The following is a 101507-nucleotide window of genomic DNA, read 5'->3' as shown; positions in this document are numbered from 1 at the left end:
AAACCCCTGTTACGAAAATTTAGTATGATAACAATAAAAAAAATAACGTGTAAGATAGCTAGATAACGTCAGATTAAGTAAATCAATGTGATTTATGATAATTTAAATTTAAATAGTATGTAGAATGGTGATTCAAACGTAAAATGGAAGGTAGTATGACTTTACGGAAGAAGAAAAGTAGGGAGATAGTTTGAACCGTAGATTAATCATCTAAAGGCTAAAAACAATTGATGTGATATGACTTAATTAGAGGAAAAAATGAGAAATATAATTTGGACCATAGATTAATCATTTAAGCACTAACTAAGTGAGGATAAGCTATATAAGTATATAGGATATCATAAAACATAATAAAGATATACATTAAAACATTATGTGAATTATGTTGGATAATAATTTAACATGTTTGTATTTGAAAAGCTCTTAAATTATAAAAACTATAAAGATATAGCATGTTTGCATGATGTTTAAATGTGATTATTGTTAGTGGATGATGATGTGGCATTTTGTTAGTGGATGATGATGTGGCATCTTTGCATGTTAAGCTTAAGGAGTTAGTGGGGGATAAATTTATAGTAAGATAGGATTTACAAAAACCTCCCGTCCTAAGATGACTACAATATCGGACTATAAACCAGCAAGAAGATAAAAGAGGAGACAGAAGAGTAGTTGGCTACAGATTTGCTGTAGCTGGAGCACAGACTCCAAGATACATATGTGTATGAATTGGCTACTAAATTGACTATGGATGATTTAGAAACAATAGTTGGCTATATTATTAAACTTGCTCTAACTAGGGCTGTCAATGAGCGAGCTCGAAACTCGAGCCCATAAAATGTTCAAGCTTTCAGATAGATTTGGTTTGAGCTAGATGAAGCTCAAGCTTGACTACCGAGATTGTTCCTAGTTCATCATATTAATAGAAGAGGAAAAAAAGAATAAAATAAATATATGATGTTAATACAATGCATGTAAATAATATATTTGATATCCTAAATTATTGAATAACAATAAAAATAATATATTACTAGGCTCGTTGGAAGCTCGAGCTAGGCTCGGGCTCGGCTCGTCTGGAGCTCGAGCCGAGTTTGAATCGAGCCTAGGATGAGTCGAGCCTCAAGCTTTTTTGACAGCTCTAGTCCCAACCACTCCCTCAATAAAAAAGATCCAACCTAAATGTCATGGGACCATCCAGATTGGTTGTTTTAGGGTGCGTTAGGTTCACAGTCAAAGTTGGATGGGATACGGCGGTCCATATTTTACTGAATATGGCGATCCAGTTTTTTGTTTGGTGGAGTGAATATGGCGATCCAATTTTTTTTGTTTGGTTGTAGGGATGAAGGTGGATTTAGTGAACTTTTTTTTTGGTTAGGAAGAGTAGGATAAATGAGTGGATACAATCACCCCTACATTAAAGGCGACGAGTATATCCCCTTCAAATTCATCAAAACCACCAAAATATCAATTACTACAAACAAAAGAATCTTAAAGGAAATATAAGAAATCACAAAGAAATAGAAGGGGGAAAGGAGAAAAATGAAAAAAAGAAAAAAAAAGGTCATTCGCGCTCTTCTCGCTGGCCGCCGCCTCTGGATTCTCCTCTTCGCACGCCGGCCGCCGCCTCCGGGCTAGCCTCCTCGCTCGCCGACCGTTGCCTCGTCTTCGAGCCACTGCCTCGCCTCCTCGTTCGCCGGCCATCGCCAAGTCTCCGGGCTGCCGCCTCACCTCCTCATTCGCCGGCCACCACCCTATCTCCTATTTCACTCGCCGGTCGACGACGATGACGACGGAACCCCCTACCGCCTCACCGGATCCGTCCCATCCAGATCCGGCGCCCTCTCCTGCTGCCGCCTCCTCGCCTCTGGCCTGCGGGCTCGCCGCTGTCGCCTCTTCCCGCTATCGTCACCGCCTCCGGCCTTTGGACTTGCTGCCATCGCCTCTTCCCGCCGCCGCTGTGCCCCCTTCTCACACTGGCCGCCACGCTCGTCGCTCGTCGCTCATCACCGCACCCGGTGTTTATATGAACTGAATTACTCCTGCTTTAGAAAAGTCCAATCCAAAAAATAAATATAGACTGGCACCTAGATTCATATTTAGGAATGGATTCTTTTTTAAGATAGATGGAGAGTTTCTTACTGATAAAATCAATTCAGGTCGAACATTAGGTTGAAACCACAAAAAATGATAATTTTATAGTCATATTGAATCTCTATTGTTCAAATATTGATAGGTTGAAAAATAATAAAAGAACATGAATATGTACCAGTAACCAAGAATCAATGTTTTGTACCATATCAAATTGGGTTAATTAGATACGTGCCATTAAAAATTTGCCGGTTTTGAAATGTACCAGTACTATTTACGTATTTATAACGATGATACTGCTACTTGTAAGTAATCTCAGTGGTGCCACTAAGATACGTATTTTGCATGTATTAGACGAAAATACCCTCATCTTCTACCTCTCTCTTCCCTACAGCAGTGCCACCGACGTGTGTTGGCCAAGGTCCGCTGCATGGGCAAGTGACGCGGCGAGGCGCGGTGCGGTGGTGTGCGAGGTCGGGCGCCTCGCGCGGGAGTCCAACCAGGATCGGCGGTGCCTCGCGTCGGCCGGCGTGGCGCGCGCACTCGCCACGGCGATCGTGTAGTTCGCTGTGGCAGGCTGATTCGTCAGCGTCGTCGGTCTTGCTCGACGACGTCCTGGCGGCACGGGTGCTTGTCATGCCGCTCGACGAGGAGGCCATCGGCTCCTCGACCGCGTCGGTGGCGCTGCTCGCCAACGTTGCCAAGCACGGCGACCTACAGAGTAGGCTTCGGGCAGCGGTCAACGTTAGGGAGATCGTTGTGTTGTCGTCGTGCTGCTCACGCAACGGCGGCGCCACCACTGCCATTGATCTCAGCGACCACCACCGCCATTGATTCCTAAATCCTGTCGCCGGCGATGTCCACCGCGGGAGCTCGGAGCGAGGAAAGGCAGCTGGATCTGGGACACGCTGGCATGCAAGAGGAGGCCAGCGGCGGGCCGAGGTGGAGGGAGATGACGTGCAGGAGGAGGCCGGTGGTCAGGTCACGCCATGGAAGAAGGGAGAAGGACTAAGGGGAAAAAGGGATAGTTTGGTCCTTATTTTTTTAAAAAAATGCACCCAATGGGTACGTAGTGGTATATCTCAAATATGTGGAAAATTATAATGGCATGATTTCAGATATGCGAATACTAATATCATATTTCAAAACCAGTATATTTTAATGGCATGATCCAATTAACCTGATCAAATTTATTCATAGTATAGATGGTTACATAAAACGTCTAATGATTTTTTTGGGCTTGCCAGAAATCATCGGACCACAAGTTTGTGTTCTACAGCAGTGGATTCGGAGAAAAACTCCCCCGTCCTAAACGGTGTGTTTTTATTAAAAAAATATATATACAAAAGCTACTTTAAAAATCATATTAATCTATTTTTCAAATTTAAAATAATTAATACTCAATTAATCATGCGCCAATAGCTCAATTTGTTTTACATTTTTTTTTCTATCAATCTTCGCTTTTCCCTTCTTTCAAGCAAATCATAAATGTAAGAAGAGAAAATAATATTAGCATATTTGTAATCATATTATTATATATCTTCAGAAATCATGGTAATAAAATCAGTCGCTGACCACCTGGTGGATTGCAGCATTACACTGCAGAGTGCAGACAGTTAATTCATTCTGCGTGCTGACGTGTACGTTTGCTGGGGGTGACGCGTGGCACATTTCATCAGCAAGCTCCGGGGGAGAAGCCGACCACCTTTTTCCCGATGTCGTAGGCGACGCCGAACGTCTTGAGCTGCGTGTTCCCGACGATGCCGACGTCGCCGCCGTCCTCGTTGCCGGCGAACGCGAGGCACACCTGCGACGCGCTCACCGTGTACATGATCCCCGACGCGTCGACGTCCAGCGCCGCGCCGCCCTGGAACAGCAGCGACACCGTCGGGATCGCCACCTGGCTCATCCCAGTGAAGTCGTAGCACGTGTCCAGCAGCGACACCGCCGCCGCCTTCCTGTACCCGCGCGCCGCCATGGCGGCGGCGAACGCGGAGCGGAGCGACGAGTACGCCGCCGGCGGGAGGCGCGTGATCACCGTGCCGGAGTCGACGATCGTGCCGGCGGCGGCGAACACCGACGGCGCGATGGGCAGCAGCCGCCCGCCGACGCGGATGCCCGTCATGCCGACGTAGTAGAACGTCGGCCCGTTGCCCGTCAGCATCGGCGTCGTCGTCGTCGCCGGCGGCGAGCCCGCGCCGAAGTCGAGGTACCCCGTGCCGGTCGACCTCGGCGGGAGGCAGTGCGCGAACACGCCGCCGTACTTGCCGTACGTCTGCACCGGCAGCGACGTCTTGCCGCGGCCGAGGCCGAGGAGCCCCGCCGCCTCGCCGAACAAGCCGTCGTTCCTCTCGCCGCAGCCGAACCGGAACCCCTTGACGGCGTCGTAGGAGGAGAGGGTGAGGGTGTCCATGGCGAAGAAGCCGATGGAGTACGAGCCATCGCCGTACTGGACGCCGTAGAGGCAGTGGCCGCCGGAGCAGCCGCTGACGTCGAGGTCGGAGCAGGCCGGCGCGGCGCAGGAGACGTTGGCGTAGGTGGACGAGCTCGCCGGGTCGAACAGCTTCTCCCGCTGCTCGTAGCACGCCACCACGCACGGCTGGCACTGCACCCACGTCGTGTCGCTGCCGGTGTCGAACACCACCGTGTACCGCGACGCCGGCGTGCCGAGGCCCACGGTCACCACGTAGTTGCCCGTGCCCAGCGCGCGCCCCGGCGACGCCGGGAGCGACGCGGTGGACGACGACAGCGACGCCGCCGGCGCCGGCGCTGACGGCGGCTGCTGCTGCCGGTGGCGGCTGCGCTTTGGATTCACCCGGCCAGTGGTGGTGGTGGACACCCGGTGTTGGATCGACTCGGCGCGGCTCTGGTCGGCGGCGAGGATCTCGCCGTGGGACGGCGGCTCGCCGTGCGCGGCGGCGAGCGGCGAGCACGGGCCGTGCCGGTGGACGATCGTCATCCTAGTGGTTGATGACGTGGCGTCATGTCTGTGATCTGAATTTCCAGGGAGATGTTCAGCTTGGATCAATCGGAATTATTTCAGAAAATGAAATTCAGAATTTTTTCTATCACTTTATGTCTATATTTTACTTTAGAGTAAAGTTCATCACCGGTCTCTAAACTTGTACCGCTGTGTCATCCCAGTCCCTAAACTCGCAAATCGACCATTCAGGTTCTCAAACTTGTTCGACTGTGTCATCCCGGTCCCTAAACTTACAGATCACTCGTTTAGGTCCTCTAACTTATTCAGTTGTGTCACTCCGGTCCCTAAATAGGACGGTCTAAAAACTTTATATCAAAAAATAATTCATAACTTTTTCATGTGAACTCTAATGAAAGACAAATTTTATATCAAAATTGTAGCCTTCGACGCGACCTAGAACTTTGTAGTTGAAAAGTTTTTGAATTAAAACTTTTTAGGGTCCCAAAATATTGTTGCATGTTTATAGATTTTGAAATTTTAATTTTAAAATTACATTTTGGGACAAAAAAATGACTTAAAATAAAAAAAAATTCAACTACAAAGTTGTAGATCGCGTCGAGGGCTACAAGTTTGATATAAAGTTTGTCTTCATTATAGTTCACATGAAAAAGTTATGAATTATTTTTAAATATAAAGTCTTTAAACCGTCCTATTTAACCCAAATGATATTCAAATCCAAGTTTAGGGACCGGAGTGACACAACTGAACAAGTTGGAGGATCTAAATGAGTGATATGCAAGTTTAGGGACCGGGATAACACAGTCGAATAAGTTTAAGGACCTGAACGGTTGATTTGCGAGTTTAGAGACCGGATGACACAACGGTACAAGTTTAGGGACCGGTGATGGACTTTACTTTTATATTTTTCTAGTACATTCAGTTGTGTCTGAACAATAATGCAGCATAAATGAAAAAAAATAGTACACTTGGCCCAACCAAAGCACGAGAGGGTTTTTTTTAGGGAGGTTATAATTGTTTATTTGTGCAGTAGTGAACTACTCCCTCCTTCTCAAAATATAAGAGATTTTAGGCAGATAAGACATTTCTTAGTAATACGAATTTGAATATATTCCTTGTCTAAATTCATATAACTAAGAAATATCGCATCCGTTCAAAATCCCTTATATTTGGGGACGGACAGAGTATTACATATTTTTCATCAGGAATATGATAGACCTGGATTTCTTCGATGAAAATACGTTCCTCTCATATAAACTAGACATTTGTTGGACCATGCATCTATTCACTGAGTGGGTAACTTATTTGTCAATCACCTTTCTTTTTGGTTGAAATATTGTATCAAGTGTCAACACAAAACAACTCACATATTTACTACGTACCTCTTTTTATTAGGGTGAAATATATAATGCTTGAAATTAACTAACAAAAAAAAATGGTCAACTTCTTTACCACTTACCAGTATCTATATTCTTATAAAAGGGAGCGGTGGTGCATCTTTCACCACCCACCATTAACCTCCAAAACATATGTGAAATCAGTGCCCCTCCTCAAACAAAACACATATATGGTAGAATTCATCGATTATCTATGATGCAACGTTTTGAAGGGAGGAGCATTTATTTAGTGACAAGAAGTCAACTTAGTCCGCTAGAAATATTTTTATGGCTAAAACACAAAAAGATAAATAAAACTCAAATTTAATTCTAAAATTAAAAAGTAGATTTCTTCCTTGTAATATGCCAATGCGATTTTTCTAATTCCTGTAACAACGGACGGTTGGTTCGCTAGTAAAACAAAGAGACTATAGGGAAAATTACAAAAACCACCCCATAAGTCACTTGAATTTTAACATTTCATCCCATAAGTTATTTTATTGCTAATACCCATCACCTACTCAGTTTTAATGCCAAAACCACCCAGTGCGCACGTGCTTAACCAAATTGGCCCATTATCGCTGATGTAGAGTCACCACATGCTAAGTTAGCGAAATCAATCTTCTCCAAGTGCTTGCATTACACTTATTTTTCATGTTTGATTGAACTTTTTTTTGTTCATATAGAGAAACTCAATGCATCAACATTTAAGTTCTCATCAGCAATTCTATTTGTGGAATCTCAAAAAAAAAAGTGTCAAGACTATACTATGAAAATATTTAATTTTGGTAAAGAATACATTGACGGCTCACACTTTATGAAAACATGTGGTTTTGCAACAAATAGATGAGTAAGTATTTGCAACAAAGTGATTTATTGGGTAAAATGTCAAACTTCAATTGACTTATGAGATGGTTTTTGCAATTTTCCCTATAATCAATAGCAACATAAAAACACATGCATATAGCTAGCTAAACCCAAGAGAGCAAGCTAAAAGTTAATAAAGTTATTTGAAAGCTACAATTTTGTATTTTGACCACGTTTAGATAATCCACAAATAGCTAGCAAAACCGTTACTCATTTATTCACTAACGTGCCATCGTTGTTAATTGATTTATGCTCTAGAAACATCATTGCCTTCATCTTATTCCTCACGCACATATCCGATCCTTAGATTTATGTAAATCTGCCTATCTACCAAAATTTATATACAAGTGTGCTTGTTTGGTGGAAAAAATCAGACGTGTGTGCCATGTTTTGCAAGGTCTTATGTTTTGGAGCGTTTTTAGGACACACAAGCTTTGAGTGTGTGTCCTTCTCGCACTTAAAAAAAAGGGTTATTGTTTTAGCACCTAACATATTTTAAAATGCAAATTTAACCCTTTTTTTTACGAGTATCAAATGTTTGGGGTTCCTGTGAGAGCCAAAGCTCCATTTTTGTCATACTTTCGGTCTTCCAAAAAAAATTCCGACTCAAAATCTTTAAATGTGATTTGTTTTTTTTTTGTAATAAAATCACTGTCAAGTATATGGCCCTGTGTACTGTGGCCATCAATTTAAATTCATGGCAGTTTCCTTACGCTTGTTGTGTACTGTACCATACAAAACAGGGAAGATACAGTATTCTGATAACGGACAAACAAGACAAAAACTTGAGCAGATAACGACACAAAGTCTTACATACATCTATTTAGTTTTTATTTTATTTTAGAAACATTTACTACAGTTATTTAGTTTTGTTTAGAGAGAGTCTTACTTGGAAGCATTTGCAATATCAAAGCTGTAAGTGAATCCACTGGAATCAGCAAAATTATTTCCAGTCTCGTATGTAAGTATATATAAATTCAAAGCACAACAACACAGCCACAAAAGCAGCTCTGAAACCAGAGAAACCTGAAGTCCAGAAACAAACGGGTGATAGATCAATTGAATAAGCAAACAAATTAACCAAACCAAACCAAACCAAACCAAGAAAAGAAAAAGAAAAAGAAGCACTGATGCAGAGAGCAATCTGAAGCATCTATCCATGCATGAATGAATGCATGATATATGCAAATGCAACAGCAGCAGACACACCTCACACTCACACTGAGATTCTGACATGACAGACAGAGACTTGGAAAGAGCTCGATCAAGAAGTGGCCATGCCATGCCATGGCGAGCAAAACGAATCAAACCTCGCGGCGGCGCGTCGCACGACGGCGACGACGACGACGAGTCAGGGAACATGTCCTCCACGCTCAGCATCACATGATCATGCCCTTGTCCTCTCCCCGTGGCAGCGTCATCAGCAGCAGCAGCGCAGAGCCCAAACGCCGCCAGGAACGCCGCGGCGGCGAGCAGCCGTCGCCGGAGTAAGAAACCGCCGCCGCCGCCATGGCCGGCGCATCGAGCAGCAGCAGCAGCCATTGCAATTGCAGCAAGTGGCGAGTGAGTGGGGAGCTAAGCTAAGCTCAGCCCGCGCGAGTGGAGGGAACGCACGCGTATCTCCTATCCTGTTAATGTTATATAGATATATCCACAGCTATTGCTCTAGTGTGGTTAGCCACGATCGAATTTATCGAATGCCAATGGCTGTCGCCGTTTGCGCTTGAAAATGCTGGTCCATCCCGCATCGGCGTACGTCCTCCACTCCACCACCGTATCGTTCGCTCGGGTGCAACACAACACACGGTAAGTGCATGGCCGGCTGCTCTAACACTGACGGTTGATCATTGCTACTCCCTCCGTTTCATAATGTAAGTCATTCTAGCATTTCCTACATTTATATTTATGTTAATGAATCTAGATAGATATATATGTCTAGATTCATTAACATCAATATGAATGTGGAAAATGCTAGAATGACTTACATTGTGAAACGGAGGGAGTACATAAAAGGAAGGCGAATATTAGGGAATAGTCTAATATCAAATAAATTTAATGAGTGAGACTTCACCTATACCAGATAAGCCATCACCTTGTGAAGCTATCCGGAAGATTTCTGGGCGTTTCTCTGTCTTTGCTACATACTACTCCCTTGTAAAATACAAAGTGTTTAGGATTAAAATTTTGTACACGATATAAAGTATTTCTATGGGACAACGTTATTTTCACTGCATGGGAATCAAAAATATTTTTGACTAATCAGGTGTTTAGAGGAGGAATCTAAGTAATTCGAAATTTAAGATTTTGACTATTTGATGACTCTGAAAGGAAATCTTTTTCTTTTATATTAAACTTTACTACTAAATAAGCTGAAAATAATTACATTTAGGGGCGAAGAGAGTAGCTAGCCTGTGGCTTTCTTGGCACAGAGCAGGCAGGGGCAGGCTATCCGCTGCTATCTGCTGGGAGCCCTGCATTTTCTGTCTGAATCTTCCTTCCGATGACTGAATGAATATTCAGAGATGCACACAAGACGCAACTGCGGCACTGCACAAGGTCCCCCGGTGACAGAGAACGACGAGCCGTTTGTGTGTCACCTAACTGACATGATTCTGCAGGAAACCCTGAATCATTTCTGCAATTATCCAAACGTGTTTGTGTTTGTGCTGTACTGCTGCCTGCCCGGAACACTGGAACAGAGGCTGCAAAAGAAGAGCACCAAACTACCGGATTGTGCGTCAGTTCCTGAACAAGCAGAATCTACCTTTTGTCACCTTCTCAGGTTAGATTCTACAGTGATTTTCACATGTACCTTTCTCTCCCTCTTTTGGCGAGAAACTCTATATGAAAACTACGGCCAGTTCCTTAGATGGGCGACAACGACATCGTTAACGTTGTAACTTTTACAGAGACAACGTATTTAGAGACTTTGATCTATGGTATTGTTATAGACCCAACGGTGATCGACCACACATAGCGGCGGTCGATTCGGTGCTAGATTTCCCTTTTAGGGGTTTGTGCTTGTGTGGTTGACTCGGTTCGTGGATGTACACTGTATTGCACAACCAACCTCAACAACCTTCCATTGTGTTTATTGTATCTTTTTTTCTCTTAATAATCTTATAACATTCGGATGGCTTCCTTTTACCATTCCATTGGAAATTATTTACTACATCCCTTTCAGGCTATAAGACTTTTTAGCATTGTCCACATTCATATAGATATTAATGAATCTAGGTATATAGTATGTCTAGATTCATTAACATTTTTTTAGATAATAGATTTTTATTAATCCGGCCCTCTATATCCATGAAGGATATACACAGCCAAAAGGATATGAGTACTTAGACTCACACCTCAACAAAGAGGAGAACAGAACCAAAAAGGAAAAGAAAACCAAACGACCTCGACACATCCTGCTTCTCTGCCTAGATTTGATGAGTGGAAGTCTACCGGTCGCCGCCGCCCCTAGTGCGCCGTCGATGCAAACCTCCATTTGTGCCATCTTCATCAGTTTCAGGAGAGCTGACGTCACGCGCCGCTTGTTGGCCCACTCTCAACCGTCGTCATTCGCCGTATAGTCGGAACTAGCCAACCAAACACGATCGAACCTACGGGATTGACTTCCACTTCACCCGAATCCTAGGCATCCACCGTCAAAGTGCACAGACTGCCACCGTCTCGAGCTGCCGCAGCCCCTAGGGCCGCCGGCACCGTCGGAAGCTACCTTTGTCCTCCATCGCAGCCCCTAGGGCTGCCAGCGCCGCCGAGAGCCGCCGCCGCAACCGCTAGGCCGCCGACGGGAGCTGCCGTCGCAGCCCCTAGGGCCGCCGACGGGAGCCACCGCCGCATCCCCTAGGGCCACCGTCATCCTCCGCCGCAGCCTCTAGGGCTGCCGGCACCGACGGGAACCACCGCCGCCGTAGCCTCTAGGGCTGCCGGTGCCGACCCGCCTTCCTGCTGTCGGACCGCCGCCATCCTCCACCATCCTCTGCCCCCCCTCCCGCCGTCGCCGCCGTCCTAGCCGCCGGTCAGCTCTGGCGGCGGCAGGTGCAGATCTGGGAGCTGAAGAGACGAGCTGGGGAGACGAGCTTAAGTGATTTCCTTCACAGTTCAGCAAATCATAAGGCTAGATTCATTAACATATATATAAATATGAACAATGCTAGAAAGTCTTATAATATAAAACGGAGGAAGTAACAGATAGTCAGGTACAGAATCTACAGAGATGAACCTTTACCGCTGTCTAACGCATGAGGAAAGAAAAGCCAAAAAGAAAGGGAAGGCTCTGATTGATTGATCAATCCTCACTGATGAGTGCCAGAGGCCACAAGCTAGCTGTAAAGACAGGGGCTGTAGTGTGATTGACCAAGGTCTCTGTCTGCTGCTACTGTGCAGCAATCTTCAACGCCATAACGAAGCTCAGCGTGCACGCTTGACGCTTGAGAATTAATAAGTTAAGCAATGCGTGATTAGTTTACAATTCAGCATCTCAGGGACAAGGACAACATCACCCAGTGCTTGCAAGAAGCCAACGAACGTGCATGGCTAGGCCCCATTTTGAGAACTGAAATCTCACGAAATTTCAGTGGAGACAGACAGGAAATAGTATATGCTACTCCCTCCATCTTTTAATATAAGAGATTTTGACATTTTACTTCCACTGTTTGATCATTCATCTTATTTAAAATATTTTGAAATTGTTATTTATTTTATTTGTGACTTACTTTATTACCCAAAATACTTTAAGCACGACTTTTTGTTTTTATATTTACACAAACTTTTTAAATAAGATGAGTGGTCAAATGATATACACAAAAAAATGTCAAAATCCCTCGTATTAGGAGACGGATTTATGTGAGTACAAGCAAAAGTCCAGCTCTAGCTTACATAACTAGATAGACAGGGCAACGGGAGGCTGAAACGGAGCCAGACGTGGTGGATTACAACTGAAGGGCACACAAGGGCAGAGGCGTCCACGTCTCTAGCACGAGATGGCCGGCCTTCTAGCTTAAGATAGTAATACTACCAGCGTGGAATGAACGATGCTACAAGCAAAGACCGATGTTGACCTGACGTAGAGCATCTCATCTTCAGTTAATCCACCACTAATCCTCGAGAAGTATTCCCTCGTAAACCTTTAGGTGAATAGTCAGTTCAGTCCTTCAACTTTTGCTCAGAGGTTAAATTAGTCCTTTATATTTTATAATGTGTAAACATGACCCTAAAGATTATCATGCGGCTTAATATAATCCTTAAACCACTTAAAACACCACATGGACATGCCACGTCATTCGTATATGTAAGATAACATTTAAATGTCCATTTTAACCTTCAATTTTCTATCAAATAAAGAAAAAGAAAAACAAGAAAAAGCAATCATAAAACAAAAAATGTTAATTTTTTTTATCTATCAATGCTACATATTTTTGCCAATGGTCAAAAACTTTTTTTTTGTGTTTTCTCAATAGTTTTTCTTTATTTCATATGAAAACATAAGGGTGTAAAGGACATTTAAATATTGAATTTGCATGCATAGATGATGTGGCATGTACACATGGCATGTTTAGAGGGTCTAAGGACCATATTGAATCACACAATGAACTTAAGGTATTTATTTGGACAACACGAAATGTCAGGGACTAAATTGATCCTTAAGCGAAAGTTCAAGGATCATGTTAGGTATTCACCCTAAACCTTTCGGCATGTTCAGATTAGTTCCGAAAATAACCTTACCAAAATTTGACAATACCAAATTTTTGACAAATTGATAGAATTGCCAAATTTTGATATGTTGGAATAAATATGTTGTGCCAAAATTTTCTATGCATTACCAATATTTGGTAACAAACTAAATGCAACCATATATTTGTTAATTTTACCAAACAACGGTATAGTTTAAAATGGCACCAATCTAAACAGATCCTTTATCACTTAAATCCAATGTTGATTAGAGAAAAATGATTATTAAAAAAATTTAAATTATTTTAATAATGTTATAAGTATAGTGACATCTATTACTTAAAAAAATTAATCGCCTAGACATTGAGAAAAATAAAGAGATAAATTTGAGTGCAAAATACAGTTCATAGATTTGTTCTTTATATCTCGATACGTGAGTTGATTTTAGAGTTAAGATTTTGTGATGTGGCATAAATATGTTGTTTGAATATTGTTATTTTTTTAAAGAACTTTCTATGACCATTTGGATAGTTTTTAATATACGAGGGGATGTCTCCTTAGGTATATAATACTTTCTCTATAGTACAACTCATTTTCATAAAAAGTTGATTGGAGCTTATACTGCAGCTAGTTGTAAATCTGTTGTAGCTACTTTTTTCTTTTTAACTTGACATAAATTTGATATAAAAACTCTTACAATATGTTTATATCACTTTGTTGTACTTACACTAAAACTACGTGGTCACTTAAGGCTTGGTCAGATTGTAGTCAAAATAAACCTTACCAAATTTTGGTAAATTTATCAAATATGTGCACCCATTTAGTTTTTTTTTGAAACTCTGGTAAATATATAAGAAATCCTAACAAAACTTGGCCATATTGCCAAATTGCCAAAATTTTGGTATTGCCAAAATTTGGTAAAGTTTATTTTGGCTACAATATAAACATGCCCTTAACATGCACTACCTAACATAGGCTCCATTTGGATCATGTAGTGGTCAATACGTCAATGGCGGTTTTACCCTTCATCATCCAGGTCTTTTGGATTCATTTTTTTCTCTTCTGAAGATTTATTGGAGTGTTTATTTGCTTGTGATGATTAAGTTTTTTTTCTTTAGGGTCTTGTGATGTTTAAGTTTAGGTGTTGAAGTGGTACGTGTTATGTCTCACTGACGTGTGGGTCTTAATGACTGAAGTATCCACATTTCATCTCTGCAGTTCATGGGAGCAGCAAGATCCGTTTTCTACCAATCGATTTAGAAAGCGTGGGTGCCGCCGAAATGCAAATTCTTCTCTTGTCTTGCTACCCAGAATAGGCTATGGACGGCTGACAGATTGGGGAATTGAGGCTAGCGAAATCAAAAGGTTTGCCCCCTCTGCCGCACAATCGACGAATCAGCGGTTCACCTTCTGGCCAAATGTAGAGTCACTAAGAGGATTTGGGCAGAAATCCAGGGATGGACGCATACTGACCACCAAATGGACAAATGGAATGACTGCCCCTCGATCGAACATTGGTGGAACCTCGTCGTCGAATCCCCCAGCACCCCAAGAGCCCCTCTACGAACACTACTGATGCTAATCACCTGGGAGATCTGGGTGGGAGCGTAATGCAAGGATCTTTCGAAGCACAGCCTCAACACCGGCCTCAATTCTTGCAAAGGTCAAAAAGGAAGGCAGAGCTTGAGTCAAAGCCGGAACGGCTAGGCTGCAGAAGTTCGGAATTTTGGAAGATATCACCTAACGAACTTCTCTCTTGCGGGCCGGTCTTCTCCGACTAGCCATGTACATACTTTGTATAATTTTTTCCCTCTCTATTAATATATGTGGCAAAGCTTTTGTCCTCCTTTAAAAGAAATAATAGGCAAATTTCTAAGTGAAGAAAAAGGGCACCATTGGCTTTATGGATGGTGACGAATCTAGGGCGCATCTAACGTAGGCAAAAGCGATCAATATATACATTGATATATCGTACACTTGATTTGGATAAAAAAAAGTACATGCACGACACTCCATCAATCATGGCAAATGCATATGTTAGGTTTTTCGTTCACCGGGGTGCTTGTACCATATTGCCGCTCACTTACAACAGGTACAATAGCAGATTATTAGCTACCTGCAAACATATTTTAGTGAGATAAAAGATGAGAAAGAAGAGCAGCGGGCTACAGATCTGTAGCCAGCTGTAGCACGGACTCCAAGATGCAATGTGTGTATGACAGGTGTGATCATATATTAATTGTATAGTAAGCAACTATTGTATGAATTGACTATAAATGAATTGGAGTTAGCAGTGGACTATACTATTAAACTTGCTCTTAGGGCTCTGTTTTGCAGCTTGGTAGCAGCTGCAACTTTTAAAAAGAATTTTCAGCTCCCCATATATGAGATAATTGCTACATAATTTTTTTAAAAAAATTCGATTTGAAATTTTCAAAAATTTAGACCATCAGCACGAAACTATTAATTCAACCGAACAGACCATCGTTACGAAACCGTTTCGCTGAAAATTCAAATTTTTGTCAAAAATTGTTCAAATGTCATTTCTTTTCTCCGATAGATTTGTGTGTAACGAAATTATAAAACCTTATCATTTGCTTATCAGAATATTCAAATTAATAAGTGGGCATTACCTGCGTGCAGTCGTGCACAAGCTGCATTCGTGCTTAGAACAAGTTTAATAGTATAGCCAGCTATTAGCTCTAAATTATATTTAGTCAATTTAATAGCCAATTCATATATAATAGTTACGTATAAACATATATATTGTAGTATTAATATCTGGATCCACCTATCATACACATATGTATTTTGGAGTCCGTGTTGCAGCTGACTATAAATCTGTAGCCCGCTGCTCTTATCTCTCCTCTCTTATCTCCTCGAAATATGTTTATAGTTGGCTTATAGTGTGCTATTCAATCTGCTCTTAGCTTCTGTTCCACTCGTCGCTGGGTTGGTCTCGTGTAAAGTTTTGCAATTTGGCAGGTGTTTTGGCACCAATATGTAGCCAAGACGCAGCGAGTATAGTAAACTAGTACGGAGTAGTTAATTAATGCATATATATTGGATTGATGTATTGCGATTTGGTCAATGTTAATTAGGTCCTCAATTGCATGCCTATGTATTCCATTTGTGTGATGATGCCGGCAAGGCATGCATTACAACATTAGTCAGCCCCACCACTTAGGATCGATGGGGAATTAGTGGCGGACGAGATTAACTTCAAATTAAGCACCCAAGCTAGCTAGCTTTCTTCTAGATCGGTCCTAGCCACCACACAAGTCCACAACACCATTGCCGCCCTAGTGCAAATGTGTGTGCAAATGCACGGCGACTCCGCGAGTTGGCCAATAAATTAATTAGTGGTGGGAACTGCAAAACTTTTGGGTCTATATACTCCGTATTTAACACCGTTAACTTTTTAGCACAGGTTTAACCATTCGTCTTATTTAAAAACTTTTTGTGAAATATGTAAAACTATATATACACATATAAGTATATTTAACAATGAATCAAATGATAGGAAAAGAATTAATAATTACTTAAATTTTTTGAATAAAACAAATGGTCAAACATATTTTAAAAGGTCAACGGCGTCAAATATTTAAAAACGGAGGGAGTATATACTATACATAAATTCATTTCTCACTCATCCTACGTCTATGTATACCAATACAAAACCAAAAAAATTAAAATACCTCCACTTTATCAAATCCTAAATTAATTATTTTTTCTTATATATTCTCAATATATTTATTATCTACTTTCACAAACTATGATATAATAATTACTTTAAAAGATAAAATTATTCTATAAAAGATGGAAGGGGCTTAAAATTAACTATTCTTAGACAGAGGAAGTAATAAATATCACCAAAAGTTTTGAATTTTTTATATGTACTTATAAAAATTGTACATGTGCATAGATTACTGGGAAAGTATTGTAGTGAAAACCTGGATATCGTATAGTGAAAAACTATTTTCACACGGTCAGGAGAACGCTCTCGCTTGACCAGATCACCAGATAGCGAGGAGGCCATCTTCAAAATTTCGAACCCGTGATACGGTATCATTCGGCCGAAATTTTTAATTTTCCATGAATTTTGGCAATATATATTCAAATTTGATAAAATTTTGTTTAAAATTCGGACCGGTAACAAATACCGGCACCCTCCTATACAAATACCGAAAACAAAATTTTAAACCCTGAGTTGGGAGCGACATGTGTGGCTGTCAAGTCAGTGAAGGGGAAGGACGACACGAGTTAATTATAGCTCCACCAAAATAAGCATTCATTGGGAGTTAAAAAAAAAGGATTAACAGACTAATGCTTTAATTTTTAACCCGATTTAATTGCACTGGATTTAATACTTAGGGGTCAAATATCGGCCTTGTGATTCACATATATGAATCAGATACAGCCACTAATTAAGGGAGACAAAGTGGACTTATTTCCAATAGTTTTATAGCTTCTGAGCCTCTTGATGGGCCTAGCCTACCCCCGTCCCACGCAAACTGCAGAGGCTGGGTGGTAGCCGTTGGCCGCCGCGCCGCCGCCGCGTGGAGGGGACGAGACCGGCGGTGGAAGCAAAGCTTTGCCTCCCTCTTCCGCTAGCTTTCCTTCCACCGCCACCGTACTCGCCGCATCGCGCTAGGCTGGAGCCATGGAATCCAGCCGCCGCCGCCGGCAAGCAACCCGGGGCAGTCACGCTCACGCCGCGGGGATGGCCGCGCCGCGCCACCACGATTCCTTCCGTGTCGCCGCCTCCGCCTCCGCCCCCCTTTAACCCGCGGAGCTGCACGCTGCGTGCGGATGGTCCGGAGGAGGGGCGACGACGACGCCGCGGCGCGCGAGCTGAGGGGAGGAGGAGGAGGAGAATGGAGGAGTCGTCGATCACGCACACGCCCACCTGGGTGGTGGCCGTCGTCTGCTTCGCCATCGTCTCCGTCTCCCTCGCCGCCGAGCGCCTCCTCCACCACCTCGGCAAGGCACGCGCACCTCCCTTCCTCCCTCCTTTATCCCACCCCTATATGCTCTCGCCTCTCCAAATGCACCCGCCGATTCGTGTTGGATTCGTACGCGGTGGTGGATTTGCTACGCGCTGTGGGTTATGCTCGCGTTTGGGGGATCGGGAAATTCGGGTTTGCAGGCATCCGATCCGAGCGCTCGCCGTGATTTCTCTTCTCTTCCCCTGCAGGAATCGAGGTCTCGTAACTAAGTCATAATAATGGCTGATGAACTGGTGACGCCATCGCAATATAGTTCATCTTGTTTCCAGCAACATAAGGGCGGGCTGGTTTTGGATGGATATTTAACTTGTTTGCAACTACATATGGCCTTGTTTTACTGGATTGAGGAGCTAGAATTTGAGTGCTCAGTTGGAATAGCTAGCCGTGTAGATGATCGCTTCTCTGTGGATGGATTTTTCTCGCTGTGCTACGAATGCACAGTAATTTAGTACTACATGGTTATGGCCAAATGTTTTGTATGATTAATCTCATCACATCCTAAGCTGACAAACTAGTTGACAGACACAACATTTTTCCTGCCCAGCATCATCACACAAGCACACTCGTCCGTTTTTCTAGGACCAGACAGTTTGCCAATACAAATAATTTCATTGTTAGGTAAGGTGATAGCTCACATGCTATGCATAATCTCATTTTTTCTTTCTGGCAAGGCACTTCCATTGTTGGCTCAATATAGTTATCCTCCTTTGACCCAGTTAACTTCGCTCCTTTGTTTCCTTGCTGTGTGTCAGTTAGCTCTTCTGGTTAGCCGTCAAATGATGGTGTTCGTGTCTTCTATTAATTGATTTAATTACTGGGTATTTTATGTTAGTGGACTTCTAAGAAAGCAAAGTTTTTATGTTCTGTTGAAACAATAACAGTCAGAGCTTAACTTTCATTTTTTCCCATTAAAAAAAATACAGTGCATTGTTCAATATTCAATATGAGTTTTAATACTCAACACATTTGTTGAATTGACTTAGTAATAATGGTCGACAATGCTATTAAGAAACTGCTAAGTTCTTCTTTTCTTCTTGCTCATACAGTTCTTGAAACATAAAGATCAGAAGGCATTGTATTCAGCTCTCGAGAGACTAAAAGAAGGTATCATTCAGGAATATCTTCAGTTGCTTATTTTCGATATTGTTAACCGGACTTCAATATATAAACATGGTACATCTGTTGTAGAATTTCACTTATTTTGGTTAAACAAAAATATTCAAAATAGCTGCTTACGGTATACTTGTATTTCACAAAATTTATGCTATTTCATTTAAAATTTTATTTCTTTAACGTCTTATCTAATTGAGTGTCTACATATGCAGAGTTAATGCTTCTGGGATTCATTTCCTTTGTCCTGAGCCTCTCTGAAGGTTTCATTGTTGGTATTTGTGTTTCGGAAAATGCTATGCATTTGATGCTTCCATGCAAGAAAGAGAGTTACCAGCTTTCAGAAGGTGTTAAGCTTTGCAAGAAAAAGGTTAGGGATATACACCATTATCGAATATTAAGGATTCCTTTTCTTGGAAATGAAAATAGTATCTGATTGTTTTTCTTGCAACTTTTTTGTGGGAAATTGTTTCTTGAAAGTGGATGCCTGGTTCTATGATGTTTGAAATTCCATTCTGGCATACAAATTACACATTGTTGTTTAGCAAAACCTTGTGCCAATTTTGTTTTGCAGAACTGTTTCAATAAACATTGTAACAAAACAGGTTTGCTCTGTTTTAGGGTGAAGTTCCCCTGTTATCAGTGGAGGCATTGCATCAGCTGCACATCTTCATATTTATACTTGGTTTGGTCCATGTTGTGTTCTGTGCTACAACAATATTACTTGGTGGAGCGAAGGTATATCTGCATAGATAAGTCTCTGTGATATGTGACCATGCTTCCATTGATTAATCTTTGCCTGGTTAAACTTTGTAGATAAGAAAATGGAAGCTTTGGGAGACAGAAATCCAACAGGAAATGCAACAGAAATGTGTGTGTTATTTCCCTATTCTTTGCTTCTGTTTTTAAATAACTTATGTTCCAAAATAAAATATAATTATAAAAGATAAAGATACACAATTTTCTTGAATGCATATTGAAGCGTAGAAAGGGTCAGCTTTCACAAGATAGTATTACCTTCACTGATTTAAGTTAGAACATACTCTGTAACCTTGCACATCCCCTCAGCTTATGTTTTCCCATGTTTTTTGTATTTTGTCCTAGTTATTCACACTGGCTTGTTCCTGCCATCCTTTGGTTTCAAGGTGTTTTAAGGCATAAGCATATATTGATAAGCCATTTGCATGCGACTGAACACCTTTCAGTTTCTTTTTAACCATTGTCATTGTCACTGAAATTCAGTTACCATAGGAGGAAGAATTCAGTTCTCATAAATTTCTTAATTGTGACTGCATGATTGCATCATTGTCTGTCCATAACCTATAGGTGGGTTAAGTTATGACTTATGCGTATTGGTCACATAACCTCTTTTTTCTACCGAGCTGGCTTCAGAGCACTTTAGCATAATAGCTCAATATGCTTGGATGTTCATGCTTCTCATCTGACACTGAAAAATGGATTTGTGCTTATTCCAATGCCTGTACCTATAACCTATGTTTGCTAATTGAGTTTTCCATTGCATAAACCACATAAGCACTTTGCATTATGCCAAACAAGTGAAATGGCTTCAAATTCCAGTAGTGTGTTGCTTGTACAAGTTTGTTCACTGTTATGCCACTTTCTCCTGATGACCCTTTTTGTCTTTAGATATACTTACTGATGAGCAATTCCTTTGGTCAAATATTAGTTTCTTTTTGGTTGATACCCAGGATTAATCATTCATGAAGAAGGCAGTCACCACGACATGCATAAACAACATATTGGAATGTCCAATTTTTGCAGTGTTTCTTAATGATGTTAATGCACCACGCTCTGATTATTCCCTTTCCAGACTTACTAGTTACTACCATTAGGAAGTTCTGTATAAAAGATCATGTCTCCATTTTCCTGTTAGAAGCACTAGGCTGCTAACACTTTAACATTTTCATTCGTTGTGTAATGATCTCATTTTTATTGGAGAAATTGGTTGTAGTACAACAAAGAGATGCTACACCTGGGCGTATTGCACATAATCAACAGGGTGAATTTGTCAGTGAGCGAACAAAGGGGTTATGGATGAAGCTGGCTGTTGTAAGCTGGATAGTAAGTCATCTGCCAAATCTTTTGTGCTTTCTCATTTCATATATTTTGGAATGTGGATATCTGCATGCTGCCATGGCCGTAAGTTGATCCAAATCATGATTGATGTAAATAAGCAATGATTATATCATTGCACGAATTGCATGCCACAGTGCCATTAAAGTATGGAAAGTATGCAAAAAAATGCTATCTTTCAAAGTGGTCACATGTCTGATGTTCATATTGGATCAATACATTCAGTAAACATTCTTTATTATATAGTTAAATGCTTTCCGCAAGACATTGTTTCCTACCATTCTCCTACTATGTTCTATGTATGTGTTTATTGCAATGCTCATGATGTTTGCTTACTGTCTTCAGTAGTGCCTCATGTATCTATAACTTTACGAAGGTGTTTTTTTCTAAAAGCTTTTATCTACATATATTGCAGATTGCTTTCTTTAAGCAGTTTCATGATTCTGTGAGTAAATCAGATTATAAAGCACTTAGATCAGCATTCGGCTTGGTAAGACACATCATTTATTTCAAGCCTTGCTCATTGATTTACATCGCTATTGAAGCGAACAGGGTGCTTTTGTTTTCACAGAAACATTTCCCAAGTCATCCATCCTTCAATTTCTACAAGTACTTGATTCGTGCTCTTGAACATGACTTTAAGAGAGTAGTTGGTATCAGGTTGGTGTTTTCATAGAACAGTTCTAACCTTTGACTTAAATTTGTACATGACGTTAATATTAGCTAGTTGTGTGCAGCTGGTACATGTGGCTTTTTGTCATCCTTTTCCTATTGCTGAATATAAACGGTTAGTCTACATGTCCCCTTGATTCATTGGATCCAGTATAGTGGTATACAGTAAATGATTAAAATGGCATGGTATCTTCTTATTATTACCAGTACATGCTTTATTTGAACACTACCATTGGTGGCTTGTGAATAACATGGTGTTTCTGCATTGTATGCTACTATCCTTGTATGAATTAGCATGCCATTTGCATATCAACTTTAGGATTCAGAAAGTGGTATCAGTTCTCTTATGGAGCAAGGTTTGTAATAGTTTTCTGTGGGGTGTAATGCTCTTCATCCTTTGATTATTGTCCAATGCAGGATGGCATACATACTTCTGGTTAGCTTTCTTGCCTCTGTTTGTAAGTCAAACTTTCTCCTTTTGACATGGGTTCCGTTGAATTCATATACTCTACTTCCTGCTATCTACTTTAGAATTCTTCCTTTTTTGGTGAGACATCTACTTTTAAATTCTGACTCAAATCTACATTAGCTGTTATTTTTGAAAAGTAAACATAGAATGAATTTATATCTGAATGAGGCACTTCTTGATAATGGAGTAAAATTGCAGCTCCTGCTTGTTGTTGGTGCAAAGCTAGAGCATATTATTACCCGATTAGCTCAAGAGGCAGCAGCAGTGGCATCATTATCACACGGAACAGAGAGAACTCCTTATGTAAAGCCATCGAAGGAACATTTCTGGTTTGGCAGACCTGAAATTGTCCTCAACCTGATCCATTTCATCCTGTTCCAGAACTCTTTCGAGATTGGTTTTTTCATCTGGGTCTTGGTATTGTCCATTGCGCTCTCCCACTTCAACTGCAAGCATTTAATGATTATGACTTCGCAGAATCGCAGCTAATAAAGGAATCACTCGACAGGTAACATTCGGGTTCGACTCGTGCATTATGGAGAAGAAGGTGTACGCCATTTCTAGGCTTGTTATTGGGTCAGTAAAAATTCTGAATTACCTGCAAGATTCGTTCTTTCTCACATGCATAGTCCTGCTAGCACAATAAGAGTTGGAACATTACTTATCCGTTGACCTTTTATGCCCTTAGTTCTACTAAATTACTTAGAGTCGTCTTGATAATGACTAATTATTTGCTGTTTAATGCAGTGTGCTCATCCAAGTGATCTGCAGCTACGTCACTCTACCACTATACGCCATCGTTACACATGTAGGCTCCAGAAATAATTCTCTCTTCTGACGGTCCGTTTGGTTGGAGGGAGTTTTTAGGAGGGATCGGGAGTTTAGAGGGATGAGGTTATTAAGTGTTTTGTTTGGTTAGGAGACATGAGAATTTTGGTGGGATGGGGATAAGGAATTGAGGAAGGAACTCCCTCCTTTTCAATACCTGGTAGGGGTAGGTAATTGGGAGGGAATTCCTCTTTTATTTTATCTAAGCAAATCTCAGCCATCCGTTTTTATTAATGATTTAATTTTCAACTAAACTCCCTATCAATATCCATCACCTCTACCAAACAAGATATTGGGATTAAAAATCAAATTCTCATCTTAATCTCATCATCAATTCGCTCGTGTAAACTCCCAATCTCCTTCTGAAGGTTTTTTACTACTTCATGAAATGTTTCACTTTTACTGCTCTCTGACGATGGCGTTCCCAGATGGACGGAGGCATCAAGCTGCAAGGGATTGGGTCGGGCCTGCACGAGTCCGTCGCGGGGTGGGCCCTGGACGCCCGGAGGAAGAAGGAGGAGCAGCAGTCGTCCCACGGCGGCGCCACCACCGGCGCGACGGAGGGGAGCAATTACAGGAGCGACCACTTCGGGGCCTCGCCGCGCAGCGCCCTGGCGCCGCCGCCACCACCTTCCCCCGACCTGGTCGAGATCGTCTCCGTCGCCGCCGCCGACGACGACGGCGACGACAGCCGCCACCGTAGGTGATGATTGACGAAATTATATTCATTGTGTCGGGGGCGGCGATGATCGATCTCTGCTGCATATGCGTCCGTCGCATCATGGATTCGTACGTCAGGGCTGTCTGTAACGTCAGCGTCGGCGCTAGCTGCCGACGGGACGCGTCGTCCGCCGCCGGCCGAGCCGGCAGGAAGGCAGGCGCGTTATGACATGTCGTGTGAGACGCCACAACGCTTGTTGGCTGGCCGGCGCTGGCCTGGCCTGGCTTGGCTTGGCTCGTGTTTTCTTTCTGTGTCGTCCCCGGAGCCCACATAGACACACTCGCGCGGCAGGTGTTCCTGATGGAAACGCCTCCGTAACTCCGTTTTGTAATAAGAAAATAATCCTGTAAAGACTAAAGACAAGGTAGAAGCAGAATGAGCCTGTGTGGTTGTATATATGCATGTAATTATTATTTCCTCCTTCTCAAAATGTTATTATCTAGGATAGCATTTGAATGATCTATCTTAATATAATGAATCTTTGTATATGATATATATCAATTCTCATACTAGATAGTGCTCCGTCTTTTTGAGACGGAGGTAGTATTTCACCTGGACTCTCTCTAACCTGTGCAGGCATGTACATTGTAGGTAACGGTTTCTTGTTTGATCGATGGTGCATTGCTAGCTGCTGCACGTGGTGATCGATCTGATAAAAAAAGCTACGGATGGCTTCAAGCTTTGTCATGGCGAAAGCTAGCTGCTCGTCATCACAATTCACAGGTGCATAGCGCGTAACCCCTCCTTTCGCTTTATTATTTCCTAGTACAAATCCTCCATCCGTCTCATTTTAAGTGTAGCCATGATTTTTCATGTCCAACTTTAAACATTTATCTTATTTATTTTAAAAAAAAAATGAAAAACATAAGTCACGCACAAAGTTATATTTATGTTTTATCATCTCATAATAATAAAAATACTAACTATAAAAAGATTTTAAATAATACGAATGTTCAAAGTTGATACAGAAACTCATAGTTGCACTATTATGAAGGTAGTATATGCCGCCGTTGTCGCCGCCTGCCCTGCCATCGCCGGCGGCCGGCCGGACGGACGCTTCCGTGCGTGCTTCCCAATTATTGCCGACTCGACGTCGGCCGGATTATTGGGCCGGGGACGACGGCGAGGCGCCGTCTCGTCGTCGTCCCTGATCGATGCCCAGATCGAAACATCTCGGCGGCACGTACGGCCGGCCGGCCGGCCAGCCGCCGTGCGCGCCTGCGGCTGGGGCAGGCATGCATCGATCATGTCAGGGACGACGACGACACGGCATGGTGGCAGAGGCGAGCGAGACGGGTCTATAGCTCTACTAGGCCTGGCTCTATATATAGCTAGGCGTCGTCGTCGTCTAGCTAGCTTAGCTGAAGCCTATCAAGTACTGGACGATCGACAGACTTGAGGCTTCATTGCGTGCTAGCTGCCGGCCGGCCGGTATGTACGTTTCGATCGATCGATCGATCGATTGGTTCGTCGTCGTGGCTACTACTCCAGCTATGTAGCGTTAGCTGCAACACCTTTCTGCATCCATCCATGCTTTGCATGTGGTCGGTGGCCGATGCCGTAGCGTGCAGTGGTAGACATATGCATGCACGCATGCATACTATGCTACAAGAATATGCTATACGAACGGAACATGCATGCGTGGTACAAGCGTAGACGCTCACATCTTCAAAGCGTGATTAACGGTTTCTCAAAATTCCAATCACAAATGTTAAAATAACTCTCCAACAGATAGCCTGAAATCAGCTTGACTCTAAGATAAAAATATGAGCTACCCCCAAACTACCAATAAACTGTTCTTCCCCTCATCCTGCATTCGCGCGATTGATTTGGTAGAGAGTTGATTGGGAACGAGCACGGCGCTTTGACTTGTGGAGAGTGAGACTTTCATGGGGAAATGAGCTTAGTAACGGAGGTAGCTCTTGAGCAGGTTGGCCGACTATCTGGGCTCTGTCACTGTGCCTCCATTACCGACTACCATCAATATGTACAAAAATTGAGCGATTGCCATGAAATGCTATTAGCCATGCATCCAGGTTGGAGGACAACTACGTTAGCTCCATCACAGAAGGAACTCCAATTCTTAAATAGATTATTACGAGATCGTTGGAGAGCGACTTTTTCAACCAAAACCCCCTCATTTTAATATTGGGAGAGAGATGTTTAGGGAAAACGGCTGACCATGCTCTTATAAACCTGCACACGCACATATTCGAAAGACTATATGGGTATATTTTGAAATTGGCAAAGCGCTACAAGAATATTCTAGTAGCAAACACACTTGCAAACATACCTGCTATACCTACGCTCGATCGGGGTTCAAGCTTCTCCTCCGTCCTAAAATGTAGCTATTTCTAGCACAGTACTTTGTCCTAAAATGAAGCTATTTTTCTACCTACCTTCTCTTCTCAACCAATCACAACCATTCTTTTTCACCTACTTTCTCTTTTCAACCAATCACACATATTTTTCAATCATTCTCACCTACTTTCTTAATACCCGTGCCAACCTAAAAAATGCTTACATTTTGGGACGGAGGAAGTAAATGATTTGGGCATAGTGTGCAGCTAGGCAGGGTACTCTACAACGTAGCTATAGAGGTTGATTGAACGGAGTGGGGGGAAGGGAGGGAGGGACAGCGTACGTACGTTACATGCCATCGTCCACATGGATGGGCCATATTTGTGCGAGATGCACAAGCAACCTAGAGAGAGAGCCAGCCAGCCAGCGTGCGTGCATATGCACGTAGTACTAGTACACTAACGCATATTCTTTCCTTCCCTAGCTAAGATAGATAGCGTGGCATCTCGATCTGCGTCTAGAGAGCTACTCCAGCTAGCTTAGCCTGATCTCTCTCACTCTCTCTGCGTTGATCTTTTCGATCCATCCATCCATCGATCATTAGCTACCTACCTCCCTCTCTCTCCCCCTCCATGCTTGGAGGAATCCATCCATGCATGCTCAAAGTGATTCGGAGTAGCTTCATGCATGGGCTACATATACCTTGGCCCAATTTGTACCTTTTTTTTAAAAAAAAAGAGTACTCGATTGAGTAGTTTACTCTCTCTGCCCCCATAAAAAACTAACATAGTACCGAATGTGTATTAAGATGTGTCACATCCGGTACTAGATTTGATTTTTTAGGAGATGGGGGAGTATATTAATTACAAGATGTTTTAATTTTTTAAATTGAAACTTCCTTCTTTTCAATATATTTTATAAAAAAGTAATATAGTACTAAAATATATTTAATATTAGATGTAAAATATGGGCTTGTTCACTTTGCTACCATTTTTAACCTTACCAAATTTTAGTAAACTTGCTAAAAAAGTGGCTACATTTAGTTTGCAGCCAAATTTTGGTAACTATATAAAAAATCCTGCTAAAATTTTGGTAAGGTGTCAAAGTGGTATCAAAGTGAAAATGATATCAAAGTGAACAGGCCCTATATCATATTATGTATGTGGGTGCTTGATTTCTGGTTGCCGGCGCCTCCACCGCTGCCGATGCTTCCGTAGCCATGCAGCAGCAGCTGCACCGCCGCCACTGCCGATGTGGCTACCATCGGCGCCACCTACAAAAAGGCCGGCAAGTTCGGGAGATGAGAGAAATTAGAGATTTGATTTTCAATAGAACATGTACGTACGCCACCTGCTGCTTGATTCTTTCTTTCTCGTTCCAGATCTGGGGCTTCCCAGTTCAATTGCTTGATAGAGATGAAGATTTGGGATACATAAGAAGATGAGATAAGAGAAAAGCCTCGTCAGGGATTTTTGTTTTTTTTTTTTTTTGCAAAATTCCTTAACCATGATGCTAGCCATTGGATTGAGATCGGAAGGATGCCGTTGCATGAGTGCATGTGTGCACATGATACATTGCCCCTAATAAAAATTGAACGTCCTCACCTAAATGTTTTCATCCGCGGCATCCCAAGTCCAACACACAAAAGTCATTCAGAGTCCATATCAAATAACACAAAAAATTTAAATCGGTTAGTATTACACCAGGAGAAGTTGCATATACAACATACAAAAATTGGTTACAAAATTTCCTTGAATTAGATCCTAAATACAAGAGTTGATAAAGGCAGACAAAGAAAAAGAAAACCCAAATCGAACAAAAATCTAGCTACCATATCTCGCAAGAGATACGAGCGGCATGAGTTTGCCATCGTCGAGCTTCAGCCGCCGCCGCGGCCTTCGAGCTGCCACCACCGCCTCCCTAAGGTCAGATCCGACTATGAGGGGTGCGGAGTGGCCGCTGGCGCTGGGGCTGGCTCGGTCGAGCTGCGTCGCCGCCGCCCGCCACCTCCTTTAAGGCTAAGATCCGTTGAGGGGAGGGGAGGGGAGGGGAGGCAGAGCGGCTCATAGTGAGGGGAGGGGAGAGGAAAAGTAAAACTAGGGTTAGTGTTTTTGGACACCAACGGTTCTGATGGATTTGGAACTGACGCGGCTCATAGTTGTTTTGGGTGCCAGGCGCCAGCTGCTATCCAATGCCTGCTACAGGACTACAGGGTCGACACTCTACACACATGAATGAATGATACGAAGAACACGTGTGACATCTAGCTAGGAGATGCAATTCAATTAGCTACTCCTAAAAGAAAAAAATATATAAAAATATGGGACCACCTATATATTTGTCGACAAATTTTCTCCTAAAAAATTGACAGATATAATTATAGTACAATCATAGTGTACTGTAACTTATATGTAATTACACTGTACCTTGCATGTAACTACAGTGTAACCTGTATATAAGTTTCACATAATTTTGAATCGTTAAATCTATTACAAGATTTGTTTTGGTGAGAAAGAAAAAAATCACAGCACACACATATGTGTAAGGATTTGTTCCCATAACCTCCATTTTACCGAAATAACATATTACAGAGAGATTTTTGAAAGTTACATACAAGTTACACTATTGTTACAGTGTAATTACATGCAAGTTACAGTGTAATTACACTACGATTATACTGTAATTACATCTGTCATTTTTTGGGAGAAAATTTGTCGACAAATATATAGCAAAATCGTAAAAATATAGATTGGTGTCAGCATGGCATGGGCTGTGGCTATCTCGTTTGCGTGAGTATGTGTCTCTTGGATCCAGAGTTAACAGTGGGCCCAATGCCTGTCTGTGGGCCCCCAACACACCAAGACAGCTCTCTCAGCCTCTCCTTCCCCTTCCCCACACAATCATCTGAACAAGAAAAATATTTCTTAGGATATTATTACAGCTGGGGATCTAGGGGCAGCCTAATGTTCACGTGTGGTGCAACGGATTTTGGATAAATGACTCAGCTGAGTTTTTTTTTTTTCACTTTCCTAACTCATCTCTTGTTTTACACATTTACGCTTTTCAAACAAGTAAACGGTGTATTTTTTAAAAAAAAAAATCTATACAAAAGTTGCTTTAAAAAAATCATATTAATCTATTTTTAAAAAATTAGCTAAAATTTAATTAATAATGTGTTAATGCATACGTTATTTTGCCCGAACACAAGTTTAAAGCAATATATACGCACAAGTAATTATCCTTCATTTTGGATATTGGACTTCATCATGATTTAGCAGTTGGAGGTGGCGCTAGCAGTCTGCCATATATACAAGAAAATCAGAGAAATAATCAAATATAAGGTCATGAAAATTAACCGTATTTCCAAATAAAAGATATTAAGAGCAAGTTCAATATGCAGTTGCCTTGTACCAGCTAGGTTTATTGTTGGATTTGGCATAAACACCCTTCTCATCCATGGACCACCTTATCTACTGCTTCCACATGTCAAATCACCATTAATCACATTTCACCTTGATCGTTGCCGACACCATATCGTCTTCGTCCTCTCCTCCTTATTAGGCGCACCTATAGCTCTATTGCTAGCACTTGTTAGGAACTTCGTAGGAAAAATGGACTGAGGCTGTGTTTAGATTAGGGGTGAAAAGTTTTGGCGTGTTACATCGGATACACGAATAAACATTTGAAGTATTAAACGTAGACTAATAACAAAACAAACTACAGATTTCGCATGTAAACTGCGAGATGAATTTATTAAGTATAATTAATCTGTCATTAGCAAGTGTTTACTGTAGCACTACATTATCAAATTATGGAGTAATTAGACTTAAAAATTCATCTCGCAATTTATAAGCAATATGTGTAATTAGTTTTTTTTTGTCTATATTTAATATTCTATGTATGTATCCAAATATTTGATGTGACAGAGTGAAAAGTTTTTTTTTAGTAACTAAACATGGCCTGATTTTTCACCAGTCATCTAAAGGAATGATGAATGTGGTGCTGCTTTCATGAGCAAGACCCTTCATTAGACTAGTACCCTAAATCCTTCCTTCATGTACTTAATAAAAGATGAGGTGAAAAATGGTTTCGTAGCGAGGGGTCTATACCTGCTTTCTCTCTGAAGCCTACCAAGGCTCCAATTAAATTTTATAAATGTGTGACATCCTTCGGCGATTCATGAATCATCAAACCAATATATGTATAAATACGGGATTAATACATTTTTTTTTGCAATTATCTTTACTGTGGGGTTACATTTCTCCTACTGCGTTTGTTTTCCTTTAAAAAATAGGAGTACATTTTTTTAGCAGCAAATGCTCATGCTCATCAAATTGGCATGCATTGATGTGCCAATCGGATGTGATTTATGCCCGTGAGAGAGAGAGAGAGAGGGATGAGCTGTGTGCTTGTGTGTGAGGATGTTGCAATGATAGGATTGGATTGGTAGCTTCTTGCAGCAGCAGAGGGCAGGGAGCAGAGGAGAGGAGGGCGATAGTGGATAGAATAGTGGGCAAGGCTGCAACGGGATCGCTGGAGGATCTGCCAAGTCAGGGACCCCTCTCTCAGACCCCCAACGTGCAAGTGATTCTCCTTGTTCGCTTTCTCCTCCGTCCCTTTTTTTTTTTAAAAAAAAGCAAAATATCACTTCTGTAATAGCGTTTTTCATGTTCCTCTCCATGCGTTTTGTGTTAATTCCACGCGCTCCAATTTTAATTCTTTCTTCAATAATGGAATAAAATCTCAGCCTTTGCTCAAGAAGTTATAGTCAATTACTACACAAATTCACACAAACCAGCACACAAAAAAGTCTTAAAAAACACACACCAGTAAGGTAAAGGAAACACAAGCTAACAAATAACCACACAAAACAAAGACCCATTGATTATTGAATCCTATTGGTGAACCTCCAACCAAAGTTGGCAAAAAGCTGCATGACCGTTGTCTCAAGTAGTCGACATGCAGATTTTATTAGCTTGATGTCCTCATCGCACCTTTGTAATTGAGCCTAAAACCGGAGCCAGTATGTTGTCCTGAAAAGGACCTGCATATAAGATACATACGGAGATTTATCAAAAACCATATCATTTCTACTGAACCATAGAGCCCAATATATAGCGGATGCTCCTACAAAAATGATTTTTTTGTTCCTTTATCAATACCCACAAGCCAATTCCCAAATATATGAGAAATATCGTCTGGAGGATATAAACCAAAAGAAATTTGTAAAGCTCTCCATAGAAACTTTGCCTAATGGCATTCCAATTTTAATTATTAGTTAAAATATTGAACACCTTATCCATAGATTTATAGTATGGGCTCCAGGAATATATATATATATAATATATATATATATATTATATATATTATATATATATATCTATATATATATATATATACATACATATATATATATATAATACATACATAATATAATATATATTATACATACATACATACATATATATATATATATATATATACATACATATATACATACATATATATATATATATATACAAAATACATATATACACACACACACACACACACATATATCTATATATATATATATATATATATATATATATATATATATATATATATATATATATATATATATATATATATATATATATATATATATCATTTTTACTTCGAAGCAATCTCGAAGTAGGACATCCAATTCATATTTTTTATTAATAATAAGAGAATTGATCGTTTATGTAAAACCTGGCTTAAAAACCTTATAATTGCATGATTAATTAAAATAAAATTGACTAAAACCCGCGCCAGGCACCCAAAACAACTCCTGGAGACGTTATCGTTGTCTGGGTGCCCGACTTTGCCTCATCCCCAAATGCACGGCCCTAAGTCCATATCACAAGAACTGTCGCTTAGGACACCAAGACATCGCAAGTCGTTGACCCTCGGCCAAGGCAATGCCCTGTAGACCAAGCCACCTCATCCCGAGTAAGAGCTCAACACAAAGAAGGAGAGGAGTCCAAGGAGGAAAGGTAGGACTATACTACAAAGGAGACTCAGTGCCCAACTTAATCAAACCGACAACCTTCATATTGTCCCCAACACCACCGCTTGCATAGTAGAGTGGTCAGATCCGGTCGGAGGATTCTAGATCTGACGACTGCCAACTGGCAATTAATTGCCTGCTTTGTCGCCGTCGTGGCCATTCACCTGGGCAGCCTGCACGGGCCACCCTGCTACAACTTCTAGCCGGCCACCCACAAGACCATACTTCATCAGCTAGCCTATGCCATCGTCATCCTCACGCACGTCAGCCATCTGCCTGGGCTATCTTCAACCTGTGTTGGCCCTCCACACGACAGTCCGACGGTCATCCCCGCTATGTTGTAGTCCTGACCCTTCGCCTGGGTAGTTCCCCACGGACTACCTTACCCCATTCCAAACACCAGCCGGTCCCCCGCATGAGCTAGCGGACTGCCGGCCAAACTCCCCATAGTGCGATTCCCCTAGTCGATACTGGATCTAGGTTTGGAGAAGTATATATTTCATATATACAATCAAGGTATATTTGAATTCAAAAGCTATGATATCTCTCTCTACATATCTTTTGTTTTGTACTAGGGGAATAGGGTAAGGTTGCATTCCAACAGGGCTGAAGCTACTGTGTCAACATTTTTTTTGAAGTTATAATGTGAAAAAGGGCCGGCGGGGGGGGGGGGGGGGATTAACAGGGATCAGGATATGAGATACATTTCGATTCAATCGTAAGATTGACTCTCAAATGATCGGCAAAAAAGCAACGCGCTTGGAAACTAATTTGTTGAAAAAAAGATATAAAAAGGCCAAACACCCTGAACACAACAAAGACTTCCACTAAACTTTTGTCGTCTCATCCGTCCTTTCAATAATTCTCTTTTCCCAAAGGTCATCAAAGACAGGCGTAAGTACTCATATATATGGCCAATATGGCCAAGAATATCTTCCATAATATTGTGAGAGAGATAGAAACAAACGCACAATCACCAAAGCACGCCTGTAACACGACGCATACGTGACATTTTGGGCAGTTTTGGCTTGCCAATGATCATTTGAAGGACTGCATAGCACATATATGCATGTACCTGCTTTTGGCGCGTCCAATTTTTGTTGTTTAATTTCCTTCTATGATTGACTTTGCTCTTGACAATGGTGATTGCGACCAAAAACCGTGCATTTTATCTGATGTGTGACATATATAGCTTTGCTTCATTTTCACCCTATAGCTAGCTTAGAAGAAAACAGGGTTGAAGCATTAATTTAATTTTCACACATGCATATGCATGGCACACTTTATATATGTCGCTACATGACTCTTCAGGTCACCAGAGTCTGATGGTTAATTTTCGTTGGACAAAGACGTGATCGACATCACGATAATCTTTTTTAGAAGGCAGATAATTTAGGTTAATTAAGAAAATACAGCAAACTGGAATATATGTAGCTAGGCTAGCTACACCTAAAAAACACACACATGATAATGCAAAATGCCAGATAAAATCACCAACTTTTCTGAGCGAGAATTTGTATATATCAATTAATATAATTAGTGGAATGCAGTTTATCTAAATTCTAGCAGCCTAAAGGTCAAATTAAATAATCTGTCCAAATAATGCACCACTTCAACCTAAATGTAAAGAAAGATAACTAATGGTAGAGGTTTTATTTGAAAGGCGAGCCGATATCGATCGAAGTTCCATTGGAATTGTTAGAGCATGGCCAACAGTTCTCCAAAACTCCTCTCAATCCCAAAATTAGGTGATTTTAGTTGAAGACATGGGTCCAACAGCCTAACCACCTGTCCAAAAATTGAAAATCCCTTCCCAGCTCGTCCAAGTCGCTCTACACAAGTTGACTCGCACTCATTTCCAATCTGCAATCTGTGTGGTATCGCTTGAGAGAAAGAGCGAGCAAGACTAGCGCTGAGGGAGGCAAATCGCGCGCGGGATTTATAGGTGGCCCACATTCTTTTATCTTAGAGAGTCAAATTTAGGCTATATATGGGAAAGAAGTATATTTTTTAATCCTTAAATCATCGTTACAGAATTCAAAAGGAGATTTAGGGGGGGGGGAGATTTTTAAGCATTCTTGGCCATACTCTTAGGAGAGCATCTTATAAAAAAAAATCTGTAATAAAGATGGTTTGATCATGTATTCATGTGATGCCCTGTAGGAACCGTGCATGGGTAAACATGCACACAGGGGGGCAGCATTGATGCCCAAATGCTCATCCTTCAGCATGATCTCATGATGCTTGCCTCATCAGTAGTACAACATAACACATCAATGCAATAAATCCATACATATGAGTGTGGTACAAAGCATATGCATAGATGCATTGGCATTTAAGAGAGAGAGAGAGAGAGAGAGAGAGAGCAGAAACATGCACATCACACACACAAAAAGATGACAGAGATGCTCCCAAAGATTCAGCTGGGGTGCACTGCCTGCATGAGACAGATATGCAAAACCAAAGCTTGTGTTTCTTCCTCCCACTACTACTAGAATCCAATCGTCAAATGTGTATATCAGCATTGGGATCTCTATTGCACACACAAATGCTGCATGCCCCTTTACCAGATGATGATGTGTGTGCATGCATCCTCTGTCCTATCCTCCTATATCATGGCAATGAATGCTGTGAGTACCAACTGTTGTTTTGCATCTTGGCCACCCAGGCAAATTAAGTAGTCACTTCATCAACCCTTCACTGCAATTGGTAATTAACTTGTGCTGAAAGAGAGAAATGGAAGCTTACTGAAATTGTAATAGCAACACGGCCCAATCATTTTTTTAAGAGGAACATGAAAAGCAAATACTCTGGGGATACAAATTACATTATATGAACACTAGCAGGTTACTGATAGGGTGTTATGTATGCGTGTTAATTAATATATTCTAGTTAATTAGCCCACAGAGTCCCAACGTATTTAGTTAAAGTTACAAGAGAGGTTATATACTAGCTAGTCGATCAATGGTTAATTTGATGCAAATTAATTAGCCCTCAACTTCACCGTTTCTTGCTAGCTCTTTTCTTCTCAGGCTCTATCAGGATTGCACTGTTATTTTGCCATTTTTTCAAAAGCATTTCTTCTATCTTTAGTACTACTAGTACATTTTTTTGTACCAAACAGAATTGAATATATAATTGTACTCCTAGGCTCACTCAATGACTCCATAATAATCTCTGAAGTTTCTAGGAAGGCATCAATCTGATCTTGGTAGATGGAAATCATGGCCCCTTTTTTCTGTGTCCTGTCTGTCATCCATCTATCATCAATGCATGGAGTGAGCAGAGGTGAGGAAGAGAAGAGAATCGATCAGTTCTCAAAAAAAAAAAAAGAAAAGGAGCAAGAGAATAAGAAATTCAGAATGCATGGATGCACCATGGAGAGATCAGATACCCTGCCTAGCTATACCTTGTTGATTCCATTGGTCTCCCTGTGCTGCCTGTCTAGTTAGCTATTGGCACCATGGAGTATCTACTCCTCTTTCTATCTCATCTGGTTTTGGGGTTGCACACATTCTTCTTTTCCACTGTCACTGCTGCCATACATGCCATGGGAGTTAATGCCAAGCAATGATAAGCAGCTTTGTTGTAGCCTGCAAAATTTAAGGATATGGCAGCCTTAACTGGCCAGTGACGAACTGTGTCACTCGCCAGTTCGTCCGTGGATTGGTATGTGTCCATTGTAAGCAACTTAATTTTGGAGAAACTCTTAAGGTAACTCCAATTGTATTGATCATGGTAAAGTTCAGAAGATTACATGCATCTTTGCATGCATATATGTATGCTAGTTGGATCATTCATTGGTGATGCTACATGTGTGCTAATTAATGCAACCATATAGCACTTTTTAACTTAATTAATTATCTCTGGGTAAGATAATATATAACATAAACCATCTGGCTAGCTAGCTACTCCCTCCGTCCCTTAATATAGGGGATTTTAACATTTTGCTTGCACTGTTTGACTACTCGTCTTATTCAAAAAATTTATGCAAATATAAAAATGAAAAGTTGTGCTTAAAGTACTTTGGATAATAAAGTAAGTCACAAATAAAATAAATAATAATTCAATTTTTTTTAATAAGACGAATGGTCAAACAGTATAAACAAAATGTCAAAATCCCTTATATTAGAGGACGGATGGAGTAGCTTGAACCTAGTATTATTTTTTTGATTGCATAGTAGATGCACATGTACACACATCACTGCACACGATACATCCACTCACACGCCTATGAATGCACCCCCCCCCCCCCCATTCATGTTCAAAGAAACGAAAATCAACGCGCAATATTTATCTTCATGTATAGTTCATAGCACTTGAACATATATATGAATGTGAAAACGTTTATGCGTTGATTAGGATGTGTAATAAAAAGGTTAATGAATCTGGTGAGCGATCCCGATCTATAGTTAGCTTGGTTGTGATCGATAGCTATATATGCTAGCTAGTTAGTAGTAGCTAGTAAGATGGCAATCATTTAGGAAGATTACAAAGTCGTATGATTCCGGTAAGTAGTTGACAAAAATTTTTGCAGATGAGATTCATTGGGAGTTGACGAAGCTGAATGTCATGTAACATCGGTCTCCAAAAAGTTACTAAGTTGAAGAGATTCCCCTATAAACTCTCGCAAAATCCAGGGAGTAATCAAAAGGCCTAGCTACATGATCGATCGATCGACAGTTCTAACAAACTTTTGTGCTGCACCGCACACTTACCTTTGTTGCATTGCTATTAATTCGATTTTCTTACAAGGAAAAAAATGTTTTCTTGAACCACCTTTTTTTTGTAGGTGTTCTACAAGGAAGGCAAGTAGAGTAAGCAAGAGGTAGGCAGTACATACTCCTAGCTAGGAGTAGTTTGGAGTGGATGTGATATTACATATGCTCCCTTAGGTTAATTATGATATATATACCTATGGTATGGAATGCATATAGATATAGTGCATAGCTGGGGCAGCATATACTAGGAATAAAAGATTATAAGATGCCATGTCCATGCAAACACAAATACTCCTACAGTACATTGTGAATGTAGCTATGTTATCATTACTCCCTTCATCCCATTATAAATGTTGCCATAAGTTTTTTACCCAACATTTGACCGTTTATCTTATTTGAAAAATTTATAAACAAAAATTTAAAATTTAAATCACACATAAAGTAATATTCATATTTATCATCTAATAACAATAAAAATACTAATTATAAAAATATTTCAAATAAGACGGATGGTTAAAGTTGGGCCCTGAAACCCACCGCTATGTTTATTATGGGACGGAGTTAGTAGAATACTAGGCATTGTAGTAGTAGGATTTTTTTTTTCTTATGCCAAACACATTGGTTGGAAGGCAAAGAAAGCTAGGGCCTGACTGCAGACATATCAGTCAATGTCACTTTTTCTTGAGGAAAAGATTGATGAGGTTAAAATACCAAGCTACAATCAATTGTTTATAGACTAATCAAAGTCAAAGAGATGTGAGGATGATGCAATGCAGCATGTGTGCGAGGAAGATTAAGGTCAGCATAATTGTAATATGCAACGAAATTAAGATAAGGTTTGACACTCCCACTGATGGCATTGAGCTGGACAGCTGGGCCCATACATTATTAATTAATCTTAGTGCCGGTAATTAAGCATACTACAATATCTTCTTTAATTTATATAGTAGCAAGTATATACGACTCCACATTAGACTGGTGCAGGATTTCAGACAAATATATACAAGGCAGTAAAAGGTATTCGATGCAAATTTGTTCATAGTGAACGTGTAGCCCACTAACCCATCCATCTACAATATACTATTATCGATTATATCATATATGTCTAATCAGCTATTCGTTTTCGCTAGTAAGTTGTACAACAAGTTGACATGAAATGCTATATATAGTACTACTAAAGAGCAATATGCTTATATATAATTAATTATCTCAAAATTAATGTTTTGACCACACCTGCTAGATTTGGTTCTATCAAAAGTTATGCCCCCCAAAGGAACCTCAGATTACATCGGATCTAAAAATAGCTAGTTGATAATCCATCCATTCATGAAAAATCATGACAAAATTTAATAGGGAGAGGCTGGAGTATGTGAAAGCAGTCAACAAGTGATCAGATAAAGAACTGATGATTTGAATTATAACAAAAGGGCAACATTATGATTTGAGCTTTTCATGGTTCTTGTTGTACCATGGTATACCACTCTATTGTTAATTTGTGGTACCTATATTATTAAGAAGATAAATATGATATAAACTCACCTCTCCTAACGAACAATAAAACACTTTTATGATTTGGTTTTCTGAACTAAAGTGTGATTGGTTTTATATATTTTTTTCACAGACATATACCCACCACACGCCTCACACAAAAACTCTCTAAAAACAACTGCCTAGTAGCAGATATAAAAGAAGAGGTACCAATCTATACTTAATTAAATTATTAAAACATGAGAGACAGGCAACCAAAGGGAATCAAGTAGGGCATGGCCGGCATGGCTCTCTTTGAGGAACCAATTAAGAAGGCATGCATGCAAAGATCCCAAGGCAATGGAGAGAGGAACATGGGTCCTTCCAAAAGGGAATGATCTTTTTCACTCTTAGAGAGAGAAACTACTCTTGCAACCACATATATGAGAGAGAGAGAGAGAGAGAGATATTAAGGGGGCAAGTTGGCCACCAAAAGGGGTGGCTTGGTTTTGAGAAATCCCATGATTTTGTTTGAGGGGACAGGGGGCAGGGATTAGGGTGGCATTGATGCATGGGATCATGCCATGCCCTCACAAAGACAGCTTACCAGCATATCAGGGGCATGTGTCACAGAAAACAAGACCCCCAAACCCCTTCTCCCTGGGCAGGAGAGGAGACACACAACATTTTCTTTAATTTCTCCCTAAGAGCACATTAGAAGAAAAAGAAAACACTAGCTATAGCTAGGTGTATTAATTAGCATCATATACAAAACCTGTCTGTATATATATACAATTTGATTTGTTTGCCTTTGCAAGTTGCAACACTACAGGAGTGATCATTACTCCCACATAAACAACCTCCCAAAATAGGGATTAGTTTATGGTTAGTGCTGGCCAAAGAACGCATGATTAGTTATAATACTAACAAGGGCATCAAGCACCAACAAGCAAGTGAAATGTAGGATTATAAAATGAGGCCATGCAAGTGAGCTATAGAAGCTAGCTAGAAGATCCCCTCCTGGCCTCCATGCCTAAGAAATTAATATTACACACACATGACTAAAAAAACATGAAGGTCATAGAAAAAGTGCATGCATGGTGGATATGATCCATTTTGCAAGATCTACAGATCCAAATAAATAATAGAACACTGAGAATATATATAGAAGCAATAATATGTGTAGCAACAAATCCTCACATCAAAATTAACAAATTATATTAATAGTAGTGCAATATTTAGGTCCAAAATATAGACAAAATCTCCCTAGAACTATGTAAATCTCCAACAGGAACTAGTGAGACATGCAGAAACAAAAAAAAATGGAAAAAAAAAGAGAAAAAACATGGAATTGGTACTAGTACGTAGTAGTAGCCTCTCACCATGTTCTTGATCACTTCAAACTCCATTGCCATCCTCATGCTAATTAAGCTATGATGCATTTCTCAAATCCTCCTCTCCATCCCATTGCAGGATCGAAATTAATTAACAGCTTTTGATTAACTAGCCAAGCAAGCAAAACAACCAAAGATTTAACAGCAATTAATGAAGCAGCTAGCTAGGGTTAGGGTTTCTTCCTGCTTGCAAACCCAACTAGTTCACATCCTCCCAAAACCTCCATGAGATCTTGCATGCTAACTAGAGATCGAGTAGCCAATATTATTGCATCTATGCAAATGTTCATATATAATATATATATATATATATATTCTCTATTTATATATGGGAGCAGTAGTGGTCGATCGATCAATCGAGCTTGGCAAACCCTAGCCCGTGGTCGCCGCCGCCGTCGCCATCGTCGTCTTCGTCGCCGGCTACGACGACGACGGCTGCCACGCTGAGACGGAGAGCAGCGGGCGCGTCTGCCACCCGAGGAAGCAGGCGCCGCGCGCCTCCTGCACGAGGTAGCCCTCCGACGGGTAGTGCAGCCGGAGCAGCAGCCGCGCCTGCGACACGGCGAACGCGCTGAGCGGCCGCGCCGCGAACCCCGCGGCGCGGGCGGCGCCGCCCCACCGCTCGATGCCGCGCCACCACCGGCCGCCGGAGGGCCCCACCGCGGCCTCGATCTCCCGGCCCAGCACCTCCTGCTCCACGGCGAGGCGCTCCCGGCTCCCCGGCGGCACCGTCGCCTCCAGCGCCTCGAACACCGCCGAGTAGTGATCCATGGCCACCCCGACCCGCCGCGGCAGGTCGTCGATGTGGTCGCCGCCGCCGCCTGCTTCCCTCTCGGCGATGGTCACCACGGCGGGCGACATGGCCTTCACCCACTTCAAGAACGCGGCGAGCTCGTCGTGGCCGGCCAGGTTGTGCAAGAACATGACGCAGTTCACGGCGAGCGTCTCGTCCGGATGAAACTCGAGGCCGGTGGCGGCGGCGGCGGTCGAGGCGGTGGCGGCGGCGTCGGTGCTCGTGCCGGCGACGTGGTGGGGCGCCGTGGTGGCGCAGGAGAGGAGGAGCGGGGTGAAGTGGAAGGGGAGGTGGATGGAGCGGGCGAAGGCGCGGAGGCGGTTGCCGGTGCGGAGGAGGGTGTCGCGGTCGGCGCCGGCGCCGGTGACGCGGACCTCGGGCGGGCCGAGCGCCGGGTCCGCGCGCTCGGCGATGGCCTGCAGCAGTGGCGGCCACTGCACGCCGTGGACGGCGTCGAGGTCGAGGATGTGGACGCGGCGCGCGCCGTCGACGGCCTCGAGGATGGCCTGGTTCGCCGTGAGGTGCGCGAACCGCAGGAACGGCGCGATCTGGTTGAACGCCAGGTACGCCCCGGACGACGCCGGCCGCGCCGCGCCGCCGCCGACGACGACGTGGCCATGGCCGGCCTTGGCGTCCACCCGGAGCGCCAGCGCGCGGGCGAAGTGGTACGCCAGGCGGTCCGCCGCGTCGCCCCGCGGCGACGCCGCCGCCGCCAAGACGATCTCCGCCGCGCGCCTCGCCGCCGGCAGGTCCCCCCTCTGCAGCAGGTCCGCGCACGCCAGCAGCAAGTCCCGCGTCGACGGCGCCGCCGCCGCAACGGCACGCTGATCACCGCCACCCTCAACGGTGGCGGCGGCCTCGCCACCGCCGCCGCCATTGTTCTTGCAGCCACCGCTGTTGTTATCCGTGTCAGAAGACGACGAGGAGTGGAGTGACCGGAGCATGCCGTCGCCGCCGCCGTAGCCGTCGTCGTCACCACCACCACCACCAGAGCTACTACAACGACGGTGAGCTGCCGGAGAAGGTGGCGGCGGCGGCGGCGAGGGGGGAGGAGGAGAGGGAGCATCGGAGGAGGGCGGGTTTAATAGGGAGGGCGAGCGTGCACGTCCAACATCTGGGCTTGCAATTGCAGCTTCCTTGACAGGACATCATCTGCCAAAAATACACAAGTGTTTTTGTGTGTGTGTGTGTGTGAGAGAGAGAGAGATTGTCACTAGCCTCACTGCCCAGCTACATCACCCCCATAGCTATAGCCTCTCCCTAGCTTCACTGTGCAATCCCAGCTGAGAAAGAAAAAGAAAGAAAGAAATTAAGCTACTCCAGCTTTTAGAGAGAGAAAGGTAGAAAGATTGGAGCTTTAGAGAGAGAAAGAGAGAGGGGTTAGCTAGGGGAGGAGGGGAAAGGTAGAGTGAGAAACTGAAAATATGAGGGGCTGGGAGAGAATGGGGGATGTTCATTCCTTGATGAGAGAGTGAGAGGGGGGAATCTAAAACATTCCAAGGATTGGTGGGCGAAATAAAAACATGCAAATGAGGGCTACTACTACTGGTTGATTGTAGTACTATGCTAGTGCCTTTAGATTAGCTAGAGTAGATGAATGGGTGATGTGTGTGTGTTTGTGCAGCTGTGACTGTTTGTGCCATAGGGAGCTATTGCTAGAAGGATTTGGGTGGTGATCATTGGCTCTTGGCATCATGGCATGTGTATAGCTAGAGGGCAGTGTAGTTGTATGTTTATGTATGCAATGTGTAATGTGTATATATGTGTGTGTGTGTGTGTGTATATATATATATATATATATATATATATATATATATATATATATATATATATATATATATATATATATATATATATGTATGTATGTATGTACTACCTTCGTCCCAAAATAAGTGCAGTTTTACACTATTCACGTTCAATGTTTGACCGTCCGTTTTATTTGAAAAATTTATGAAAAAATTAAAAGCATTTAGTCACACATAAAGTACTATTCATGTTTTATCATCTAATAGCAATAAAAATACTAATCATAAAAAATTTTCAAATAAGACGGACGGTCAAATGTTGAACGTGAATAGTGCAAAACTGCACTTATTTTGGGACGGAGGGAGTATGTATTTATATATGTTAAGTAGAAGTATATGCTATAGACATATAATGATACTCCATCCATCTCTAAAAGAGTGTATTTTTAGCTATGAATGAATCTGGATAATACTCTTTCAGGAACAAAGGGAGTATATATAATATGATGGTACTAGCTATTATTATATATTTGGTATTGCTTTAATTAAATGATCCTTTTAAAGCATTCATTTTTGTGTAATTGAGATCTTCATCAAGTCAGACAGTGTTGATTCCGGCTCTCCACTATTTGCTTTGTTGATTTTGTTCCCTTTTACTCGTATCTCTACTATTATAAAAATTAAATATGTTTTTGTCGGTACTTTATATGTCATTCTTGTTTGAGCTGGTTTTTAATTTCGTTCGCTTTTGCAAATATAGATTTGTGTTTGAGTTAGCTTTTATGTTTGTTCACTTTTGAAAATACAAAAGGAGTCGTATAAGAAATATCTTTAAAAAAACTTGCATGCTAACTTGTGACGAAAGTCAAACTCCTAATTGTAGCTCATGACATTTTTAAAAAAAGTTCAAACGAATTTTTAGAGTAAATTTTACCCTAGCTAAACCGTATAACAATAATAAGATTAAAATAGTCTTCACCCGGTGCAACAAATGCGATATTTTTTTCTATTAACTAAAAATTATCTAACTGCAGGTCCTTGAATTTGATAAATTATTGAATGTTCAGGGCTTGAGGTCCGAGGACTTAAATCAACAAAAATAAAACCTACTTGGGATTGATTAATTGGTAAAACATGAAACTTGAGAACCTCAGTTTATCAAAAAAAAAAAAAAAGAGAGAGAGAGGACCTCACTTAAATAACTGCAAATTTTTCGAAGAAAACAAACAGAATTTGGGGGAGTAATCATACACACTTGGGACTAATTAACTCTTAATAATTCAAAAGGTTTAGGCTATTGATAAACTAAATAAGCATGCATGGAAACCTTTTTAACGAATAAAATTGCACATATAGAGGGTACTACTAGCACTCCTACTAGCTTAGAGTAAGGTATCATTTCAGACGGTTTGGACGGCTGCTCTGTGTTCTCTCTCCGAGTGTAGCCTACACACGCAATGCTTTAAATGGGTGAATAGAGACTAGACAGACCCAACTCTCCAACCATCTCATGTTTTGTCCCTTGGTGGGATCTTCATTGATGATGGCCTCCAGATAACTTCCTTGCAACAAGAACAAGCACACCCCCCACACCTGGTCTAGCTGTGTCAGTGTTTCACATTGCATATACTATGCATCACACACATGTTACACATAAAGAAATTTATAACCTAGCTGCTACACATACTACATGCACAGTAGCAAGTGCCACTCATGTAACTTTTGAGATACATGGAGATGCAAGGGAAAATATACAGTGCAAACCACGTATGTAGTGGAAACTTGAAAACTACCATTGGATCGAGAAATGAACGTCCGAGATTCGTTTACGTCATCATGAGTTAAAATTTAACTCCGAGTAAAATTTTAACTCATGAGTGAATCTGCGAGTTAAATTTTAACTCATGATGACGTGGACGAATCTCAGACGTCTATTTCTCGATTCAACGGTAGTTTCCAAGTTTCCATTATGGTTTACACTACATATTTTCCCGAGATGCAAAGGATATACTATCATATATATATATATATATATATATATATATATATATATATATATACATCACATGCAATTCTAGCTGAAGCAGTAGTTGTACATGGTATGCAATGCATGAGAATGAGAGATGCAAAAAATGAGGGACAGAGAGGGCAGTGAACACTCACATCAAGGGCATCTTGATACAACACATTAGCAAACAAATGGAATATTGCAAGAGGGGAGGGGAGGGGGATAGCTCTACTAGCTGTGGAGTGAATGTGAGGGCATGGCATTGGGCACCCTTGGATGGAATGTCTCAGTCCCCAGATGAGGCAATCTATCATCACCTCCACCTGCACCCCATCATTACCCACCAAAAGGGACATGTGCATCTGTGTCATGCAACCACAGCATGCAGAGATCCCTTGCTTCCAACCCTGCACAAAATTTTGTAGAAATAAGCATAGTATGTGTAGTTGTATACACACATGTGTAGAGAGAGCAACCAGTAGCTGGAGTAGCTAGCAGCATGCATTCAGAACAATACAAAAGGCAAAAGGAAACAAAGGATAATGGAGAGGGAGAAATCTTTTCACTTGTGGCATGGGAGAAAGATCATATACTCATATCTGTGCTTGCATGTGTGTGGGTCTAGTAGTACCTGCTGCTGATGTTGTTACTGCTACTACTTGTGAGTTGTGAGTTCTCTCTTGTGGGCAGAACAAAGGAATCTGCTACTCTCTCCTGTTGCTGCCTCTGCAAGGCAGTAGTAGCATCAAGAAAGAGAGAAAGTGAGAGAGGAGATGATTAGAGGTATTGGCAAAACCTCACATAAGGCCAGCAATGGACAGGAAGGCGAGAGAGAAATGCCCAAAGTGAGGAAGGCAACAAGCAGAAGCAGCTCATCACTCTCATGCATGCATCGATCACTTGCAGCAGCAACATCCAGTACAAGAGCCAGTAGAATAAAAATATACTACATAACAAAAAAAGAAAAAAAAAGAAAGAACTTGTGACTCTCCTCTCATAATCAATTACCTCCCCATATGCCTGGAACAATTGTGATTTGACATGTTCCAAAATCTAACCTTCATGCAGCATCACATCTCTCTCTCTCTCTCACACTAAGAGTTTTAGAGAGAGTAGTATTATATGAGCTGAGGTTTGAGAAGGTTTTGGGAGGAGTTTTTGATTGGGATGAAGAAGTTTTAGAGAGAGGACTCGATCTTTGACTTGTTGAGTAGAGTTGAAGGAAGGGAAAGCTAAGCTAGGAGGAGAGCATGCATGCTCAAGAGATCGAACAAGATGGGGACCAAAGCTGTGATACTATAATGCCAAAGGAGACGATGTAAACAAAGGATTAGCCCAGAGAAGTAATGGTTTCAATAGTTAAACACTAGCAAATCCACAAAAGGTATATCGCCCCCACTCATATTGTTTGCTTGTTGCCACCTTTTTGCATAGCCTTTTTTATATTCTCCCTCACTTTCACACACACTCCCTCTCATATCTCCCCCCCTAATCCTAACTATTATGTACTACTAGTGGTAGCCATTTGGCTGAACTCGCAAAAACTATGAGTGAAACTGTTCCATGTGGTTCTTGTCAGAGACTTGACATATGATGTAATGCAACAGGTGGGAAAAAGATCATCTCTACTAGATTTTGTGTGGTGTTTAATAACCAATGCCACTCACTACTTGAGGCCTTGATCAAGCCAGTGGTAACACCATTGCCTTCCCCTTCCATGAATGGCCTCTTGTTTATTCATTTCACTATTGAGAGAACTAGTAGGAGTACTCCACTAGAGGTCTATTCTCTTTTCCTTCTCTGTGAAACAGATCCCAGTGAAACCTACCTCACTCCAGTTCAATCCCATCAGATCACTCCCAACAACTCTAGCCCAGTTCCCAACACAAATGAGCAGTAGGAGTAGTATGCATGAATGAATGAATGAATGAATAATGCAGAAGTCAAACACACGTCGTCTTTCGAATCTTCTCCAGGGCTGTAAAGTCAAGGCTCAGGCATGCTCCAATTAATTTGTTCATCAGGGGAGTCACTCACTCAGTCGTCACAGGTGAGAAAGAACAGCTCGAGCTGATGATGATATGAGGCATGAAAAGGAAATGAAAGGAGAGGTGAAAGGAGCTTTGCATGCTTGGAAGACTCAAGAAATGAATGGAGAGAGAGGAGTATATTCTGCTTTAGAAGAAGAGTTCTTGCATGTAGCCGGAGGGCATCATCCTCTCTCGATCAATGGCTGCAAAAGTGATCCTTTGCTTGTGTCTTCTGATTACCTACGACTACGAGCATGCATGCACTCAAGTATAGCTAGTGTGTAACTTGTGCAGTCTGTAGGATAAGTTTTGGATACAATCTTCAGACAACATGGCAAATTAACCAAAGAAAGTCACTGATTTTTCTACCAAATTATTCTAATTGGAATCAGTATAGTTTGCAATAAAGGTAGGAAATGATACTCTAATCAATCAAATGGAACAAGTTAACACCATGTAGAGGAGATAACTAAAAGTTGTGTGATGTGATCACAGTCACTCTGGTAGGACCAGTTAACACAACCACCTACAAACCTCGCTTCAGGGGCAAGAAAACAATATTAACAAGATCAAGCACCAAACTAAAACATTATCTGCTACTCCTACTTAGTATTAAATAGCTCAGATCGAGTTCACAAGAAATCAACACTAGCAGACCAGAAGTAAAAAGGAAAAAAACCTTAAACTTTACCATAACTTTAGTAACTGTCAGATCTAGCTAATGTATGTTGCTTCTAACTTTTCTACTACTACTATCCAACTTGTATATACCCCTAAGAACTTGAAATTATTCCTACCACAACTTTTTCTATGAAGATTATATATTTATTTAGAGACACAACCAATCAAGTACAGTACTTGCTTGAAGTGCAGAACAATCGAAGGGTCATGGGAGATCAAGTAGTCATCATCGATCAACGGTCCGAATATCCACTAATTAAATTAACTTTCAATATGAATCACACGAGATAGCTAAGAAAAGGGATATGCTAGCTTGACATGTTGTTAGTTTTGTACTATATTATTAATTAGGTCGGGTCCTCCATGGTCCACGCTCACCTGATGAACATAATGGGGCTCATATATAGCACATCGTCAAGTTCTTTTGCATAAAATATTGGTGTGTGACGACACAACCTATCTTTTCCGCTAGCAGTTTTTCCGCGAGTTCAAGTAGATATATGTGAAAGGCATCCAAAGCATAGAGTGTGCCAAGGCCAGCTCTTCCTCTCATTTTTTTTTCCAAGAACACAACTCTAAAATTATTTTTAGAGATAAGCTTCTTGTTGTTATGCTTATGGTGATACCTTAGTGTAATACTGCACTAAATTCAACAAAAAGAAATCACCTTTGCAACTTTATATGCATTGGCCGGCCCACTGAATAAAAAGAAGAAAAATGTCCACTGTAATTTAATTGAAAACATAATCAGTGTCATCTACTCAAAGAACATTTGCTGATGTCTCACCATTGTATATATATATATATTATATTCCAACAATGCAACTAGAGTAGTTTAATATGCACATGCACAAAATACAGTATTTTCCTTACCAATAACCCTAGCTAACAAGCGCCATCAAAATTTCCTAATTAGCCCAACAACCCCTCCTAACAATCCAGCACATTTTGTGACCCCATCCACACCAACAAAAAAGAACAAACGAACGCGCGCGGCACGAATCTCAAGGGCTTTCTGCAGTATCGGTTAGGAGTACTAACTATCAACATTACGTACTCTACATGCTGTACTAGTACTAAGACAGCAGCAGGTACGTACAGTACAGTACAGTATACAGAAGGTACAGGTCCAAACTACGATGGATCTGACCAATCGGCCAAAACAGAAAGGTATGTCATGCGTCCGCTATCTATCTACTCCAGCATCTGCAAATTCTGCAGTGCACGAGCTAGAGCTAGAGATGATGGAGGAGAACAGAAGCTGTGGCCAGGAGCCTAGATGTCCACTCGATCACTATAGGGCAGGGGCACTAACGCATATAAAAAAAATTCTTCCCAAGTGCAGGTTGTGTCAAATCTAAGTACTCCCTGGAATATAAACATTTATGGAGTTTTTCTTTACAGAGGCTGGGGAAAGATGTACTATGGTAAGTTAAGATAAGAAAGTACTCTTAACTGGTTTGATTTTTTGCGATGAAATCAGTTTATACATATTTAAGTTTTAGACTTGATAGGGGAGCTCGTATCTATGACTAGTTATTCTTTCAGCGAGGCGTTGTGATGATATCATTAATCTCAAAGTATATTGGCCTGATCTTTCAGAGATACTCACGAGAACAGACCGTGGGTGTGTACGTTTATAAGGGTAAATGTGCACATGTTGTGAGCGTTTGTAAAAAAGTAAATAAATTAAATTAAAAATGGTTCGTAGTTGGTTAAGATAAGGGCCCCTTTGAATCACAGGAATGAAAAAACGGAGGAACAGGAAAAACATAGGATTCTGATAGGAATGTAAGTGTAAAACAGAAGATTTCAATACATAGGAAAAACATAGGAATAACCGTTTGATTGGACCACAGGAAAAGCAGAGGAATTTGAGAGAGATAAAGACTCAAAGGATTTCTTCCATGAGGTTTTACCTCTTGTTAAAATTCCTCTAAAACTTGTATGGGAAGAGACATTCCATAGGAGGTTCTACCTCTTGTTTAAATTCCTCCAAAACTTATATGGGAAGAGACATTCCATAGAAATTTCATAGGATTCTATAGGGTTCATTCTTTTGATTCAAAGGGCTTTGTAGGAATAAATCCTCTAAAATTTCTATGAATTTCCTTTGAATCAGAGGAGACCTAAATTCAGAGATGGAGAAGTAGTTATATTTCAAGATAAAATTTAAGCGTGAGAAGTAGCGATATAGTATTATACATATAGTAGTTGTACTCGTGAGTAAAATTTTATACTAATATCACACTCAGCCCACGCTCTCCAGTACAACGTGTGGCCAGGTGGAGGGGACAGCTGATTGATCGTTGTCTCCTGCAATCGTAATTAAATTAAGTTACCCTCGTGTCCTACAAAAGGGCAAGGATCTTCTGTAGGAGTGGCTGTTACTCCAAAGTTGAGACATGTTTTCGACCATTGCGTAAAACCATGTTCGATCGATTGGCACCTTTTCAAACGCTGGGAAATCTTGGCTCCAAGCTTGTTTCATTGAGTACTTCAATTTGACCAAAATGTTAATAACATTTTTTAGCTGAATTGTCTAAAGTTTGGCTAGTAAAATTGAACATGCAATTCACCTAGAATGACGCAATTTTATCAAACGTCTTATGTCAACGACACACGGAGTCTATACACAGTAATGAATAAATATTTGTTACAAGTATGACAATAAATACGTGCCTAATTAACTCGATCGAACCTGTCTAACCTTCAGAACATTAAGGTTCTATATGGACAAGTAAAATATATTCATAAGAACTCGTTGCTCGTTGCTCAAAGTTTTCTAGGAGAATTTTTAAAATCAAAACAAGCCATGTAAATAAAGTTTTTTAGCAAAGTTGGGCAAGCCACAATTTGTGTGGCCAACAATTTGTTAGACACACTTCTGGTAAGTGGAAAGAAAACGAGACTATGATAAGTGGATCCAATTTCTTAAAAATGGAACCTCTCCTATCATAAAATTTGTTCAGACTTTTTTAAAGAGAATTTCTCGGTCTCCATATGCATCTTTGGACAACAAATGTGTTTTAGTTGATCTATTAACGTATTTCGATATTTAGGATGTAATATTGTCAACAAAAAAATCATGATTCACATGATATAATACTTCAGTCGTTTCGAGGCTTTACTAATTATAAGCATTGCATGGTAGAAATGATTTTTTTTTTATGTAAGTGAATGAAAACAATACCTTGCGGTTGCAACACATGACTGCTTACCTCATCTCCACAGAAGATCCCAACTGGAACACCTGGCACTGGCTATTTCTTTTTGTAACAATATAAAGTCAACCGGATTTTGGATTTTTGAAGACAAGACTTAAGCATGGAGCAAAGCAACCCAAGATCTTGCTTCTATGGACATAAACATATGCTCCTGCCAGTAAGTTTCTCCTGAACTTGTCTGCCTGTTTTCTGGAAAACAAAGACGGTCATGGGTTAGTTTAAGACTTGAATATTCTCAAACTGCTGGTACACTGTTATTCTTCTGGAAGAAAATACACCAAACCTTTTATTCCTTTTATTTTCCATTCTTTTTTCTTCTCACCGGGATCTAGAAAGGTCTGGCCTTTGCTTTTTTTTAAAAAAAAAATCTACAAGATGTGGCTTTTAGTACTCTAGTAAATAACCTAGCAGCCTCTGAATTGGAATGTAGCCATGTTGGCGTCGTGTGACTGCTGGACCCAACCATCAGGCTTCAGTTGTGGGGCAGGACAGAAACGAAAATGAGTGGCTTTAAGCATTCAGATTTGTCCTGCCCTGAAGGAATTTCAGAATTCTTCTCCCATTAAGGGCACAAAGGATTTGTTCTTTTCCCAAACAACGCAAGCAAACGTGGCAAATGAAAACTTCAATAATATTGCTGGTCAAATCCCACTCTAACTAAGAAATAGCAGGCATTCTGTTGTTCCCTCAAAAAAGATATATATTGTTCATCAAACAGAGAGATTAAGATATGGTTCCAGAAGGGAATAACTCAGTAATCATCAAGGAGAAAAGAAAAACAGAGCAGCAGGCATTTCCTAGAAGCAAACACAAGTTGCACGGTGCATCTTAAGTTTGCTGGTTTAGCACCATCGAGCAATATAATAGTATTGTGTCAAATTGCAGTCTTGGTCCCCCTAAAACAATCAATTCAACTCTATGCTACAACAGTAAAGGCATCCATCATTCGATAGACACAAGGAGCAGCAAATTTTGGATGAAATGGACAGCGCATTTGTCAAAAAGGCAGTGCTCAATTTGTAGACCTCACCTAGCTAAATAGCATACATGTAACATCATAAACAATGCTGAACATGGTCCAAAGAGAGAGCACAAACCTATGGAAACATCCAACTTAAGAGCATGTCTTCTTGGCTGTACATACATTGAACCCTATGAAGAGGCTTTATCCCTTGACCTACTCTTTTCATAGCACAAACCACGTAATCTACTACTACCTTTATGTGATATGAATGGACTGGAGCAAAAACCTCAAGGTGCTCGACCCAAGTCATCAATTTTCTAATTGAGAACTTCAAAGATTCCCTTATCACATTATAGTTTTATTGACTAGTTAATATTTCAGTCCTCATCGTAGGCACACCGATCATTCCTGTACTCTAAATCTTCCTTTCCCCTTCTTGATGCTCTTTCTGTGAGAATAAATCCATGTAAAAAGTCCTTTGGACTTTTAATGGCTATTATTTCAATGGGCTAAGGCAGAGTCCAACAAAGGAAGATCATGCTCAAGATGCTCTGGATCAAGCAGATGGCGACATTAGCTTTGTGTGCCTAGTGGGGGATAAGGAAAAGCTGGAAATTAGCAGCACTAACAGCATCTTAGAAGGCTGGGGGTGCTCATAACCACAATCTATGGATATTATTAGAAGGCATCTTGTGATTGTGGCGACTTGTGTAATTACAAATAATTAATCAAAGGCATGCATCAAAGGCAGATTTTGGTCAGTAACTAGATACTTTTTTCTATTTAATAAAGTAAGGCAATTTTGTAATGAAAGGGAAGCGCCATATACTGTATCACAAGAATCCCAAAATTCGAGTTGCTTGGTCAAAGGAAATATTGATCAGGTTTGGCTTACTTGATGGCCGAGGAAACTTGAAACAATCTGGAACAGGATCTTTCAAGAAGGTTACAGATGCCAAGAGGATAATGGTGAGACTTCTACTAAAATCCTTAATTTTTAATCTGCCACTAGAATGATAGAATCCTTCAATTAATCCGCATTACTAGTTACTGGACTCTGGTCATGGAAGATACCTCACGTTTGCAAGCTTTCATTGTCTCTAACAGTGTAAGAAGGAACCCCATTGATCACAACGTAGCATGTAATTTAGTTGACATTTTTCATTAAAAAATAATAAAAAAGAAGACACAAAGAAAAGCTCCTTAAAGTAAAGGTAACAGGAGATCCTGAAGCCTGAAGGTACACAGTAGGTGAGCATAAGTGCTAGTAGAGATTTCTTCTACTGTCGATGTACCAGTGTTTAACTGAACATATGTGCACTAAAATAAGCAAAGAATAAGTAAAGGAGGTCACCTTTAATTTGGTCCTACTACATCCTTCATAAGTGATAATTAAAGTTTGATCCTTTCTTTGGTATAGTACTTTGATTTAGTATAAGTGCAGAACAAATAAATCAATAACAGCCACAGATATGTTCAGCAACTGTCAATAGAATCTAATATTTTTTCCAAATGCAATATTACTAAAAAATTTATTAACCTTGAGACATCTTCTATTTGCACCTTTTTCCCTTATGTCAGTACTAATGGTGTTCTGCTTTGCTTGAAGATGTTCAGCTTCTACAGAGAGTAACAACGATGTCAGATGAATAGAACTTTGTACTTTGTAGGATAAGAATGACATAAGACTCATCTAATACACCCATGAATCCAAAAGCGAATCTTACATGACAAAAAAAAATCTAATTTAAAAATCTAAGAAAAATGGACTTTCAGAGACTTTCTATAGTTTCTAGTAGGTTCAACTTAGGAATTTAACAGATAGAGAAGTTCTCTTGACACATTTTTGATTCTTTAGTCACTGATTTCTTTGATTTACGATGGCAGCAACAGCATAGTATATGTCCCGCTCCTGAATTCCTGATGTAGATTTTGCATCATGGTGATCAAATTAACATATTGTCACCGATATCAAGTGAATATTTGACATAAATAAGAACATGGCGTTTAAATGAATCATTTATGAACTATGACATTTCTTAGTCCAAAATCAGGCCAAATTGATTGCAACTATGAATTGTAACTAAAAAACGGTCGACTCTTCATATGTCTATCAGACAATTACTTCCCCTTGTTTAACATCACATAGCACTAGATCAACTGATAGATTGCCCTTTTCGTAGCTGACTGAACCAACTAAATCCATGGTTGATTAGTGGTTCTCATCCAGTTGAAGTACAAGTTTTTGGTGGAGCACAAGTTGACAATAACCAAGAAAAGCTACTAACATTGGATTTTTCATGCGCACACGCCACAGCCCATTTTCAGGTTGATGCCCCCAGCCACTATCATCTTCTCAAAAGAACAACAGCTAGGATGCTGGAAACTTTGTCCAAAAGAAAGCATGAAAGGAAAGTAAAGCATGCTTTCTTTGACAGTTTGACCCTGATAAGTTCATGGTCCCCTTTGACCACAAAGAGCTACACAAAACAATCAAAGTCACGTCCAAAAGCAACACGCAACGATGCCTGATGCCGTGCTATCTAAACAAACACAATCTGCACGGGCTATGAATTCATACATGCAACCACCGAAGAACAACTACCTGAAGTGCTCGGTCCAAGGCCAATTTTGACTGTACTTGACAGAAACCAAATTTATACACAACAAACAAGCAAGCAAAAATGTTGTCACTCACCAACCTTAGTTCTTCCTGTTTGTCATTTATTCTCCTATGACTCCCATCTAAAATGCAGCACTACCATAGCAACATTCCATTCTCAGAATAGGATCACACACAAGGTGACAGAACACCTGGTTTTTTTAGAGAGTACATAGACAAAATGTCGTGCAAGAGCAGCAGTATGTGCACATAATTCCACGAGATTTGTTCCTTCCGATACACATTTTTACTTCTTTCTAGCCCAAAAAAAAGTAATGGGAAAAACGAAGATAAATTTTATTCAGGCAAGCACCGCTTGGGATTAAACTTTTACTACTAATAAATTCTCGCGATCTAAAAACATATCATTCTTCTATTCAATGAAATTGGCTGCCTCGTCGATTCGTCAAAAAAAAAAACATCTCATCCGATTGAAATAATAAGGGGTGGATTAGTTTCTGGGATGATGATCGGAGAGAACTGAAAATTTTTTTTTGGAACAATTACACGAACACAACATGATCGAACTATGCACGTACGAGGAGCGAGGATTGGGGCCATACCTAAGACGGATGCGCCTCGCCTCGCCCGCGCCTTCAGCGCGGCGGGAGGAGCGATCCCGATCCGGCCATCGGATCGCGAACTCACCCGGCCGCCGGCAGCGGCGGCGGCGGCGGAGGCGGAGGTTTTCCCGGCGGCAAAACAGAGGGCGGCGCGGAGGGGCACTGTGCGGCGGACAAGTGGGTCCCACACGATGAGCGTGAACCGATGGTTGTGTTGTGTTTTGGGCCTTGTTCTATGGTGGCATTGGAATAAGTTCACTTTGGGTCCCTCTATTTGTCGCTCAGTCCGATTTTCATCCCTGAACCACAAAAACGGGTATGACCCGTCCCCCAACTTATGAAAACCGGACAAGGTCCCTCGGTAGTATGGAGGGCGGTTTTGACCGACGTGACGCCTATGTAGCTAATTTGACTCAGTCTTCATCTGACGTGGCATTGACATGGCAATTCGATGTAGAAAAATATTAATCCACATGGGACCCACATGTTAGTTTAACGCACAAATTAATAAAAATGATGGGGCCCACGTGGGCCCCACATGTCATTCTCATCCTTCTCTTCTTCCTCCTCCCTCCCTCTCCACGGCGTCACAAGGAGGTCCGGCAGTGGTGGCCGACGACGCGACAACGACGACACGGGAGAAGGCTGGGTGTCGGCGGCGGGAGCGCTGGGGGGAGGGGCTCCACGTGGGGGGCGCCGCCCGCCCCGAGAAGCTACTCCTCGTCTTCGTCCGCGGCGCCGGCGCAGACCCCGCGCGGAGTTCAGAGCCGTGCACGTGGGCGGAGGGGTGCAGCAGTAGTTCGGCGCCACGCGGTGGCGCCAGAGATGTCGCCACTCGCCGGCGGGAGGCAGCGGCGGGCGGATCTCCATGGCAGAAGCGGCATCGCCCATCAACAGCCGGCTCGCCGCGGGCCGTCGGCGGCGGCGCCGCCATGGCTAAATTCTCGTCGGCGAAATGCGGCATGAAATCTCGGCGGCCACCAGAAGCAACCTGGTGATTTTGGTTAGCTCTGTTAATTAATTACCGGCTAAATAAACACATCCTTTTCACTTTTTTCCTTAACCATCGTTCACGAGCACGGTGACAGCCGGGCCACCTCAGCCTACCACCAACGGCCTCGGCGGAGGAGCGCACCTCGCCTCCGCACGCCGGCTGCCGGGCTCTTCGCACCGGCGCGGACTCCAGCGTCATCAGAGCAGCTCACTGAATGGGCGCGGAGCTGCGCGAAGGGGGAGCAGGCAGGCGGTGAGGTCGTGGCGGTGGTGGAGGGCCTCTCCGCCCCGCTCGTCGCCCCCTCCGCCGCCCGCCACGGAGGAAGACGGAGAGGAGAGCAACAATGACGATGGGGAGCAGTGGGGGAGAGAGGATAGAGAGAGAGGGGGATAGAGATAAGGGGTAGTGAAGATGACAGGTGGGGTCCACGTGGGCCCCACCAATTTTCTATTATTGTGTGTGTAAAACTGACATGTGGGTCCCATAGGATTTATTATTTTTTGGATTGAATTGCCACATAATCACCACGTCAATGCCACGTCAGATAAAGACCGAGTCAAATTAGCCACGTAGGCGCCACCTCAGCTAAACCGGGGTCAAATACTGCCGAGGGACCTTATTTAAATGGTTTCGTAAGTTGGAGGACCTGTCGTACCCGGTTTTGCGATCAAGGGATGAAATCGGACTGGGCGACAAATAGAGAGACCCAAAGTGAACTTATTTCGGTGGCATTTGTGATAGCCCAGGTTTGGGCTTATGTGGCCCATTTATTCTTTCACGGATTAAACCACATCTAATTTTCCAAAAAAAGAAAAGGAAAAAATATAATCACCGTCAAATTTGAAGATTGTTGAAAAAAAATCACGTGGATTTTTAATGGAATAGATAACATCCCGGTCTTTACTCAAAGGAGCTACAACTTAAAAAAAAGAAGTAGCTATATTTATGGCGCTATATTTTTCACCAAAAAATAGTCAACAGGTATTTACATTGTAAATCTCTAAATTACATATGTAATTTTAGTGTGTTTAAAGTGTAAATATCAAAATTACATATATAAATATCAAAATTACATATGTAATTAGTATGTAATTACTGTGTAAATATGATGTAACTAACATGTATGCTAATCACCGATACTCAAATTTGTTTATATTTACTCCTACTAATTACATGTCCGTGCTAATGCTACGCTACTATTAAATAGGTGGTTCCTGTTTACGCTAATCACGTACTACTGCTACACGAATCTCAATGGCATCAATGGTCTAGAATCCGACTGAGATGAGGAACAAAATATGGCGCAACATGTTTAGCAAATCCGTAAAAAAAATCACGTGGATGACTTCCTAATTCCTACCCACCGAACTTCGATTACGTTATATGTTTCGTAAAAACAAATTAGCGTTGTAGTACTATTTGAATTTATTTAATTTTTTATCTCGAGGCATGTACTTCATTTGTAGTCACACGTAAAGCGTGCAGGCGTCCTCTCCCGCCGCCGCATATGCCGGCGCCGCGTGTTACGCGTGACGGCGCGGCCGCCGGCGCACGGTAAAACCGGTGATCAAACCAGTGGAATCGTGGACGCGCGCGCCAGCTGCACCCACGCACGCCAGCGAGCTAGCGCTCGCCGCCGAAATGCACGCGCCCTCGAACACCAACGGCGCCGTCGTCTTCCTCGCCGCCGCCGTCTCATTCCTCCTCCTGCTGCTGCTCGGCTCGATCCGGCATGCTCGAGCGCAGCAAGAAACCGGGTAGCTTTCACTCTCCATCGATCGATCGCTTTTATATTACATGTTGCAGCAGCTAAGTACTAGCTAATTGGTGATTGAATTTGAATACTGCTCGATCGATTGATCGTTGCGTGCAGACGACGAGATGGAGTTCAGCTACCGTCGCGGCGACGACGACGGGCCGGAGCGGTGGGGGCACATCAGGCGGGATTGGGCCGCCTGCTCCTTCGGCTTCGGCCGCCGCCAATCCCCCATCCGCCTCTCCGCGGCCGCCGCCATCGCCGCCGGCGGCCGCGGCGGCTACGACCGCCGCCGCCTCCCTCGTCAACCGCGGCCACGACATCATGGTGAGGTTCGACGGCGACGCCGGCGGGGTGGTGGTCGACGCCGAGGCGTACGCGCTGCGGCAGATGCACTGGCACTCCCCGAGCGAGCACGCCGTCGACGGCCGCCGGTACGACCTGGAGCTGCACATGCTGCACCAGAGCGAGACACGCGACGGCCGCTACGCCGTCGTCGCCCAGCTGTTCGACATCGGCCACCGCCGCGACGCCACCCTGGACATGGTGATCACCCTCTGTTCCACATCTTCTACTATCTACACGTAGGCAGGGTTGGAAATTTCGGACGTCGGTCATTTCGTTCCCCTCCGATACGATATTACTTCGACGGAAATTTTTCAATTTTTCAATTTTGTCATGAATTTTGGTCATATTTGTTCAAACTCAACTAAATTTTGTTCAAAATTTCAGACCAAAATTTCAAGATTTTGGTGACCTCCAACACGATCGACCTAACTGATAAAGTGAACCCTGCACGTAGGTCCCGTTCTTTTCTCCAACAAGAGTTGAATGAACATTAAGATTTTCGTGACACGCTTTTCAAACTGCTAATCGACGCGTTTTGTGCAAAAATTTTCTATACGACAGTTGCTCCAAAATATCATATTAATCTATTTTCCAAGTTTGTAAACTCAATCAATCATACCTTAATACCACCTCATTTTGTGTAAAAAACTTAATCTTCATCTTCAGAAGAAAAGAACACCGCCGTAGAGGAAGACTACGAAAAAGTATACCGTTGTAACGGAATAGCAAATATATACCGATCTGGTACCTTTAATACCAAATATGATACACCGTATAGGTATGATGACATCAGCATGATACGTAAGTAGCGGATCTGAGCATGATATTACTAAGTATCATGTTGATGTTAGCATGATACCATAGGTATCAGAATCTGTATCATGTTGACGTTAGCTATTTCGCTATAATAGTATATCGTTCTATAGTATTTCTACTACACGTAACATTGTAACATGTGATCGATGTCTACAATGTACTACCTCCATATTTTAATGTATGACGCCATTGATTTTTTGTCTAACGTTTGACAATTCGTCTTATTCAAAAAATTTATGTAATTATCATTTATTTTAATGTGACTTGATTTATTATTAAATGTTCTTTAAGCATGATATAAATATTTTTATATTTGCACAAAAATTTTGAATAAAACAAATGGTTAAACATTGGTCGAAAAGTCAACGGCGTCATATATTAAAATACAGAGGGAGTAGCTGGAGCCATACATCAAGAGGGTGGCCAAAAGGAGGAAGAGGCACGAGGTGGAGATCGACGACGGCGTGGATCCGAGGTGGCCGGTGAAGGGCAGCGGCGTTTACTACAGGTACACGGGCCGTTCTGGCCTGTCACGTTATGTAACTAAAGCTCTATTTTCTTTTAATATATTAACGTGTAATATTTTTTTACGTGTTCAAAAAAAAATCTACAGGTACACGGGCTCCTTCACCACGCCGCCCTGCACCGAGGGGATCACTTGGACTGTGTCCACGAAGGCAAGCCACACACATCACAGATCAGATCATTAATTTCTTTCGTGAGTTAGTCGTCTGATGGCGCAAGCAATTGCGAGCGTATATGCAGGTGCGGCGCGTGTCGCGGCAGCTGGTGGAGCTCCTCTGCGAGAAGTCGTCCACGATGTAAGTAAAGCGAGTGCAGTGCAGTGCATTGACGTGTGCCACGATCGAACGACAATTTTGCGCTTGGCTTTGTTGTGAGTAAAAACGTTTGTTGGTTTGCTTAATTGCAGGGTGACACTGGAAGGCAAAGTAACACGAACTCATCGAAGACGGCTTGTCAAATTTTCATGTTTATAGCATAATAGTAATGCATGACAGATGTGTGACAAATTTCACCTTGATCAAAATTAACAGAATCAAAAAACATGCTAAAAGCAAGTCATCAGATGACACACTACGGGATAAACAAGCTGCGACATAGTACTAGGATTTTGAAACATGAATCGGTTAACCTAGCTAACTAGCTGGAAAATCCATGGATCGAGATTGATTGATTGATTTGATTATTAGTATTGCCTAGTCGAGGCGACGGAGGATGCCATCGTTGCCGACGCGGCGCTTGCTCTCTCCGTAGTCCTCCGGCCTAAGGACGGACAAGTCTATCTCGTGGGCGTGGTCGCGGGCGAACGCCGCCTCCTCCTCCGGCGTCGGCAAGCGCATGTTGAACCTGGCGTAGCTCTCGGCCCTCGTCGCCGCCACCCACGCGGCGAGCTCCCTCTCCTCGCGCAGCTCCTCCTCCTCCCTCTTCTCCCGCTCCCTCATCTCGCCAAGCATCCTGAACACGCTCGCCACGGCCCCGATCCAGTCCGACGGGTCCTCCTCTGCCGCCGCCGTCTCCGGCTCCTTCCTCTTCGCCGCCATGGGAGGCAATGCGGCTTTCAACTTTTCAAGTTTCAGCTTTCAACTTTCGATCGATCTCGATCTGATTTGAGACACAGGGGGGTCTACGGGGATCTCCTATTTAAAGGGGGGCACGCGCCAAGTCTGACTCGTTCTAGGTAATCCTAGTCGGATTCCACAGTGGCAAAAAAACAAAAACAGAAAAAAAAAAAACAAACTTGACGGACTGAAGATGCTTCTTCACTTCCTCAAATACTGTAACAGACAATGGATGCTATAGCAAACAAAAGTTTTGGCTGCACTGAATCCAAACAAGCATGGGCAACAAGTCAACAACATAAAAGATCCCATTACTCGATCGACCATGCAAGTCCAAGTTCTAGTACGTGGAGTAGTTACGTGGCAAGAGATGGAAACAGGTCTCATGAGAGGAGAATTCTTGAGCACAGAGACATTTACCCCCAGATTACACCACAGAAGCCATCGTTACGCCATTCTCCCTTGGCTCAGTTGGTCAGGGTAACTGCAAAACAGTAGGCAAATTGTCAGAAAATAATCAAGGCACGCAAACTCTGTTTCATTCCCTCCAAATTCACATAAGAATGCGCATTGACATACCCAGCTTCTTGTACATCTCTTCCTCTTTAAGCACCACCTTCCGCAACTCATGCGCTGCGTATTGCATACGGCGAAAATGAAACTGCACCGATTTCTTCAGGGTCTCCATCCTGGCCAGCGCCACCCTCATTTCTTCTCCACCAGCCGCCATACCTTCCATGGCCTCCTGAAGTTGGTTCTCCTCAAGCCTTAGGCGAAGGTAATGAGCACTGTGCTCTTCATCGAGTTCATTTAGATCCATCCTTTTGTAGGCCAGGGCTTTTAGGCTCTACACAAATCAGGGCAATTAGTCAATTTATCATTCCGCATAAATGAATAGATATCTAATAGAGGACACAAGAGAGGATGCATCTCAAACATTATTAATATACAGACAGAACAAAGCAAAGAGTAGTTCAAATAGCCCTATAACTTAAGTTCTGGGTAACTATTCCCTCTTAGCTCAGATCATACTGAGAAATGAAGGTTTATCTTGGTCCATCACAGTCCATACAAGAAGTTTAAATTGAACATGGGTGCAATTGCAGAGCATGGATTAACATACCAGAAAGAAGATACTACCTCCATCAGTTTATATTGAACATGGGTGCAACTGCAGAGCATGGATTAACATACTAGAAAGAAGATACTACCTCCATCCCATAATATACGGGATCTGCATTGCCAAAATCCCTTATATCTTGGGGAGGTAGTATTACATTGGAGGATAACATTATTGGACGATCTTTGGAGGCAGTTCAGTTCTTCCTAGCAAACAACACTGACCACTTGAGTACTTCAATTCAGCATTTATTTGCTTTTTTCCCAAGAACAAAGGGGCAATAAGACTGTAGCATTTTCACCCAATAAGTTTGATGCACAGTTTTGCCCGAATTGTGGCACAAGTTCTAGCTAATCGCCTTGCCCCTAGATTAAATGAGTTGGTGTCAATGAATCAAATTATCTTCATTCATAAGAGATCGATTCATGAAAATTTCCTTTATGTTCAAAACATAATCCAACTCCTCTCAAGAAAAAAGGACTCCTTCACTCTTCTTTAAACTGGATATTTCAAAAGCTTTTGAAAATGTATTGCTGGCCTTATTTGCTGGAGGTTCTACAGGTTTTGATATAAAATGGAGGAACTGGGAGTCCAACACTCCAACCACCTAGCCACGTTCACTTCTAGAGTTTTGCCTACAGCACCAGGAGATGATACCATGCATGCAAGGGGTCTGCAGAAGGTTTTTGAGGTGGCAAAAGCAATTTATTTACTCTCTCGGTCTCTCCTCTTGACCAAAACATAGCCCGTTTCAGATGATCTCTGTACACAGATGATGATGTTCACTTCACTAAACACAACCTAAAGGATCTAGAAGTAATTGGTAGCATTCTATGGCTGTTGATGCAGCAAAAGACCCATGCAGCTGAGAACTCGCTGAGGCGACACTGGCCTCATAACCAGATTTGCAGCCTTTGCAATGAAGCTTTTGACGAGATACATGCCATTTGGCCAAAGAACATCTACATATGAAATCTGGAACAAGGTTTTTCGGATGAGATTCTAAACATACCTTCACAAGCAATTTGTTAGTATAGGATGAACAGGAGGAGCACAATTGCACAACTACACATCGATTAGTTTAGAACAACACATGGAGGAGGAGGAGGAGCACATAGATTAGTTTAGAACAACACGAGGAGGAGGAGGAGAAGGGGATGAGAGGAACGTACCATGGTGACGACTGACGAAGAGGAAGGGGAACCCGGCGTACGCCTGGTCGGCGAGAGCGGCGAACTTGGGGTCCTCGTCGGCGACGTACACCACGGTGGGGACGGCGATCAGCTCCCTCAAGGGAGAGAGGGGCTCGGGGGAGGGAGGCGCTCCGAGCTCCACGGGATCCGCCATGGCGGATGGCGGCGGCTCGATCCGCGCTTCGCCGGAGAGCGGCGGCGGCGATCGGCGAGGCGAGGAAGAGCTCGGGGTCGCGAGACGCGGAGATGGGGATGGGAGGCGAGAGAACAAAAAAGTGCAGCGTAATCTGAATGGGTTCTTCCTCGCAGATGCTTGAAGCACTCCTCCTTCCTGATAAACCATAATCTGAGATTTGAGGCTTGCTTCCATATTTATTTGAGATCACAAATTCTATGACCAAATTCTACTCCCTAGAATATAAATCTTCTTCTCAAGAGTAGAATTCAGTCTTAGAGTTTGAGGCCCTCAAATGAGATTCGGGCTGTTAGCCATTGTTGCTCTTTTTCGAGAGCTCCAAAGGTTGAAGAAGAGCTACAGGAGACCAGGAGGGAGATGAGTGTGGGTCCCACCGTTGGTACCACCTCATAATAAAGTAGCGGAAACGATTTCTGACCGAACGATCTAGAGAGAAACAGCATCTGAGCCGTTCATCGGATTTATCTGAGATTCTCCGGAGCGTGTGGGACCGGAGGACAAAAGGTGGGTCACGAGAGCTCAGCCTGCCAACTGTTGCGTGTCAGCCTGCGAACTCTTCGTCTCCATCTCCGGCTCTCCGCAACCGCTCATTCCGATCAGAAAATTTAACAAATTAATTAAAATCCTTTTGAACCCTTAAAGTTTTGTTTCTAACTAGAGTATGCAGATGATTTTTTTTTTAAAAAAAGCTTAATTTGTCAAATTTTAAGCAATCCAGTTGGCTTTTCCTTAAGTACCCGACGCTGTAGAGGAAGCTGAATGCGAAGAGGTGCAACTGGACCCAAGGGGAAGAAAGTCCGGGCGAAGAGTCATGGGCCTCATGGCTCAGTCCAAGCAAAGGGAAAGGATTTCGTATATCTTTATGGCTGAGGTTGGTAAACAAATTTAGGACTAAGTTAAAAGCAAACGTCTATACAAATTTAGAATATAGCTAAGCACCACAGGTCCATGAAGTAATTATGTCAAGTTTGCAAATGTACACACTTTTGGCCTTAGCTCATCACAACCAACAACCTAATGGGTAAGCACACAGATGAATAATGGCTACATTGTTTTTGATATGCTAATCATCTGCTTCTACATATGAACCATGGGCCATAACCTACATTATTGATGATCTACTGCACAGGATAAGGCCACCGTCGCCAATTCTTTCTTTTTGCCTCCATCGCTCCAAGAGAAGATCGTGGCTCCTCCGCAAATGCATGTAGTCATCGATGTGAAATGACGATCTTTGAGTGTTATCGGGGCAGCTGCTTCGGCGAGACGCAGCCTCCTCGAACCTTGTCAGAAGTGTATCCTTGGAGCCAGCTGCGCTATCATGATCTCCAGGACTCCAACTCCCGCGGCTGCTCATAGTGCGACTGCTGGTGCTGCATGCGGTACTTGCTCCCTGAAATGGTCAGTTAATCAGGCACCACAATGCGATGGTATGTTGATAACAATTACTAACAAAGATGTTATATGTAGAAAACACATAACAGAGAGCATTTTTTTCTCAAAATATTGGCATTCTACTTACTGCAGTTAAAAATGTGTTGTTAAACAATTTCGCAGAATATCAATAACGACATACAAATAAGTACAACAAGCACAACTTAGCATAGAGAGAACAGAGATGGTTATCGTCACCTGTATCTTTGGTTTGCATGGAGAGGTTTGAAGGTCGTTGCTTGTTTCCCATTGCAGCCAGGGAAGGACAACCCCGTCTGCCTCGACGGGTGAAGCAACTTTTGGAAGCGCTATTGGAGTTTCGATCTTGGTGTTTTGTACCACATCTCTTCTGCTTGAACTTGTATCACTTCTTTCTCCATCAAAAGATGAAAAATCAGTATCTTCAACATTTGACAGGAAATCTTCGAAGTATTGCTCAGCCTCTTCAGTAAGACGTCTTGACACCCTGGCTCTATCATTGCTTCTCTGGAATATATATATACATAAAGTCTGAATTCGCAGATTCTCAATAACAAAGGAAGAAGTAGCAATACAGTGAAGAAAACTTACTCTTCTATATCGTGGTTGCCTTTCCGAATTCATATTCTTCTTAGGAGTAGGTAGCAATTCCTTGACTATTTTTGTGAGTTCATGCCCACGTTGTTCTTCCGCTGCCAATTGAGCTAACAATTCCTGTTTCCGCATCTCTGACTGAAAAATACATTGGATAAAGCAATAAAGCATATTAAATAGAAATATGATTCCTTAAAAGAGAACAAGAAAAAAACACTCATCTACTGAATATTACCTCTTCCAACTTGCTAGTGTAACTCCTGCGGAGCTCATTAATAACCTGAGTTGGTTGTGCATCAGCGCTTGTTGCTTTTTCTGAAGGTTCAGATTTTGTCACGACCTAGAGAAATGCAATCGAAGGCAAGATGCATGTAATCATACTGTCATTTACAATCTATGTCAAAACATGGCAAAGGATTTCAAAAGTCAACTATTTTAGAGTCAAAATAATGAACTAGAAAAAATAGCTTACAACTGTGCATTGTGCACAGGATATTAACATTTTAAGTGCTATAACTTTTTTCTAAAAGGTTTAGTTCTGAACATAGGCACCAAGAGAAAATTATCACAGACCAAGGAAACTAATCAAAGGAATATACGGTGAATGTCATTAGGAACTTTTGCTGCTCATAAGTTACCTTTTCAAGCTGAGTCCTGATTTCATCAACAGCTTGCCGGACTTCTTTACGCATCACGTCATACAGTGCATTTTCATCCTCATTATTACTCAGGCGGTCCTATCAAATGCCATAAGCATATAAAAGGGATATCTGATATATTCTAGTTCTAAAAATTTAAAAGAATATAGTGAGATCAACCTTTTCAAGGGTATAAACTGCCCGAATCCCCTTCTGATTTCTGCTATGAAAAGAGTCCCGAAATTCATCATCAGTTATTGAAGAATGGCTCTGCAAAAATCAAGGTTAAGATGAGCTCACAATGACACATGGAAGAGCCAGAACTTTTATGCACGAACCAATGGATGGCACTAAGGCACAAGATAGCGCAAAAATTTTAATGGTGTACAGCACTCAACTCTTTCTTGTGATTTTAATCAAATTACTTAAAATTAGAATTAGATGTGGCTTGACAACTCGTGATCAGGCCAAGCAACTGACGGCACTAAAGCACAGGGTAAGGCAAAAGGTTTAATGATATACAGCAGTCAACTCTTTCTTGTGATTTAATGAAAATTACTTCAAATTGGATGAGGCTTGATGATTCATGCTAAAGCCACTGTGGTTCTCTGCTCTAGCAATGGAGTTATGGAGGCATAGGTTTAGGGTCTGGGCTCACCAAATTACGGTTTGGGGCATATAAGGCAGCAAGGGAGGTGATGGCCCAGGGATGCAAGTGAGTAATGCAGTCACTCCCAGTCCCAGATATCATTAAGCACCAAGCAACAGGTTGCACTGTGGCACAAACAGCTACATTATGCACTATGGTTTGCATCACATGGAACATGTCACAATTATATTGCTATTTTCACATGCAAGGGGAACCACCCAAATAACTATTCCATTTTCTGCATCCTTAGAAAGCAGAATTTCTTAAGTCATCACAATAGCAGCAGGCAAAAGAATAATATGTGATGTACTCACTGAGCTGCTGTCTCGTGAATGTAAGAAATCTTTTTGACTTGTAGACTTCCTCAACGATTGATTTACTTTAGCCGTCTTATGGAATGATGAGTTCTGCAGGCTATTATTGCTGGATTTGGTATTTATTCCCCTAGAACCATACCGGTGAGAAATGTCCATATCATTCTGCAGTCATAAACATAAAGCACAGATTTAAACAGAAGTAGAATTGCACATACTAGACAACTAGTAGCAATGAAGTGAAGGCATATAAGTTACACGATAGCAAACAAAAGGAAATACGAAATCTAGGATGCCAAACCTTAAAAACAAAGGTACTAGTGGGATTCACAGACCACTGCAAAGCAAAAATAAGGAAATAGTTCACCTAATTTTCTGATGAAGATTAAAGATAATGTGGTACCATAAATATTAAATGGTACATTGGCTAACATTATATATAAGTGAACAATTACAATCATCTATTTATGCATCCAAGCACTCCCATACTGTTGGGTAAAATCATGATGTGTTGAAGCTATAGATAGCATTACATTTATGATAGTTATTATTGAATAAACAAATAATCAAATATGATAGCTATTGAATGCAAGCTGATGAGGTAAAACTACCTATGGTCATCAAGATCAATGTTCCAGTTGAAAAGCAGAAAAGCAGGTCCATTTGTGCTTTTGAGGGCAAGAATACTACCCCATCACAGACAATGCGATATAAGATCCTCTTGTCGATTACGGCAGTCTACTATGGTGTGTGTAGCAAGAAACAAGTGATCTAACACATTTTTATACAGTCAAGCAAATATCGCATAGATAACAAACATCATCCAGGACCAACAAACTGAACAGATACGTGTCATACAAAAACATATGAAAGCATTGTGTATATTTTTGTTGTATTACCTAGTTGCTTGATTTTATTATTCTTATAATCTCAACTCAACACATCCATAAATTGAACTAATTCACGTTTCATGAACAAGCATGAATAATACCATATAAACTTAGCAACCAGTAGAGGTACATGAATTCCAGGCATGAAGCATGTATCAAATTTCCAAACAGATTTTAAACATAGCACAATGAACAATTAAACAAGTCTAATATCGTTAAATAGAATCGTAGCGATATTTTGCATTCATTGCTAATACAAATTTATTTCTAAAATGCCTGATACGACTAACTAAAAAATTTATGACAATATATAACAGCAAATCCAAAGCATATCACACGCAATCCGCTAATCCCAATGAAATTAACTCGGCATAATGCAATCAACTCCTATACAAAACCGAACACCACTATTATTATTATTACAACTAAAAATTGCGAGTTAAATTGTGAAATGCTGGTCACACTTACATCCGAATCACACCATCGGTGCCGATCCATCGAAGCGCGCCGGTCGACGGATGCATACCGCTGCCGCCCCGCGGCAGCAGCCCCGCCATTGGCGACAGCGGTGGCTCCGCCTCGCCTCTCGGCCGGCGGCCGCGACACCGACCTCCCGCGCTGCCGCGACGACTCCGTCTCCCTGGCGTACCGCGCGGTGGAGCTCCGCCGACCGCCGCCCTTCTCCGCTGGCGCCGGGAACCTGAGCCGCCCACGCGACTCCTCCCCGCGCACGACCACCACCGCCTCCTCCTCGTCGTCGTCGTCCTCGGACTCCGCCCTGGCCCGGAAGAACTCGTCGGCGAGGTCATCGAGGCTGATCTCCGGCGGCAACCCCGCTCCGCCCCGGCCGCCGCCCCTGACCTTGTTGACGAACCTCGAGGAGGGCGTGGCCGCGTCCTCCGGGGAGGGCGACGGCGGCGGGAACCTACTCAGGCTCCTCGACCGCCGGAGCAGCCCGCCGCTTCCCCCGGCGGCCGCGGCCCGCCCGCGCGTGGTGGCGGAGCCGGCGTCCTCCGCCGCCGCCGCGAAGGCGTCCCTCCTCCTCCCCGCCGACCGGTACGCCCCCACCGCCGCCGCCGCCATCGCCGCCGGCGACCGGAGCAGAGAGCAGCTAGGGTTGCACTAATCCCCTCACCTCTCCACCGGATAAGAGACGGAAATGGCGATGGCAACTAAAACCTTCTTCGAGTGGACCGAACAAAATTAATTAAAACCAAATTAATTAATTCGTTTTGAATTAGTATACTACCATTAGTAGTAGTAACAGTTAAATTCGTTCGACTTTAAACCCGGGCCCACCTGTAGGTGAGGCCGATGGAGGCGGGTAAGAGTCAGGCGGGTGTCGTGGGTTGAAACGGTGGGCGGATTGGGGAAATTTTGAATTTAAAAAAAAGTGCGCCAGGTTTTGAGGGGAATTTAAGAGATTCGACGCCTGACACGTTGAGCTGACACAATTTTGAATTTACAATTTGGCAACGGGTCCAAGGCTGTGTTTAGTTCTGCGCAAAGTTTAGATTTTGGTTGAAATTAAAAATGATGTGACTGAAAAGTTGTGTGTATGATAGGGTGATGTGATGGAAAAGGAAAGTTTGGATGTAAACTTTGGATCTAAACACAGCCCAAGAGCATTTACTAGAATTACAGTGACGAGTTTGAAATTGGAGCTGCTGCTAATAATGTGGAGGAGTATTATATCGAAATCATGAATGATCATTCTGAATTTTGTTTGCGTCTTTGACAGGTTCGGTTGGTACAGTATAATACGCGTGCAGGTACAGGAGGTGGCCAAACGCGGCCACGTGACAGGGGAACTACTGTGTCTCGTGTCTCGTCTCGTCTCGCCGCTCGCCCGTGACGCGACAGGCCAAAGGAGGAGAGCCGTCACGATCGCGAGGCGTACGTGCGCGTGGCGGTCTCCGTCGCCGACTCGCCGGCGTTGGGCCTCCTCGCCGGTGTCATCGTGTACTCCGCCGCGCCGCCGACAAGGTGGGCAGGCAGACCGGTCGTATTGCTTCGGTGGGAAACGGATGGGCTGCAAAAAACTAGCGGGGAAGTTTGAAATTTGAAGGGTAGAAAAAGGAGCTCCACCCAATGATGTGGGGGGATGGGGTTGCGGTGCGAAGAATTCAGATGAGTTTGCGCATGGCCGCGGTATTTTTCTGGTTCGGGCTCTAGGCAATAGTTGTACGGAGTAGAAAATGCATAGCCACTTGATCTTCTACGGGTGTGTTTGGTTTGGGGACCAAGTGGGATGGGTTAGACCAATCCCAGTTTTTTAGGATGGGATGGTTCCAGTTGTGTGTTTGGTTTGTGGTATGGGATGGTTATAGTTTTTTGTTTGATAGAAAGGATTGAGATGGGATGGGATGGATAATGTTTCACGGACAGTTAGGTCCGTCTGCTCCCAGCGGCTAGGTTGGAGAGAGTGATGAGAATGGGGACGGAGGAGCTTGTCGGCGCGAGCAGAGGAGAGGCGGAGGCGGGCGCGGACGAGCGGCGGCGGCCGGTTGCGGACGAGGCGGCGGCCGGTCGCGGAGGCGAGGTGAGGCGAGGTGCGGACGAGTGGCGGCGGTCGGCCGCGGACGAGGTGGCGACTGGTCGTGGAGGCGAGGAGAGGCGAGGCGAGGCGCAGACGAGCGGCGGCCGGTCCCGGAGGCGACGAGGTGCGGACGAGCAACGGCGGCCGGTCGCGGACAAGGCGACGGCCGGTCGCGGAGGTGAACGCGGATGAGCGACGGCGGTCAGTCGCAGACGAGGCGGCGGCCGGTCGTGGAGGCGAGGTGAGGTGGAGGGAGCAGGCGGAGGAGGACGGAGCGGCGCCGGGGGAGGGAGCGGTGCCAGGGGAGGGACGGGCGGCCGAGGCGGTGCCGCGGCGGAGCTGAGCGGGAGGCTGTGGGAGCTGACAACGAGCGGCGACGGTCGGTCGCGGAGGCGGTCGCGGACGAGGTGACGGTCGGTCGCGGAGGCGGAGGTCGACGCGGATGAGGCGGCGGCTCTGCGGCGGAGCCGAGCGGGAGGCCCCGGGAGCTGACGCCGTGGGCTCCGTCGAAGTGGGATGGATTGGTCCGACCGATTTTGGCGGACCGTTTCATCCCGGATCTGAGAGGAATATTCCTATCCAGGGACCATCCCGTCCCACTCACCTCTCAACCAAACACCCCTAAAAGTGGGTTCATCCCATCCCATCCCATCCCATCCTTACAACCAAACACTACCTAAGTGGGTGGGTTCGCTAGGATCCCGCACTTGGGAATCCAAACGTGTTTGACAGCTATAATGAAGAAGCCGGCGATGTCGACCACAGGAGACGAGAGGGAGAGAAGCCATCGACGGCGGTTGCAGGTGGCGAGAGGGGAAGAAGCCGGGTGGCAGCTGTGGCAACAACACTTGGGCAACGACGACATGCCCTCGCACATTTGAGGAGGTGATGAGCGCATGGTGGCCCTCCTCGACGGTGGATCTGTGTGCACGCGAGGCGGCTCTTGCGCGTGACATCGGATCCACTCCTCGCCATCCTCGTCCTCTTCGATAACCATGCACCACCGAGCCTCCCTTCATCCCTCGCTCCTCCCTCACTGTCATACCCTCCCCCTCCGCCGCCTCATTGTGCGCCTTCCTCCGCCATTGGTGCCGCCGCCGGCCACCTTGAGTGGGCGACCACAGGAACTGGATACGAAGGAGGAGGACGACAGGTAGTCAAGGAGTCGAATCTCCCCACACGGTCGCGTCTCAATCTTGACCTTCACCGTGCCATCAGATAGACCTCCGTAGGAGCTGGCCATTGGTGCTAGCGTGGGATCGACCTTCGTGGGAGCTAACCGCTAGACATGGCGCTAGCCGTGATGAAAGAGCTAGAGCCAGAGCTAGCAAGGGGAGGGCACGCGGACGTGAGGAGGGCGAACGACTTCGACCATCGGCAGAGAGGAGAGGGAAGCGAAGAAAGAGATGAAGGTGGACCCACAGTGGGCCCACCATTTTGGCCAGTTGAGGTGCTCATTTGGCCAGCTATATAGGTTGGCAGTCCAAGTAGCAAGGCTGTTAGAGGGAGTTTTTTGCTATGCATTGGCTAAAATTTTGTTAGGAGAGTCATTTGCCAATGTTGTTGGAGATGAGGGGCTTATTCGAAATACGGGATAGGAAAAGCATAGGAACATGAAAAAAAAACAATAATATGATAGGATTGTAGGTGTGAAATAGAGGATTAGAAAATATAGAAAAATGGGTAAAGCTATCATTCGGATAGTGCAAAGGAAAACATAGAAACCTTGATTCATTACTAGAAGTAGTAACGTGATAAACGTATTATGTAATTTACAATACCCGTGGTTCCGCCAGGACGTGAGCTGGCCGCCGACGCCGCCCTCGTCTTCTCTTTCCTAGAGAAGAGCGAGAGAGAAGGAAGGGAGAGAAGAGGGGAAACATAGAGTGATGACGTGGCCACCTTGACATGTGAGGTCCACGTGGGCCCCACGCTAAATGAACTAGTTTGTACTGGTTTTGTAAGTTGGGGGATGCGTTATATCCGGTTTTGCGGTTCAAAGACGATTTTGTAACTCAATGACAAGTTGAGAGATCTTCAGTGTGCTTTTTCCATTTGTTTTTCTGCTATTTCAACCAATGCGTTCCATCAAACAATTTAGTTGGACCAAGGCCCAAGAGGCCTTCCAACTTACGTGGAGTAAATTCCCTTAACCTTACGTGGAGTCTGTCTGAGGTCCCTAATCCACAATACCAAAAATCTCTACCCATTAACTATCACAAATCGTGCAAAAAAAAAAAGTTCCGAGCAGTATCAACCTAATTTTCCTCCGGTTTCGCTGATGGGGCATACAGTGGGCCCCACATGTAAGTGAGGAGAAAAAAATGGGTATTCATCTCTTCTTTTCTCATTTCTTCCTTCTCTTTTCTTAAAAAAAATAGAAATAAAATTTTTCGCACGACACATAAAAATTTCCCAAACCTTCCCTTTCAAATGGGGCCCTAATCACCCCCATTACTTCCCAAACACGTCTTTGCTGTGATCAGACGTCTCATCCAACCCCATCAAATTGGCATTAACAAACTGGACCTGTTTTTCTTTCGACGAATGGCCATGTCACTCAGGAGCAGGAGCAGCAGTTGGTGGCCTGATCAAGCCGACGGACGAGGACGACGACGACGACGGGTTCGTTGAGTTCTGATCCAAATTTATTTGCATTTAATAAAGGCCAGTTTTTGCCGATCGTCATTTCTTTTAGGGTTCCACCATATATATACATCTTGTAAGCCGCCATGCGGCGATGTAACCTCACCTCAGATATAGTGAAGATATTTTGCTGGCTGGCGCCCGTGGTTTTCTTCTCTCCTGTGTTGGGAGAGTTTTCCACGTTAAATCTCGTGTCTTCTGTGATTGATCTATTGTTCTTTATCGTTTGTTCGCCTATCGTTTCCTAACATGCTACTGTCTACTAAACTCAACAGTCAGGCTCTCAAAAAAAACAGTCAAGCTCACACACACTCAAGGTGTGTGTTTATAGATCCAGATGTAAAGTTTTAACATGTCATATTGGGTATTATATAGGGTGTCACATAAGATGTTTGGACACTGATAAAAAAACTAATTACATAATCTGTCAGTAAACAGCAAAACGAATTTATTAAGCATAATTAATCTATTATTAGCAAATATTTACTGTAACACCATATTATCAAATTATGGAGCAATTAGACATAAAAGATTCGTCTCGCAAATTAGTCATAATATATACAATTAGTTATTTTTAGTCTATATTTAATACTTCATAGAGATGTTCAAATATTCATTGTGATACGATGTAAAATTTTTATGTGGCAAGTAACCAGGGCCTCACACTCACAATGGACCGCCTCCTTTACTGCGGCTTTGTCCGGTGCGCGGCCAAAAAACCCTGACGAGTCGTCCACCGAAGAAGAAAAGTCCAAAGTCCAAAACAATAATCACGTCGCCACCGGAAATGACCAAACTGGCCCCCGTATTGTGGTCGATGACATGCGGGCCCCACGGAGAGCATCTCCGGTGAGATGGACAGGCTAGCAGCAGCAGCGGTGGTGGTACGAGGCGCTGCCTTTCGATGTGGGGCCCACGTGGCGGGTGAATATTCGGGGCTTTCAGGTTTCGCACACATCTTTTTCTTTTTCATTTTTTTGGCGGCCTGGTGGATATACCGAGCTGTCCCTCTCTTGATTCAGAATTTCGCTGGTATAGCCCTGGGTAGATGTGAGTTTTTTCAAACAGCTCCTTCTCAAAAGGTCAGCGCCTAACATTTGATTTTGAAGTTCATATCTCACTGCCTTGGTTTGAAGTTCATATCTCCAGTTTTTCTCAGCAAAGGTTATGTGGATCGTCATAATTTTAGCAGCACACTTTGTTAACTTCATAAATTATGTATCGAGACAAACACCAGGATTTATTTCATTATCAAGAAAAATAAAATATATATAAGTTAAGGCTTCGACTTCTTTTAATATAATTATGTTATCATAGTACAGTCATGTCAAGCAATATTTTATAAATTAGCTTACAGCTGGATATCATAACTTTACGAGTCATATGTCTTCAAAAATATGTGAACGATATCATACGTGTTTCTTTTAAAATGCTTCGTCATGCCTAGTAAGAATGTTTATATTATGTTTATATGCTTTAAGCCTTTCAACATATCTTTAAAAAAGGCCTTTCAACATACGGGTAGAAGTATTTGTTGGGCAACTAAGACAATGATTACATTGATGACGAACTATAAGTCATGTTATATGCCAAAAATCATTATAAACAAAACCATACAATGTCCCGTCATATGAGATTTACAAGTCACACAAACATTTACGATCCCACGATATAATGCGAAGGCATTCAAATGCATAAAACACCACGATTTCAAAACCCACACAACCGTCACATATGTGAAGTATTCGGTAACTTAGATTAAATGATGGCCTATGTTAGATGACGAACTATACGATGTTATCAACTAGAAATCATCATAAATAAAACCACATTATGTCCAACCATATGAGATTCACACGCCACAACAAATCCCACGATACAATACAAAAGCATACGGATACATAAAACACCATGGTTTTCAAAACCCTTGCAACCGTCACCCGTGCCTAAGGCCCTGTTTGGTTCCATGGGCTAATGTTTAGCCCTCACCTTATAGCCTCAAATTAGCCCTCAAGGATCCAAACAGGTGGATTAATTTTGAGCTAATGTGAATTAGCCTCCCTCAAAACATTAGCCCCTCCAAGGGGTGCTAATGGGGCGCTAATGGAGCTAATTTTGTGTGGGGACCATAAAAAAACAGCTCTCTCTCTCTCCTTCTCTCTCCTCTCTTTCTACTCTCTCTCCACCTTTTAGCCTTGAATTAGCCCATGGATCCAAACATACCACCCTAAACTAATGTTTAGCCTACCAATTCATAACTAAACATTAGCTCTTAAAATTAGCCCTGGGCTAATCTTCCAAACAGGGCCTGAGTACTCCTACCCTGGTAAACCACGTCCCCAACTCCCAAGGATCCATTTGTGCACAGTCCACAAAATAAAAAACATTCCGAGGACTAAACTACAAAAACGCAAAGCAAACAAAATCGAAAAAAATCCCCCCCATAAAACCGATTTTATTCCCCTTATTACACATCTCATCCGCCTCATTAACGTTCTCATTTCCACACCCCTCCTCCTCCACCTCCCCCCTCGCCTCGATCCCCGCGGCCACCGCGAGGCCCCACCGCCGCCGCGCCCCTCGTCCCGCTGCCGCCGGCGGGCGCCGCGGCCCTCGCCCCCGCCGGAATCCGCCGGCTCGCGGCGAGCATTCCGAGCTCCGGGTCGCCCGAAACCTCGCCGGATCCGGCGGTGCTCGACGCGGCTCCCGCGAGAGCAGCTGCCTGTTTCGCCGCCGGGACGCCGCGGGCGCGGATCTGAGGGTGTTTGGTGGGAATTTGGTGGGGGGTTGAGTCGATTTGGCCTTGGGTTGGGGTTGGGTTGGGTTAGGCTGGTTGGCGGGGGAAGCTGAGGGGGATAGGAGGAGGTTGGGGCTTTGTGGCTGCGCCTGGTACATGAGCGCCGCGAGCATCCTACGCGGCTGCGTCTTCGTCGGGGAGCTTCCGGCGGCGCGATGATCGAGCAGTTCGTAAATTTTGTCATCCGTCCGCCGCGGTAATTGCACTGTAAATATTTTTTTTCCCACTGAAATGATGCCTCGTGCTGTAGACTATCATGTTTCGCTGTATTAGCTCGGTTCTGTGATTTAGACGGTCATGCTTCCTAAGCCGTGGTTGAGTATTAATCTTACCACTTCAAGCATTGAAAAGCTCAGTACTTGAAATATCCAAAAGTAGGAGTTTGAGGCTGTTATTTATTAATACCTGCTGTTGAAATTACTGTACTAGCTTGTCGAACAATTAGCGGAGTGTTGTAGTCGCATGTGCCGCAAAGGGGGCTTATGCATTTAGTTAGCACATCAACATTCATTCCACAGTACTCTTTTTCCTAAAGATAACTTTACTTGTTTTCTTTAAGATGCACTAATGTCTAATAATGAAGTTGGAACTCGGAACCCCACAAAATGTTGATAGTCAACTGATGCTTTTTATCTTTATGGTATGAGGCAGTTAATTGGCTATGCATTTGCAGTGCAGAGTACAATCCAGATCAGTATCTGTGGGAACCGGAGTTTACTCTTGCGGGAAGAAAGTACAAACGAATAGATTTGGAGGCAAGTAAGGGGAGCTTTTTAAGGCCTTCTTTCTCTTTCATTTGTTGAAGAAAAAATCACCCTTTTACTATATATTAGCCTTATTCTGTTACTTGTATATGGCAGCTTACGAACGGAAGAGACCAGACCTTAAAATGCAGCCACTATGTTCCTGCTGTCATCCCAGACAATACTGCCCTTCCTTGTGTGATCTACTGCCATGGAAATAGGTATTTATCATAGTTGGATTATGCTTATAGGTTCTCAATTTCTTATATTAATATGATCAATCTTTTGGTGGGACCAACATTCTGATCGTAGTTTACACTCTAATTCTTGGAGACCGGTCATTTATCTGTTAGTTACAGTCTCTGAGTTATTGAGATGAATCATTAATTTTGTTTTCTTCTTGTGCTTATCGTATTCCTTACAAGCTCTTTCTCTTAACTCAATGCAGTGGATGCAGAGCGGATGCAAATGAAGCAGCTGTCATACTTCTCCCTTCAAATATCACCCTCTTTACACTTGACTTTGCAGGGTCAGGGCTATCAGGTGGAGAGTATGTCAGCCTTGGTTGGCATGAGGTACATAATCATCATAATTTTTTGAAAACACACTCTTATTGTTTTGCAATTGCACTAATCTGATAAAAATACAATCACTCTCAGAAACAGGATCTCAAATGCGCGGTGTCCTTTTTGCGAAACAATAAGGAAGTTTCTTGCATAGGCCTTTGGGGGCGATCAATGGGTGCTGTTACAAGGTATTTGGTTAAAGCGTTTGTGTTTCCCAGTTTATGACCAATTATCCAATACTTTATTTCTCTTAATGATGCATTATTTTTTAAGTCTTTGGATACACTAGAATCTTTATAATATATAATTCCTGTTGATTATTTGAATTGTTACTTAGAAGTACCCCTGTCCATAAAATATTTTAAATATTTAGTTTCTATTTATGTATTGAATTTTGGTAAGTTCTTCATAACTTCTGTCCAAACTTTTGACAGCCTACTGTATGGAGCAGAAGACCCCTCAATTGCCGGTCTGGTTTTGGACAGTGCTTTCTCTAACCTATATGACTTAATGATGGAGCTTGTAGATGTTTACAAAATCCGAGTTCCTAAGTTCACGGTATGCTTGTCATTTTTGCAGAATAGTCTTGTTCACTGTTACTATGAACTGAATAAAGGAACCATTCGCTTTCTGGAGTTTGTATGATATAGGCACATGCTTTGATGAACTTTAGCTTATGCGGTAATCCGCAATCGGTGGTTTATGGTGCTTGGTTATACCGCTTGTCACCTTGTTACTGTGCTTCAGCTGACTGTTGTGTGCTGTGTGCATGACAAAGAACATGCATCTATAATTAGAAAATAATGTGTTTACATCCAGAAATAGTAGTCTTTAGGGAGCTTTGTGCAGTTCAAATGTTTTACAACTCTGGTTGCGCAACTGTGCATGACACTAGCTAACTGGTAGGTAATGTATAAAAGGTAAGAAAAGTTTTCCAAACTTCAGTTCATGTTCTATAATATAATAAAATTCTAGTATTTTCTGGTTATATATCAAGTATAGGAATAATCTAAAGTTCTAGTTAGCGATGCTAGTTTCATGTTAATTGTCTGCTAAGTTAAGTGCCTAACTGCCCACTGACTGTTGCAATACTTGCATCATATAATGTTTGCTATTATTTATATTGTTCAGGTTAAGATGGCTGTGCAGTACATGCGCCGTGTAATTCAAAGAAGAGCTAAGTTTGATATAATGGATCTTGATGTTGTTCAGGTGTGTTTTCTAAATTACCACTTGTCAGTTTCAATGGAAATCAAAGCTAACATTGGTGTTTGCCTAATTACCTCTTCTGTCTCCTTATTTTTCAACAGTTTGCCCCCAAGACATTTATTCCTGCATTATTTGGACATGCATCAAATGACATGTTTATTCAGCCCCATCACACGGACCGTATTCATCAGGCATATGCGGTAAGTCTAACTCTTGCTTGCTTTACAAAGGCTGAACAGTTAATGGATGCATGCTAAATACATTTATAACTCATTTTCTTGGTGTATTTGTCTACAGGGGGACAAAAACTTAATCAAATTTGATGGCGATCACAATTCCCCCAGGCCTCAATTTTATTATGATTCTGTTTCAATATTCTTCTATAATGTTCTACACCCACCTCAGTTTCCTTCAGTATGCTCAAATAAGTTAGATAAGTACTACAACCTTGGTGCTTTTAAGGTTGGAGCTGGAACAAATGAGGTGATTATCCTTTTTTTAATGCCTATATTATCAGAAATTTTGAGGAAATTACCAACCAATTTGCTTGTATTTTTCAGAGCTTACTGTATGAAATCATCAATGGTCTAAGGGCTGCTGGTCCTGATGCAGGCAGTTCATCGGCAGCTGCAGCTAACTTCACAAATGGTGTGAGTCAGTTCCCTTAGTAGGTTATTAAATTGATATCATGAATTATCATTGTGATCCCTAAGTCAATTCCTTTTTCATTTTGTTAGCTACAAAATCAGTGGTTGAATTGCTGACAGAGAGGGTCAATCAGTTGTCTATTAAAACAGATAATGACTTGGTAAGTTCATCAGTGGTTGGTTTGCCTCAAGTACTTGAGATCTTAGCTGAGTATCTCCATCTGAATGCAGGATTTTCTTTTGGATGAAAATCATAACCTCACTGAGATGGACACTCACACTGCTGAGTCTCATTTAGAGGTAAAATAAATGAGGATTTTGAAGCATAAAATAGTTTTTTTTTGCATTGTAATTTAACACTGTGTTCTGTAAACATCTTTACATCAACATATGGTATAGTTCCCTTAATGTGGATTACCATATGTTTGTTGTTCCTACAAAACACCAAAAGCATATTTTGTTGCTCTGCTACATTTGATTGTTCCCTGAGTACAGAATATTACATAGAACTGTTTTGCTATCTCACTGATACAAAGTATTACTTCCTTTTGTAGGATAAATCTCACAGGCAAAATGAGGAGTGCTGCTCATACACAAGTTCAAACCGAGAGAGCTGGGGAAGATGTTCTTCCTTGGGGGCAGCGAGTGATGGATCATCCCTAGGCGAGCGCCCTGAAATTCCTAGTCATAAGCATAAGGTATGTCTTCTTTCTTTTCTCATTTTTGATGTCCATCTATTGCATGACCATACTGTCCTTTTTTTTTCATAGGGTAACTTACCTTAGATATTTTTGTTAACACATCTTTTAAATAGATCCTCAAGTGAATGCATATGTCATTTTGTTTGTTACCTACTGAACCTCTCAAACTAGTGACATTGCTTTGTCCCTGACAACAACGGAAATTTTCTATTAGATCTCAATCTCATCATTTGTTCTGGAACTGTAGAGCATGACGCTACGGGCCTTGGCAACACCACTGAGACGGATACGAAGGAAACCGCTCGCTATACCAAAGGAGAGGAAGAATCGATCTCTATGGAAGAGGCTCAAACAGGAGAGGCAAGAGATGGGGGAGAGCCTAACCCAGCGATTCAGGCTGTGCCTCCAAGGCCAGGCTCAACACAAGAGAACCAAGTCATCTTAACAACTGTGAATACACATCTTAACACGGAAATATCCGCTAGGAACACGGATGACACGAAGGACAGAAAATGCACCCCTGATTCTGACTCTTGGCGCCAACTGTACACACATTGGTTGAAAACATCACTTACTGCTCAACTAAGCCTATCAGGCAATCCTTGTAATTGCCATTTTGTACCTTATCATTTTCCACGTTTGATTATGTAAATCTGAAGGCATGTACTATAATTTTAGCGTGTGACCACCCCTGGTCTTTGGGGTAGTAGTTCTAGTAGCCTGGTGCATTGTTTCTAAGATCTGGGTAGGCTTTTGAGTTGGAACTGTATTGACAATTGACATGAGAACGTTTTTTCGCTGTGGTGTTGGAACAGTGGAGCGCTCTCATTACTGTGCCCACAGTGTAAAAGTGTGAAATGAGCATGTCAGTTGCATGACCATTTGAAGTAGAGAAGTTTCATCTGAGTTCTGAGTCCCTTGAAAATGTTCAATTTGTCTGGAATTTAATCTGACCTTGTTCATGTGACTTGCACGGTTTAATGCCTGCTGCAGCTTTGGATCATACAGAGCTTGAGAGGCCATCTGGTGGCATGAACTTGAAGTGAGTAATAATAATAATAATAATAATAATAATAATAATAATAATAATAATAATAATAAGATTCAACAAAGGCGGAAAGAAAAATCCATGAGTAACCTTTCTTCTATAGGGTGTGTTTAGTTCATGCCAAAATTAGAAGTTTCGTTGAAAATGAAACGATGTGACAAAAAAGCTGAAAGTTTGTGTGTGTAGAAAAATTTTAATGTGATAAAAAAGTTAAAAGTTTAAAGAAAAAGTTTGTAACTAAACCCGGCCTCTATAAGAAACCATAAATAAAGCAAGGATTTGACACGTCGAGGAGCTCGCATTCGTGCACATCGCGAAGGTATTCCCGAGAAAATCTGAATCGTGACAAAGGAAAACGCAAAGAAAAAGAAAGCAAAGTCAGCGATAGCGAGACAAGCGTCCCAGCGAGACCAGCGGCGTGGCGTCATCTCATTCTCAGGGCCTATTTGTAAAACTTCTGCCAGTGGAAGATTCTTCTATTAGTTACAACTGCCACTCATAAATAATTTAAATTTTCACCAAAATTCTAAAAAATTATAATTATAAAATCCGGAAAATAAACTAAGAACTAAAAACTAAGTTTACCAGCTTCTCTAAATTCTTATGAGTATCTAAGGGCCTGTTGGGGGAGCTTCTAGCTGCTGCAACTTCTTCCAGAATTAGAAGCTCCCCAAACCGTTTAGCTTTTGGTCTAAATTTTAAGAAACTGTAGTTGTAAAATTCAAAAAATGATTTAAAAGCCAGAAGCTGAAAAACCCATTTTTAAAAATTAGTTATCAACTTAGTTGTTTTTTCTTACACCGCATATCCCGTAAGTTAAGTCACCAACGACCCACCACCAGCCGAGGTCAACAGTCATCCTGACACCTGGGCCCCACCTGCCAGCGACTCCACACCCCCCCATCGCATCGGCACCTGCCGCCGTTGCGCTGCTCTCATCAGCCGCCTCGTCGAAAGCAACAACAAAAGCCTCCCTCTCTCTCTCTCTCTCTCGTGCGGCTTCAGCGCGGCCAGCCGAGAGGGAAGAAGAATTTGGTACTCTTTGCCCTCGATCGAAGCTACCACCCACCCACCTTGCCCTTCCTTCGCCGCCGATTCCGATCTGGGCCGCCGGCGACGGCGAAACACAGGCAAAGCAAATATAAAGGTTCTTTTCTTGCAATCTTTCTCTTCTCCGTCGCTTGGCGGATAGTGGGTGGGATTGGATTGTTGTTCTTGGTCACGATTCACCTCGTATCCGCTTGTTTTCTTTTTGGTGGATTAATTCTTGGGAGATGTGTGTGGTGTGGGGGGAGCTGAGTAGCTGGGTGCCTGGGTGTATGATAAGGTTGAAGGAAAGGGGCTTCCGGTTTTCTTCATGGCGCACAGGGATTCGATGGATTTCCTTATACCTTATCTTTGTTTCCATGTACTCTCCTTGTTGATCTTTGTTTCCATGTACTCTCCTTGTTGTTTTCTGCACTGTTCTTGCACTGTTCATGATGGTGAACCCTCTCTGTCTGTAGTTGATTGTTACGAGTATATGGTAGCGATCACACCGTGTCTTCTTCTAGTGTAAAGAAAAGAGTAAAATTCGTATTTTTCTGAATTTGATCAGACTAGATGAGTTGGTAGTTTAGTTTGGTTCTGGCCCTTCATGCTGATTGCTTGATTGTGTCGGCTGCTGCTACAACTTGCACAATTTATATTATCATGCTGTTCTGAACCAGTTTGCCAACTTGTCCCATGCATGAGAGATGAGATGAGCCACAACTATTTGTTAATTTTGTTTCAGGTACAACTGTTGTTTGGTGCTTGTCCAGCTAGGACAGCCGAGTGAAGTGCCAGCATGGGTGGCATCCTTGGACGCCATGACACCATGAAGAGGAGCTCTCACGGCTCGAAGCTCGAGACGAAGATGGTGGAGTCCATGCAGCAGAGAGCGTCGCACGGGACTTCGCTCAAGTCGTTCGATAGCATCATCATGAAGTTTCCAAAAATCGATGAGAGCTTGAGGAAATGCAAGATCATCTTCGAGCAATTCGGTGAGATTCGTCATGCTGTCTGCATGCCAATTATTGTCTAATTACCTGATTATCTCCTACTTTTAGATCTCACTGCTAGTGAGATTCAGTAGAGATCTTCTATACAATGGTGAAATAGTTTGAAAGGAAAACATAGGGACTGTCGGACCGATATATTCTATTTTCCTGTACACAATGAAATCCTTACCAGAAATAAATATGTAGTGTTGTTGTTGTTGTTGTTTCATAAGGTTCTTGTCATGGACTGTTGAATTTCAATAATGATACATTATCAGCATGAGTTGTATTATATAAATGGTTATGTCGTCTTTCAAATATTTACTGATTTGTGCAAACAAACAGCTTCTCACTCATATATCAAAAACAACCTTTTTTGCTCCTCAGATGAAGATTCCAATGGCGAAATAGATAAACAAGAATTGAAGCATTGTTTCCAAAAGTTGGAAATTTCATTCACAGAGGAGGAGATAAATGACCTCTTTGAAGCTTGTGATATAAATGAAGACATGGGCATGAAGTTCAATGAGTTCATCGTCTTTCTGTGCCTCATTTATCTGCTCAACGAACCAGCTGTGTCAGAAGCAGTATCCTTTTCTTAATAAGCATTTCTGCAGAGCAATGTTGGGTTAGCATATAGGTTAGGTATTGCAAAAATGATACATTACTATTTACTGTTCTATTTTCTTCAATCTTTCATTACGATGTAAATCTGATTGGAGTAATGTTTATTAGATGGATAGGATACTTAGTAACTTTCTGTACCTGTATCCTATTTTAGATCTGTCTTAACTCATTTCTGCCAGGAGCTTCTCTGTTTCCTTGACATAATGCACAGAAGATTAAGATGGGATTAGGAAATCTTGAGGCAACTTTTGAGACCTTGGTTGATGCATTTGTTTTTTTGGATAAGAACAAAGATGGATATGTCAGTAAGGAAGAGATGGTTCAATCAATGAATGAGACTGCAACAGGGGAACGCTCTTCTGGGCGTATAGCCATGAAAAGATTTGGTAAGTCGCTTGTTCTCCAGCTCTCTGGTCTCTGAGTTTAGGGCGAACACAATTAGTTGTATGCCCTTAGATGTACATGTTATGAATAAATTATATTTTTGTCCCACGTTTTTTATTTCTCTATAGTAATCTAAAAATTTCTAGATTGACAATTCCCATCAGTTTCAGAATTAAGTCCTAACATGTAACACTTTCTTTTTTTGCATGGCACCAGAGGAAATGGACTGGGACAAGAATGGAATGGTGACCTTCAAAGAATTTCTGTTTGCATTCACTCGCTGGGTTGGGATTGACGAAAATGAGGACGACGATGAATGAATTTCGTGAAGATAAGTTGTTCAATTATTAGGACCTGGCCAGCCTAAGGAGGTTATAAAGTTTGGTGGTAATGACAACTGGAGCATATGATGTTGATTAGTTGATCGTTGATATTGTGTATTATCTTATAGGATGATTCAACATGATCCTAGTAGAATATCTTAACATGCCTGAAGACTCCATGTATGCTTACAAATTTAAAGAGTTCCATGACAGATAGATCTGAACTTGTACAGTAATTCTAATGGTTGTACTTACCAATATCCTGGACTTGATGTGGAGAAATGCTATAATTCAGTTGCATGCTCAACGAAAATAAGATCATATCTTTATGTTCTTCTCACCTTACTACATTTCCAGACCTACATGAACTGTAAAGTGATGTGCACACTGCACATCTCTGATTGAATAAGTATAAGCTACAAACATGCACTGAACAGTAGATAACAACTAACAGTCATGGCTGGGTTTACAGCATTACAGCCTCACTAAGATCAACAGCTCTACTGAAGAGATAACTAGCAAGTCCTCTAAACATCACTGCCCTGCCCCTACACAGATGAAAAATCAATCATCACTGCCTGAACCATTGGTGAAGACATTTTCATCTGCATCCAGGCTCTCCAAAGAATCGAAGTGCACCGCGCTGGATGATAATAACACTGAGCTTTCCTGTCGGAAATCTGAACCTGAACTTGGCTCCGGAACTTTGAGAGGAGGGGGGAACTCATTGTTCCCACGATGATCAATGTCGCTGCTGACCCGGATCCTCTTGCTAGCCCTGGGGGGGCTCTCCAAAGGGGAGCCGGCACGGCAGCTGGAGTCCGGTGTCAAAGGCTCGCGGCAGTCGTCGTGCGAAGAAATGGTCTTGAACAAGCCGCTTCCAGCCTTGTCGCGGATTGGGGATTCGGAAGTCGGTACCGGGGTCGAGGGGTCGGTTTTGTTGGAATCCTGGTATGGCTCCCCTGGAGCTGGTCCCAGGGCGCCTAACTTGCCTGATTCACCCAGCACACCACTGAGCCGCTGCTGCTCCTCAATGATCTTCTGGAGGTACCTTCCTTGGGCTTCTATCCGGAGCTGTAGCTGCCTTTGCACCTGTAGACATGTTTTGGAAGAGCAGTAAGTTACATTCTCTGGAATTGGAAAGAGTAGCACCTGTAGACATGTTCTGCGTTATCAAATCTTGTTTGGCACTATCAGTGAAAACACCTGATGACTGAAATAATGCATAGATGAAACAAATCTAGTTACATTATTTTGAAGCAGTACAGTTGAGAAGTCAAACATAAACAGAAGATGTCACTGTATAGAATTGTTTTTAGTTACAGGAAAGAGCTTATATAATTTTTTAACAATATCCATGTACGAGGTTAGAAGCAGCGTGTCTGTAAGCAATTTAATAAAATTAGACTATCCGATCCAATAGAGAAAACAACAAAATGTTAAAGGACACGTGTTATTTGACAGCATTAGCAGAAATGCAGAATTGAGATGAAGTACAAACATGAAGTCAGACATAAAGAAGGTGCCCGAAAGGCAACTTGCCTCTAATTGTTCATGTAGCCGCTTTTGCACCTCCATCTGCAACTTTAAAGCCTCCCCTATTTCCATTCCCCTTCATATATAAGTATGCTTTGTTAAGAACTCAACATCCTACTTTGGCTACTCGATCCTTAAACAAGATTTCTAGGAGTAAAGAATTGCTAAGTAGTATCTGATGGATGCATTTAAACCAGACAATGCAAAATTGAACTTTCTACTTCGAATACTACATCAATAAGTACAGACTTGTTGAACAATATTGAATGGATGCCTGGAAACAAGATAACGAAAAACAGAAAAAGTGCATATTGTATTTATGTTTCTTTAATGCAGCAGCATATCATTTCAGCTGTTCAATTTATTTGTGATATGCATGTAAACAAGCAACGTGATGCAGTTAGTTTCAACTTTAGAAGTTCTCATGCACATAGTGTGCATTGCTATCTGAAAATTCTGCACAACAGAAATATTTTCAATGCTCTATGCCCTAAATGGATAACCTATATTGCTACAGACCTATGGAGCTAGACGCTTTCCATTTGTATTGCTTGACCACAATGATCAGAAGAAGGAAAATTCAGAACAGTTTATCAGCATAAACAACAGGTTTATCATTAGAAAAAAGAAAATAATAATTGGTTGGCATGTACATGCAATGCTATGAAGTACAAAATGAGGCAACCTTAGAATTTATTTAGGGTGATGAATGCGAACGGAAGATGAACCAGGAAGTCCTCATGGTCACGTGTCATGGGGCTAATTCCTCATGGAGGTAATAGCTATGCTTTCTCACCATTACTGGACATACCTATGTGGTGCTGGGAGATCTAAACTCACAATTAGAATAATAATAGTTTGTGAATGAATACTTAAATTCAGTGTTGGAGAAGTAAAAGTTTATGCGACAGAGGATGACCATATAGGTATGTGTGGAGCGGCTCCACGTCAAATTGTACCAGACTGTTGTGCTAGTAGAATATGGCAATAGAATTAGATTTTTCTTATTTTTCTTAAGAGGAACCCATCAAATCCCATGGACACAAACAGCTAAGTGAATGGAAAAGATAGTGGAAGTTCACAACTACTAGAAGAGCACATAGGCTCCAGATACATACCAACATGCATTTTTTTTTGAAGGAAGGAGAAATAACTTACGAGGAGCTTTCAATGTCAGCAAGCAAATCTCCTAGATCTTTCTTGTCAGACTTGGCACCTACACAAATTAAATCCTTGTTTCTTAACTTGAAAATTGTAACATCTATATCAAACTCTTATGTTCCACAACAGCAATTACGTACCATCAGCTGTGGGATCTGGAATGTATTTAGCAAGCCGATATTTCTGAAGAAACAAGCAATTCAATCAGTAAAGTCTAGAACATAAGCTGGAGAATAGACTATATGCAGGTATTGAGAATCTCAAGCTCAATTACTTGCAGATGGCTTTTGACATGATAGATGGTCAACCCTTGAACACCCATTATTCTAAGAATTCCCTTCGGAGTTGCCCCTGAAATAAGAATTGAAAGATAGTCCGTTAGCATAAATGTATTTAGCATCACAGGGTTTGTGAACAAAAAACTTAATGGAGAGCAAGCACAGGATTTTTTGTACTAGGAGAAAAGTAATTAAGCAGGCATAGTAACTTACTGTCGGGTCCACCAAGCTGTGTTACAGCATCCACAAAACGATCATGGAGGTCATCAGTCCACCGTAAGCGCTGTCTGGCAGCAAAGTTGCTGTTTGAGCTGTTCCCACCACTATTAGATACTACATTGTTGTTAATACGTTCAATTTGTTGATTGTGGGAAACTGGATCGTTGTGAGCTAGTACAATGCTTGAGAAGGGCTTTGGTTCATACATTTGGCATCCTCTGCACAAGACATATATAAACTGAATTACCATGCTGTGAAATAAGGTAAGAAGATCAAATACTCATCTTCACAAAACATTAAAACAATATTCCACCATAGCACAAAAAAGTGGTATAAGGAGCCATATGAAGTGAAAATAGGAACTACTGTTTTCGATTTCCTTAGCATGTGCCATGTCTGTGCTTGAATGGTAAGTGTAATGAACTTTTACTACTGGCGAAGCCTTTCTCCAGCATATAATGCACACAAACAAGATAGTTCTGCACTGGCAATGGCAGACTAAAATATAAAATGAATGTATGCCTGCAGGTTGAGATAAAGTCATATTGGTGAAATAGTTGTGGCAGCTGTTGTATGGAATGGTGCCAAACTTCTACCAAACAGGATATCTGCATTTTGTCTCTTTACATAAGGACCATAATTTTTTTTTCTCGAACACGCAGGAGAGTTGTGCAACAAGACACCATATGCTAGTATGTTCCTAACACTTATCCTTGTGGTTGTTAGAACCAAAGCTTCAACAATTATGTTGCCACTTAAGTTTATGGGATTCAATAACAGTCCACAGTAATACCTTTGCCACTTCAAAGCAATGCTTCTTTGCACTAGTCAGAGATTTATACTACATCAAATGCCTCCATCAATTGACAACAGAATTTGTGGGGAATAAGGACGTCCCAAGCACACAAACTAGCAGAGTATTAACAAGGGCAATATAAGTTCTCTAACAAAACTAGGGATAACCATACACACTCCAAATCAAAGAAACAGCATTACATTTTTCCTAAGAATGATTAAGCAGATGCGGAGTTGGAGTCGAATCTATCCTGGAAAAAATGAACAGCTGCCAAAACCTACTTATCACACAATACAATCAACACGATATATGAGAAACTCAACCCTATTTGCACACTCACATCTAGCTTTCCTCGAGCCTCTCAAAAATCGCCGAAGTAAACATAAATGTAACGAGCATTTCCCCAAATGGCGCTCTCTTCTGCAGCAATAACAAAGGATTTCCCCTACAAAATCCAGCAAGCAGTTTCACCCGAAGCAATTCGCAAGCAAAGTCTATAACCCGGAGAACCTAAACTGACCCCAAGAACCAACGAATCCCCAACGAAATTCGCCAAGAACCCAGCGGCAATGGACAGGACCACGCACCCAGATCAGGAGCTCCCGAGATTCAGCGCTCGAGAGGAGGCCGAATCGGGGTGAACAGCGAGTGATTCCCGCGGATTGGGAGATCTCCACCACCTCCTCTTTGCTGGGAGGAGGAGAGATTTCCGATGGGCTTAGGTTTCTTTCCTTCCTTTTTCGTGTCTTCCAGCTTTGGATTCGTCAGTTATTTTGGGTTCAGGACAAGTGAAGAGCCAACACCCGTGTGAGTCAGTCAGATTGGGGGTTGGACACGTGGCGTCATCTGCTTGGCCTGGAGTTACTTTGGACGGTGTATGATTGCATCAGAGATGAGCCAAAGGCCTTTATTTGGACAGAGATTCCCAAAAACAGATGGTAAGCAGAGTCAGTGAGAATTTGTTTTTTTTAAAAAAAAAGAAAAAAAAAGATGAAAGAACCTAGATTGTCCGCAGAGCTCGATATTTCAGCGCCTCGTCAGTTGGCCTAATAAGCCAAAATTTGAATTTTTTAATTCGATTTTAAATTTGATTTTAAGATATTTTCAACGTAATCCTTTTAGAGTTAGCTTTCAAGTCGCTACGAACAAATATATAAAAGTTTTACCTACAAAATAATTTTTATTCTCTAAAACTTTTTTGGCTTATTAGAAAATATGAGTAGCTGTAAGGCTCTGAAAGAAGCTTTACTGCTAAAGCTTCTCCAAACACGGCCATGTTTGCGGACCTGATTCACGTAGAAAATTGGCTCAAGCTTGACTTTGCCACCCACGTTTGTTATGAAAATAGATGCACAACGGAGACACGAATTTAACGTGGAAAACCCTTGCGGAAAAAAACCACGGGCGCCGACCGGCAATGATCACTGTAGAGGAATGGGATACAAACACAGGGGATATATTGGGCTGTCGCACCCTCCCCGTGCGGCTTACAAGGGATATATATAGGAGAAATCTAGGAGTCCTAATAGGAAACTAATCCTATAAAGTAGAGTCCTATTAGATAACTAATCCGAATATACTGTGGGCCCAAAATTCGAATCACATATTTAACAACGTTTTTGCCGTAAACTCATGACAAAACCACGACATAAAACTGAATATCACACTTGTGATCTTGTACTATTTAAAGCTATGATTGTGCCGTTAAACCAAACAACTGTAGTTACAATAAGCAAAATCACGTACAATTCAACCAAGTTGAGAAAGTTCAGCATGGATTTTGCCATTTTGGACACCACAGTCCAGGAAGACCATCACCCAGGCTACAACAATTTCAGTAACACAAAGGCTACACCAAAATCCAGTAACATACATCGGGATAAAAGCCAACATTTTAGTTGCGCATTCATAGTTGGTGCAGACGCTCAGAGTGTTAATTTTTGTTACGAAAAATAATTTTAAAAAAAGGAGGAGGAAGATCACACTGATGTAGCCAGAAGTTTCTACTGGTTGAGAGCAATCCACTCCAGCTCCAGGTCCACCTCTCCGCACTCCACATTCTGCAGCCTCAGGGAGACCTCCTGCTTCACCCTGCCGCCGACGACGCTCACCGCGCTGTCCCTGGCGAGCGCATTGTCGCGCGACATGAGCCACCGGCCGATCTGCATGTCCGACAGCAGCCCGGGGTCACCGAACGCCATAGCGGCGGTGATCATCGGCTGCAGGTCCACCTCGGCCTCCCCCATGATGTCGTCCCTCGATAGCACGTCATGATCATACACTTGCTGGTCATTGTCAATGGAAGAGCACGTAAAGATTGTGGCGAGATTAATATGCCGTTGTCGGTGTAACAATTGCGAGTTTTCTGAAAGTTTTATGGTTCTGAAGCTGGTGATATGGAGTGGGGATGACTTACAAGTTTCAGAGGTCCGTATTTCTGAGGAACCGACAGTGTAAGCACCTCGTTCCAAACCGGGTTCAGATTGCTTTTGATTACTTTAGTCTTTGCTTTCTGCACATAAGTAATTCAGTTTTCAACCCTGAAAGGAATATAGGTGACATTACTACATTTGGTGAAAGGCATACCTGTTGTCCAAGGGTCAGCACAACGTAAGGGTCGCTGCTTAGAATGTCTCTCACAGCTAGTTTAGTCCCTCTGATCACTTTAACCTTTATTATTCCAATGAACTCAACCATACCAGCCTGCAAAACACATGGATGAAAATGTATTTGAAATGCTAATCATATTGTATTTGAGAGTGTTGTGCAACCAAGTTAGTAATTATGGGATGGCGTTACCTCACTCTTGAAGCTGTAAGAATTAGAAGCATTGCCAATATCTTTTCTAGAGTCCATGGCCTGTAAAGAGCTCTTGTTAGAAACTATCCTCAGGCTTGGCTTCAGAAATTCTTGCAACTCATACTTTGACCTGAGATATTACAAAACTAACTTTGTTCAATGTTTACTCCGCTATGGAAGTCATCAACTTAAGCTATTTAAATTTAATTGTATGAGACAGCCTTATACAGATAAAATTACTTATTTTAAAGGGAAACACTACTGGCTTGCCCCAGTAATTAAATTTTATAAACCATAAAAAAAAAGTATGAGTGATAAAATTACTTCAAGTGATTAGGAAAAAAAAAAGCTTCGCACATTTCAAATTGAATGACTAGATAGATATATGTTGTTGAAAACTAAACCTAGCAACTCATGGGTACAATCAACAAAAATGGCTGATGTGTATTTCATAAATGCACCTGATGAAATCTGCTCTCTCTTCCTGGCTAGAATCGGGATGTGGCTTGTGATAGCCTCCTGGAAGAAATGCCTCATAGATTGCATTGGCATAAGAGTTTCCACCGACTTCTAGCATGGAGTTAATCTCATCATCAGTCCACTCATCTAGAGTGACTGATAGAACCTGTGTCAAGTGGATATTGATTTCAACCAGAAAATTCATTTAAGCTTGTATTGCCTCTAGCAATATTGAAAAATGTTACACATTTCCTCGTATCATTTTGCAGTTTAAACTAACCAGCCCATGGTTGTTCTAAATCTTACTAAAATATGGATATCATTGTTACCATATCATGGATTCATCAAGAAGGTCAAATAACTTTTTTTTTCTAGTTGCAGCGAGTGAAACCTTTGAAATATGCGTCCCCAGACTTCTGTGAATTCCAGAACATTTTAGGCATATGAAAACTCCTATATTAGCTGATCTGTATAGGAAAAAACACATAGTTAATTTAAAAGGAGTAAACAAACCATGTTGCTCACAGAAGATAAAACACTCACGCCCATTTGGGATCAGGTGAGCTGCAGTCAGCACATATTCGGTTTTCACTCTTGTGCAGCAGCTCCTTGAGCTTTCTCATCTTATCTGCACGAAAGCACTGAAACTTGAGCCCATCATACAACACAACACAATCGATATGAACAGAACTGCTGGCTTGAGTACCAGATACAAAATCAAAATTTTCTTCTTTTTTTTTAGGGTTTCTGATGAACAGCAGTTACTAACTCACATATATGAGGACATATCCGGTAAAAACGAGCCAAGTATTGGGGACTCGTGAAAATCATACATAAAAATTTTGTAAATTCATAAAAAAAAATACTAAAGAGAGGTGTAAATATAAAATACATTGTCACCAAATCTCAAGTTCAAACTCAACTTCATTTAGGAGTAACAAAAAAGACAAATTTCAGGTGAATAGTAACATGACACTATTCACCCCAAATTTGTCTTTTTTTATTTCTCTTAAACAAAGTTGAGTTTGGATTTGAGATTTAGTGAGAATGTATTTCATACCTGTACCTATCTCTAGTAATTTTTTCATGAATTTACAAAACTTTTAGGTATAATTTTCACAAGTTTCCAACACTTAGCTCGTTTTCACCAGATATGTCCTCCACATATATACTCCCTCCTTTTCAAATTAGTTGTCGTACTAGCTTTTCCCTAAGTCAAACATTTGTATCTTTGACTATAAACATCTAGAATTATACAGTTTAACATCATAAGATAAATGTTAGTACGGTTTTAGGTTCATCACGAGAAATACTTTCATAATATATAATGCACATGTCCCTCAAATGCAAGTATGCAACCGCGCTCAAGTAGCAAGAGCACACGCGTTGCGATAAAAATGAAAAAAAAAAGCGGAAGAGGAAATGACAAAGTCTCAAGCTCAGCACTACCTCTGCTGGTACTCATTTCAGCAGCTGCCACCAAACACTCCCCTCCAGGTGCGCCTCAACGCTGCTAAGAATAGGCAAATTTTAACGACAATGGTCAAGAACAGCATATCACTTTCTTCCCAAAATTACAGCATCAATGCAGTAATAGTAGAGAAAAGAGAGAGAGAGAGAAGAAATTTGCCCCTTGGGGGATCGAGCAACCCTCATCTAAGTCATCTTCTTCCACCGGGTAGAAATAGATCGACCAGTCCACCGAACAGAAAGGATTGAGAGCGAACAAACCACAGATATTCACAGAAACCACTAAGCTAGCATCGCGGATTCGCAGTGAAATGAAGAAATCAAGAACCTGCCTCCTTCGAAACGAAAATCAGCTTGAAAAATCCCAAGAAGCTTCGAAATCAGGAGGCGAACCGAAGCGCCGGCGCTAGGAGAAGAAGAGGAGAGATCGCCAGATGGGGTCTCGATTCCTGCAGCAAGCAGCAAAGACTGCAAGCGAGGGAGAAATGATTGGATTGGATTCTTGCGAGGCTCTTGGCTTGGATCTCTAGAGCTTTCTTTTTGCTCTGTTGCTTCTGGTCAGAGCTAGGAGAATCATAGGTAGGAGGGAGACCTGGGACCCACCTGTCAGTGACATGGAGCTCTCGTACACGTAGGAGATCTGGTAGGAATTGGAATATTCCTGATCAAGCTAACATGGAAATGGGAAGGGATTAAGGGAATGATCAGATGAAAGGTTGACATTGCATTTTTTTTTCCCGGATACACAATACACTTTGGTTCATGTGCTCCTATTTCAGTTACATTTTTGAAAAAAAAAGAGAAAAGTTTGCAGTCCTTTTATGTGAAAAACTTGAATGTATCTGTGCCTATTTTTTGTGTAATAAAATAAAATTATTTATAAGCAGCAATCAACATTTTGGATGTTAGCACCAACCTAAGACAAATATAATAACTATATGAAAAATTCTCAACCTGATATTTGCTGTTTATTAAACCGATGACTGAAATTTATGTCCTAATCAAAACCTCCTAGCTACTTCTCTCAGTGTTCTTGCTAACTAAAGCCTAATCTGAGACACCAAAAAAAGAAAAAAGAACCAAAAAATAATAATAAATCCAAGCTCCAGGCCTCCAGCCATGGCGCATGGGCATGGCGTCCCCCTGATGATCAACTCTCCTGCGTCTTGACGACGATGGGGCTCCGCACCTGGTGGTTCCCGTCCGACCAGACGATGGCGCCGAACGCGTAGTTCGCCGCCGGCGCGGGGTCCCTCACGGCGAACTTCACCCAGAACGTCCTCACCTCGCCGGTGCTCTCGAACGTCAGCGTCGTCGGCGTCACCGTCACCTGCACCCCCTCGGGCTCCCTCACGACGGCGGCCGTGTACGTCGCCGGCGGGCCGACGTTCCTCACCCTCCGCCGCGCCGTCGCCGGCGGGCCCGCCGGCGCCAGGTCGAACGCGGTGATGGACGGGTAGTTGAAGTCGAGCGGGTCGAGCGGGTCGTCGGGGCACCGGAACGGCGCGCCGTTGAAGAGCGCCAGCGCCGTCGCGTTGTAGCCGATGGTGCAGAGGAAGCTCAGGTGGTCGTCGACGGTCAGGTCGTACACCAGGCCCGGGTCCATCGCGCGGTGCGGGAACACGTGCCCGGCGCCGCAGCTGAACGGCGTCGCCGGCGACATCGACGAGTTCATGATCGGCCTCATGTCGTTGCCCAGCTCCGTCGCTGCCCATGACAAACGGCTCGTCAGCTAGCTTAATAAATATTTCCTCCGTCCCAAAATAAGTGCAGCCATAAGTTTCCACGTCCAACTTTGATCATCCGTCTTATTTGAAATTTTTTTATAATTAGCATTTTTGTTGTTATAAGATGATAAAACATGAATAGTACTTTACTCGTGACTTATGTTTTTAATATTTTTCAAAAAAATTTCAAATAAGACGAATGGTTAAAGTTAGGCACGGAAAACTATGGTTGCACTTATTTTGGGACGGAGGGAGTAGAGATTTAGTCCGGTCATATCAGTACCTCGCGATACCAAATCGTTTTCGATCGTTGAATCTAGATAGGCAGGATGGACATTGTTAGATCTAATGGTCAGAAACGAGTTGATACCGTGAGGTACCGGTACCTTGAGGTATTTTTTGTTGGATCGGAGCAAATCTCTAATAAATAATGATGCGTTCGTCGTCTCCGGCGACGCGGCGTCGTGAGGAGAGAATTTCTCACCGGTGGTCATGATGGCGGACTTGATGGCGGCGGGGCTCCAGTCCGGATGGAGCGTCTTGATCAGGCCGGCAACGCCGGACACTTGCGGGCACGACATGGACGTGCCGCTCTGGGCGTTGAACGCCACCCGCCGCTGGTCGTACGGCAAGCCCGTCGGCCCCGCCGCGCCGCTCCACGCCGCGATCACGCTCACCCCCGGCGCCGTCACGTCAGGCTGCATCCACGCATACAAAAAGATTTACCTCGTGTGCGCGCGGCGCGACGTCGAGTTCTCGCCATGAAAAGTTTCTCACCTTTAGGATCTCAGGGTTGACGGTGTTCGGCCCCTGCGACGAGAAGGCCGCCATCACCGGCGCCGGCTTAACGCCGACCACCGTCTTCGCCCTCGTGATGAAGGCTTTAGCGCCCCTTCATTTTCACAAACACCTTCCGCTCAGCTCGAACAAATCAAGAACTCGACTCGTAAATTTGATCTTTGGAAAGAAACGGTGTTGTTTGATTACTTGGTGGAGTTGATGTAGGCCAGGAGCGCGTGGCCGTCGGCATGGTTGATGTGCACCGCCGGGAGGACGTGCGCGTCGGCGATGACGTCGTTCCCGGAGGCCTCGTCGTTGACGAGGATCATCGCGGCGCCGCCGGCGCGGCTGACCTCCTCGCCCTTCTCCACCCTCGGGTTGCCTCCTCGCATGCACACCACGATCTTCCCCATCACCTTCTTGCCGTCCAGTGCTCCCAGCTCGCAGAGCAGGCTGTGACATTGGCATCCATCCACAGAGATGGTTAGTGTTCGACGCCGGCGTCGGCGGCGGCGGCGGCGAGAGTTGATCGGTGTGTGTGTGTGTGTTTTGCTTACGCGTCGGCGGGCGGGTAGCCGGGAACGGCGGCGTTGGCGGCGCTGATCATGGTGTAGAAGGTCTTCCCGCGCAGCCATGTCGGGGAGAGGCTCTGGCCTTCCACCCGGTTGCGGTTGAAGACGAGGTGCGCCGGGAATGCCCTGTCCATGGTGCTCGCGGCGACGGTGAGGATCCATGGCGCGACGTTGGTGACGGTGCCAGGGTCGGGGCCGAAGTTGCTGGCGGAGCAGACGACGGTGATGCCGGCCTTGACGGCGTGGAGGGCGCCGATGGCGATGGCGTCCTCGAGGTAGTCGTTGGGGTCGGCGCCGACGGAGGCGGAGATGACGTGCACGCCGTCGGCGATGGCGGCCTCGAAGGCGGCGAGGATGTCGGAGTCGTAGCACGCGTCGCTGCCGTTGAAGGGAGGGTAGCAGACGCGGTACGCCGCCACGCGCGCCCGCGGCGACCCGCCCCTCGCCGTGCCGCCGCCGAGGCCGAACGCCTCGGCGCCGCGCACAGCCGACCCGCCGGCGGTGGCCAGCGTGTGCGTGCCGTGGCCGTTGGCGTCCCGCGGCGTCTTGTGCGTGTCGTTCAGCGGGACGCCGATCACCTTCGCGTAGCCATTGTTGAAGTAGCGAGCGCCGATGAGCTTGCTGCACACACACGCACGCACACGAAAAATGAATCAAATATATATCCTTTGGAGAAAATTCATATATGCCTACATTTTGTTAAATTTTGTCAAAATTATTTTTACTCTGTTTTTTTGGCCACCGAAAGTGTACATCGGTGGAAAAATAGGAATAAAAACTTCGGAAATTCAACCTTTTTTCTTGAAGAAAAAATCCACTAAATTTATTGTGACAGTTACATTTTTGAATATTTTTTTACCAAAATTGAAAGAAATATAAAGAAAATTCATACTTGGGAGTAGATTTGTAACATAAAATTACCTGTTGCACTTAAACGTTTTGTCGTGTTCATTCCGGCAAGCTCCTTTCCAATAATTTGGGATCGGACCAAGCTCACGGTCATTAAAGCTCAGCGATTCAGGCCACACGCCTGAATGTCAAACACAAAATCAGACGAAATTAGATTTAAAAAATGACCATGTTACACAGTATATGTAACTTTCCCCTTCGAAAATCAAATGCACTTAAGGATGTTTTCGAAAATGCTTATCATCATACGTCCGAGGAAGCAGGAAAAATCGGACACCTCAACCCAACGGAGTAGTAGTAGCGCAGGTGCATTACAAGTGCATGCAGCCAATGGAGCGTGCATGCAAGTCACATGGATTCAAAATTTAAATGATCTTTTCTATTAAACTATTTATCAGAATTATGAACTAATTATACCATTTGATTTGTTATAATTAACTCTTTGTTTTTATAACAAAGATCTCACATGATAATAATCCGATGATTTTTATCACATAATATTATTCTAATGTTTCAATAAGTATTTACTCATGTTTCACTAATTCAGATGTAATGTAGCATGTGGTCTTTTTATATGCTTTAGTAAATATATTTTGTGTTTCAAAAAAAAATACAACTTGACGCTTCAGGAGGGATATAAAATTTTAACAAAATAAAGTATTTGCAAATATTTTGCATCATATATATTTTTATGTTTCCCTAGGTAGGACCTAATGTTTCCTGTAATGGTGGTTATTGTTGTAGCCAGTAATTTTTATATAGTTATTATTGCACGTGATCTATTTATATGTTTCAATAAATAATTTTTTTAGCTTTCAAAAATTGCAAGTTAACGTTTCAAGAATGATATAAAATTCTAACAAATCAATATTTGCTAATATATTGCATCATTTTTTTTATGTTTCAGTAGTTGGGACCTAATGTTTAATGTGACGGTGGTTATTGTTGCATTTAGTAATTTTTATAAGTTACATCGCTCTGAAACATTTTTTAAAGTGGGTTGAGTTATCGGTACAAGTGATAAAATAATTTTATGGTGCAACAAAAGGTTGATTTTTCTAAAAACACATATAAAATGTTGCATGGCGTTATTTTGATGTTTCAATAAATATTTTTTCTGATGTTTTACTAGTTTATTCATGAATGTTGCATGTGGTACTATTGGATGTTTTAGTAAGTATTTTCTAATGTTTCACTAATTCATTTATAAATGTTGCACGTTTTGCATGGGATGTTGTAGTGAATATTTTCTAATGTTTCAATAATTATAACTCGTTGTTTCATGTATAATATATAAATGTTTCAATTAGTAATATAATCATATTTACAAATTTTATCAGAAATATAGCCAAGTGATATCTTATTGTAAAGATTTAATTGTAACGAACACAATGGTGAAATCGGATGGTAGATCGGTTAAGTAATTTAGAAGGAAAAATAGTTTAAAGATTTATTGGTAGAGAAGATAAAAGAGAGAGACTACATGTATGCATGCACTAGAGAAGGTTATAGGCTTGCAGCATAGTAGCTTAACTACGATGGTTTTTTTTTGCATGCATTAGATATGTGGATGAACAACGTCCGATCTTTTGCTAAATATCGAACGTCCGATGTGTAGCAGCCACCGGATGTTTGATCAGTGTATAGTTTACCTGAGTCGAGGTTGCCGATGATGATGTGCTGGCCGTACCTGGCGGCCTCCCATGGCGACCACGGCGGGACGCTGCCGTCGGGCCTCTCGAGGCCCAAGAACTGCCACGACCGCGTGGTGTGCATCCGCCGCCCCCTGTCCGGGAACACCGACACCACGCCGGGCCGCTCCGCCACCGCCGCCGCCTCCTCCGCCTCCAGCCTCGCCGCAAAGCCGTTGATGTTCTTCGTGTACGAGTAGAAGATGGCGTCGCGTGCCTTCTCCCTGCTGCATTTTTGCGCACGCGCGCGTGTCGTTCGACCAAATGTGTCTCAAGAAATCATGCAAAAGAGCGAATCTGGAGATCAATGGAGTTGGGAGAGGTTGCACTTACTCTCCGAGGACGGAGCCGAGGAGGTCGTAGTGCGACTCCGCGGCCGTGCGGTGCGCCTCCTCCAGCGAGATGACGCCGCCGTCGTCGCCATGGGAGTGGCGGCCGCCGAGGTAGACGATGTAGGACGGCTTCGTGGCGGCGAGGGCGGGAGCAACGATGAAGACGAAGACGACGAGGAGTTCGAGGCGCGTGGACATGGATCGAGCCGACATCGCCGTGGTGATCACCATGGCGATCGAGATCACGGGAGAGGAGAAGAGAAGAGAGGGTGAAGTAGAGTGTGGTGCAGCTTGTGGTTTTGGGCTATAAAGGAGAGGAGACGAGTAGACGAGAGGTGGTGGTGGCGAGGTGAGAGGCTGGACTGTGTCTTACTTTGGCTCTGTGTAGGCGGTTTTGGCTTTGCGATGGAGAAAGCTTCACATGGCCGCGATCTGCACTGTGCATGAATGTACCCTTTGACTCCATGTAACTATGTTTTTTTTAAGATAATAGAATAAAATATCTCAGCATTTACTCAAACGAGTTATAACCAATTATTATATAGTTCACACAATAGCAAACTCACACAACGAGTCTAGAACCACAGAATGAAAATTTTAAACAAGCACGAACTAATAGACACCAACACAACATAAAGATCCCACAACTATTGAATTCTATTTGAGAACCTCCAGCTGCATAATCGTTGGCTCAAGTTTACGACATGCATCATTAATTAGGTTAATATCTTCTTCATACCTTTTGTAATTGAGCCCAACACCAGAGCCAATACGTTGCCCTGAAAAGTACCTTCAAATAAGATTTTGATGGTGATTTACCAAAAACCATGTTATTCCTACTAAGTCAAAGCGCCCAACATAAAGCGGATGCTCCAACAAGAATAAGATTCTTAATTTTTTTATCAACACCAACAAGCTAATTACCGAACATATGAGACATACTTTGTGGAGGATGAACCAAAAGAAATGTGAACGGATCTCCAAAGAAATATCGAAAAATGGCAATTGAAGAATAGATGGTTGATGGTTTCATTTTTCATATAAAAACAACATCTTAAATTACCATCCCAATTCCTTTTAGCCAAATTATCCTTAGTTAACACAATTCCTTTAAGTAGATACCACATAAAAATTCCTTTGAGTAGATCGAACTATGAATTGACTATTTTGATGAAAGTTTCATCTGAAAGTATCACTTTCTTCTGTCAGATCAATATGCACAATTGAAGCACACAAGCTATGCCATTTGTCTAAGTTCTGACCAACTAATGATCTCCTAAAAGACACATTAAGTGGAACAGATCTCATAACATTCGCAAATGTATCATTTCTCCTTCTCACTATAGCATACAAAAATTTCCTAACTTGTTATCTATCCTTAAAGGAAAAATTTCCTAACCACTTATCCTCCCATAACCTAACTTGTTCACCATTATTACTTATCCAGGAACCCATTTTTAGAAAGTTACTCTTAACTTTCATCAGATCTGACAAAAAATGGAAATCATATGTTTCTTCTCAACTTGAGTTATTAATTTACTATTAACGCATTTTCTTTTCAAAAGGTCCTCCAGACACCCTGCTCATTTATTAACTTCAATAACCATTTACTTAGTAAACATTGGTTTTGAATTCCCAAATTATGAATACCAAGACCACCCTGATCTTTTGGCTGACAGATAATGTCCCATCTAGTTAGTCTATATTTCTTTTTATGGTCCTCACCTTGCCAGAACAAACATGATCTACAATAATCTATTTTTTGGGATCTTAAAAAAATATGATAAACATAGTTAAGCTTGATAAAACAAAATTTATCAAAACCAATCTCCCCTAACAGATAAAAGTTTCCCCCTCCAACTACTTAAGTTTTTCTTCTCAATGTAACTATGTAATTAATTATGCAGCTATATACGTATGCAAATATGTAATTATTGGGTGTGTGTCTGACCAATCCGAGCCGTTCTAGGGACAATTTTTTCTACCTTCCACGTCAGCAAGCGATCGATTGATCTGGGACATTTTTTTTTAACGCTTAGATGCAGTCGTACCCGTTATTTGCATGGGATTTAAGCATTTATCTATAACTAATATAAATATTTGGATTTTTCCGGTCGTCACAATCCGATTTCGTCCATCGCCGTCCGTGCCATGGCGCTCGCGCAAGTGAAACGGATATCCCACATCATCCCAATCCAACCAAAAACAAAATCTCAATCTCAATCCAAACCCAAATCGAAATCATCACAAAATCATCAAAAGATGATGAGAGGAGATGGAGGGGCGAGCGGGAGCAACAACACCATCATCACATAAAAACCCAAAAATCAATCGTAGCAATGACATCATCATCACATATACAAACAACAAATACACAACCAACAACAACGGCGGATCGGGCCGAGGGGACGTCGGTGGCGTCAGGCAGATCCCCTCGGCCGGATCCGCCAGTGGGTGCCACCAACGTCGTCGCTGCCGCCGCCGGATCTAAGGGAGAAGCCGCCGCCGCCGCCTGATCCGCCGGATCCATGGTGGGTGGGAGAAGAAACGGGAAAGGCGGCGCTCACTCTCGTTGTTGAGAAGAGACGTGATAGGGGAGAGGGAGGTGGAGTGCCGGAGAGGGAGAGCGTCGCCGGTTGAGAGGAGCGCGAGGAGAAGGATAGAAGGAAACCGAGAAGACGAGCGAGGAGAGGAGAGAAACCGAGAGGAAACGCGCCGTTGTCTCGGCTTCGACGCATGCAGCAGAAAGGGTCGACGCGTGCAGCAGAAAAGCAAAGTAGGAGTAGTATAATCTCAGTTCAATGTATGCCCGTGGGACCCACGTAAAAGTTTTCAAAATTGAGTAGTATCTGCCGTTCTCAATGCAAAGGAATAGGCAATCAAACGAAATCTTCAGTTGTTTGGTCCCTGTTCTCTTTTTTTTCCCGACCTTCTTTCCGTTAAATTCAATTTTTTTTCTCTAATAGGACATGACTAAATACAGTGCTGCTGTAAATTAGAATTAAAAAAATGTGTTCTGTTTTTCTATTTTTAAGGTAAATATAAAGATTTTGCCTTTTGCCTTGCGAGAGAAATCTATACAGTTTTATGCGTGTGGATACTAGGAACGACTAGAAATATATAGCGAAAGGTTTCAACGAAAGAAAAAAAAAAGCAGAGTAGGAAAAGGCGTGGAAGGACATGGACTCCTGGCTGTAGAATGGGTCTTTGTGAATAAACCTGGACTCCTGGCCTGCTCCGGACTGACCTGGACTTTGTAGAATGCGTTCTCGCACGCACTTTGTCCCTACCATCGGTGATCGCTTTCCCCGCGGAAAAGAAAAACACATCTGCACGGTGCGGGATTGGATTGTTGATCGACTCGGATCGGGATTGAATGGATCGTGTTAGCTCCCTGCTGCCACTGGCATGCCTCCTGTCGTTCTGCGCAACGGCGACCGCCACCTTATTGACGTCCTCCCTGGTGGCCAGCTTGTTTGCCGGGAGCACCTCCGCGACACCGCCGACCACGTCCTTGAGTGTTGTGGCCTTATTAATCTTCTCCCCGTCATCATTGGGTGGTGCCTCATATTCACCTTGACGGCC

At 42.6% G+C, this 101507-nt stretch overlaps 11 protein-coding genes, 1 long non-coding RNA gene and 1 pseudogene across 18 annotated transcripts; 4 read left to right on the top strand and 9 right to left on the bottom strand.

The window, feature by feature from the left end:
• Window positions 1-3600: 3600 nt before the first annotated feature.
• LOC127776668 (aspartyl protease family protein At5g10770-like) lies at window positions 3601-8911 on the bottom strand. Its single transcript, XM_052303175.1, has 2 exons — window positions 8580-8911; window positions 3601-5079 (listed from the first exon to the last, which is right to left on the bottom strand). The coding sequence occupies exons 1-2, from the start codon at window positions 8809-8811 to the stop codon at window positions 3761-3763; spliced, it is 1551 nt and encodes a 516-aa protein (XP_052159135.1). The 5' UTR covers window positions 8812-8911; the 3' UTR covers window positions 3601-3760.
• An 8550-nt stretch (window positions 8912-17461) lies between these two features.
• On the top strand, window positions 17462-24562 carry LOC127776670 (MLO-like protein 13). The gene is made up of 14 exons (XM_052303178.1): window positions 17462-17939; window positions 19007-19064; window positions 19286-19440; window positions 19692-19808; window positions 19887-19941; window positions 21043-21152; window positions 21580-21654; window positions 21736-21824; window positions 21902-21951; window positions 22254-22294; window positions 22504-22722; window positions 22814-22881; window positions 23053-23113; window positions 23562-24562. Exons 1-14 carry the CDS (start codon window positions 17829-17831, stop codon window positions 23838-23840), a joined length of 1488 nt encoding a protein of 495 aa, XP_052159138.1. The 5' UTR covers window positions 17462-17828; the 3' UTR covers window positions 23841-24562.
• Window positions 24563-38843: 14281 nt separating this feature from the next.
• Window positions 38844-42131, bottom strand: LOC127776671 (protein MONOCULM 1). The gene has a single exon (XM_052303179.1). It carries the CDS (start codon window positions 41503-41505, stop codon window positions 40189-40191), a length of 1317 nt encoding a protein of 438 aa, XP_052159139.1. The 5' UTR covers window positions 41506-42131; the 3' UTR covers window positions 38844-40188.
• Window positions 42132-44429: 2298 nt separating this feature from the next.
• Window positions 44430-54645, bottom strand: LOC127776674 (uncharacterized). 2 transcript variants are annotated; one of them, XR_008018219.1, is made up of 5 exons: window positions 54442-54645; window positions 52757-52836; window positions 50247-50441; window positions 44946-45040; window positions 44430-44721 (listed from the first exon to the last, which is right to left on the bottom strand). It is a non-coding gene; the product is annotated as an uncharacterized LOC127776674 (long non-coding RNA). The 2 variants fall into 2 exon arrangements; XR_008018218.1 differs by lacking the exon at window positions 44946-45040.
• Window positions 54646-56951: 2306 nt separating this feature from the next.
• Window positions 56952-58847, top strand: LOC127776672 (alpha carbonic anhydrase 7-like; annotated as a pseudogene).
• Window positions 58848-59332: 485 nt separating this feature from the next.
• Window positions 59333-60041, bottom strand: LOC127776673 (uncharacterized). The gene has a single exon (XM_052303180.1). It carries the CDS (start codon window positions 59915-59917, stop codon window positions 59573-59575), a length of 345 nt encoding a protein of 114 aa, XP_052159140.1. The 5' UTR covers window positions 59918-60041; the 3' UTR covers window positions 59333-59572.
• Window positions 60042-60113: 72 nt separating this feature from the next.
• Window positions 60114-62781, bottom strand: LOC127777014 (uncharacterized). The gene is made up of 3 exons (XM_052303533.1): window positions 62190-62781; window positions 60515-60782; window positions 60114-60419 (listed from the first exon to the last, which is right to left on the bottom strand). The coding sequence occupies exons 1-3, from the start codon at window positions 62616-62618 to the stop codon at window positions 60403-60405; spliced, it is 714 nt and encodes a 237-aa protein (XP_052159493.1). The 5' UTR covers window positions 62619-62781; the 3' UTR covers window positions 60114-60402.
• A 547-nt stretch (window positions 62782-63328) lies between these two features.
• Window positions 63329-68084, bottom strand: LOC127776667 (uncharacterized). The gene is made up of 8 exons (XM_052303174.1): window positions 67411-68084; window positions 66053-66217; window positions 65270-65359; window positions 65090-65188; window positions 64687-64791; window positions 64449-64589; window positions 64077-64364; window positions 63329-63837 (listed from the first exon to the last, which is right to left on the bottom strand). The coding sequence occupies exons 1-8, from the start codon at window positions 68023-68025 to the stop codon at window positions 63547-63549; spliced, it is 1794 nt and encodes a 597-aa protein (XP_052159134.1). The 5' UTR covers window positions 68026-68084; the 3' UTR covers window positions 63329-63546.
• Window positions 68085-74615: 6531 nt separating this feature from the next.
• On the top strand, window positions 74616-79694 carry LOC127776669 (uncharacterized). The gene is made up of 14 exons (XM_052303176.1): window positions 74616-75120; window positions 75598-75679; window positions 75785-75888; window positions 76116-76242; window positions 76327-76421; window positions 76668-76791; window positions 77365-77445; window positions 77544-77642; window positions 77740-77925; window positions 78003-78090; window positions 78180-78250; window positions 78321-78389; window positions 78644-78787; window positions 79038-79694. Exons 1-14 carry the CDS (start codon window positions 75080-75082, stop codon window positions 79233-79235), a joined length of 1509 nt encoding a protein of 502 aa, XP_052159136.1. The 5' UTR covers window positions 74616-75079; the 3' UTR covers window positions 79236-79694.
• Window positions 79695-80789: 1095 nt separating this feature from the next.
• LOC127776825 (probable calcium-binding protein CML21) lies at window positions 80790-83509 on the top strand. The gene is made up of 5 exons (XM_052303380.1): window positions 80790-80985; window positions 81613-81862; window positions 82247-82446; window positions 82698-82872; window positions 83087-83509. The coding sequence occupies exons 2-5, from the start codon at window positions 81667-81669 to the stop codon at window positions 83188-83190; spliced, it is 675 nt and encodes a 224-aa protein (XP_052159340.1). The 5' UTR covers window positions 80790-80985; window positions 81613-81666; the 3' UTR covers window positions 83191-83509.
• A 152-nt stretch (window positions 83510-83661) lies between these two features.
• Window positions 83662-87960, bottom strand: LOC127776824 (myb family transcription factor PHL7-like). 2 transcript variants are annotated; one of them, XM_052303379.1, is made up of 8 exons: window positions 87771-87960; window positions 87524-87628; window positions 86382-86605; window positions 86165-86241; window positions 86031-86073; window positions 85888-85945; window positions 84736-84805; window positions 83662-84285 (listed from the first exon to the last, which is right to left on the bottom strand). In XM_052303379.1, exons 3-8 carry the CDS (start codon window positions 86593-86595, stop codon window positions 83758-83760), a joined length of 990 nt encoding a protein of 329 aa, XP_052159339.1. In that variant the 5' UTR covers window positions 86596-86605; window positions 87524-87628; window positions 87771-87960; the 3' UTR covers window positions 83662-83757. The 2 variants fall into 2 exon arrangements, with proteins under 2 accessions (XP_052159339.1, XP_052159338.1); XM_052303378.1 differs by lacking the exon at window positions 87524-87628 and having other exon boundaries at window positions 87771-87959.
• An 872-nt stretch (window positions 87961-88832) lies between these two features.
• LOC127777238 (ADP-ribosylation factor GTPase-activating protein AGD12-like) lies at window positions 88833-92471 on the bottom strand. Of its 5 annotated transcripts, none has more exons than XM_052303803.1 (9): window positions 92240-92471; window positions 91891-91954; window positions 90985-91069; window positions 90833-90908; window positions 90444-90607; window positions 89983-90112; window positions 89770-89886; window positions 89600-89695; window positions 88833-89468 (listed from the first exon to the last, which is right to left on the bottom strand). In XM_052303803.1, exons 2-9 carry the CDS (start codon window positions 91904-91906, stop codon window positions 89187-89189), a joined length of 966 nt encoding a protein of 321 aa, XP_052159763.1. In that variant the 5' UTR covers window positions 91907-91954; window positions 92240-92471; the 3' UTR covers window positions 88833-89186. The 5 variants fall into 5 exon arrangements, with proteins under 5 accessions (XP_052159763.1, XP_052159762.1, XP_052159761.1 ...); XM_052303802.1 differs by having other exon boundaries at window positions 91891-91951; XM_052303801.1 differs by having other exon boundaries at window positions 92244-92471.
• A 460-nt stretch (window positions 92472-92931) lies between these two features.
• On the bottom strand, window positions 92932-98212 carry LOC127777237 (subtilisin-like protease SBT5.3). The gene is made up of 8 exons (XM_052303798.1): window positions 97924-98212; window positions 97552-97817; window positions 95912-96020; window positions 94976-95611; window positions 94626-94871; window positions 94416-94530; window positions 94123-94336; window positions 92932-93618 (listed from the first exon to the last, which is right to left on the bottom strand). Exons 1-8 carry the CDS (start codon window positions 98151-98153, stop codon window positions 93062-93064), a joined length of 2373 nt encoding a protein of 790 aa, XP_052159758.1. The 5' UTR covers window positions 98154-98212; the 3' UTR covers window positions 92932-93061.
• Window positions 98213-101507: the final 3295 nt, after the last annotated feature.

The sequence above is a fragment of the Oryza glaberrima genome, chromosome 6 (assembly GCF_000147395.1).
Source record: "Oryza glaberrima chromosome 6, OglaRS2, whole genome shotgun sequence".
Classification (NCBI taxonomy): Eukaryota; Viridiplantae; Streptophyta; class Magnoliopsida; order Poales; family Poaceae; genus Oryza; species Oryza glaberrima.
The sequence above is the reverse complement of the archived record's forward strand: the minus strand, read 5'-3'. Positions and strand labels throughout refer to the sequence as shown.

Bases quoted from the DNA above. Each gene is read 5' to 3' on its own strand.
- LOC127776668 (XM_052303175.1), bottom strand. From the start codon at position 8,811: ATGGCTGCTGCTGCTGCTCGATGCGCCGGCCATGGCGGCGGCGGCGGT. The intron at 5,080-8,579 runs GTTTGATTCGTT...CTGGAAATTCAG, and splicing joins GTGCGACGCGCCGCCGCGAG to ATCACAGACATGACGCCACG.
- LOC127776670 (XM_052303178.1), top strand. From the start codon at position 17,829: ATGGAGGAGTCGTCGATCACGCACACGCCCACCTGGGTGGTGGCCGTC. The intron at 19,809-19,886 runs GTATATCTGCAT...TAAACTTTGTAG, and splicing joins TATTACTTGGTGGAGCGAAG to ATAAGAAAATGGAAGCTTTG. The intron at 22,295-22,503 runs GTAAGTCAAACT...GTAAAATTGCAG, and splicing joins TAGCTTTCTTGCCTCTGTTT to CTCCTGCTTGTTGTTGGTGC.
- LOC127776671 (XM_052303179.1), bottom strand. From the start codon at position 41,505: ATGCTCCGGTCACTCCACTCCTCGTCGTCTTCTGACACGGATAACAAC.
- LOC127776673 (XM_052303180.1), bottom strand. From the start codon at position 59,917: ATGGCGGCGAAGAGGAAGGAGCCGGAGACGGCGGCGGCAGAGGAGGAC.
- LOC127777014 (XM_052303533.1), bottom strand. From the start codon at position 62,618: ATGGAAGCAAGCCTCAAATCTCAGATTATGGTTTATCAGGAAGGAGGA. The intron at 60,783-62,189 runs GTTGTTCTAAAC...TGATTTGTGTAG, and splicing joins CTTCTCCTCCTCCTCCTCGT to AGCCTAAAAGCCCTGGCCTA.
- LOC127776667 (XM_052303174.1), bottom strand. From the start codon at position 68,025: ATGGCGGCGGCGGCGGTGGGGGCGTACCGGTCGGCGGGGAGGAGGAGG. The intron at 66,218-67,410 runs GTAAGTGTGACC...TTATGACTGCAG, and splicing joins ACCGATGGTGTGATTCGGAT to AATGATATGGACATTTCTCA. The intron at 64,792-65,089 runs GTAACTTATGAG...GCATTTCTCTAG, and splicing joins TCAGGACTCAGCTTGAAAAG to GTCGTGACAAAATCTGAACC.
- LOC127776669 (XM_052303176.1), top strand. From the start codon at position 75,080: ATGATCGAGCAGTTCGTAAATTTTGTCATCCGTCCGCCGCG. The intron at 77,926-78,002 runs GTGATTATCCTT...TGTATTTTTCAG, and splicing joins TTGGAGCTGGAACAAATGAG to AGCTTACTGTATGAAATCAT. The intron at 78,788-79,037 runs GTATGTCTTCTT...CTGGAACTGTAG, and splicing joins TTCCTAGTCATAAGCATAAG to AGCATGACGCTACGGGCCTT.
- LOC127776825 (XM_052303380.1), top strand. From the start codon at position 81,667: ATGGGTGGCATCCTTGGACGCCATGACACCATGAAGAGGAGCTCTCAC. The intron at 81,863-82,246 runs GTGAGATTCGTC...TTTGCTCCTCAG, and splicing joins GATCATCTTCGAGCAATTCG to ATGAAGATTCCAATGGCGAA. The intron at 82,873-83,086 runs GTAAGTCGCTTG...GCATGGCACCAG, and splicing joins TATAGCCATGAAAAGATTTG to AGGAAATGGACTGGGACAAG.
- LOC127776824 (XM_052303379.1), bottom strand. From the start codon at position 86,595: ATGTATGAACCAAAGCCCTTCTCAAGCATTGTACTAGCTCACAACGAT. The intron at 86,074-86,164 runs GTAATTGAGCTT...TTGTTTCTTCAG, and splicing joins ATGTCAAAAGCCATCTGCAA to AAATATCGGCTTGCTAAATA. The intron at 85,946-86,030 runs GTACGTAATTGC...TAATTTGTGTAG, and splicing joins TCCAGATCCCACAGCTGATG to GTGCCAAGTCTGACAAGAAA.
- LOC127777238 (XM_052303800.1), bottom strand. The intron at 89,887-89,982 runs GTAACGCCATCC...TGTGTTTTGCAG, and splicing joins CTTACAGCTTCAAGAGTGAG to GCTGGTATGGTTGAGTTCAT. The intron at 89,469-89,599 runs GTAAGTCATCCC...GACAATGACCAG, and splicing joins AATACGGACCTCTGAAACTT to CAAGTGTATGATCATGACGT.
- LOC127777237 (XM_052303798.1), bottom strand. From the start codon at position 98,153: ATGGTGATCACCACGGCGATGTCGGCTCGATCCATGTCCACGCGCCTC. The intron at 97,818-97,923 runs GTAAGTGCAACC...GCAAAAATGCAG, and splicing joins CTCGGCTCCGTCCTCGGAGA to CAGGGAGAAGGCACGCGACG. The intron at 95,612-95,911 runs GTAATTTTATGT...GTGTGTGTGCAG, and splicing joins AAAACGTTTAAGTGCAACAG to CAAGCTCATCGGCGCTCGCT.